This window comes from Macaca mulatta, chromosome 5, assembly GCF_049350105.2.
Source record: "Macaca mulatta isolate MMU2019108-1 chromosome 5, T2T-MMU8v2.0, whole genome shotgun sequence".
NCBI classification, from domain to species: Eukaryota; Metazoa; Chordata; class Mammalia; order Primates; family Cercopithecidae; genus Macaca; species Macaca mulatta.
The window spans coordinates 108,557,318-108,682,100 of record NC_133410.1 but is presented as its reverse complement, the minus strand read 5'-3'; the positions used below and the strand labels follow the sequence as shown (position 1 = coordinate 108,682,100).

Sequence of the window (124,783 nt, the reverse complement as noted above, 5' to 3'; positions counted from 1 at the left end):
GGCTATAGTCTTGCAAGACTAATGCAAACAAGCTTTTGGAGTTACCTGGGTAGTCCTGGATTTTGCCTTTTTTCTCCCAAGTGGCTTATATTTGAATTTTCAATTGTCCTCTTGGGCCCCAGAGTGCTGGCAGCTGGTCATGTTTCTTCTACATGGAAACTTTGAAAAACATCCTTTGAAAAATCTGACCAGCCCAAGAGAAAATACCTACTCTTACTGACATTATATTCCCCAGCAATTAAGCCCACCAGATAGTTCTGTAGTAAATCTCACATGACACAGATGCCACCCATGCGTTCAGAGCTTCCCAATAGCTCATTAGGGCCCCATGCTGCAACAGAAGACAACCAAGATCATCAGACATGTGGAGTGATTCTAGCTTTGTAATAGGAAAGATAGAAACAAAGCAAAGAAAAAAGAAGTTGGAAGAAATAATCCATGAAATAAAAAAATACAAAATCTTTCTAAAAGCTGTTAATAATATTTGTAAAAAGATATTATACACAGGAAAGAAGAATATGATGCCATAAAAAATTCTTGAGAATTAAAACTCATCACAGCAGAGTAGAAATCCAATAGAAACAAAAGATTTCAATAAATTTACCCCTTGGTGTACCTTTTCCTCCAGAAGATAACTAATGAAGTGCCCCCAAACTGATAAATTAATTCAAAGAATGATGTGGTATCTGAGAAGCTGATGCTGTCACCCTGAGAAGAGGGAAGGGATTCCCCAGGACGAGGGTGGGGAGGCCCCAGGATGGCAGGCATGGCCAGATGCAAACCACCTCCTCCCAACATGGGAGTAAGTCAAAGACTCCAGGGAGATACATAGCTGGGAATAAAATTTCCAGGGACTATGGCATCATGCCATATCTCAAGCAATTTAAATGGAAATAAAATTGACATGTTCTGGGAAAATATGCTAAAAAACTCAAAAGTGTCTTTAAGGCTGATGAAGACATACAAAATACGTATTTTTAATGTGTTATATCATTTTGTATAAAATGGTAATAGTAGAATCTGCCTCATAGTGTTGTTGTGAGGTTTACATGATCTGTTAATTGTAAAGCATTTAGAACAGAAAGTGGCACATACTGAGAGTGACAAGGATATTAGCTATTTTATTGATATTTAGGTTATTAAACTCTGGAGTTAGGCTTCCTGGGATCCTGGCTCCACCACTAGCTGTGTTACATTAGGAAATCTATGCAATCTCTCTAAACCTCAATGTCTTCATCTGTAAAATGTGCATGACAATGGTATCTACCTGATAAGTTAATGCTAAACATTACTATAAGTGAGGCAATGTGTGCACAGAAATGAGCAAGGTCAGCACTCCATGAATGTTAGATATTGATAGTAATCTGTTGTATTTTTTACAAAAAAAAAAATACTTTTAATTTTGAAAAGGAAAAAATTCTCCACTATTAAAGAACTCTTTAGCTTTTAGATATTTTTATATTGTGACAACCATATCATTTGTATTACTTTGTATTGTTTTAATAAACACTTGATATTCCCACATCATCTCAGTAAATATACTTTTAAGCATCTTCCAAGCACATCATCAGAATAACTTAAAATGCATCAATAACTCATTTAAAATACATTAGTAAATCATTCGTGGAACATTCAGATGGTTTATAGTTTGGCTCTCACAGAGAAGACTGGATGGAACATCTTTGCTTTTGGATTGGGCTTCTTCGATTATTTCCCAACTCCTTCACATAAGGAAAGTACACAAATATTTTGCTCTCTCACACATGCTCTTCATGGCAGAATTCCAGGCTCCACAGCCACAGCAAGTCCAGGAAGCATTTCAGCTCCCTCAACATCTTTGGCTTCAGTACCAAAATCAAAATGAAATGCTAATTGAGAAAGAATTCATGGCTTTGAATGTGGGTATTTTCAAAAATTTCTCTAGGAACTTAAAATTTATTCTATTTATTGTAATATTCTATAGATTATTTCTATAGCTATTTCATTCTCAAGTTCTATTTATTGCTACTAAAGTCCCTCTCCCACTCTTAATTTTGCACCCCATCCCCAAAAATGCTTTAAAGACTGTTATTTATGCACATACATGAAATGTTACAATTTTTCTAGCAATCTTTACAATAATATTAGTCTTCCCATTTTGCCAAATGATTTAACCCCCAAAATGCACAATTTGTACTGAAGACACTTTCTGCCAGTTACAATATTATTTCTTAGATTGAGGTAAATTATTGGCCCATGGAGAAAAGGAGACAGTTGGATCTCTTACAGAGATGCTAGTCTGTCCTTCTCGAGGCTTTGGAGTGATATCTTCGCACTACTCATCATTACCTGTATAATTATATTAGAGATGCCAGTCCTTGCCTTCCACTAAGCTTCCAAGAGCACTTGTGGCAATTTGTTACATCAGTAACAGAAAATTAACACACTTCTGTAGCAAACATGGCCGTCTACAGTCTGTGGGTAGACACATCTCCCTCTTTGACCACAACCTGGAAACGCTCTCCAGTTTTAAGAAGTCATAAGATTAGATTAGGTTCACCTGGATAATCCAAGTTAATCTTCCCATCTCAAGACCTTTAACTGAATCACATCTACAAAATCCATTTTTTTCCATGTAAAGCAACATAATCCTAGATTCCAGGGGTTACGAGTGGACATCTTTGAGGGCCATTATTCTGCCTAGCACACAGGGGATTGCTGACCCAAACAGAACCAAGCATATCATCTCTCTGGATAAGCTGAATTTAGGATATAGTACTTGGTGGAAATGTAATATAGAATTGGGCTGGCTTACAGAGACACACACAGAGAAAGAAGCAGAGGAATGTGATGCCTTGTGACCCCTAGAGATTGACAGGGTTATCTTTGGACATTCCAGATGTTGCTCCAGGCCTGCCATGGCCCTCTGATACTAGAACACTGGCACTCAATCATGTGACAACTGCTCCTCCCCCCACAGCCATTTAAACTTTTAGAAGGTGGGGCAAAGAGTAAGCACAGAGTAGCTGCCAGATGGTATTAAGAAAGATCTCCTGGCTCTATGGAGTTTGTCCCAAAGTGCTTTTGGCAGTTCATGGAGCCATGTGTTCATGAAGCGATGGAAGCTCATAAGTGGATATCACATTTCCAAATCCATTAGGGCCTTGAAAACAAGGTGGTAGTGGCTATAATTCCTTGAAATGCTCTGTCTATAGGTGTGAGAGAGGATTAAACAGAAAAATGTATGAAAGGGGGTACTAGGGGAGAAAAATGTTTTCAAGATTATTTGTCCATATGTTAATTGGATCTATACCTCTCAATTGCAACTCATCTTTCTTAGTAAATCTTAATAAAATATCTTTCTTTCAAGGCTTCCTCACTCTCAAATTAGATGTCATTCATTTAATTTAGTCAACAAATATCTGAACAATCACCCTGTGCCATGCATTAAGTTAAGAGCTGAGAGTGCACAATGCAAAGACGAAGTAGGGTCTTCCTCTTTTGATTCCACGTTTAACTTTCTCCTGGCACTGACCACTTCCTGCTTCACAGGAGGGTTCTCTATCTTCTCTACCTGAACACAGCCAATCCCACTGCTAATATGTAATCCCTTAAAAAGGAGACACTGAATCTTCTCTATTATTGGACTGCTTATAGAACAGTGCCTGTCCTAACATAAAGGAGCACGAGAATTCAACAATCTTTCATTAAACACCTATTCTACACATGAAACTAGGTACAGCTGATGATTTAAATGAAATTTAAAAACATCCCTGACTAGAAATTTCCAGTAGAATTTAGGAGACTTGTCTCTACACTAAATATAAATGGCAACAAAAGGGAATAGACCCTAAAACCACAGGAGGGATGCTAGTATGACAGGGATGGAGAGAAGTGAAGCACGACTGTGAGATGGAGTTAATATACCTCCACAAGGGTGACCTTGTTGGCTCTCAAGGTCGGCTCTCAAGAGACCTTGTGGCTCTCAAAGTTTGGGTAGGATTTGAATGGGCCAAAGAGACAGAGGGAAGAGAAAGAGCATGATGAGCAAGAGCTTGAGTGAGGAATGGATTCCTCTTTGGAGGACCACAGAGATACAAGCTTCTAAAGAGCATGGGCCTTGTATTGGAGAATGGGGAGAAATAGTTGGATGAGAAGGCTAAAGCCAGGTTATCTGGGGCTATCTCCTTTCCCTTATACTTTTCCAAATGAGAAGCAACTGAAATCGTAGGACCTCCTTTGCTTTTCCATTGGGTGAATGTTTCTCGGTCTTGGTGTGAGTCTCAGTGCCTACATAATTAAAGCTTACTGAAGTGTTCCCTTGGCAATTTTAGAGAAATATGTCCTTTGTGCTAATATGTTCATATTGACAGACTAGATCTAATTAAATAGTTGCCTGTGTAGTTTTATGATGCCTCCAAGTGTGGGTAAACTCCTATTCTTGGAAAGTCATGAGGATACTTGTTACACTGATCAAAGGGCAATGGAAATGATCCAGTGAGGATTTTGCTCCATTTCTCACAATTATTTAAAATCTACTTCAAATGTCTGTTCCTCTACAATGTCTCCCGAGTCCTTCATTCTGAATAGCAACTCTGTCTCTGTTCCCAAAGCACTAACTGACCCCTGTGATAGGGCACTTCCCAGTCAGGCTGATATGTAGACTTAGTTGCCTGTGTGTCTTTTCCCCATAAACCGTGAACTTCCTTTTATGAATAATAATTGCAGCTAACATTTTGGAGGGTACTCCTACCTGCCAAACTCCATGATGAGTGTTTTACATGGATTTTTCCTTTATTCACTAAACAGTCCTTTAAAATGATGCCATTATTCATCTTCATCTTACAGATAAGGAAACTAAGGCAAAAAAACATTCAGTGAAATAATAAGTCCAAGAACACAGAACAAGTAAGGAATAGGGTTGGCCTGGTCCCAAAAGCCATGCCATCACCGTTGCCCCATACTGTCTCTTGGCACAGGCAGAGGTCATGTCTTATTCATCACTGCTACTCCACTGGACCCAACTTAGTGCCTGACACAGGGAGGGGTTCAGTCCATACTTACTAGTTTTGAGTGGAGCAGAATTGCCAGGCACAGTGATCCCCTTTGCTGTGACTAATTGGGAGTCTGATTCTCTGTGTAAAGACAACCAGGGTGCTCTCTCTGCCCTACTTCGTTTTTCCTGTTTCCTTACTCCTCTTCCTTCCTAGCCGCCCCATGTGGATTCAAAGTTGCAGCTTAGTGCAGACAAAGAGCATACAAGGCAAAACGACCAATGTGGGATTGAGAGAAGAGAAACAAGGAATTCCAGAGGCTGGGGGGAGAGTGAGGAAAAGAGAAAGTGATTACAATTTATCACCTTAACTTAATATTTAACCTAATGAAAACAAAATCTTATCTGGAATTTGGAAGTCAATATTTTGATGGCTGGTTCAGTACCCTTTTCTTTGTTTTGACAGTCTGAGAATAATCCAATGGGTGTGGCTTAAAGACATCGGTCACATGTGGAATTGGAATTGGATGTTACACAAGCAACAAAATAAATATCTGTGCAATACATCTGCTTCATGCACTCAAGCAGAGAAGAAATCCACAAAGACTCACCAGTCTCCTGGTCTGCAGAGAAGAGAGAAACAACATGAGCACAGCAGGAAAAGTAAGCAAAAAATACATTACTGTTGGTAATATATTCTCATCAATATAACAAAGAAAGGAATACAGTATTTGATGAATAATTTAAAATTATTATCTAAATTAGAAATGATACACTGAAATATGATATGCAATATACACCTCAATATGTAATGTATACTGAACTGCAGTGGAAATAAGCTATTCTTAAATATCTTCAACAGGAATGTATAAAACCTGTATCTATTAAGTCTTTATTTCCTACATTAAATAAATTTGCAAATATGATAGTTTATTCCAAACTAATGACTGATTTGTAAATCTAAAATTAGAAAAGTCTTTAATCGCAAGTTATCTTTATAATAAGACACTATAATTCAAATGTGTTATTATTTGTATTCATATTTTTATGAACACAAGAAAGTTGTCTGACAGAAGTTTGATGAGAAGAATTTGATTCAGAAGACTGAAATGTCCTTCAGCCTTACTATAAAATATCTTACAAAATGCTCTTTGATCTCACAGCATTAGAATCATTAAGGTTAAGCAAGACATCAACATACAAATTCTGATTAACAGGGGTCCATTATGATACAATTTCGGAAATTTCCACAAAAATCCTATGGAACAGCATCTTCCCCATATAAAAGTTAATATGGTTTCACAGAAAATTAATAATACAATTTGAATAATAATACAATTTGAATCACTTAGCACTAGGAATACAGATATTTGTTTTTTTCTTCTATAAATGTGCGCTTATTTGTTCAATGAGTTTACAGGTGCATGTGGTCATTCAATATAATCAATTGATATTTTTTAATTGTTTCATTACACAAACCTGTGCAACTATTTCCAGTCATTTGTTGTGTTAGGAGTGTACCACACAGTAAAATATCTCACCATGATAATTCAATTTAAAGGTTCTGAGGCTTCTCTCTACGTTGTGTAACAAACAGGCTCATATCAATAAGACCAGCTGGAAATCACAAATAGCCCATTGTTAGTATTCTTAGTCCACCTCACTTTACTTCCATTTACAACTAATTAATATTTACATTCCTAATAGAAAATTACTAAAATAAAGAAAATTCAAATTTACCAAACTCAACTTAAAATAATGAGTTCATAGAGCAAAAGTATAAACCAACTATATTAATGAAAATAATAACTGATGAAATAGGCAATCCTCCCCTCTTGGGTGCAACATCAGTAACTTAGCTTTTTGACAGCATTTCATTTGTGTTTACCCATCCTGCATTTTATTTCCCTCAAATGCTAAATGGTGACAATACTAACATCTCTTTCATGAAGTAGTTTTGAGAATTAAATGAATACTGTAAAGCACTTAGAATCGTATCTGGTACATGATTAAATATTAGCCACTATTAAATATTAAAATTTAAATAAATATTAGCCACTATCATTATTATTGCTATTTAACTTTTTGCTAACTTTTTAACATCACAGAGTACTGAAAATGTGAGGCTAGATTAATTGTTATTCTCTATACAGCCAGCTTTGAGACTTTGGGAAAATTATTCAATCACTGAGTCATTTGATTCTCAATTATTTCAGCTGTAAAATAAGCCAATAATTCAATAGTACTGTCCTGGTAGCAGCCTTGTCAGGTTTAAAAATAATGCTCATTGTTTATGGCAGCACAATTTGCAATTGCAAAAATATGGAATCAACCTAAATGCCCATCAACTAACAAGTGGATAAACAAAATGTGGTACATGTACACCACGGAATACTACTCAGCTGTAAAACAGACGAAATAACGGCCTTTGCAGCAACTTGGATGGAGCTGGAGGCCGTTATTCTAAGTGAAGTAACTCAGGAATGGAACACCAGATATCCAATGTTCTCACTTAAAAGTGGTAGCTAAACTGTGAGGACATAAAGGATAAGAATGATATAAGGAACTTTGGGGACTGAGGGAAAATGGCAGTAGGGGGAATGAGAGATAAAAGACTACATATTGGGTTCCGTCTACACTGCTCGGGTGAGGGGTGCACCAAAATCTCAGAAATCATCGCAAAAGAACTTATCCATGTAACCAAAAACCACCTGTACCCCAAAACCTATTGAAATTAAAAATCAATCAATGAATTAATTTTAAAATAAAAATAATGCATATAATTTACCCAGCACAAGCCACAATGCGCCTGTCACATCATAAGCACCTAATAATAAGAAACTTCCTACTATTAGTACCTTCTGTCTAAGTATTCTGATATTTATTTTGGCATTGACCATGTTGAACATCCGACAAAGTTGAAAAATTTGACAAATAAATAATGAAAATGAATTGGCAGAAAAATAAATCTCAATTAAATTTTTAATTATATTTGCAATTATGTTGATTCTTTCTAGAAAGGGCTCTGCAAACTAGACATGCTTTACCACAGTGAAGATGGTTTTTACATTATACTGCCAAGCACTAGAAATATATGCTGAACTTTCTTTTTAAGAACATCTATGGATAACCTCTGCTAGACAGAAATTCAAACACACTGTTTCTCCAGTTTTAAAATATACATGTGTGGGTCTGAGTCTATACACACATACGTGCGCGCACACACACACATACCACCAACTCTAATCTCTATAATATTTGGCTCAAATCTAAGCTGGAAAGAGTCTCTACACATAAATTAGATTACAAAACAGGCTGCCAAAGATAAGTTTCAAATGAGTAGGAAACAAGTAGCACACAGAAGTGGTGGAGAGAGAAAATTAAAAGAGGACAATAAGCAAATAGGGAGAGAAAGAAACATCATCGTACGCAGGAAGGTAAACCCATATAACTGTTCTTATAGAGTCAGATCCTTTTGGCCTAAGCAGAAAATTGAGCAAGAAAGCAGTTTATGTTATGGAGACAGATACTGACTCTGTCAGCAAAATAAAGGTGATTTCTAACTTCATGTGTCAGCCAACAGTTGTGGGTAAACAAGCATTTTCAGGACAGCATTAGGAAATATCAGGAATAAACACCTTCAGAGAAAAATACAACAGCATAAAAATGGCCTAAATATATTCCGTTTTTCTCAATGTCTTATGATACTTTGTTTAGCTTTCCTTATGTTATTGCTTTTTAAAAAGACACTTTTATTCTCTTTATAAACCAGAGTACTTCATTTCCATGGAGCACTTGTTAGGTACCAGACATGGGACCCAATATTACATGTACAAAGATGAAAAGACACAATTTCTGACTTCAAGAGTGGGAAAACACTGGTACCATCTCTCTGTTTGATTTTCTAGGTAATCAAATGCAAAGCAGCTGTGCTATGGGAGGTAAAGAAACCCTTTTCCATTGAGGATGTGGAGGTTGCACCTCCTAAGGCTTATGAAGTTCGCATTAAGGTGAAGTATTTTTCCATTTGTATTTCATTTTACATTTAAAAAACTCAGAGAATATTAAAATGGAAACATCAAAAAATCCGCTAAGAGGCATATCTTATATGATCATCCAGAAAATACAATTACATTTGTTGTCAAGGAAAGGTATAAATATAAATTTTAAATGTTTAAAAAGTGATCAAAGAGTACATACAGTATAATTCCAGTAAAATACAAAAGAATTTATATGTTTGTACAGAAAAAAATTCCAAAGGATATTTATCAGGACTTCAAAATCAATTAACATTATTTTCCAAGTGTTACCTTGCTATTTCTACTTCTGTTTTTTAAAGCGTGCATTCTTGTATAAGACTTAAATATTTCAGATTCTTCTAAATTGTTTAATTCAAGAAGGGAAGGTAGAGACGGGTTTTAGACTGAATAACCTTGAGGATAAACCGAATCTTTCATATTTAGGATTAGTAGGGAGTATTAGCAAAACCCTTGAATATATTTTAGAAGCACAATTTCAGGAATTTGGGTATGTTAAATTTATCTAGTTACAATCTTTTCTGAATCTGAACATCTTCTCTTTATTCTGTAGATGGTGGCTGTAGGAATCTGTCGCACAGATGACCACGTGGTTAGTGGCAACCTGGTGAGCCCCCTTCCTGCGATTTTAGGCCATGAGGCAGCCGGCATCGTGGAAAGTGTTGGAGAAGGGGTGACTACAGTCAAACCAGGTACAGGATTCACACTCAGGGAACACGCTTGGTTGACCATCCCAGGATTTCCCAGCCTGGATGAGGAAACCGAGGCAACGAGAGACAGAAGGGCTTGCAGAAGGTCACCGCGCAGCCAGGACTTCAGGGGTTTCCTCTTTCCCTCTCTGCCTGCCTGACTCAAGCATGTATGTCTTCAGGCACGCATGTATTCTACCCTTCAACCATTGTGTACTGAGTATCTACTAGACGCCAGGCACCAGGTTAGAGCCTGGATATACGTGAGGATCAAAAGGGACACGGTGCCTACCAGTGTGGCATTCATAATCTAGTAACTTCCGTGTTAGTGTTGCTGGACACTGTCTTCTGTCAGGGCCTAGACAGAAGTAGAAACGGGAGGATGGAAAAAACTTAAATATAGAAACTGTTCAGTGCTGAGTTCACAAAATGGAGGCTGCGTGGTTACGGCTGAATAAACATGACCTTTTCTTAGGTGACCTATGCTGCTCCTTCACCAGTTTCCTTTTCCAACATGGTCTCTCTTCCTGAGCATGGAATCAATGAAACAGGCTAGGTGAAAGGAAATGAAAGAAACATAGAAGGAAACGTCCCGCCATCAACAATATCTGCCTTATTACCTTTAGCCATGCTTAAATGCAACTGGTTACAGATTACTAATTATTTTATCTTCAATATTTATTTTACCCTAATCTTATGTATTAATATAAATATTTTTAGAAGCAAAGGGTTAATAACTAGGACATTGCCATACTATCATTTTCACATAAACTTTACCTATAAAATGTTAATGCACCAACCATTTTTCTTGATCATGTGGAATGTATAGCATAGGTGATTGAAAATAAAAATTATATTTAATTCTTAAAAATCACTTTAGCCTGTAGATTCACCCTGCCCCCTTACCAAATACCAATTTAAACTGTGAACAGAAAATAATAAAATAAACTGTCCAAATTAGGTTTTAGCTCTATTTCTTTTAGCTAGAAATAAATTAACAACAAAATGACAGCCTTACTTTTTACCCCTACTCCCTCCACCACAACAGGAAAAGTAGATAATTCACAAATTATCAGCTAAAAATATTTGTAAGTCAATTCTTATCCTAAAAGAAAGTGCCTCACTTCTTGTGAAGGGCTGAAGCTTTCAGAGAAATTTCTGGAATTCTTCTTTGTCTCATTTTTGTTAGCTTTTCTGGAGAAAAAAAAAAACCTAGAATTTTTTTAAAGCATTCATTTCATAAAAAAGATAAGCACAATCACTTTGAAAAGCCAAGAATTGGTTCAAAATTCTCGTATGTATTTTAAATCAATATTTTACAAAATACCAGATCTTCCCAATATCTACGGGCCCTATAATAGATGACTTTCAACTAAAATTTGTATTTATAGTAAGAATATTTAAGATTTAATTAGTTAAAGTTTAAATAAAATGATATTTGCAAAGCCTACAGGAGAAATCAGTACACTGCATAAAAGTTAACTATTAATACAGAGGAAGCAATTTTTTTAATCTGTGGAATCCCCCACATTTGTGTTTTCTCTTTAGGAATCCTCAGGCACTTATAAACCCAAACTGAAAACAATGCTGTGGCAGGCATTGAAAAATGACATAATTATGATTGAACTCTAATCCTTAAAGACTGTTAAAGAAACATGCTTCTAATCAATACACCTGAGCTTTAAGTTTTTGCTGTATTAATTCCTGCATAGAAATTTAAGAAGAACTTGTTTTATTCCTCTCCAGGTGATAAAGTCATCCCGCTCTTTACTCCTCAGTGTGGAAAATGCAGAGTTTGTAAAAGCCCAGAAGGCAACTACTGTGTGAAAAATGAGTAGGTTTCTGATGCTCTCTTTACACAGACTTTGAGTTTGCACATTAGTTATAATCCTGTCTCAAGCCTTTGTGTGTCTGTATATTGCACTGCCCAGTCTGAGCAATCCTCGGGGGACCCTGCAGGATGGCACCAGGAGATTCACCTGCAGGGGGAAGCCCATTCACCACTTCGTTGGCACCAGCACCTTCTCCCAGTACACGGTGGTGGATGAGAATGCAGTGGCCAAAATTGATGCAGCCTCGCCCCTGGAGAAAGTCTGCCTCATTGGCTGTGGATTTTCGACTGGTTATGGGTCTGCAGTTAATGTTGCCAAGGTGGGAATGACAATGGATAAGAAAACTGCTTACTTGCAGACTGTCAGGAAAAAAAGTGAAGCAATTTCTTGCAAGAATCATAGATTATTTTTGTAGACTTGAAGTGTCGATTATGAGTACAAAAATGACCCAGAAAGAATTGAGAGCGCATGCTAGAAATTTCACCAATTTATTGCAGATAAAAAGTTGTTAAGAGTAAAGATGTCGTTTACAATAATTTTTCCTCTGAATTTGCTGTTTATGGGAGCATGAAATTTTAGGCCTGAGAACTCATGTAGTAATTCATTCAACAATTAGAGAGCACCTATACAAGCCTCAGGCACCAGGGTTTCTGCTAGGTTCTGAGATAGCAAAAGTAAATGAAATAAGCGTTTGCCCTTGAGGAGCATCTAGTCTGTGGATCCTCTACTCCCAGAATTAGGAGCAACAGTAGAGTCCAAAACCTTACCTGATGCACTTCCAAACCAAGGCTCACCCACTCTGGATTCTTAGACGGAAAGTAATGAAGCTTCAGTGATGCGTAATTCACTCATTATGGGATTTCACTGCTAAAACGAACTCCCCTGCCATGAACACACACATATATTTCAGAAGTGGTAAATTTCAAGCAGAAATTCTTTAAAGGCTCCTCATCTGAGTAGGCTGAAAATCTAGTAGTATGCTTTATTTTATGAAAGCAAGGTCCAGAGTTACAAAGATATATGCCCAAAGTCTCAGTGCTGAGACTAAAATATCTTTTTAATATGAGAGCTGAGATTAAGATATCTTTTTCAAATATCCTGCTGAATCTTAGCTCGCAATATGTAATTATTAGTGTTTTAAAATCACAGTCATAAGTCTTGTATTTTTCTAAGTAAAGTAGAAAATGGTGTTGTCCGCATAGTATGAATAACACTTGGTGAATGAATGAGTGAATAGACACCCTTAAGGGAATATAAGGATGAGATTACTTGGGACAGGAAAGCATGTTACGCACAATGAAGACTGACTGTGGGAGACTAGGTTTAATATATAACCACTAGCCAACCAAAAAAAAAATTCAGAAGGCATCTTTTCTAAATTTCTGACTTTAGCACTTAGTATCTTGTTCAGTTGCCTCATCCGTGCTAGCAGGTGGTCAAAGAGAGCCTACCCAAGACAGAAGATGAGGCTACTCATAACAGTAGATTGTATTTATTATTGACATATAGACAAATGTTTCATTGCTGTGTTGTTCGCTAGTGTATTTTTAAAGCAGGGATATACTTGCCACAACTACTGAACATAAATGAACCAAGGCGTTAATTACTGAGGGTTTAAGTGGAATATTTTTCAGTCTCCTGGAGTAGCCTTTTCCACTAATTTTATTTTCCAAATATTGCCTTGGTGTATGTATGAGATATTGAAGCTAACTATCATGGGATTTCAGCATCGAGAGTCCCTTCAAGATTGTAATCACTGCCATCTGGATCTCAAAGATCATCCAGTCCCCTGGTTCCCAGCCTGACCTTCCCATTGGAGTCACCTGGGAACTGAGTTCCACCTGCAGAGATTCTCATTTAATTGACATGAGCTGTGACCTGAACAGTGGGATAGTTTGTAAAGCTCCCCAGAAGAATCTAATATGCATCAGTTTGACAACCACTCAACTAGTTCATCCCCTTGAATTTAAAAATAAAGCAACCGAAGTCAGAAGAGATTTTGATAAAAGGTTGGACAGAAGAGTCTGAGTAGCTCTTGATAAACACGTAGGCATGGCACTTTATAAAGCTTAAGCAATTTCTAACAAACATAATTCATTTTTGCATTTTCTGAAAACATAGGTCACCCCAGGCTCTGTCTGTGCTGTGTTTGGCCTGGGAGGGGTCGGCCTATCTGCTGTTATGGGCTGTAAAGCAGCTGGAGCAGCCAGAATCATTGCGGTGGACATCAACAAGGACAAATTTGCAAAGGCCAAAGAGTTGGGTGCCACTGAATGCATCAACCCTCAAGACTACAAGAAACCCATCCAGGAGGTGCTAAAGGAAATGACTGATGGAGGTGTGGATTTTTCGTTTGAAGTCATCGGTCGGCTTGATACCATGGTATGTACCATGATATGCCCTGAGATTTCTGTCTCTGCAACCTGGAAGATGCATTTAGGCAGCAAAATATATGTTCTATGTATAAAGGATATTTTTAATGATGAATGGAAATTTCCCATCATCTGTTACCTGATTGTTTAATTTTTGTTATGGGAAATCTTTTCTTCCATCAACTATGCAAACCTGTCTCAAGTCATATTTCCTCTAGAGGAAAAGAAAAGGGCTTGTTTTTCTTAACTGAGCATTTACAGATTTACTTTATTAATTTTTAGTTTAAAACTGTAAGTTCAAGTAAACATAAATAATACAAATTCTGTTCTCAAATTGAAATGTTTTATTTTTCTCCCACATTCTTAAAAAAAAGGCTCAATAATTTTGCATATGTTCTTAATAAATTCCAAATTTTTAACATGTTAGTATTTGGCCAAAAGAAATGAGCAATTTTAGGCCAACTGCTGTTTTATTAACAACAATATGCCCTAAGGAAATTGACTGCTTTGAGACATCACTGTATTTTATCACATAAACGGGACAGTGCCTGGCACATAGCTAGTACCCAATACTAGTTGGACTGAATACTTTGAAAAGTCAACAGTCTCTACTAAAAATACAAAAATTAGCCAGGTATGGTGGTGTAGCACATACCTGCAATCCCAGCTACTCCGGAGGCTGAGGCAAGACAATCACTTGAACCCAGGAGGCGGAGGTTGCAGTGAGCCAAGATCGCACCATTGTACTCCAGCCTGGATGACATAGTGAAACTCCGTCTCAAAAAAAAAAAAAAGGAAAGAAAATAGAAAAAAAGAAAAGTCAGTAGACCTTACCACCCCCCAAAGTTTAAAAGCTATGCATCTCATAGCATTGCTTATAGATTACATGAGACAACGCATGTAATATACTTAGCGCAGTGCTGCCTGTCATATGGTAAACTCCCGATAAATATCAGCTGTCTTTTTTTTTTTTTTTTTTTTTTTTGAGACAGGGTCTCACTCTGTCAGCTAGGCTGAAGCGCAGTGGCATAATTATAACTCGCTGCAGCCTCAACCCCCGGGACTCAAGCGATTCTCCTACCTCAGCCTCCAAAAGTGCTGAGAGTATAGGCACGAGCCACCACACCCAGCCTCAGTTGGCATTATTGATATGAAATACTATTTCCAATCTTGCAGTGCTTACATCATCTTTGGCTTATTGCATGGTATTTCTTCCAAACAGTTACAAATATCAATTGCAATGGGAAACACATCTCTAGCTATATTTCACCTATCCAGAATTCTCTAGAATCCTACTCAAAAAGTCTCCAGAAACCAACAAATTTCCATTGCTGAGGTTTTCTAGAAGGTCCAGCAGTGTGGGTAACAGGGAGTGGCACCCTAAGATCAAAGCTCTCGGCAGCCATGACCTGGGACAGATGCCACAGAGGAATAAAATGTCAAAAGAATTCAATTTTTTCCAGGGTTACAGCTTTTCTCTTTATACTCTATTTCCATATTTTCATCCATTTTCTCATGTGGAACTCGAACGTACCTTATCTTTATCTCAAGATACCAAATGTCTGACAGCCACATGTTCTGAGGATGTGTGGTCTTCCAAAGGTCAGAATCCAAAATCAAAGAACTAATCATTATATACTACAGGGATCCTAAACCATTTTCTAACTACAGAACGTGTTCCAAAAGCTGACTGGAAAACATTTTCTGAACTGTCTCTTGAGGTTTCCAAATAATCAGTGTATTTTAATGTAAAACCAGTATGTATTTGGGGAAGTAATAAAACAATATTTAAAACATGTCCATTTGAGAAATGGACAGTAGAATAGGAATCCACTTAAGAAGGAGACCATCAAATGGACAAGAGACAAATTTTAGTGATGTAATCATTTATCTTGTTCACCGTCAAAATATCTGGTTGAAAGTACTGGGTTCCTATAGTCCCAGCTACTCGGGAGGCTGAGGCAGGAGAATGACGTAAACCCGGGAGGCGGAGCTTGCAGTGAGCTGAGATCCGGCCACTGTACTCCAGCCCGGGCGACAGAGTGAGACTCCGTCTCAAAAAAAAAAAAAAAAAAGAAAGTACTGGGTTCAAAATACCTATGTAATAAATCAATGAAAAATGATTTAACCAATTCACAGATCACCTGAGAATTATGTGATGATGAAATTTTATGCTTTATGTATGTTTATAATGATGTCTGCCTCCTTATTCCTTTATTAGGAAGAATTAAATGCACTCCAATTTATTCATCCATTCTTTCATTAAAAAAAAACCACTTTCTGGGCATTTCCTAAATCCAAAGCACTATCCTATTCAGAAAAGGGGAATTAAGGAGCAAAAGACATAATCTCTTTCCTCTACACACTCACAATCCAGTTAAGCCTATTACATGATATTGTGCATTATGAGTAAAAACTATGCAACTCCATGTTAAAGATGCCAAATATTCACTTTATTCCAGATGGCTTCCCTGTTATGTTGTCATGAGGCATGTGGCACAAGCGTCATCGTAGGGGTACCTCCTGATTCCCAGAACCTCTCAATAAACCCTATGCTGCTACTGACTGGACGCACCTGGAAGGGGGCTGTTTATGGTGGTATGTAGTTGGGCTCAAGTGCCAAATTCTCATTAACATCAATATATCTCCACTTCTACAACTGACAAGTCAAGGTTTTGAAAACAAATCAAAAATAAATTAAAATTCCTTTTCTATCTACAGTCTCCAAATCAACTAGATATGGAACTAATGCAGACAGAAGGTCCCCATATAAACTTTTCTGTTGTCACCATAACCCAAAATCTTTCATCTCCATCTGTTTTTGTACTTGTGACTGTGTAAGGCATGGACATTTTTAGTAGAACATGGAAATCTACAACAATATTTCATATCTACGCCCAAATTTAGACAACCGATAAATTTGTTCCTCAATTTTGGGCATAAACATCTGTACTATTATTTCTATGTGAGAGACCAAAGAACTAAGAAACTTTGTTTATCTGTGATTTGTTTTACGTCAAGGCACTGTAAAAGCATATTGAAGTACTCTATCTCTTCTTATCCTCAGTTATAGCAGTCTGGAATGCAGCACCTTTTCTAAACTTGCATTTATATGGAAAATTTCTTCAATTCTTCTACTGACCCTGGTCGAATCAACAATGATACTGTCTTCTTTTCAGGCTTTAAGAGTAGAGAAGGTATCCCAAAACTTGTGGCTGATTTTATGGCTAAGAAGTTTTCACTGGACGCATTAATAACCCATGTCTTACCTTTTGAAAAAATAAATGAAGGCTTTGACCTGCTTCGCTCTGGGAAAAGGTAGAGTTTAAGTTAGTTTTCTGTTTTGCTTTTTTTTCTACCACAGGGTATTGTCTAGCAGAGAATGAAAAAGGTGGAAGGATGAGAAAAAATAGTCTCTTGGTTCTCCATTACCTGTTCAGTCTTTGCATGGAGCACTTGTAGGATCATACTGTGAGAAGCTAAAACCAGTTGCTTTGCATTTCCTATTCTGCTGAAGTCAAATTATGTTGATTACTGCAAATCTGAATGATCTGAGCCACTCAGCCTTCCTTAAAAGAGAACACTCACATTTGCCAAAAAACAAAAACAAAAACAAAAAAAAAAACCCACAAAAAATAAGTCTATTTAAACAACCATAATTATAACATGGTGACTTTGAATCCTCATCCTTCTACCTATGTAAAGCTGACACTAAGTGTCTGCATATTTAAATAATTTTCAGGACGTCTTCGACAATTTCATTGCAGGAGTAGGTGGAAGTACATTGGGATTGTTTTCTAGGTAGATAAAACTAGTTTTTCTCTTTTTCTTTTGTAGTTTAAGAAAACTTTTTTTACCAATATAAGTTATCATAAAAGAGAAGAGTACTAAGCACTATTTTAAATGTTTGTCGTACATTTTCTCCGAAGCTTAGAAAAATAAGCCAATTCTATTTCCTATCTCGAACATTTAACAGTTACAACCAGCTAATAAAATGCATTTTGTCACCTGCATTTACATGAGGCACAACTGGAAACAGGCAGTTATATCTAACCTTTGTCTTCTAGTCCAGAGTCTGAGATTTTTCTGCTATCCCACACTTATTTTCATGAGATTTTCAACTCTAAATAGTATTTCTTTGACATTCACACAATCATTATACTAGATACTTTAACTGACAACATTCTTGAGGAAGGAAGGAAACTAGCACTCACAGACCACCAGCTGTTCTACTAAGTATCTTACCTGCATTATCTCATGTGATTTCCAAACAGTGCTCAGTGTCAGTCTCTATCTCACTATCTTAGGGAAGAGAAACTGAGACACGGAAAAGACATGACTTTGCCAAAATCATCAAGTGGTAGTAAGGAGAGCCAGGATTCAAAAGTAGATCTTGTTATCAGCAAATCTATTCACTTTCTATTGAACCACACTGTCCCTCAAAAGCGCGTGTACATATGGAAAACAGTAGTCATCTAAGGTTAGTTATCATTGTCAATATCATCATTGGGATCATCATCATAAGATTGAAAAGATGATGGCAAATATAGAGATGAACAAAACCAGAGGACAGTGTTGAGCAACATAAGAAGTCATGAAGCATGCGTAAATTCATTTTATGAGAATGTCATATAGTAATATGCATATGTAAATATAATTAATCTTATCAATAAGCAAAGATTTAAAATTGTAATATTGAATATTGGAAAGAATAAGGTGAGTTGGGCACTTTCATGTACTTTCAGTAGTAATTGATACATACTTCTGGAAAAGCAATTTGGTAATATGTATCAGAAACCCTTAAAAAAATAACTGAATCATTTGCCCCAGCAATTCCATTTCTAGAAATCTATTCTACAGAAATAATCAACTATTCAAATATACATGTATGTTTACTCGTTAGAACTTTAGAAACATTCTAAAGTTCAACACAAGGAAAATAAATTCATAAATTCCAGTCATCTATTAGAAATGAATGAAACCACCAAAAAGAAATGACTTCATTGGGAAATTCTCATGATGTAATTTTAGTCTCATTTAATGAAGAATATAAATTGTATATATTGTATATGCAATGTCTCAAATTTTCATCAAAAACAGTAAAACATGCATATATTTCTAGAAAAAGTTCATAGAAATTCAGGAAAACATTGAGAATTATTATTTCTAGGTTGGGAAATTATGGATTAGTTTTACTTTCTTCTTTCTGCTGTCTTGCATTCTCTGAATTATGTGCATATATTTTTCTCATATATGCATATGCATATACATATATATGTTAAAAATTAAAGTTATTAAAGAGTCACAAAAACTACCATTTTCTAAAAATATTTATTCATGAGAAGTTGGTTTATAGAAAGGGCATTAGTTCTAGTGTAAATGTTCCATTTGTAATCTTCACAAGAATGAAGAATCTTAGAATTATTACAAATCGACTTTATTCTCTACTTCTAAGAATCCTTAAACATCTCTGTATCAAAGGTCTTTTAAATTTCCAGCATGGTCTTAACTTTGTTAAATTATCAGTTCTTTCAGGCAAGTTATCCATCATCTTATGATTTTTGCAAATTTGTATTTGGGTTTGAATCCCAACACTCCATACTAGATGTGCTACCAGAGCAAGTTATAAATCTTTCTAAGTCTCAGTTTTTATAATCTCTAAAACAGAAATAATATGGAAACCTACCTCCTAGTGTTGATGTTTAGGTTGAAGTTTAAGAAAATGCAGAAAGAAAGTGACAAATAGTAAGAACTTACTGCAAGTTATTATCTAGTGTTGTTTTATATTCCTTATTACACTAGGGACGTGGGCATGCAAAAATGATTTTTTGAAGATGCTAATGTAGAATTGAAGTCTAAATGACAGGCATATTCAGAATGTTGTGAGTGAGATTAAGATTAGAGAATAAATAAAAATAAAAAAAGAAAAAACAAGAGAAAACCAAAAAGGATGAACTTCCTTTGACTGGAACCAAATGTATAAATAGCGTAGCTGGGATCACAGACAGATTTTCACTAAGACAACTCAGATGCTCCATGGACTCTCACGTGGAAGCATGTGGGTTGTCTAAATGTTAACAAGTCTCTTCTTTCCTATTGCAGTATCCGTACCGTCCTGACGTTTTGAGGCAATAGAGATGCCTTCCCTTGTAGCAGTCTTCATCCTCCTCTACCCTGCATGATCTGGAGCAACAGCTGGGAAATATCATAATTCTGCTCTTCAGAGATGTATTCAATAAATTACACATAGGGGCTTTCTAAAGAAATGGAAATTGATGGGAAATTATTTTTCAAGCAAAAATTTAAAATTCAAATGAGAATTAAATAAAGTGTTGAACATCAGCTGGGAAATTGAAGCCAATAAACCGTCCTTCTTAACCATTCTACTGTGTCATCTTTGCCATTGAGGAAAAATATTTCCTGTGACTTCTTGCATTTTTGGTATCTTCATAATCTTTAGTCATTGAACCTAGTGGAAGGGAACCTTCACTTGCCCTGAACACACACCTGCTGGGCCACTGTGCTTGAAATCTCCTACTTCTATCTCAATTTTCACTGTCGGCATTTTCCTTTTTTAAATAAAATGTACCAAATCCCTAGGGTAAAAGCTATGGTAAGGTAAAGGATAGACTCATATTTACAAGTAGTGAAGGTCCAAGAGTTCTAAATACAAGAAATTTCTTGGGAACTCATATAAAATGTCCCACATTTTACTGCAATAAAGGGTAGTGTTTTTATGGCTTTTATACTATTTCTTTATGGTTGATGTACAATTGATTTTTTAAAATAATGGCAGATTTCTTGCTTCATATGACAAAGGCTCAATTACTAATTGTAAAAACTGAACTATTCCTGGAATCATGTTTAAGAAATCTGTAATTTTTGCTCATGCAAGTACTTCCTTGACTAAATAGTATTAGTTTATGGCTATAAATGATTATTTAGATGATGACTGAAAATGCGTATAAAGTAATTAAAAGCTATATGGTGGCTTTAAGTGTAAATATGGGGTGGCAAATGCTGTGAACTCAGAATGTAAAATTGGTAACTGAGAAATGGCACAAACACCTACATAAAATATGTATATATATTCCAGTGTAGAAATTATTGGCTAGGTCTGTAACCAAGTATGCACAGAAGTGCCTTCATAGGTGCTGAAACAGGATTATGAGAGTGACAGACACAGGAATGAGGAAGACAGGGAGAAAATGTGCATGGTTGTGAGAATATATTGCTTTGATTCTTTGACTTCTCATGATATATGAAAACAAATAAAGTTGGGGGTTGACTTCAATAATATCATGAACATATTTGAAATGAAATTCTGAGCATGGAGAAAAATTTAAATTCTGGTATTAAAAAATAATTTAAAAATATAGACAAGGAAAAAATGTTTTCATATATATGACCAAAAAAAAGATATTTCCAAAATCCTGGTGCTTTTTCATTTAAAAATAGACAACCTAAGAGGAAAATGAACAATGATGGAAATTCATGGAGGAGGAAATTAAAATGGCAAAATAGTATATTAAATGGCACTGAGCCTTGGAAGTGGTCAAAAAAAAATAAAGCAAAATGAGATATTACTGCTTACCTATTAGCTTACACGGTTGGTAGAAATGTGCATTGTCGTAGGTTTCTGACAAACAATTTGTGATTTTTATTAAAATTTTAAACATGCATAGTCCAAGCAATATCACACTTGAGAATCAACTCTGTAATTATACTTGTGTATAAGAATATAGAAACAAGGCCATTAGCTATAGCCTTACTTGCAGAAGAAACAAAAATTTTTAAACTGTCTGACTGATTGACAGAATAAGGAATGATGATAACTCCTTATTTTGAATGGTAAGTTGATCTTATAAAAAAAAAAAAAATAGGGGACTGGGCATGGTGGCTCATACCTGTAACCCCAGTGCTTTGGGAGGCCAAGGCAGGTGGATCACTTGAGCTCAAGAGTTCTAGACCAGCCTGGGCAACATGGCAAAAACCTGTCTCTACAAAAAAAACACAAAAATTAGCCAGGCATAGTGGCACATAACTGTAGTCCCAGCTACTTGGGAGGCTGAGGTGGGAGGATCGCTGGAGCCAGGAGGCACAGGTTGCAGTGAGCCATGATGGCACCATCGCACTACAGCTTGGGCAACAAAGCAAGTCCTCATTTCAAAAAAAAAAAATGTATCTAAAAATCTGGAAAAATTACTATGATGCATCAGAAAGTATAAAAAGCAAGGTACAGAATAATGTGTTATTATATGATCCAATTTTTGTGGAAGACAAAACAAAACAAATTAAAATTCCTATTTATTAGTATATAGGTTCACAAGAGCAGGGAGTCATAGAAATGTGTGAAACAGGCTGTTCCCCTGAGAAACTGGATCTGAAGAGTTGAAGAACTAAAGTTAACTTTTGAATCATAACTGTTTTGAACAAAATTATGTAATTTCTTTACAGACTATTTTTGAAAGTCTTGAATAGAGGCAGGACAATCAACTTTCTTTAACAATTTCTTCAAGAATGTCAATCACATTCTTTAATCATTTGTAGGAGCTTCACATCAATATTGTCAGTTATGATGAGATTTATGATTGTATTACTTTTTTACCTTATAAAGAAACAGTAATGAAAGATTCTAGCTGCCAACATGTATATGTAATTGTGAAATAATTTAAAGGTATTGTAATGGAGATTTTAATTACTTAAAAATATTTCTGACCAAATAAACGTCAAAATAATATAAACTATCACAGCCACCTCTAAAGCCTTGGGATGATATTGCTCATAGAGTCATAGAAATGTTTTTCTTACTGGATCATTCAGGAACCTAGGATTATCAATGGCAAACATATAAGTCTGGATGTAAGAAAATTCTCATAGGCCTTAATAGAAAACTTTTGGAGCTATTAAACATGAAATTATTACAAGGTCAAATAGATTTTTGGCTATCAGACTTGCAACATTAATGCAAACAAGCTCTTAGAGTTACCTGGGTAGTCCTGGATTTTGCCTTTTATCTCCCAAGTGGCTTATAAATTAATTTTTTCTTTTTTTTTTCTTTATTTATTTTATTTTATTTATTTTATTTTTTTCAGAAGGTGTCTCACTCTGTCCCCCAGGCTGGAGTGCAGTGGCCCGATCTCCGCTCACTGCAAGCTCCGCCTCCCTGGTTCACGCCATTTTCCCGCCTCAGCCTCCAGAGTAGCTGGGACTACAGGCGCCCGCCACCACGGCAGGCTAATTTTTTATTTTATTTTATTTTTTTTTTATTTTTAGTAGAGACGGGTTTTCACCGTGTTAGCCGGGATGGTCTCGATCTCCTGACCTTGTGATCTGCTCACCTCGGCCTCCCAAAGTGCTGGGATTACAGGCGTGAGTCACCGCACCGGGCCTCAATTCTCAAGAGATTTTTATGATATTATAGTCTTCTTTCATGTATATCATATCTTTTTGCAAATATTAATAGCTTTTAAAAAGATTTTGTATTTTTTCACTTCATGGATTATTTCTTCCAACTTCTATTTTCTTTGCTATGTTTCTATCTTTCCTATTACAAAGCTAGAATCACTCCACGTGTCTAATGATCTTGGTTGTCTTCTGTTGCAGGATGGGGCACTAATGAGCTATTGGGAAGCTCTGAAACATGGGTGGCATCTGTGTCATGTGAGACTCACTATAGAGCTATCTGGTGGGATTAATTGCTGGGGAATATAAAGTCAGTAAGGGTGGGTATTTTCTTTTGGGCTGGTCAGATTTTTCAAGAGATGATTTTGGAAGTTTCTGTTTAGAAGACACATGCCCAGCTGCCAACACTCCGGGGCCGAAGAGGGCAATTGAGAATTGAAAATCATCCCAGCAGAATAGAAATCCAATAGAAACATAAAAGAGCTCAATAAATGTATGCCTTGGTGTACCTTTTCTCCAGAAGATAACTAATGAAGTTCCCCCAAACTGATAATTAATTCAAAGAAAAATGTGATATCTGACAAGTTGACGCTCTCACCCTGGGGAGAGGGAAGGGATTCCCAGGATGAGGGTGGGGAGGCTCCAGGATGGCAGGTGTGTCCAGATGCAAAGCACCTCCTCCCCACATGGGAGTAAGTCATAGACTCCAGGGAGATACACAGCTGGGAATAAAATTTCCAGTGACTATATAAACAATCATGCTGTGTCTCAAGCAATTTAAATGGAAATAAAGTTGACATGTTCTCAAAACATATGCTAAAAAACTCAAAAGCGGCTTTAAGGCTGACATACACATACAAAATATATCTCTATAAAATGAAAATAATATTAGAACATACCTCATAGAGTTATTCTGAGGTTTACATGAATACATAATTTGAACCATTTGGAACAGCAACTGGCACATGCTGAGAGTGACAAGGATATTAGTTATTATTATTCTTTCGGTTGTTAAACTCCAGAGTTAGGCTTCCTGGAATCCTGGCCCCACTACTTGCTGTGTTACGTTGGGAAATTTATGCAATCTCTCTAAACCTCAGTGTCTTCATCTGTACAATGTGCACAGCAATGGTATTTACCTCATAAGTTAATGCTAAGCATTGCACTAAATGAGGCAATGTATGCTCAAAAGCTAGCATAGTCAGCACTCCATAAATGTTAGGTATAAATAGTAATCATTTGTGTTTTTTACAAAAATGTATGTTTTAACTTCAAAAAGGAAAAAACTCTCCACCATTAAAGAACTCTTTAGTTTTTAGATAGTTTTATATTGCGACAAGCATACTATTTGTACTACTCTGTATTGTTTTAATAAACACTTTGCATTTCTACATCATCTCAGTAATTACACGCTTAAGCATCTGCCAAGAACATTTTCAGGATAATTTAAAATATATCAATACATCAAAAAACACTTTTGGAACACTCAGATGGTTTATAGTTTGGCTCTCACAGAGAAGACTGGATGGAACATCTTTGCTTTTGGATTGGGCTTCTTAGATTATTTCCCAACTCCTTCACATAAGGAAAGTACACAAATATTTTGCTCTCTCACACATGCTCTTCATGGCAGAATTCCAGGCTCCACAGCCACAGCCAGTCCAGCAAGCATTTCAGCTCCTTCAACATCTTTGGCTTCAGTACCAAAATCAAAATGAAATGCTAATTGAGTAAGAATTCATGGCTTTGAATGTGGGTATTTTCAAAAATTCCTCTAGGAACTTAAAATTTATTCTATTTATTGTAATATTCTATAGATTATTTCTATAGCTATTTCATTCTCAAGTTCTATTTATTGCTACTAAAGTCCCTCTCCCACTCTTAATTTTGCACCCCATCCCCAAAAATGCTTTAAAGACTGTTATTTATGCACATACATGAAATGTTACAATTTTTCTAGCAACCTTTACAACAATATTAGTCTTCCCATTTTGCCAAATGATTATCCCCCAAAATGAAGAATTTGTACTGAAGATACTTTGCCAGTTATAATATTATTTCTTAGATTGAGGTAAATTATTGAATCATAGAGAAAAGGAGACAGTTGGATCTCTTAAAGAGATGCTAGTCTGTCCTTCTCGAGGCTTTGGAGTCACATCTTCGCACTACTCATCATTACCTGTATAATTATATTAGAGATGCCAGTCCTTGCCTTCCACTAACCTTCAAGAGCACTTGTGTTAATTTGTTACATCAGTAATAGAAAATTAACACACTTCTGTAGCAAACATGGCCGTCTACGGTCTGTGGGTAGACACATCTCCCTCTTTGACCACAACCTGGAAAAGCTCTCCAGTTTTAAGAAGTCATAAGATTAGATTAGGTTCACCTGGATAATCCAAGCTAACCTTCCCATCTCAAGACCTTTAACTGAATCACATCTACAAAATCCATTTTTTTCCATGTAAAGCAACATAATCCTAGATTCCAGGGGTTAGGAGTGGACATCTTTGAGGGCCATTATTCTGCCTAGCACACAGGGGATTGCTGACCCAAACTGAATCGAGCATATCATCTCTCTGGATAAGCTGAATTTAGGATATAGTACTTGGTGGAAATGTAATATAGAATTGGGCTGGCTTACAGAGACACACACAGAGAAAGAAGCAGAGGAATGTGATGCCTTGTGACCCCTAGAGATTGACAGGGTTATCTTTGGACATTCCAGATGTTGTTCCAGGCCTGCCATGGCCCTCTGATACTAGAACACTGGCACTCAATCATGTGACAACTGCTCTTCCCCCCACAGCCATTTAAACTTTTAGAAGGTGGGGCAAAGAGTAAGCACAGAGTAGCTGCCAGATGGTATTAAGAAAGACCTCCTGGCTCTATGGAGTTTGTCCCAAAGTGCTTTTGGCAGTTCATGGAGCCATGTGTTCATGAAGCGATGGAAGCTCATAAGTGGATATCACATTTCCAAATCCATTAGGGCCTTGAAAACAAGGTGGTAGTGGCTATAATTCCTTGAAATGCTCTGTCTATAGGTGTGAGAGAGGATTAAGCAGAAAAATGTATAAAAGGGGGTACTAGGGGAGAAAAATGTTTTCAAGATTATTTGTCCATATGTTAATTGGATCTATAACTCTCAATTGCAACTCATCTTTCTTAGTAAATCTTAATAAAATATCTTTCTTTCAAGGCTTCCTCACTCTCAAATTAGATGTTATTCATTTAATTTAGTCAACAAATATCTGAGCACTCACCCTGTTCCACTCCTTGAGTTAAGAGCTGAGAGTGCACAATGCAAAGATGAAGTAGGGTCCTCCTCTTTTGATTCCACGTTTAACTTTCTCCTGGCACTGACCACTTCCTGCTTCACAGGAGGATTCTCTATCTTCTCTACCTGAACACAGCCAATCCCACTGCTAATATGTAATCCCTTAAAGAGAAGACACTGAATCTTCTCCATTATGGGACTGCTCATAGAACAGTGTCTGTCCTGACATAAAGGAGCATAAGAATTCAACAATCTTTAGTATGACAGGGATGGAGAGAAGTGAAGCATGACTGTGAGATGGAGTTATTACACCTCCACAAGGGCGACCTTGTCGTGGGTCTCAAAGTTTGTGTGGGATGTGAATGGGCCAGAGGGACAGAAAAGAAGAGAAAGAGCATGATGAGCAATGGATTCCTCTTTGGAGGACCACAGAGATACAAGCTTCTAAAGAGCATAGGCCTTGTATTGGAGAATGGGAGAAATAGTTGGATGAGAAGGCTAAAGCCAGGTTATCTGGGGCTATCTCCTTTCCCTTATACCTTTCCAAATGAGAAGCAACTGAAATCGTAGGACCTCCTTTGCTTTTCTATTGGGTGAATGTTTCTCGGTATGAGTCTCAGTGCCTACATAATTAAAGCTTACTGAAGTGTTCCCTTGGCAAATTTAGAGAAATATGTCCTTTGTGCTAACATGTTCATATTGACAGACTAGATCTAATTAAATAGTTGCCTGTATAGTTTTATGATGCCTCCAAGTGTGGATAAAAGAAAAATCAAACTCCTATTCTTAGAAAGTCATGAGGATACGTGTTACACTAATCAAAGGGCAATGGAAATGATCCAGTGAGGATTTTGCTCCATTTCTCACAATTATTTAAAATCCACCTCAAATGTCTGTTCCTCTACAATGTCTCCCGAGTCCTTCATTCTGAATAGCAACTCTGTCTCTGTTCCCAAAGCACTAACTGACCCCTGTGATACGGCACTTCCCAGTCAGGCTGATATGTAGACTTGGTTGCCTGTATGTCTTTTCCCCATAAACCGTGAACTTCCTTTTATGAATAATAATTGCAGCTAACATTTTGGAGGTTACTCCTATCTGCCAAACTCCATGATGAGTGTTTTACATGGATTTTTCCTTTATTCACTAAACAGTCCTTTAAAATGATGCCATTATTCATCTTCATCTTACAGATAAGGAAACTAAGGCAAAAAAACATTCAGTGAAATAATAAGTCCAAGCACACAGAACAAGTAAGGAATAGGGTTGGCCTGGTCCCAAAAGCCATGCCATCACCGTTGCCCCATACTGTCTCTTGGCACAGGCAGAGGTCATGCCTTATTCATCACTGCTACTCCACTGGACCCAACTTAGTGCCTGACACAGGGAGGGGTTCAGTCCATACTTACTAGTTTTGAGTGGAGCAGAATTGCCAGGCACAGTGATCCCCTTTGCTGTGACTAATTAGGAGTCTGATTCTCTGCTTTAAAGACAACCAGGGTGCTCTCTCTGCCCTACTTCGTTTTTCCTGTTTCCTTACTCCTCTTCCTTCCTAGCCGCCCCATGTGGATTCAGAGTTGCAGCTTAGTGCAGACCAAGGAAATACAAGGCAAAACGACCAATGTGGGATTGAGAGAAGAGAAACGAGGAATTCCAGAGGCTGGGGGAAGAGTGAGGGAAAGAGAAAGTGATTACAATTTATCACTTTAACTTAATATTTAACCTAATGAAAACAAAATCTTATCTGGAATTTGGAAGTCAATATTTTGATGGCTGGTTCAGTACCCTTTTCTTTGTTTTGACAGTCTGAGAATAATCCAATGGGTGTGGCTTAAAGACATCGGTCACATGTGGAATTGGAATTGGATGTTACACAGGCAACAAAATAAATGTTTGTGCAATACATCTGCTTCATGCACTCAAGCAGAGAAGAAATCCACAAAGACTCACCAGTCTCCTGGTCTGCAGAGAAGACAGAAACAACATGAGCACAGCAGGAAAAGTAAGCAAAAAATACATTACTGTTGGTAATATATTCTCATCAATATAACAAAGAAAGGAATACAGTATTTGATGAATAATTTAAAATTAATATCTAAATTAGAAATGATACACTGAAATATGATGTGCAATATACACCTCAATATGTAATGTATACTGAACTGCAGTGGAAATAAGCTATTCTTAAATATCTTGCACCCGGCCCTCCGCCCCTGGGGCGGCTTCCAGCGCGGGCAGTGGGCCTCGCCGCCTTCCAGGGCCGCTGCTCCGCGGGCACGTGGAAGGCAGGCGCCCCCATTCAGGCTCCCGGAGCTCCCGCCGGCTTGCAGGACCCGGCAGGTACCTCTTGGCGGCGGCTCACCGTTTGCTTTCCCTCCATGAGAAAGAAGCCAGCTGTATCTGACGGCAGCAATCCTGATGGTAATTTCCTCCAGGAACACTGGCTGGTTGAGGACATGTTCATTTTTGAGAATGTAGGCTTCACCAAGGACGTGGGAAACATCAAGTTTCTGGTCTGCGCAGACTGTGAAATTGGACCAATTGGCTGGCATTGGCTAGATGACAAGAACAGTTTCTGTGTGGCCTTGGAACGAGTTTCCCATGAGTAACTGTGGGTAGAGGTACCCAGTCCACCTCCAAAGATAAACCTGCTCCCCACAAGAACTGGCCTTTAATGTGGTCTAACTGTTCTGCTGCCTTCTTCTCTGTGCTAATATAAATACTGAGTACCAGCATGTCCACTTGAACATGCAGAGAGTTAATCCTGCTTCCTAAAGTCTCACGAACATGCCTCCTGCTTAGTTCACTTTGCATCAGATTTCCTAAGCTCCTTTTTCCCCCAGTTTTGGGATACTGTGCTTACCTCCACAAATCTCATCTCTTTCCCGGCATTCTGCCTAGGCTTTGTTTTGCCCACGGGCTCCCTCTTTTTCTAGAAGAGCAGTATTCAACCTTTTAGCTATGACGACATGTAACAAAAGCTGCTTATGTACTAATAGTTGAAAGTCTGCGTTTTCAAATTCAATAAGGCATACAAATATCTGAGAGTGACTTTGTTGTATAGCTACCCTTGTGATCTACAGTAATTTAATCTTTCTAAAAGTAAAGCATTTACAAAATTCAGTATGTAAACCACTAACCAGAAACATTATTTGGGATGCATCTCTAATACTATGTTTGAGCGCCTCTGCTCTAGGTTGAGAATGACATTTTATTGTGAAGATGAGTGTGGTCCCTCTTCCCTTGAAATCTTGTGGTTTCTTTTTATATTAACTCCCCACTGCTACAGCCTAGAAGGTGAGAAGCAGATTTTTAACCCCATCTGGCAGCCACTCAAGGAAAACCCAGCCCTGGCTGTTTACCTAGGCTCTCTTGGAATGAGAGTGCAGGGTGTAGGTTATGAGGGTTAGGCCTTTGCCAGATTATACGCGAGTTTATATTTTCCTTCATCTGGACAGGTAACTTTCTTCCTTTGTTCATAGGCAAGAAGATCTTTAATGGATAGTATCTTTGACTGAACCTACTAGGCATGGTCCTCATGGAGTTTTTGTTCAACTGGAATCTCTGTGCCAACCCAGGATACAAACTTCCATCCAGATGCCTCTATTTCCATAGCTCCGGGGCTGCTCTAACAGTTTGATACCAGCAGACGTGTTTAAGCCTTCAACTTGATTTCCAATTATTCCATCATTTCTATTCTGAAATGACTCACCGTCATAGAAGGAAGTTTATTATATAATCAAGGTTTCAGATATCCTCCTGTAACCACCTCTACCATTCAGGAGGCCTAAAGTTGAAATAAGTACTAAATAGAAGCCTCACCATCTGAAGTCCCTTCCGTTGTTTTCTAGTTGCTTCCTCCTTCCTTTACTCCCATTCTTTCTAAGGGCTCCCCCACTGCAGTGCAAACTGGCCTTGGGCACACTTTTGCAACCAACCTACTGCCCTGGAAAGGTGGCTTCCTTCTCCAATCAGCCTGAATGAGCTTCAGTAAGCAATTGAGAGAACTGTGTTTTTCCAACAAACGGTCACATGTCCATTGTTATGGCATCTAGAGAAAAACAGAGTTATCCAATCAAGTCAGGAGCATAACCCAAGTAGATGCCTCTAGGGGCACATGGCCCCTCACATCACAAGCCAGAACCTAAATAAGAATTTTTTAAAACGAGTTTGAGACTAGCCTGTGCAACACAGTGAGACTCCATCTCTATTTAAAAAATGAATAAAATTACCTGGGCATGGTGGTGTATACCTGTAGTCCCTGCTCCTTGGGATGCTAAAGTGGGAGGATCACTTGAGCCCCAGAGATGGTGGCTGCAGTAAGCCAAGATCACACCACTGGCACTCCAGCCTGGGCAACAGAGTGATACCCTGTCTCAAACAACAACAACAAATGCATATATATATATGTGTGTGTGTGTATATACATATATATAGCGACTTGAATAGGAAACCATAGTATTTCATTGTTTTCATTTGCATTTATTTTACTTCTAGTGAAACTTTTATGTACTTATCAGTCATTTCTGTTTCCTTTTTTGAAAACTGCCAAATGTTGCCCTAGTAGCCAAAAATATCAAGTTGCTATTCTGCCTTTTCAGTTTGATCTGAAAGAAAAAAAGGCATTTAAGCAATGGGAAAAAAAATATCTTTAACAGGAATGTATAAAACCTGTATCTATTGTCTTTATTTCCTACATTAATTTGCAAAAATGATAGTTTATTCCAAGCTAATCATGAATGATTTGTAAATCTAAAGTTAAAAAAGTCTTTAATCACAAGTTATCTTTATAATGACACCATAATTCAAATGTGTTATTATTTGTATTCATATTTTTATGAACACAAGAAAGTTGTCTGACAGAAGTTTGATGAGAGGAATTTGATTCAGAAGATTGAAATATCCTTCAACCTTACTATAAAATATCTTAAAAAATGCTCTTTGATCTCACAGCATTAGAATCATCAAGGTTAAGCAAGACATCAGCATGCAAATTCTAATTAAAAGGGGTCCATTATGATACAATTCAGGGAATTTCCACAAAAATCCTTTGGAACAGTATCTTCCCCATTTAAAAGTTAATGTGGTTTCACAGAAAATTAATAATACAATTTGAATAATAATACAATTCGAATCACTTAGCACTAGGAATACAGATATTTGCTTTTTCTCCTATAAATTTGCGCTTATTTGTTCAATGTGTTTACAGGTGCATGTAGTCATTCAATATAATCAATTGATATTTTTTAATTGTTTCATTACATAAACCTGTACAACTATTTCCAGCCATTTGTTGTGTTAGGAGTGTACCACACAGTAAAATATCTCACCATGATAATTCAATTTAAAGGTTCTGAAGCTTCTCTCTACGTTGTGTGACAAACAGGTTCATATCAATAAGACCGGTTGGAAATCACAAATAGCCCATTGTTACTGTTCTTATTCCACCTCACTTTACTTCCATTTATTACTAATTAATATTTACATTCCTAATAGAAAATTACTAAAATAAAGAAAATTCAAATTTACCAAACTCAACTTAAAATAATGAGTTCATAGAGCAAAAGTATAAACCAACTGTATTAATGAAAATAATAACTGATGAAATAGACAATCCTCCCCTCTTGGGTGCAACATCAGTAACTTAGCTTTTTGACAGCATTTCATTTGTGTTTACCCATCCTGCATTTTGTTTCCCTCAAATGCTAAATGGTGACAATACTAACATCTCTTTCATGAAGTAGTTTTGAGAATTAAATGAATACTGTAAAGCACTTAGAATCATATCTGGTACATGATTAAATATTAGCCACTATTAAATATTAAAATTTAAATAAATATTAGCCACTATCATTATTATTGCTATTTAACTTTTTGCTAACTTTTTAACATCACAGAGTACTGAAAATGTGAGGCTAGATTAATTGTTATTCTCTATACAGCCAGCTTTCAGACCTCGGAAAAATTATTCAATCACTGAGTCATTTGATTCTCAATTATTTCGGCTGTAAAATAAGCCAATAATTCAATAGTACTGTCCTGGTAGCAGCCTTGTCAGGTTTAAAAATAATGCTCATTGTTTATAGCAGCACAATTTGCAAATGCAAAAATATGGAATCACCCTAAATGCCCATCAACTAACAAGTGGATAAACAAAATGTGGTACATGTACACCACGGAATACTACTCAGCTGTAAAACAGATGAAATAACGGCCTTTGCAGCAACTTGGATGGAGCTGGAGGCCGTTATTCTAAGTGAAGTAACTCAGGAATGGAACACCAAATATCCAATGTTCTCACTTAAAAGTGGTAGCTAAACTGTGAGGACATAAAGGATAAGAATGATATAAGGAACTTTGGGGACTGAGGGAAAAGGGCAGTAGGGGGAATGAGCGATAAAAGATTACATATTGGGTTCAGTCTACACTGCTCGGGTAAGGGGTGCAAAATCTCGGAAATCACCTCTAAAGAACTTATCCATGTAACCAAAACCTATTGAAATTAAAAATCAATCAATGAATAAATTTTAAAATAAAAATAAAAATAATGCATCTAATTTACCCAGCACAGGCCACAATGTGCCTGTCACATCATAAGCACCTAATAATAAGAAACTTCCTACTATTAGTACCTTCTGTCTAAGTATTCTGATATTTACTTTGGCAATGACCATGTTGAACATTCTAAAGTTGAAAAATTTGACAAATAAATAATGAAAATGAATTGGCAGAAAAATAAATCTCAATTGAATTTTTTAATTATATTTGCAATTATGTTGATTCTTTCTAGAAAGGGCCTTGCAAACTATACATGCTTTACCACAATGAAGATGGTTTTTACAGTACACTTCCAAGCACTAGAAATATATGCTGAACTTTCTTTTTAAGAACATCTATAGATAAGCTCTGCTAGACAGAAATTCAAACAAACTGTTTCTTCAGTTTTAAAATATACGTGTGTGGGTCTGAGTGTATACACAGACACGTGCGCACACACACGCACATACCACCAACTCTAATCTCTATAATATTTGGCTCAAATCTAAGCTGGAAAGAGTCTCTACACATAAATTAGGTTACAAAACAGGCTGCCAAAGATAAGTTTCAAATGAGTAGGAAACAAGTAGCACACAGAAGTGGTGGAGAGAGAAAATTAAAAGAGGACAATAAGCAAATAGGGAGAGAAAGAAACATCATCGTACGCAGGAAGGTAAACCCGTATAACTGTTCTTATAGTCAGATCCTTTTGGCCTAAGCAGAAAATTGAGCAAGAAAGCAGTTTATTTTATGTGGACAGAAACTGACTCTGTCAGCAAAATAAAGGTGATTTCTAACTTCATGTGTCAGCCAACAGTTGTGGGTAAACAAGCATTTTCAGGACAGCATTAGGAAATATCAGGAATAAACACCTTCAGAGAAAAATACAACAGCACAAGAATGGCCTAAATAAATATATTCCATTTTTCTCAATGTCTTATTATACTTTGTTTATCTTCCCTTACGTTATTGTTTTTCAAAAAGATACTTTTATTCTCTTTATAAACCAGAGTACTTCATTTCCATAGAGCTCTTGTTAGGTACCAGACATGGGACCCAATACTACATGTACAAAGATGAAAAGACACAATTTCTGACTTCAAGAGTGGGAAAACACTGGTACCATCTCTCTGTTTGATTTTCTAGGTAATCAAATGCAAAGCAGCTGTGCTATGGGAGGTAATGAAACCCTTTTCCATTGAGGATGTGGAGGTTGCACCTCCTAAGGCTTATGAAGTTCGCATTAAGGTGAAGTATTTTTCCATTTGTATTTCATTTTACATTTAAAAAACTCAGAGAATATTAAAATGGAAACATCAAAAAATCCACTAAGAGGCATATCTTATATGATCATCCAGAAAATACAATTACATTTGTTGTCAAGGAAAGGTATAAATATAAATTTTAAATGTTTAATAAGTGATCAAAGAGTACATACAGTATAATTCCGGTAAAATACAAAAGAATTTATATGCTTGTACAGAAAAAAATTCCAAAGGATACATATCAAGACTTCAAAATCAATTAACATTAGATATTTTCCATGTGCTACTTTGCTATTTCTACTTGTTTTTTAAAGCGTGCATTCTTGTATAAGACTTAAATATTTCAGAATCAGTTACTTCACAGATTCTTCTAAATTGTTTAATTCAAGAAGGGAAGGTAGAGAAGGGTTTTAGACTGATTAACCTTGAAGATAAACCGAATCTTTCATATTTAGGAATAGTAGGGAGTATAGCAAAACCCTGAATACATTTTAGAAGCACAATTTCAGGAATCTGGGTATCTTAAATTTATCTAGTTACAATCTTTTCTGAATCTGAACATCTCTTTATTCTGTAGATGGTGACTGTAGGAATCTGTGGCACAGATGACCACGTGGTTAGTGGTACCATGGTGACCCCACTTCCTGTGATTTTAGGCCATGAGGCAGCCGGCATTGTGGAGAGTGTTGGAGAAGGGGTGACTACAGTCGAACCAGGTACAGGATTCACACTCAGGAAACATGCTCGTTCACCAACCTAAGATTTCCCAGCCTGGATGAGGAAACCAGCAATGAGGGACCAAAGCGCTTGCAGAAGGTCACCGCGCAGCCAGGACTTCAGGGGTTTCCTCTTTCCCTCTCTGCCTGCCTGACTCAAGCATGTATGTCTTCAGGCACGCATGTATTCTACCCTTCAACCATTATGTACTGAGCATCTGCTAGATGCCAGGCACCAGGTTGGAGCCTGGAGATATGTGAGGATCAAAAGGGACACAGTGCCTACCAGTGTGGCATTCATAATCTAATAACTTCATGTTAGTGTTGCTGAACACGGTCTTCTTCTATCAGGGCCCAGACAACTAGAAATGGGAGGAGGGAAAAAAACATAAGTATGGAAACTGTTCTGTGCTGAGTTCACAAGGTGGAGGCTACACGGCTACAACTGAATAAACATGACCTTTTCTTAGGTGACCTATGCAGCCATGTCACCAATTTCCTCTTCCAACATGGTCTCTCTTCCTGAGCATGGAATCAATGAAACTGACTAGGTGAAAGGAAATGAAAGAAACATAGAAGGAGCCATCCACCATCAACAATGTCTGCCTTATTATCTTCAGCCATGCTTCAATGTGACTGGTTACAGATTACTAATTATAAAGGGAGAATAACTAGGACATTTCCATACCATCATTTTCACATAAATTTTACCTACAAAATGTTATGGGGCAACTATTTTTCTTGGTCTTGTGGAATAGGTAGCATAAGTAATTAAAAATAAAAATTATGTTTAATTCTAAAAAATCACTTTTATTTTATTTTATTTTATTTTATTTTATTTTATTTTATTTTGTTTTGTTTTGTTTATTTTGAGACGGAGTCTCACTCTGTCACCCAGGCTAGAGTACAGTGGTGCAATCTCAGCTCACTGCAACTTCCACCTCCCAGGTTCCCGCCATTCTCCTGCCTCGGCCTACCGAGTAGCTGGGACCACAGGCGCCCACCACTACGCCTAGCTAATTTTTTGTATTTTTAGTAGAGACGGGGTTTCACCATATTAGCCAGGATGGTCTCAATCTCCTGACTTCGTGATCTGCCCGCCTCGGTCTCCCAAAGTGCTGGGATTACAGTCTAGAAAATCACTTTAGGCACTAGATTGGACCTGCCACTTCACCAAATACTTATTTGAACTGTGAACAGAAAAATAAAATGAACTGTCCAATTTGGGTTTCAGCTCCTACTAATTCCTTTAGTAGTAATAAATTAATAACTACTAAATAATAACTAATAACTGCTAAATTACTACTAAAAATAACTACTAAATAATACTAGTAATCACTAATTAGTTAGTAATAAGTTAATAACAAAATGACACCCTTACTTTTTACCTGTGCTCACTCCACTATAACAGGAAAAGTAGATAATTCACAAATTACCAGCTAAAAACATTTCAAAGTCAGTTCTTATCCTAAAAGTACCTAACTTATTGTGGAGGGTTGAAATTTCCAGAGGAATTTCTGGAATTGTTCTTTGTCCCATTTTTGATAGTTTTCCTCAAAAAAAGAACTAAGATCATTTTAAAAGCATTCATTTCATAATAAAGATAAATCTAGTCACTTTGAAAAGAAAAGAAGTAGTTCAAAATTCTCATTTTTATTGTAAATCAAACTATAACAAAAAACAGGTCTTATCAACATCTAGTGGCACTATTATACCCTACTTTCAACTAAAATTTATATTTATACTTACATTAAGATTTAAATAGTTAAGGATTAAATTAAAGATTTGTAAAGCCTCCAGGAGAAATTGATACACTACATAAAAGTAACTATTAATACAGTGGAAGCAATTTTTCTAATCCATGTTTTCCCATATTTGCATTTCCTCTCTAGGAATCTTCAGGCACTTATAAACCCAAACTGGAAACAAGGCTGTGGCAGGCAGTGACAAATGACGTAGTTGTCATTGAACTGTATTTCTTGGAGACTTTTAAAGACACATGCTTCTAATATTTCAAAGACATGTGAGCTTTAAGTTTATGCTCTATTAATACTGGATAGAAATTGTAAAATAATTTGTTTTATCCCTCTCCAGGTGATAAAGTCATCCCACTCGCTCTTCCTCAGTGTGGAAAATGCAGAATTTGTAAAACCCCGGAAAGGAACTACTGCTTGAAAAACGAGTAGGTTTCTGATGCTCTCCCTGCACAGACATTGAGTTTGCACATTAGTTATGCTCCTGTCTCATGCCTTTGTGTGTCTGTGTATTGCACTGCCCAGTGTGAGCAATCCTCGGGGGACCCTGCAGGATGGCACCAGCAGGTTCACCTGCAGGGGGAAGCCCATCCACCACTTCCTCGGTGTCAGCACCTTCTCCCAATACACGGTGGTGGATGAGAATGCAGTAGCCAAAATTGACGCAGCCTCACCCATGGAGAAAGTCTGCCTTATTGGCTGTGGATTTTCAACTGGTTATGGGTCTGCAGTCAAAGTTGCCAAGGTAAGAATGACAACAGGTGATAAAAACAGTTACATGCAGACTGTCAGGAACCCAAATGGAAGCAATTTCTCCCAAGAATCAAAAGAATATTTTTGTAGATTTTGAATGTTGGCTAAGAATAGAAACACAATTCAGAAAGAATTGAGAGCACATGCTAGAAATTTCATGTGTTTATCAGATTAAAAAGTTGTTGAGAGTTAAGAAAATGTAAAGATTTCATTTTCAATAATTACTCTTCTGTATTTGCTCTTTATGAGATCATGAAATATTAGGCCTGAGAACTCATTTAGTAATTCATTCAACAATTGGAGAGCACCTATACATGCCTCAGGCACTAGAGTTTCTGCTAAGTTCTGAGATAGCAAAAGTAAATGAAATGAAGTGTTTGTCCTTGAGGAGCATCTAGTCTGCGGATCCTCTACTCCCAGAATTAGGAGCAACAGTAGAGTCCAAAACCTCACCTGATGCACTTCCACACCAAGGCTCACCCACTCTGTGGATTCTTAGACGGAAAGTAATGAAGCTTCAGTGATGCGTAATTCACTCATTATGGGATTTCACTGCTAAAACGAACTCCCCTGCCATGAACACACACATATATTTCAGAAGTGGTAAATTTCAAGCGAAAATTCTTTAAAGGCTCCTCGTCTGAGTAGGCTGAAAATCTAGTAGTATGCTTTATTTTATGAAAGCAAGGTCCAGAGTTATAAAGATATTTGACCACAGTCTCAGTGCTGAGACTAAAATATCTTTTTAATATGAGAGCTGAGATTAAAATATGTTTTTCAAATCTCCTGCTGAATCTTAGCTCGCAATACATAATTATTAGTGTTTTAAAATCACAGTCACGAGTCTTATATTTTTCTAAGTAAGGTAGAAAATGCTGTTGTCCCCATAGTATGAATAACACTTGGTGAATGAATGAGTGAATAGACACCCTTAAGGGAATATAAGGATGAGATTACTTGGGACAGGAAAGCATGTCACCCACAATGAATACTGACTGTGGGAGACTAGGTTTAATAAATAACCACTAGCCAACCAAAAAAAAAAATTCAGAAGGCATCTTTTCCAAATTTCTGACTTTAGCACTTAGTATCTTGTTCAGTTGCCTCATCCGTGCTAGCAGGTGGTCAAAGTGAGCCTACCCAAGACAGAAGATGAGGCTACTCATAACAGTAGATTGTATTTATTATTGACATATAGACAAATGTTTCATTGCTATGTTGTTCACTAGTGTATTTTTAAAGCAGGGATATACTTGTCACAACTACTGAACATAAATGAACCAAGGCGTTAATTACTGAGGGTTTAAGTGGAATATTTTTCAGTCTCCTGGAGTAGAATTTTCCACTTATTTTATTTTCCAAATATTGCCTTGGTGTATGTATGAGATATTGAAGCTGACTATCATGGGATTTCAGCAATCGAGAGTCCCTTCAAGACTGTAATCACTGCCATCTGGATCTCAAAGATCATCCAGTCCCCTGGTTCCTAGCCTGACTTTCCCATTGGAGTCACCTGGGGAGTGAGTTCCACCTGCAGAGATTCTCATTTAATTGACATGAGCTGTGACCTGAACAGTGGGATAGTTTGTAAAGCTCCCCAGAAGAATCTAATATGCATCAGTTTGACAACCACTCAACTAGTTCATCCCCTTGAATTTAAAAATAAAGCAACCGAAGTCAGAAGAGATTTTGATAAAAGGTTGGACAGAAGAGTCTGAGTAGCTCTTGATAAACACGTAGGCATGGCACTTTATAAAGCTTAGGCACTTTCTAACAATCATTACTTAATCCATTTTTGCATTTTCTGAAAACATAGGTCACCCCAGGCTCTGTCTGTGCTGTGTTTGGCCTGGGAGGGGTCGGCCTATCTGCTGTTATGGGCTGTAAAGCAGCTGGAGCAGCCAGAATCATTGCGGTGGACATCAACAAGGACAAATTTGCAAAGGCCAAAGAGTTGGGTGCCACTGAATGCATCAACCCTCAAGACTACAAGAAACCCATCCAGGAGGTGCTAAAGGAAATGACTGATGGAGGTGTGGATTTTTCGTTTGAAGTCATCGGTCGGCTTGATACCATGGTATGTACCATGACATGCCCTGAGATTTCTGCCTGTGCAACCTGGAAGATGCATTTAGGCAGCAAAATATATGTTCTATGTATAAAGGATATTTTTAATGATGAATGGAAATTTCCCATCATCTATTACCTGATTGTTTAATTTTTGTTATGGGAAATCTTTTCTTCCATCAACTATGCAAACCTGTCTCAAGTCATATTTCCTCTAGAGGAAAAGAAAAGGGCTTGTTTTTCTTAACTGAGCATTTACAGATTTACTTTATTAATTTTTAGTTTAAAACTGTAAGTTCAAGTAAACATAAATAATACAAATTCTGTTCTCAAATTGAAATGTTTTATTTTTCTCCCACATTCTTAAAAAAAAGGCTCAATAATTTTGCATATGTTCTTAATAAATTCCAAAGTTTTAACATGTTAGTATTTGGCCAAAAGAAATGAGCAATTTTAGGCCAACTGCTGTTTTATTAACAACAATATGCCCTAAGGAAATTGACTGCTTTGAGACATCACTGTATTTTATCACATAAACGGGACAGTGCCTGGCACATAGCTAGTACCCAATACTAGTTGGACTGAATACTTTGAAAAGTCAACAGTCTCTACTAAAAATACAAAAATTAGCCAGGTATGGTGGTGTAGCGCATACCGGCAATCTCAGCTACTCGGGAGGCTGAGACAAGACAATCACTTGAACCCATGAGGCGGAGGTTGCAGTGAGCCAAGATCGCGCCATTGTACTCCAGCCTGGATAACATAGTGAAACTCCATCTCAAAAAAAAAAAAAGGAAAGAAAAAAGAAAAAAAAAAAAGAAAAGTCCATTGACTTTACCATCCCCTAGAATTTAAAAGCTATGCATCTCATAGCATTGCTTATAGATTATATGAGACAACGCATGTGATATAGTTAGCACAGTGCTGCCTGTCATATGGTAAGCTCCCAATAAATATCAGCTGTCTTTTTTTTTTTTTTTTTTTTTTTGAGACAGGGTCTCACTCTGTCACCTAGGCTGAAATGCAGTGGCATAATTATAACTTGCTGTAGCCTCCATCCCCTGGACTCAAGCAATTCTCCTACCTCAGCCTCCAAAGATGCTGAGAGTATAGGCATGAGCCACCACACCCAGCCTCAGTTGGCTTATTGATATGAAATATTATTTCTAATCTTGCAGTGCTTACGTCATCTTTGGCTTATTACATGGTATTTCTTCCAAACAGTTACAAATATCAATTGCAATGGGAAACACATCTCTAGCTATATTTCACCTACCCAGAATTCTCTAGAATCCTACTCAAAAAGTCTCCAGAAACCAACAAATTTCCATTGCTGAGGTTTTCTAGAAGGTCCAGCAGTGTGGGTAACAGGGAGTGGCACCCTAAGATCAAAGCTCTCAGCAGCCTTGGCCTGGGACAGATGCCACAAAGGAATAAAATGTCAAAAGAATTCAACATTTTCCAGGGCTACAGCTTTTCACCTTATGCTCTTTTTCTATATTTTCATCCATTTTCTCATGTGGAACTCGAGTGTACCTTATCTCAAGATACCAAATGTCTGACAGCCACATGTTCTGACGATGGGTGGTCTTCCAAAGGTCAGAATCCAAAATCAAAGAACTAATCATTATATACCTATGGGATCCTAAACCATTTTCTAACTACAGAATGTGTTCCAAAAGCTGACTGGAAAACATTTTCTGAAATGTCTCTTGAGGTTTCCAAATAATCAGTATATTTTAATGTAAAACCAATATGTATTTGGGGAGATAATAAAACAACATTTAAAACATGTCCATTTGAGAAATGGACAGTAGAGTAGGAACCCACTTAAGAGGGAGACTATCAGTGGACAAAAGACAAATTTCAGTGATATAATCATTTATCTTATTCACAATCAATATATCTGGTTGAAAGTACTGGCCTCAAAATACCTATGTAATATATCAATGAAAAATGAATTAACTAACTCACAGATCAACTGAGAATTACGTGATGATGAAATTTTACGCTTTATGTATGTTTATAATGATGTCTGCCTCCTTATTCCTTTTTTAGGAAGAATTAAGTGCACTCCAATTTATTCATCCATTCTTTCATTAAAAAAAAAAAAAAAAAAAAAAACACTTTCTGGGCATTTCCTAAATCCACAGCACTATCCTATGCAAAAAAGGGGAATGAAGGAGCAAACGACATAATCTATTTCCTCTACACACTCACAGTCCAGCTAAGCCTATTACATGATATTCTGCATTATGAGTAGGAACTATGCAACTCCACGTTAAAGATGCCAAATATTCACTTTATTCCAGATGGCTTCCCTGTTATGTTGTCATGAGGCATGTGGCACAAGCGTCATCATAGGGGTACCTCCTGATTCCCAGAACCTCTCAATAAACCCTATGCTGCTACTGACTGGACGCACCTGGAAGGGGGCTGTTTATGGTGGTATGTAGTTGGGCTCAAGTGCCAAATTCTCATTAACATCAATATATCTCCACTTCTACAACTGACAAGTCAAGGTTTTGAAAACAAATCAAAAATAAATTAAAATTCCTTTTCTATCTACAGTCTCCAAATCAACTAGATATGGAACTAATGCAGACAGAAGGTCCCAATATAAACTCTTCTGTTGTCACCATAACCCAGGATCTTTCATCTCCATCTGTTTTTGTACTTGTGACTGTGTAAGGCATGGACATTTTTAGTAGAACATGGAAATCTACAACAATATTTCATATCTATGCCCAAATTTAGACAACTGATAAATTTGCTCCTCTACTTTGGGCACAAATATCTATACTATTATTTCTATGTGAGAGACAAAAGAACTAAGAAACTTTGTTTATCTTTGTGTTTGTTTTTTTTTTAAGTCAAGGCACCGTAAAAGCATATTGAAGTACTCTATCTCTTCTTATCCTCAGTTATAGCAGTCTGGAATGAAGCACCTTTTCTAAATTTTCATTTATTTGGAAAATCTCTTCAATTCTTCTACTGACCCTGGTCAAATCCAACAATGATACTGTCTTCTTTTCAGGCTTTAAGAGTAAAGAAGATATCCCAAAACTTGTGGCTGATTTTATGGCTAAGAAGTTTTCACTGGATGCTTTAATAACCCATGTTTTACCTTTTGAAAAAATAAATGAAGGCTTTGACCTGCTTCGCTCTGGGAAAAGGTAGAGTTTAAGTTAGTTTTCTGTTTTGCTTTTTTTTTTTTCTACCACAGGGGATTGTCTAGCAGAGAATGAAAAAAGTGGAAGGATGAGAAAAAATAGAGTCTCTTGGTTTTCCATTACCTGTTTAGTCCTTGCATGCAGCGCTTGTAGGATCATACTGTGAAAGCTAAAACCAGTTGCTTTGCATTTCCTATTCTGCTGAAGTCAAATTATGTTGATTACTGCAAATCTGAATGATCTGAGCCACTCAGCCTTCCTTAAAAGAGAACACTCACATTTGCCAAAAAAAACAAAAAACAAAAAAAACCCACAAAAAAGCAAGTCTATTTAAACAACCGTAATTATAACATGGTGACTTTGAATCCTCATCCTTCTACCTATATAAAGCTGACACTAAGTGTCTGCATATTTAAATAATTTTCAGGACATCCTCAACATTTTCATTGCAGGAGTAGGTGGAACTACATTGGGATTGTTTTCTAGGTAGATAATACTAGTTTTTCTCTTTTTCTTTTGTAGTTTAAGAAAACTTTTTTACCAATATAAGTTATCATAAAAGAGAAGAGTACTAAGCACTATTTTAAATGTTTGTCGTACATTTTCTCCAAAGCTTAGAAAAATAAGCCAATTCTGTTTCCTATCTCTAACATTTAACAGTTACAACCAGCTAGTAAAATGCATTTTGTCACCTGCATTTACATGAGGCACAACTGGAAACAGGCAGTTATATCTAACCTTTGTCTTCTAGTCCAGAGTCTGAGATTTTTCTGCTATCCCACACTTATTTTCATGAGATTTTCAACTCTAAATAGTATTTCTTTGGCATTCACACAATCATTATACTAGATACTTTAAATGACAACATTCTTGAGGAAGGAAAGAAACTAGCACTCACAGACCACCAGCTGTTCTACTAAGTATCTTACCTGCATTATCTCATGTGATTCCCAAACGATGCTCAGTGTCAGTCTCTATCTCACTATCTTAGAGACAGAAACTGAGACACGGAGAAGACATGACTTTGCCAAAATCATCAAGTGGTAAGAAGGAGAGCCAGGATTCAAAAGTAGGTCTTGTTATTAGCAAATCTATTCACTTTCTACTGCCCCTCAAGAGTGCGTGTACATATGGAAAACAGTAGTCATCAAAGGTTAGTTATCATTGTCATTATTATTACCATTGACATCATCATTGGGATCATCATCATAAGATTGAAAAGATGATGGTAAATATAGAGATGAACAAAACCAGAGGACAGTGTTGAGCAACATAAGAAGTCATGAGGCATGCCTAAATTCATTTTATGAGAATGTCATGTAGTAATATGCATATGTAAATATAATTAATCCTATCAATAAGCAAAGATTTAAAATTGTAATATTGAATATTGGTAAGAATAAGGTGAGTTGGGCACTTTCATGTACTTTCAGTAGTAATTGATACATACTTCTGGAAAAGCAATTTGGTAATATGTATCAGAAACCCTTAAAAAAATAACTGAATCATTTGCCCCAACAATTCCATTTCTTTTTTTTTTTTCTTTTATTTATTTATTTATTTATTTTTTAATTATTATTATACTTTAAGTTCTAGGGTACATGTGCATAACGTGCAGGTTTGTTACATATGTATACTTGTGCCATGTTGCTGTGCTACACCCATCAACTCGTCAGCACCCATTAGAATGGCGATCATTAAAAAGTCAGGAAACAACAGGTGCTGGAGAGGATGTGGAGAAATAGGAACACTTTTACACTTGGTGGGATTGTAAACTAGTTCAACCATTATAGAAAACAGTATGGCGATTCCTCAAGGATCTAGAACTAGATGTACCATATGACCCAGCCATCCCATTACTGGGTATATACCCAAAGGATTATAAATCATGCTGCTATAAAGACACATGCACATATATGTTTATTGCGGCACTATTCACAATAGCAAAGACTTGGAATCAACCCAAATGTCCATCAGTGACAGACTGGATTAAGAAACAATTCCATTTCTAGAAATCTATTCTACAGAAATAATCAACTATTCAAACATACATATATGTTTACTCGTTAGAACTTTAGAAATATTCTAAAGTTCAACACAAGGAAAATAAATTCATAAATTCCAGTCATCTATTAGAAATGAATGAAACCACCAAAAAGAAATGACTTCATTGGGAAATTCTCATGATGTAATTTCAGGCTCATTTAATGAAGAATATAAATTGTATATATTGTATATGCAATGTCTCAAATTTTCATCAAAAACAGTAAAACATGCACATATTTCTAGAAAAAGTTCATAGAAATTCAGGAAAATATTGAGAATTATTTCTAGGTTGGGGGATTATGGATTACTTTTACTTTCTTCTTCCTGCTGTCTTGCATTCTCTGAATTATGTGCATATATTTTTCTCATATATGCATATGCATATACATATATATGTTAAAAATTAAAGTTATTAAAGAGTCACAAAGACCATCATTTTCTAAAAATATTTACTCGTGAGAAGTTGGTTTATAGAAGAAGCATTAGTTCTAGTGTAAATGTTCCATTTCTAATCTTCACAAGAATGAAGAATCTTAGAATTAATACAAATCGACTTCATTCTCTACTTCTAAGAATCCTTAAACATCTCTGTATCAAAGGTCTTTTAAATTTACATCATGGTCTTTGTTAAATTATCAGTTCTTTCAGGCAAGTTATCCATCATCTTACGATTTTTGCAAATTTGTATTTGGGTTTGAATCCCAACACTCCATACAAGATGTGCTACCAGAACAAGTTACATATCTTTCTAAGTCTCAGTTTTTATAATCTCTAAAACAGAAATAATATGGAAACCTACCTCCTAGTGTTGATGTTTAGGTTGAAGTTTAAGAAAATGTGCAAAGAATGTGAAAAATAGTAAGAACTAACTGCAAGTTATTATCTAGTGTTGTTTTATATTCCTTATTATACTAGGGATGTGGGCATGCAAAAATGATTTTTTGAAGATGCTAATGTAGTATTGAAGTCTAAATGACAGGCATATTCAGGATGTTGTGAGTGAGATTAAGATTGGAGAAAAAAATAAAAATAAAAAATAAAAAGAAAGAGAACACCAAAAAAGATGAACTTCCTTTGACTTGAACCAAATGTATGGGGACGGAAATAGGGTAGCTGGGATCACAGACAGATTTTCACTAAGACAACTCAGATGCTCCTTGGACTCTCACATGGAAGCATGTGGGTTGTCTAAATGTTAACACAATGTCTCTTCTTTCCTATTGCAGTATCCGTACCATCCTGACCTTTTGAAACAATAGAGATGCCTTCCCTTGTAGCAGTCTTCAGCCTCCTCTACCCTACATGATCTGGAGCAACAGCTGGGAAATATCATAATTCTGCTCTTCAGAGATGTATTCAATAAATTACACATGGGGGCTTTCCAAAGAAATGGAAATTGATGGGAAATTATTTTTCAAGCAAAAATTTAAAATTCAAGTGAGAATTAAAGTGTTGAACATCAGCTGGGGAATTGAAGCCAATAAACTGTTCTTCTCAACCATTCTACTGTGTCATCTTTGCCATTGAGGAAAAATATTTCCTGTGACTTCTTGCATTTTTGGTATCTTCATAATCTTTAGTCATTGAACCCAGTGGAGGGGAACCTTCACTTGCCCTGAACACACACCTGCTGGGCCACTGTGCTTGAAATCTCCTACCTCTTTCTAATTTTCACTGTCGGCATTTTCCTTTTTTAAATAAAATGTACCAAATTCCTAGGGTAAAAGCTATGGTAAGGTAAAGGATAGACTCACATTTACAAGTAGTGAAGGTCCAAGAGTTCTAAATACAAGAAATTTCTTGGGAACTCATATAAAATGTCCCACATTTACTGCAGTAAAGGGTAGTGTTTTTATGGCTTTTATACTATTTCTTTATAGTTGATGTACAATTGATTTTTAAAAATAATAGCAGATTTCTTGCTTCATATGACAAAGGCTCAATTACCAATTGTAAAAAATGAACTATTTCCAGAATCATGTTCAAAAAATCTGTAATTTTTGCTCATGAAAGTGCTTCATTGACTAAATTGTATTAGTCTATGGCTATACATGATTATTTAGATGATGACTGAAAATGCATGTAAAATAATTAAAAGCTATATGGTGGCTTTAAGTGTAGATATGGGGTGGCAAATGCTGTGAATGCAGAAAAAAAGTTGATAACTGAGAAATGGCACAAACACCTTAAGCAATATTTTTCCCTAGTCGATATATACACACACATACATATATACACATATACAAACGTCTATTTTTGCAAAATTGTTTTCAGTCTATAACTTTTCTATTAACTACCATGTCTTAAAATCAATTCTATAATCCTAGCATTCGTTTAATATTCTGAATATGTAAGGACCTGTGGTGCCCATTCGTTAATGTTTTCCCACTCTCAGGGGAAGGATTTGCATTTTGAGCTTTATCTGTAAATGTGGCATGCAAAGATTATTCCTGGTAAAGGAGGTAGCTGTCTCCAAAAATGCTATTGTTGCAATATCTACATTCTATTTCATATTATGAAAGACCTTAGACATAAAGTAAAATAGTTTATCATTTACTGTGTGATCTTCAGTAAGTCCCTCAGGCTCTCTGAGCTTATTCATCCTTTGTTTTGAAAAAATTACTCAACCTACCCATTACAGCTTAACCAAGATTAAATGGGATGATGTTAATGAAAGAGCTTTGCCAACTAAGAAGGGCCATGTAATGTGAGTAACTTGATTTTTTTTGTCAAAAATGCTAAAGGTTGGGGGGCGCGGTGTCCCTGTAATCCCAACACTTTGGGAGGCCAAGACGGTTGATGACTTTAGGTCAGGAGTTCGAGACCAGCCTGGTCAACATAGTGAAACCCCATCTCTCCTAAAAATGCAAAAATTAGCCAGGCATGGTGGCGGGTGGCTGTAATCCCAGCTACTCCTGAGGCTGAGGCAGGAGAATCGCTGGAGCCCGGGAGGCGGAGGTTGCAGTGAGAAGAAATCGTGCCACTGCATTCCAGCGTAGGCGACAAGAGCAAAACTCTGTCATAAAAAAAAAAAAAAGGAAAAGAAAAGAAGAAAAGAAAATGCTGAAGGAGTTACTCAGGGTCAAGATACTTTTCAGAATGTCCCTAAGATAACACCATCATGGGACACTACCTGTTGCTGGGTGCTCTGCGACTTTTACACTTATGCTGATGGTGTGAGATCCAGAAACAGAAAATGGATTTCTACATACCCATCTCACAGCAGGGTCATCAGATCCTGCTAGTGACACAGAAGGTGACATCCAGCTCCCACCCTCCTTCCTTCCAGGTTCAGGGAGCAGGTAGAGTGGGAGCCATTAGGTGGGCTCTGCCAGTGTTGTCCTAGAGTGGCACAGTACCCCATGGGATGGGAGTGGCATGTGGGAGCCTTCTGCATCATGCACTATGAAAAAAAAATTACTATGGGACAAGTGGTTCATATAGTTAAGTGATTTTATATATATATATATTCCAGTGTAGAAATTATTGGCTAGGTCTGTAATCAAGTATTGCACAGAAGTGCCTTCATAGGTGCTGAAACAGGATTATGAGAGTGACAGACACAGGAATGAGGAAGACAGGGAGAAAATGTGCATGGTTGTGAGAATATATTGCTTTGATTCTTTGACTTCTCATGATATATGAAAACAAATAAAGTCTGGGGTTGACTTCAAAAATATCATGAATGTATTTAAAATGAAATTCTGAGCATGGAGAAAAATTTAAATTCTGGTATTAAAAAATAATTTAAAAATATAGACAAAGAAAAAATGTTTTCATGTATATGATTGACCCAAAAAAAAAGATATTTCTAAAATCCTGGTGCTTTTTCATTTAAACATAGACAACCGAAGAGGAAAATGAACAATGATGGAAATTCATGGAGGAGGAAATTAAAATGGCAAAATAGTATATTAACTGGCACTGAGCCTTGGTAGTGGTCAAAAAAATATAAATTAAAATGAGATATTACTGCCTACCTATTAGCTTACACGGTTGGTAGAAATGTGCATTGTCGTAGGTTTCTGACGATTTGTGATTTTTATTAAAATTTTAAACATGCATAGCCCAAGCAATATCACACTTGGGAATCGACTCTGTAATTATAATTGTGTATAAGAATATAGAAACAAGGCCATTAGCTGCAGCCTTACTTGCAGAAGAAACAAAAATTTTTAAAATGTCTGACTGATTGACAGAATAAGGAATGATGATAACTCCCTATTTTGAATGGTAAGTTGATCTTATAAAAAAAAATAGGGGACTGGGCATGGTGGCTCATACCTGTAACCCTAGTGCTTTGGGAGGCCAAGGCAGGTGGATCACTTGAGCTCAGGAGTTCGAGACCAGCCTGGGCAACATGGCAAAAACCTGTCTCTACAAAAAAACACAAAAATTAGCCAGGCATAGTGGCACACAACTGTAGTCCCAGTTACTTGGGAGGCTGAGGTGGGAGGATCGCTGGAGCCAGGAGGCACAGGTTGCAGTGAGCCATGATGGCACCATCGCACTACAGCTTGGGCAACAAAGCAAGTCCTCATTTCAAAAAAAAAAAAAATTGTATCTAAAAATCTGGAGAAATTAATATGATGCATCAGAAAGTATAAAAAGCAAGGTACAGAATAATGTGTTATTATATGATCCAATTTTTGTGGAATACAAAACAAAACAAATTAAAATTCCTATTTATTAGTATATCGTTTCATATGAGCATGGAGAAAGACATAGAAATGTATAAAACAGGCTGTTCCCCTCAGAAACCTGGATCTGAAGAGTTGAAGAACTAAAGTTTTGAACCATAACTGTTTTGAACTAATATTATGTAATTTCTTTACATACTATTTTTGAAAATCTTGAATAGAGGCAGGACAATCAACTTTCTTTAACAATTTCTTCAAGAATGTCAATCACATTCTTTACTCATTTGTAGGAGCTTCTCATCAATATTGTCAGCTATGATTAGATTTATGATTGTATTACTTTTTTACCTTATAAAGAAACAGTAATGAAAGATTCTAGCTGCCAACATGTATATGTAATTGTGAAATAATTTAAAGGTACTGTATTGAGATTTTAATTACTTAAAAATATTTCTGACCAAATACATTTCAAAATAATATAAACTATCACAGCCACCTCTAAAGCCTTGGGATGATATTGCTTATTGAGTCATAGAAGTATTTTTCTTACTGGATCATTCAGGAACCTAATATTAGCAATGGCAGACATATAAGTCTGGATATAAGAAAATTCTAGTAGGCTTTAATAGAAAACTTTTAGTGCTATTAAACATGAAATTATTATAAGGTCAAATAGATTTTTGGCTATCGGACTTGCAAGATTAAAGTGAACAAGCTTTTGGAGTTACCTGGGTAGTCCTGGATTTTGCCTTTTTTCTCCCAAGTGGCTTATAATTGGATTTTCTCTTTTCTTTTTTTTTTTTCTTTTTGAGACGGAGTCTCGCTCTGTCGCCCAGGCTGGAGTGCAGTGGCGCGATCTCGGCTCACTGCAAGCTCCGCCTCCCGGGTTCACGCCATTCTCCTGCCTCAGCCTCCCGAGTAGCTGGGACTACAGGCGCCCGCCACCATGCCGGGCTAATTTTTTTTTGTATTTTTAGTAGAGACGGGGTTTCACCATGTTAGCCGGGATGGTCTCGGTCTCCTGACCTCGTGATCCTCTCGCCTCGGCCTCCCAAAGTGCTGGGATTACAGGCGTGAGCCACCACACCCGGCCTCAATTCTCAAGAGATTTTTATGATATCATAGTCTTCTTTCATGTATGTCATATGTTTTCTCTTTGCAGATATTAATAACAGCTATAAAAAGACTATTTTTTCACTTCATGGATTATTTCTTCTAACTTCTTTTTTCTCTGCTGTGTTTCTATCTTTCCTATTACAAAGCTAGAATCACTCCACATATCTGATAATCTTGGTTGTCTTCTGTTTCAGGATGGGGCGTTAATGAGCTATTGGGAAGCTCTGAAACATGGGTGGCATCTGTGTCATGTGAGATTTGCTATAGAACTATCCGGTGGGATTAATTGCTGAGGAACATAATGTCAGTAAGGGTGGGTATTTTCTCTTGGGCTGGTCAGATTTTTCAAAGGATGATTTAGGAAGTTACTGTTTAGAAGACACTTGCCCAGTTGCCAACACTCCAGGGCCCAAGAGGGCAACTGAGAATTGAAAATCATCACAGCAGAGTAGAAATCCAACAGAAACATAAAAGATCTCAATAAATTTATGCCTGGCACATGCTGAGAGTGACAAGGATATTAGCTATTATTATTCTTTAGGTTATTAAAATCCAGAGTTAGGCTTCCTGGAATCCTGGCCCCACCACTAGCTGTGTTACATTGGGAAATTTATGCAATCTCTCTAAACCTCAATGTCTTCATCTGTACAATGTGCACGGCAATAGTATTTACCTCATAAGTTAATGCTGAACATTTCACTAAATGAGGCAAAGTATGCTCAAAAACGAGCATAGTCAGCACTCCATAAGTATTAAATATAAATAGTAATCCTTTGTGTTTTTTACAAAAAATTTATGTTTTAACTTCAAAAAGGAAAAACTCTCCACCATTAAAGAACTCTTTTGTTTTTAGATACTTTTTTTTTTTTTTTTTTTTTTTTTTTTTTGAGACGGAGTCTCGCTCTGTCGCCCAGGCTGGAGTGCAGTGGCCGAATCTCAGCTCACTGCAAGCTCCACCTCCCGGGTTTATGCCATTCTCCTTCCTCAGCCTCCCGAGTAGCTGGGACTACAGACACCCGCCACCTCGCCCGGCTAGTTCTGTATTTTTAGTAGAGACGGGGTTTCACCGTGTTAGCCAGGATGGTCTCAATCTCCTGACCTCGTGATCCGCCCGTCTCGGCCTCTCAAAGTTCTGGGATTACAGGCTTGAGCAGCGGCGCCCGGCTCTTTAGATACTTTTATATTGCGACAACCATACCACTTGTATTACTCTGTATTGTTTTAATAAACACTTGGTATTTCTACATCATCTCAGTAATTACACACTTAAGCATCTGCCAAGAACATTTTCAGGATAATTTAAAATACATCAATACATCATCAAAACACTGTTGGAACATTCAGATTAAATGTTCCAGATTAAATTCAGATTAAACAGACAGATGGTTTGTAGTTTGGCTGTCACAGAGAAGACTGGATGGCATCTTTGCTTTTGGATTGGGCATCTTAGATTATTTCCCGACTCCTTTCACAGGAGGAATGTAAACAAACATTTTGCTCTCTCACACATGCTCTTCTTGGCAGGATTCCAGGCTCCACAGCCACTGCAAGACCAGCAAGTATTTCCGCTCCCTGGACATCTTGGGCGTCAGTTCCAAAATCAAAATGAAACGCTAATTGAGTAGGAATTGATGGCTTTGAATGTGGGATTTTCAAAATTTTCTCTAGGAACTTAAAATTTATTCTATTTATTGCGATGTGCTATAGAGTATTTATGTATCTATTCTCAAATTCTGTTTACTGCTACTAAAGTCCCTCTCCCAATTTTCATTTCACAACTCATCCCAAAACACGCTTTAAGTTTATTTATGCACATACATGAAATGTTACAATTCTTTCTAGCAATCTTTACATTAATATTAATCTCATTATCTTACCAAGTTATTTAACCACCAAAATGAAGGATTTGAACTGACGATAATTTCTGCCAGTTACAATATTCTTTGTCAGGTCCATGTAAATTATGGACCTCTATGGAAAAGAAGACAGTTGGATCTCTTGCAGCGATGCTGGTCTGTCCTTCTCCAGGCTTTGGAGTCACATCTTCACACTGCTTATGATTACCTGTATAATTATATTAGAGATGCCAATCCTTGCCTTCCACTAACCTTCCAAGAGAGCTTGTGGTAATTTGTTACATCAGCAATAGAAAATTAACACACTCCTGTGGCAAACATGGCCATCTAAGGTCTGCGAGCAGACATATCTCCCTCTTTGATCTCAGCCTGGAAAAGCTCATCAATTTTAAGAAGCCATAAGATTAGATTAGGTTCACCTGGATAATCCAAGCTAATCTTCCCATCCCAAGACCTTTAACTGAATCACATCTACAAAATCCATTTTTGCTATGTAAAGCAACATATTTCCAGATTCCAGGGATTAGGAGCGGACTTCTTTGAGGGTCATTATTCTGCCTGCAAGGCAGAGGATAACTCCCCCAAACTGAATCAAGTATATCATCTCTCTGGATAAGCTGAATTTAGAATATGGTACTTTGTGAAGATGTAATGTAAAATCTGGCTGGCTTGCAGAGACATACATAGAGAGGGAAGCAGAGGAAAGTGACTCCCTGTGACCCTTAGAGATTGATAGGGTTACCTTTGGACATTCCAGATGTTGCTGCAGGCCTGCCATGGCCCTCTGATACTAGAACTCTGGCTGTCAATAATGTGACAACTGCTCTTCCCACCTGCCCATCTAAATGCTTAGAAGGTGGGGCAAAGGGTAAGCACAGAGTGGTTACCAGATGGTATTAAGAAAGATCTCCTGACTGTATGGAGTTCATCCCAAAGTGCTTTCAGTATTTCATGGAGCCATATGCTCAAAATGTGATGGAAGCTCATAAGTGGATACCACATTTCCAAAGTCATTAGGGCCTTGAAAACAAGGTGGTAGTGGCTATAATTCCCTTAAATGCTAGATCTCCATATGCAAGAGATGATTAAACAAAAAAAAATGAATAAAAGGGTATATTAAAGGGAAAAAAGGTATTCAATATTGTTTGTCCATACTGTTGATTGCATATATACCTTTCAATTCCATCTCATCTTTCTTGATAAATCCTTTTTGGGGGGTGACTGATAATTTTATTTTGGGATTGATAACAGGTTTTTTATTTTATTTATTTATTTTTTCTATTTCAATAGGTTTTGGGGGAACAAGTGGTGTTTGGTCACAAGAATAAGTCCTTTGGTGGTGATTTCTGAGATTTTGGTGCACCCATCACTTGAGCAATGTACACTGTACATAATGAGTAGATTTTTGTCCCTGACTCCCTCCCACCTTTATCACTGAATCCTCAAAGTCCATTGTATCATTCTTTTGCTTTTGTGACCTCATAGCTCATCTCCTACTTATGAGTGAGAAAATATGATATTTGGTTTTTCATTCCTGAGTTACTTCACTTAGAATAATGGTCTCCAATTCCACCCATCTTGCTGCCAAGGCCATTATTTAGTTCCTTTTTATGGCTGAGTAGTATTCCATAGTGTTTGTGTGTGTATGATTTTCTTTATCTAGTCAATGATTGGTGGGCATTTGGGCTGGCACCATATTTTTGCAATTGTGAATTGTGCTACAAACATGCATGTGCAAGTATCTCTTTCTTATAAAGACTGCTTTTCCTCTGGGTAGATACCAAGTAATGGAATTGCTGGATCAAATAGTAGATCTTCTTTTAGTTCTTTAAGGAATCTCCTCACTTTTTTCCATAGTGGTTGTACTAGTTTACATTCCAACCAATAGTGTCAAAGTGTTCCCTGTTTACTGTATCCACACCAACAGGTATTATTTTTTGATTTTTTGATTATTGCTATTCTTGAAGTAGTAGGGAGACATCACATTGTGGTTTTGATTTGCATTTTCCTGATCATTAGGAATATTGAGCATTTTGCCATTTGTTTCTTTTCTTTTGAGAATCGCCTACTTAGGTCCTTAGCCCACTTTTGAATGGGATTGTTTGTTTTTCTCTTGCTGATTTGTTTGAGTTCTTTGTAGATTCTGGATATGAGTCCTTTGTCAGATGTATAGATTGCCAAGATTTTCTCCCACTCCGTGGGTTGTCTGTTTAATCTGCTAATTATTTCTTTTGCTGTGCAGAAGTTTTTTAGTTTAATTAAGTCTCATCTATTTATCGTTGTTTTTGTTGCATTTGATTTTGGGTTTTTGGTCATGAAGTCTCTGCCTACACCAATGTCTAGAAGGGTTTTTCCAATGTTATCTTCTAGAATGTTTATGATTTCAGGTATTTGATTTAAGTCTTTGATCCAGCTTGAGTTGATTTTTGTATAAGTTGAGAGATGAGGATCCTTTTTCATTCCTCTACATGTGGCTTGCCAACTATCCCAGCACCATTTGTTGAATAGGGTGCCCTTTCCCCACTTTATGTTTTTCTTTGCTTTGTCAAAGATCAGTTGGCTGTAAGTATCTGGGTTTATTTCTGAGTTCTCTATTCTGTTCCACTGGTCTACAAGCCTGTTTTTATACCAGTACCATGCTGTTTTGGTGACTATAGCATTATAGTATAATTTGAAGTTGGGTAATGTAATGCTTCTAGGTCTGTTCTTTTCCCTTAGTCTTACTTTTGCTATGTGAGGACTTTTTTGGTTCCATATGCATTTTATATTGCTTTTACTAGTTCTGTGAATAATTACAGTGCATTTTGATGGGAATTTCAATAAATTTGTAGATTGCTTTTGGCGGTATGATCATTTTCACAATATTGATTCTACCCATTCATGAGCAGAAGTGTTTCCATTTGTTTGTGTCATCTATGATTTTTTTCAGCAGTGTTTTGTAGTTTTCCTTGTAGAGGTATTTCACCTCCTTTGTTATGAATATTCCAAAGTATTTAATTTTTTTGTAGCTATTGTAAAAGGGGTTGAGTTCTTGGTTTGATTCTCAGTTTGGTCACTGTTGGTATATAGCAGGGCTACTGATTAGTGAACATTACTTTTGTATCCTGAAACTTTGCTGAATTCATTTACCAGTTCTAGGAGCTTTTTGGATGAGTCTTTAGGGTTTTCTATGTATATGATCATGTCATCAGCAAACAGCAACAGTCTGACTTCCTCTTTACTGGTCTGGATGACCTTTATTTCTTTCTCTTATCCGATTGCTCTAAGACTTGCAGTACTGTATCAAATAGAAGTGGTGAAAGTGGGCACCTTCGTCTTGTTCTAGTTCTCAGGGGAATGCTTTCAACTTTTCCCCGTTCAGTATTATGTGGGCTGCGGATTTGTCATCAATGGCTTTTATTACCATAAGGTATATGCCTTTTATGCCGATTTTGCTGAGGGTTTTAATCATAAAGGATGCTAAATTTTGTCAAATCCTTTTTCTGCATCTATTGACATGATCATGTGATTTTTGTTTTTAATTCTGTTTATTACTTATATCACATTTATTGACTTGTATATGTTAAACCTTCCCTGCATTCCTGGTATGAAACCCACTTTCTATGGTGGATTATCTTTTGGATATACTGTTGGATTCAGGTCACTAGCATTTTGTTGAGAATTTTTGTATCTATGTTCATCAGAGATACTGGTCTGTAGTTTTCTTTTTTTGTTATATCCTTTCCTGGTTTTGGTATTAGGGTGACATTGGCTTCATAAAATGACTTAAGGAAGATTCCCTCTTTCTTTATCATTTGGAATAGTGTCAATAGGATTGGTACCAATTCTTCTTTGAATGTTTCATATAATTCAGCTGTGAATCCGTCTGGTCCAGGGCTGTTATTGGTCTGTTTAGAGTTTCCATTACTTCCTGGTTTAATCTAGGCCGGGTGTATCTTTCCAAGAATTTATCCATCTCCTCTAGGTTTCCTAGTTTATGCACAAAAACATGTTCATATTTTAAATATATGAAGTTAATTGATGTTAATTATATTTCAACAAAATTGTTTAAAGAGAAAAAAAAAACATATTCATAGTAGCCTTGAATGATCTTTTGTATTTTTGTGGTATTGGTTGTAATTTTTCCCATTTCATTTCTAATTGAGCTTATTTGGATCTCCCCTCTTCTTTTCATGGTTAACTTTGTCAATGGTCTATCAATATTATTTATCTTTTCAAAGAAATAGCTTTTTAAAATTTATCTTTCGTATTGTTTTTGTTTCAATTTCATTTAGTTCTGCTCTGATCTTGGTTATTTCTTTTCTGCTGGGTATGGGTTTGGTTTGTTATTGTTTCTCTATCTCCTTGAGGTGTGACTTGAGATTGTCTATTTGTGTTCTTTCAGTCTTTTTGATGGGGACATTTAATGAATGCTATGTACTTTCCTCCTGGTATCACTTTGCTGTATCCTAGAGGTTTTGACAGGTTGTATCACTATTCTCATTCAGTTCAAATAACTTTTTAATTTCCATCTTGATTTCACTGTTGGCCCAATGACCATCCAGGAGCAGATAATTTAATTTTCATGTATTTGCTTATTTTTGAGGGTTCCTTTTGGAGTTGATTTCAAATTTTATTCCACTGTGGTCTGAGAGAGTATTTGCCATAATTGCGATTTTCTTAAATTTATTGAGACTTGTCTTTTCGCCTATCATATGGTCTACCTTGGAGAATGTTCCATGTGCTGATGAATAGAATATATATTCTGCAGTTGTTGGGTAGAATGGTCTATACATATCTGGTAAGTCCATTTGTTGTAAGCTACAGTTTACATCCATTGTTTCTTTGTTGACTTTCTGTCTTGATGACGTGTCTAGTGCTGTCAGTGGAGTATTGAAGTCTCCTACTATTATTGTGTTGCTGTCTATCTCATTTCTTAGGTCTAGTAGTAATTGTTTTATAAATTTGGGACCTCCAGTGTTAGGTGCTTATATATTTAGGATTGTGATATTTTCCTGTTGCAATAGTTCTTTCTTTTATCATTATATAACGTACTTCCTTGTCTTTTTTAACTTTTGTTGCTTTAAAGTTTGTTTTGTCTGATATAGGAATAGCTACTCTGCTTGCTTTTGGTTTTCATTTGCATGGAACATCTTTTTCCAACCCTTTACCTTAAGTTTATGTGAGTCCTTATGTGTCAGGTGAGTCTCGTGAAGACAGTAGATACTTTGTTGGTGAATTCTTATCCATTCTGCCATTCTATATATTTTGAGTGGAGCATTTAGGCCATTTACATTCAATGTTAGTGTTCAGATATGAGGTGCAATTCTATTCATCATGCCATTGTTACCTGTATACTTTTTTTTCCATTGTGTTGTTGTTTTATAGGTTCTGTAAGATTTATGCTTTAAAGAGGTTCTGTTTTAATGTGTTTCCAGGATTTGTTTCAAGATTTAGAGCTCCTTTTAGCAGTTCTTATAGTGCTGGCTTAGTAATGATGAATTCTCTCAGCATTTGTTTGTCTGAAAAGGACTGTATCTTTCCTTCATTTATGAAGCTTAGTTTTTCTGGATACAAAATTCTTGGCTGGTAATTGTTTTGTTTAAGTAGTCTAAAGAATGGACCCCAATCCCTTCTAGCTTGTAGGGTTTCTGCTGAGAAATCTGCTGTTATTCTGACAGGTTTTCCTTTATAGGTTACCTGCTGCTTTTGCCTCACAGCTCTTAAGATTCTTCCCTTTGTCTTGACTTTAGATAACCTGATGACTATGTGCCTGGGAGGTGATCTTTTTGTGATGAATTTCTCAGGTGTTCTTTCAGCTTCTTATATTTGTATATCTAGGTCTGTAGCAAGGCCAGGGAAGTTTCCCTTGTTTATTCCTTAAAATATGTTTTGCAACTTTTAGATTTCTCTTCTTGTCCAGAAACACCAGTTATTCTGAGGTTTGGTCATTTAACGTAATTGCAAATTTCTTGCAGGCTTTGTCCTTTTCTAAAAATTTTTTTTTTTTTTTTGTATTTGTTGAATTGTGTTAATTTAAAAGCCTTGTTTTTGAGAAGTTCTTTTTTCTACTTGTTTGATTCTATTGCTAGGACTTTCCAATGCATTTTGCAATTCTCTCTATCCTTCAACTTCAGAAGTGTTGATTGTTTTTCTCTTATGTTATCTATTTCACTAGATATTTTCCCATTCTTACCCTGTATTGTTTTTTTGATTACTATAAGTTGGACTTCACCTTTCTCTGGTGCCTCCTTGATTAGTCTAATAATCAACCTTCTGATTTTTTTTTATGGCAATTCAGAGATTTCATCTTGGTTTGCATCCATGACTGGTAATCTAGCAGGATCTTTTGGGGGTGTTGAAGAATCTTATTTTGTCATATTACCATAATTGCTTTTCTGGTTTCTTCTCATTTAGGTGGATTACATCAGAGGGAAGATCTAGAACTCAAGGGCTGCTGTTCAAATTCTTTTGTCCTATAGGATGCTCCCTTGATGTAGTGTTCTCCCCTTTTCCCAAAGGATGGGGCTTCCTGAGACCTGAACTGTAGTGATTGCTTTTTCTCTTCTGGATCTAGCAAACCAGTGGAGCTACCTGGCTTTTGACTGGTCCTGGGGAGTGTATTCAAAGAGTCCTGTGATGTGATCCATCTTCAGGTCTCTTGGCCATAGATACCAGCACCTGCTCCAGTGGAGGTAGCAGGAGAATGAAGTGGATTCTGTGAGGGTCCTTGGATGTATTTTTGTTAATTGTGATGGTGTTGTGTTGGTTGGCCTCCAGCCAGGAGGTGATGATTTCAAGAGCACCTCAGCTACAGTAGTCTAGGGAGGATAAGGTGGGCAGGACAACGGTACCCCCTAACAGATTACATCCTTTTCTTCAGCTACCAGGCTGGGTAGAGAAAAACCATCAACTAGGGGCAGGGTTAGACATGTCTGAGCTTAGACTCTCCTTGGTCAGGGCTTGTTGTGGCTGCTTTGGGGGATGAGGATGTAGTTCCCAGGCCAATGTAGTTCCCAGGCCAACTAGTTCCCCCAGTTATGTTCCCAGGGGGATTATAGCTGTCTCTCCTCTGTCACACAGGTCATCAGGGGAGTGGGGGAAAGCTGGCAGCCACAGGCCTCACACAGCTCCCACACAGCCCACAGTCTGAAGGGCCGGTCTCACTCCCACCATGAACCCCCAACAAAAATGAGTTTATTTCCTTCCAGTCAACTGGTGAGCAGAGCTGAGAAATTGCCCCAGGCTATAAGCCCCCAACTGAGAAACCAAGCTGGCTCACAGTTCCTCTTTCCAATTCTAGAGGAAGCTTTGCTCACAGAGCCTGGAGCAGCAATTCACTTCCTTCAAAGGGTCTGAGGATTCTCTCTGCTTTCCTGGTATGTCCCTGCAGTAGTTCTTGGAGCAAAAGTTCACAATGAACAGTCCATGAACTGCTCTGTTCATCCGAGTAGCAGGTGCAAGTTAATCCTGCCTCCTATTCTCCTCCATTTTGTCTCCCGATGACCCATTTTTCTTGATACATCTTAATAAAATATCTTTCTTTCAAGGTTTCCTTGCTCTAAGAGTAGAAGTCATTTCTTTAATTTAATCAACAAATATCCAAGTACTCACTCTGTGCCAGGCATTGAGTTAAGAGCTAAGAATGCACAAAGAAAAGACGGAATAGGATCTTCCTCCTTTGAATTCCACGTCAAACTCTTCTCCTGGCATGACCACTTCCTGCTTCCCAGAAAGGAGGGTTCTCTGTCTTGTCTACCTGACCACAGCCAATCCCACTGCTAATCTGTAAACACTTAAAGAGGAGACACCGGATCTTCTGGATTATGGGACTACTCATAGAACAGTGACTGTCCTAACACAAATGAGCATAAGAATTCAACAATCACTCATTAAACACCTACTGTATACATGGAGCTAGGTACAGTTCATTATATAAATGAAATTTAAGAACATCCCTGACTAGAAATTTCCAGTAGAAATTAGGAGACTGATCTCTACACTAAAAATAGAGGGTGACAAAAGGGAACAGACCCCAAACCACAGGAGGGATGTTAGTATGACAGGGATGCAGAGACATGAAGCGCGACAGTGAGATGGAGTTAATATACCTCCACGAGGGTGACCTTGTCCTGGGTCTCAAATTTTGGGTAGGATTTGAATGGGCCAGAGGGACAGAAAAGAAGAGAAAGGGCATGATGAGCAAGAGCTTGAATGTTAAATAGATTCCTCTTTGGGGGACCAAGGAGATACAAGCTTCTAAAGCACATAGGCCTTGTGTTGGAGAATGGGGAGGAGTAGGTGGATGAGGAGGTTGAAGCCAGATTATGAAGCCTTGAATGCTGAATATCAGATCTGGGGCTATATTTGTACCTTGATACATTTCAGAAGCAACTGAAATCGTAGGACCTTCCTTGCTTCTCTATTGGGTGAAAGTTTCTCAGTCTTGGTGTGAGTCTCAGTGCCTATGTAGTTAAAGCTTACTGAAATGTTCCCTTTCCAATTCTAGAGAGATATGTCCTTTCTGTTGACATGTTCATGTTGACAGACTGCATCTGATTAAGTAGCTGCCTGTGTAATGCCTCCAAGTGTGTATAAAAGAAAAATCAAACTCATACTCTTGGACAGCCATGCATAGACTAGTTACATTGATCAAAGGGCAATAGAAATGATCCAGTGAGGATTTGTCTCAATTTCCCACAATTATTTAAAATCTACCTCAAATACCTGTTCCTCTACAATGCCTCCCCTGAGTCCTTCATTCTGAATAGTACCTCTGTCTCTGCTCCCAAAGCACTAACTGATCCCTGTGATAGCGCACTTCCCCGCCAGGCTGATATGTAGACTTGGCTGCCTGTGTATCTTTTCTCCATTGACTGTGAGCTTCCTTTTAGGAATAATAATTGTAGCTAGCATTTAGTAGGGTGCTCCTACCTGCTAAACTCCATCATCAGTGCTTTACATAGATTATATCATTTATTCAATAAACAGTCCTTTAAAACAGTGCTATAGTCACTAAACAGTCCTTTAAAATAGTGCTATATTCACTAAACAGTCCTTTAAAATGGTGCTATATTCACTAAACAGTGATTTAAAATAGTGGAATTATTCTTCTTCATCTTACAGGTAAACAAACTAAGGCAAAAAAGAAAGTGAAATAATAAGTGCCAGTACGCAGAGCTAGTAAGGAATAGGGTCTGCCAAGTCCCAAAATGCATGCCATCACTGCTGCCCCAAACTGCCTGTGGCACAGATAGAGGTCATGTCTTATTCATCCCTGCCATCCACTGGACCCAGCTTAGTGCCTGACACACAGAGGGGCTCAGTCAATGCTGATTGGTTTGAGGTGCAGCAAAAGTGCCTAGCAGGGTGAGCACCTTTGCTGTGATTGAGTATCTGATTCTCTATGAAGAGAAGGGGAGTCCTGAGTCAAACACATTCTTCTGGCTCCTGACTCTCACCTTTATTTGCCCTGCTTCTTTGCTCCTCCTTCTTCCTAACTGCACCATTCGGATTCAAAGCTGGAGCTTAGTGCAGACAAAGGGAAAACAGAACTTTGAACGACCACTGTGGGATTATGAGAGGAGAAAAAAGAAATTTGACAGCTGAGGAATAAAGTGAGGAGAAGAGAAAGTGATTAAGCTTTATCACTTTAACTTAAAATTTAACCTAATGAAAACAAAATCTTATCTGAAATTGGAAAAATCAATGTATTGATTGTTGGTTCATTGCCCTCTTCTTTATGATTTGACAGTCTGAGAATAATCTGATGGGTGTGGCTTAAAGATGTGGATCATGTGTGGAACTGGAATTGGGTGTTATTCAAGCAAAAAAAATAATAAATACCTGTACAATACACCTGCTTTATGCACTTGAGCAGGGAAGAAATCCACAGGGACTCACCTGTCTCCTGGTCTGCAGGGAAGACAGAATCAACATGAGCACAGCAGGAAAAGTAAGCAAAAACTATATTACTGTTGGAACTATATGCTCATCAATATAACAAAGAAAGGAATACAGTATTTGATTAACAATTTAAAATTCATACCTAAATTAGAAATGATACACTGAAATATGATATGCAATATATGCTACAATATGGAATGTATACTGAACTACAGTGAAAATAAGCTATTCCTAAATACCTTCAAAAAGAATGTATAGAATCTGTATCTATTGTTTATTTCCTACATTAAAGACATTTGCAATAAAGTCATAGATTATTCCAAGCTAATCATGATTAATTTGTAAAGCCAAAGTTAGAAATGTCTTTCATCAAGAAGTTTTCTTTATATTAAGGTACCATAATTTCAATGTATTATTATTTGTATTTATATTTTTTTGTGAACACGAGAAAGTCTGATGAAAGTTTTATGAGAGGATTTGATTTAGAAGACTTTGAAGTACCCTTTTAACCTTAACATAAAAAACTTTACAAAATGCTCATTGGTCTCACAGCATTAGAATCATGAAGGTTAAGCAAGACAACATCAACATTCAAATTCTGATTTAAAAGGGTCTAGCAGGACACAATTCTGGCAATTTCCAGAGTAATCCTATGGAACAGTATCTTCCCCATATAAAAATCAATATGGTCTTACAGAAAATTAATAATACAATTTGAATCACTTATCAGCACTAGGAACACAGATATTTGGTTTAGCCTTCCATAAATCTCTTAATTGTCCAATGTGTTTACAGGTGCACAAAAATGCATGTGGTAATACAATATAATCAATTGATATTTTAACTGTCTAATCACAAAAATTTGTGCAACAATTTCCAGTCCTTTTTTGTGTTAGCAGTGTATTGCACAGTAAAATATCTCACTATGATAACTCAATTTAAAGGCTCTGAGGCTTCTCTATACACTCTGTGACAAAACAGGCTCATATCAATAAGACTGGTTGGAAATCACATGAGTATCCCATTGGTACTGTTCTTATTCCACCTCACTTTCATTCATTACTGATTAATATATACATTCCACGTAGAAAATAATTAACAAAAAAATTAAATTTACCAAACTCAACTTAAAAAGAAATAATGAGTTCCTAGAGCAAAAGTATAAACCAGTCATATTAATGGAAATAATAACTGATGAAATAGACAATTATTCCTCCCCTCTTGGGCACAACATCAATAACTCAGTTTGTTGTCAGCATTTCATTTATGTTTATCCATCCTGCATTATATTTTCCTCAAATGCTAAATGGTGACAATATTAACATCTATTTTGTAAAGTAGTTGTGTTGTGATAATTCAATAAATTAATACTATAAAGAACTTAAAATAGCATTTGGTATATAGAAATAAGTCAGTAAATATTAGCCACTATTATTATTGTTGCTATTTAACTTTTTGCTAACTTTTTACTGCCACCAAGTAGTGAAAACATAAGGTTAGATTCATCTTTATTCTCTGGAAAGCCAGCTTTGAGACTTTAGAGAAATTATTTAATCACTGAGTCAATGGATCCTCAATTATTTCAGCTGTAAAATTAAGCCAGTAATTCAATAGCACTGTCCTGGTAGCATCCTTATGAGATTTAAAAATAATGCATGTTGTTTACAGCAACACAATTTGCAATTACAAAAATACAGAACCAACCTAAATGCCCATCAACAAAAGAGTAGATAAAGAAAATATGGTGTGTGTATACCATGGAATACTACTCAGCCATTAAATAGAATATAATAAAATAATGGCCTTTGCAGCAACTTGGATGGAGCTGAAGACCATTATTCTAAGTAATTCAGAAATGGAAAACCAGACATCATATGTTCTCATGTATAAGAGGGAGTTAAGCTATGAGGATACAAAGGCATAAAAATGATATCATGAACTTTAGGAACTCGAGGGGGAAGATTGAAAGGGGAGGTGAAAGATAAAAGACTACATATTGGGTTCAGTGTACACTGCTTGAGTGAAGGGTGCACCGAAATCTGAGAAATCACCACTAAAGAGCTTACCCAGGTAACCAGAAAATACCTGCACCCCCAAAACTACTGAAATTAAAGATAAATTTTATAAATAAATATAATGCATATAACTCACCCAGCACAGGCCACAATGTGCCTGTCACATCATAGGCACCTGATAATCAGGAACTCCTACTATTAGTACCTTACTTCCAAGTATTCTGACATTTATTTTGCATTGATCATGTTGAACATTCTGCAAAGTTGAATAATTTGACAAATCATGACAATGAATTGTCAGAAGAATACATTTCAATTGAATTTTTATCATAATTGCAATTTTGTTGATTCTGGAAAGAGTTCTGTGAATTGTACATGCTTAACCACAATGACGAGAGATATTACAGTACACTACCAAGCACTGGAAATTATGTGTTCATCTTTTATTTTTAAGAACATCTATGGATAAGATCTGCTAGCTAGAAATTCAAACACACAGTGTCTCCAATTTTGAAATATGTATGTGTAGGTCTGAGTGTATACACACACACACACAAAACCAACTCCAACCTTTTTGTAATTTGGGGCTCAAGTCAAAGCTGGAAGGAGTCTCTACACATAGATCAGATAACAGTACAGGCTCTCAAAGCTAAGTTGCAAATGGGTGTTGGAAGAAGTAACACACAGAAGTGGTGGAGAGAGAAAATTAAAAGAGGAGAATAGGAAAAGAGAGAGAGAAAGAGATGCCATCCCAGGCAGGAAGATAAATGTATCCTTATAAAGTCAGATCCTTTTGGCCTAAGCAGAAAATTGAGCAAGAAAGCAGTGTATTTTTTTTTTTTTTTTTTTTTTTTGAGACGTAGTCTCGCTTTGTCGCCCAGGCTGGAGTGCAGTGGCCGGATCTCAGCTCACTGCAAGCTCGGCCTCCCGGGTTTACGCCATTCTCCTGCCTCAGCCTCCCGAGTAGCTGGGACTACAGGCGCCCACCACCTCGCCCGGCTAGTTTTTTGTATTTTTTTTAGTAGAGACGGGGTTTCACCATATTAGCCAGGATGGTCTCGATCTCCTGACCTCGTGATCCGCCCGTCTCGGCCTCCCAAAGTGCTGGGATTACAGGCTTGAGCCACCGCGCCCGGCCGCGAAAGCAGTGTATTTTATTTGAACAGACACTGACTCTGTTAGCAAAATGAAGGTGACTTAGAATTTCATGTACCAGCCAATAATTGTGGGTGAAGAGATGTTTTCAGCACAGCATTAGGAAACGTCAGGATTAAACAACTTTGGAGAAAACAACAACAACAACATAAGGCTGGCCTTAATGAATATATTCCATTTTATCTCAGTGTGTTATTATAGTTAACTGTTTATCTTTCTTTATGTTATTCCTTTTTTAAAATATATTTTTTTCTCTTTATAAATCAGAGGTGATCATTTCTATGGAGCACTTGTTAGGTACCAGACATGGGACTAGATGTTGCATGTACAAAGATTAAATGACACAATGTCTGACTGCAAGTGTGCGAACACACTGGTACCAACTCTCTGTTTGCTTTTCTAGGTAATCAAATGCAAAGCAGCTGTGCTATGGGAGTTAAAGAAACCCTTTTCCATTGAGGAGGTGGAGGTTGCCCCTCCCAAGGCCCATGAAGTTCGTATTAAGGTGAAATACATTTTTCCATTTGTATTTAAGTTTTAAAAATGCAGAAAAGTTAAAAAACGGAAACAAACAAAAATCCTGAGTCATTTTTATATAATCATCCAGAAAATACTTGTTTTCAAAGAAAGTTATAAATATAAATTATTAAATTTTTAAAAAGTGCATACAGTGTAATTCCAGTAAAATACAAAAGAATTTATGTGTTTGTACAGAAAAAAAATTCAAAGGGATATATATCAAGACTTCAGAATCAATTAGCATTAGATATTTTTATGTATTAATTTGCAATTTCTACTACTTTTTTTTTAAAGCATGCATTCTTGTATATTATTTAAGACTTCACTATTTCAAGATCAGTTACTTCACAGATTATTCTAAATTGTTTAATTCAAGAATGGAAGGTAGAGGAGGGTTTCAGCCTGGTTAACCTAGAGGATAAACTGAATCTTTCATATTTGGGAATAGTAGGGATTATTAGCAAAACCCTTGAAAACATTTTGGAAGCACAATTTCAGGAAACTGGGATTTTTAAATTCACCTGAGACTCATAATCTTTTGGGAATCTAAGCATCTTCTCTTCACTCTGTAGATGGCGGCTGTAGGAATCTGTAGCACTGATGACCACGTGGTTAGTGGTAACATGGTGACCCCACTTCCTGTGATTTTAGGCCATGAGGCAGCCGGCATTGTGGAGAGTGTTGGAGAAGGGGTGACTACAGTCGAACCAGGTACAGGATTCACACTCAGGAAACATGCTCGTTCACGATCCTAAGATTTTCCCGCCTGGATGAGGAAACCGGCAATGAGGGACCAAAGCGCTTGCAGAAGGTCACCGCGCAGCCAGGACTTCAGGGGTTTCCTCTTTCCCTCTCTGCCTGCCTGACTCAAGCATGTATGTCTTCAGGCACGCATGTATTCTACCCTTCAACCATTATGTACTGAGCATCTGCTAGATGCCAGGCACCAGGTTGGAGCCTGGAGATATGTGAGGATCAAAATGGACACAGTGCCTACCAGTGTGGCATTCATAATCTAATAACTTCATGTTAATGTTGCTGAACACGGTCTTCTTCTATCAGGGCCCAGACAACTAGAAATGGGAGGAGGGAAAAAAATATAAGTATGGAAACTGTTCTGTGCTGAGTTCACAAGGTGGAGGCTACACGGCTACAACTGAATAAACATGACCTTTTCTTAGGTGACCTATGCAGCCACGTCACCAATTTCCTCTTCCAACATGGTCTCTCTTCCTGAGCATGGAATCAATGAAACTGACTAGGTGAAAGGAAATGAAAGAAACATAGAAGGAGCCATCCACCATCAACAATGTCTGCCTTATTACCTTCAGCCATGCTTCAAGTGACTGGTTACAGATTACTAATTATAAAGGGAGAATAACTAGGACATTTCCATACCATCATTTTCACATAAATTTTACCTACAAAATGTTATGGGGCAACCATTTTTCTTGGACTTGTGGAATAGGTAGCATAGGTAATTAAAAATAAAAATTATGTTTAATTCTAAAAAATCACTTTCATTTTATTTTATTTCATTTTATTTTATTTTATTTTTATTTTTATTTATTTATTTATTTATTTATTTATTTTTTTGAGATGGAGTCTCGCTCTGTCGCCCAGGCTGGAGTACAGTGGCGCAATCTCAGCTCACTGTAACTTCCACCTCCCGGGTTCACGCCATTCTCCTGCCTCAGCCTACCGAGTAGCTGGGACCACAGGCGCCCACCACCATGACCAGCTAATTTTTTGTATTTTTAGTAGAGACGGGGTTTCACCATATTAGTCAGGATGTTCTCAATCTCCTGACCTCATGATCTGCCCACCTCGGCCTCCCAAAATGCTGGGATTACAGTCTAGAAAATCACTTTAGGCACTAGATTGGACCTGCCACTTCACCAAATACTTATTTGAACTGTGAACAGAAAAATAAAATGAACTGTCCAATTTGGGTTTCAGCTCCTACTAATTTCTTTAGTAGTAATAAATTAATAACTACTAAATAATAACTAATAACTGCTAAACTACTACTAGTAACTACTAAATAATACTAATAATCACTAACTAGTTAGTAATAAGTTAATAACAAAATGACACCCTTACTTTTTACCTGTGCTCACTCCACTATAACAGGAAAAGTAGATAATTCACAAATTACCAGCTAAAAACATTTCAAAGTCAGTTCTTATCCTAAAAGTACCTAACTTATTGTGGAGGGTTGAAATTTCCAGAGGAATTTCTGGAATTGTTCTTTGTCCCATTTTTGATAGTTTTCCTCAAAAAAAGAACTAAGATCATTTTAAAAGCATTCATTTCATAATAAAGATAAATCTAGTCACTTTGAAAAGAAAAGAAGTAGTTCAAAATTCTCATTTTTATTGTAAATCAAACTATAACAAAAAACAGGTCTTATCAACATCTAGTGGCACTATTATACCCTACTTTCAACTAAAATTTATATTTCTGCTTACATTAAGATTTAAATAGTTAAGGATTAAATTAAACGTTTGTAAAGCCTCCAGGAGAAATTGATACACTACATAAAAGTAACTATTAATACAGTGGAAGCAATTTTTCTAATCCATGTTGTTTCCCATATTTGCATTTCGTCTGTAAGAATCTTCAGGCACTTATAAACCCAAACTGGAAACAAGGCTGTGGCAGGAAACGACAAATGACATAGTTGTGATTGGACTGTATTTCTTGGAGACTTTTAAAGACACATGCTTCTAATGTTTCAAAGACATGTGAGCTTCCAGTTTATGCTCTATTAATAGTGGATATAAATTGTAAAATAATTTGTTTTATCCCTCTCCAGGTGGTAAAGTCATCCCACTCGTTGTTCCTCAGTGTGGAAAATGCAGAATTTGTAAAACCCCGGAAAGGAACTACTGCTTGAAAAACGAGTAGGTTTCTGATGCTCTCCTGCACAGACATTGAGTTTGCACATTAGTTATGCTCCTGTCTCATGCCTTTGTGTGTCTGTGTATTGCACTGCCCAGTGCGAGCAATCCTCGGGGGACCCTGCAGGATGGCACCAGCAGGTTCACCTGCAGGGGGAAGCCCATCCACCACTTCCTCGGTGTCAGCAGCTTCTCTCAGTACACGGTGGTGGATGAGAATGCAGTAGCCAAAATTGACGCAGCCTCACCCATGGAGAAAGTCTGTCTCATTGGCTGTGGATTTTCAACTGGTTATGGGTCTGCAGTCAAAGTTGCCAAGGTAAGAATGACAACGGGTGATAAAAACAGTTACATGCAGACTGTCAGGAACCCAAAGGGAAGCAATTTCTCACAAGAATCAAAGATTATTTTTGTAGATTTTGAATGTTGGCCAAGAATAGAAACACAATCCAGAAAGAATTGAGAGCACATGCTAGAAATTTCCTGTGTTTATCAGATTAAAAAGTTGTTGAGAGTTAAGAAAATGTAAAGATTTCATTTTCAATAATTACTCTTCTGTATTTGCTCTTTATGAGATCATGAAATATTAGGCCTGAGAACTCATTTAGTAATTCATTCAACAATTGGAAAGCACCTACACATGCCTCAGGCACCATAGGTTCTGCTAAGTTCTGAGATAGCAAAAATAAATAAAATGAAGCGTTTGCTTCATCTTTCTCAAATCTCCTGCTGAATCTTAGATCACGATACATAATTATTAGTACTTTTAAATCACAGTCACAAGCCTTGTATTTTTGTAAGTAAGATAGAAACTGGTGTTGTCCCCCATAGTATTGAATACTACTTGGAGAATGAATTATTGAATGAATGGACACCCTTAAGGGAATATAAGAGTGAGATTATTTGGAACAGGAAGAGGATGTTACCCAAAATGAAGGCAGACTATGGGAGACTAGGTTTAATAAATAGCCCCTAGCCAACTAAGAAAAATTAGATGGCATCTTTTCCAAATTTCTATGACTTTAGCTCTTAGTCCCTTGTTCAATTGCCTCATCTATTATAACGGGTGATCTAAGTGAGCCTACCCAAGAACAGAAGCTGAGGATACTCATAACAATAGATTTTATTATTAAAATATAGACTAATATTTCATTGCTGTGTTATTCACTAGTGTATTTTTTAAAGCAGGAATATACTACTCACAACTACTGAACATAAATGAACCAAGGAGTTAATTACTGATGGTTTAAGTGGAATATTTTTCAGCCTCTTGGAGTAACCTTTTCCATTTACTTTATTTTTCAAATATTGCCTTTGTGTATGTATGAGATACTGAAGCTGGCTATCAAGGGATTTCAGCAATCGAGAGTCCCTTCAAGACTGTAATCACTGCCATCTGGATCTCAAAGATCATCCAGTCCCCTGGTTCCCAGCCTGACTTTCCCATTGGAGTCACCTGGGGACTGAGTTCCACCTGCAGAGATTCTCATTTAATTGACATGGGCTGTGACCTGGACTGTGGGATATTTTTAAACCTGCCCAGATGAATCTAATATGCATCAGTTTGAGAACCGCTCAACAATTTCAACTCCCTGAATTTAAAAATAAAGCAATTGAAACCAAAAGAGTTTTTGTTAACAGATTGAACAGAAGAGTTTGAGCAGCTCTTGATAAACACTAGCCATGGCACCTTATAAAGCTTAGGCACTTTCAAACAACCGTTGCTTAATCTATTCTTGCATTTTCTGAAAATACAGGTAACCCCAGGCTCTACCTGTGCTGTGTTTGGCCTAGTAGGGGTCGGCCTATCTGCTGTTATGGGCTATAAAGCAGCTGGAGCAGCCAGAATCATTGCGGTGGACATCAACAAGGACAAATTTGCAAAGGCCAAAGAGTTGGGTGCCACTGAATGCATCAACCCTCAAGACTACAAGAAACCCATCCAGGAGGTGCTAAAGGAAATGACTGATGGAGGTGTGGATTTTTCGTTTGAAGTCATCGGTCGGCTTGATACCATGGTATGTACCATGATATGCCCTGAGATTTCTGCCTCTGCAACCTAGAGGATGCATTTAGGCTGCAGAATATGTTTTATGTATAAAGGATATTTTTAATGATGAATGGAAATTTCCCATCATCTGTTTGTTACCTGGCTTGTTTAATTTATTGTTATGAGAAATCTTTTATTCTATCAACTATGCAACCTGTCTCAAGTCATATTTCCTCTAGAGGAAAAGCAAAGGGCTTGTTTTTCTTAACTGAGCGATTACAGATAACTTTGTTAATTTTTAATTAAAAATTATAAGTTCAAGTAAACATAAATAATACAAATTCTGTTCTCAAATTGGAATGTTTTTTCTTCCACATTCTTAACAAAAATGATTTAATAATTTTGCATGTGTTCTTAATAAATTCCAATTTTTTTTTTACATATTAGTATTTGGCCAAAAGAAATGAGCAATTTTAGGCCAACTATTGTTTTATTAACAAAAATATGCCCTAAGGAAAGTGACTGCTCAAATGCATCACTATATTTTATCACAGAAACTGGACAATACCTGGTACAAAACTAGTACCCAATACTAGAAGGACTGAATACTTTCAAAAGTCAACAGATGTTTACCACCCCCCAAATTTCAAAGCTACATACTCATGGCATTGTTTATAGATTATATGAGACAATGCATGTAATATACTTAGCACAGTGCCACGTGTCATATGGTAAGCTCCCAATAAATGTCAGCTGTCCTTTTCTCTTTTTCTTTGAGACAGGGTCTCACTCTGTCACTTAGGCTGAAGTGTGGTGGCATAATTATAACTCACTACAGCCTCAACCTCCTGAGCTCAAGTAATTCTCCTACCTTACCCTCCAAAAATGCTGAGAATATAGGAACAAGCTACCATGCCCAGCCTCAGTTGGCATTATTGATATGAAACACTATTTCCAATCTTGCAGTACTTACACCATCTTTGGCTTATTGCATGGTATTACTTTCAAACAGTTACAAATATCAAAGGCAATGGAAAACACATCTCTAGCTATATTTCACCTACCCAGAGTTCTCTAGAATCCTACTGAAAAAGTCTCCAGAGTCCAACACATTTCCATTGCTGAGATTTTCTAGACGGTCCAGCAGTGTGGGTAATGCAGAGCAGCACCCTGAGATCAATGTTCTCAGCAGCCTTGACCTCGAACAAATGCCACAGATGAATGAAGTGTCAAGAGATTACAACTTTTTCCAGGGCTATAGCTTTTCTCCTAATGTTCTTTTTCTATACCTTCCTCCATTTTCTCATGTGGAACTGGAGTGTACCTTATCTCAAGATACCAAATATCTCACAGCCACATGTTCTGAGGATGTCTGGTCTTCCAAAGGCCAGAATCCAAAATCAAAGAACTAATCATTATATATCTTGGGGCAATCCTAAACCATTTTCTAACTACAGAACGTGTTCAGAAAGCTGATTGGAAAATACTTTCCGAACTGTCCTTTGAGGTTCCCTAATAATCAGTGTATTTTAATGTAAAACCTATATATATTTGGGGAGATAAAAACAATGTTTAAAACATGTCCATTTTGAGAAATGGACAGTAGAATTGGAGTATGTTAAAAAAAAAAAAAAGGAGACCATCAAGTGGACAAGAGACAAATTTTGGTGATATAATCATTTATTTTGTTTCCCATTAAAATATGTGGTTGAAAGTAATGGGTTCAAAATACCTATATAATAAATCAATGAAAAGTGAATTAACCAACTCACAGATTGCCTAAGAATTATGTGATGATGAAATTCTATGCTTATATAAGGAACTGGACTTAATATATATTTGTGATGATGTCTATCTCTTTATTCCTTTATTAGGAAGAATTAAGTGCACTCCAATTTATTCATCCATTCTTTCATTAAAAAAACATTTTCTGGGCATTTCCTAAATCCACAGCACTATCCTATGCAAAAAAGGGGAATGAAGGAGCAAAAGACATGATCTCTTCCCTCTACACACTCAAAATCCAGCTAAGTCTATTACATGATATTGTGCATTATGAGTAGGAACTATGTGACTCCACGTTAAGGATGCTAAATGTTCACTTTATTACAGATGGCTTCCCTGTTATGTTGTCATGAGGCATGTGGCACAAGTGTCATCGTAGGGGTACCTCCTGATTCCCAGAACCTCTCAATAAACCCTATGCTGCTACTGACTGGACGCACCTGGAAGGGAGCTATTTTTGGTGGTATGTGGTTAGGCTCGGAGCCAAATTCTCATTAACCTCAGCATATCTCCCCTTTTACAAGTGATAAGGAAAGGTTTTGAAGAGCAGATCAAAAATAAATTAAAATTCATTTTCTATCTATAGTCTCCAAATCAACTAGATACGGAACTAATGCAAGCAGAAGGTCCCAAAATAGACATTTCTGATGTCACCATTAACAAAGACCATTCATCTCCATCTGTTTTTGTACTTGGGACTGTGTAAGGCATGGGAATTTCTAGTAAGACACAGAAATCTACAACGATATTTCATATCTACACCCAAATTTAGACAACTGTTAAATATGTTCCTTTGGGCATAACATCAGTACCATGATTTCTCTGTGGGAGAGAGAATAACCAGGGACCCTTGTTTATCTGTGATTTTTTTTTTTAAGTCTGAGCTCTATAAAAGCTTACTGAAGTACTCTATCTCTTATTAACCTCAGTCATTGCAGTCTGGAAGCAGCACCTTTTCTAAACTTTCATTTATTTGGAAAATTTTCTCTTCAATTCTCCTACTTAATCTTGTTGAATCTAACTATGATACCGTCTTCTTTTCAGGCTATAAGAGTAAAGAATGTGTCCCAAAACTTGTGGCTGATTTTATGGCTAAGAAGTTTTCATTGGATGCATTAATAACCCATGTTTTACCTTTTGAAAAAATAAATGAAGGATTTGACCTGCTTCACTCTGGGAAAAGGTAGATTTTAAGTTAGTTTTCTGTTTTGCTTTTTATCTACCATAGGGGATTGTCTAGCAGAAAATGAAAAGGTGGAAGGATGAGAAAAATTAGAGTGCCTTCGTTTTTCCATTACCTGTTCAGTCTTTACATGGAGAGCATGTAAGAAAAGTTTAAAACTTCTGTGAGATGCTAAAAACAGCTGCTTTGCATTTCCTATTCTGCTGAAGCCGAATAATGTTGATTACTGCAAATGTGAATGATCAGAGCCACTAAGCCTTTTTTAAAAGAGAATAATCACCTTTGCTAAAAAAAAAAAAAAAAAAAAAAAAAAAAAAAATTCTATTTAAACAACCATAATTATAACGTGGTGTCATTGAAGCCTCTACCTGCCACCTATATAAAGCTGACATTAGGTGGCTGTATATTTAAATAATTTTCAGGACATCCTCAACATTTTCATTATTGGAGTATGTGAAACTACATTTGGTTTGTTTTCTAAGCAGATCTTACTAGTTTTTTCTTTTTCCTTTTTTTACTTTTATGGTTTACAAAAAATTTTTTTCAGTAAAATTTATTGTAAAAGAGAAGTATACTAAACACTATTGTAAATGTTTGGCTTACTTTTTGTCTGAAGCTTAGAAAACTAAGCCAATTCTATTTCCTGTCTCTAACACTTAACTCTTACAACCAGCTAATAAAATGAATTTTGTCACCTGCATTTACATGAGGCACAACTGGAAACAGGCAGTTATACCTAACCTCTGCCTTCTAGCTCCAGAGTCTGAGATTTTTCTGCTATCCCATTCTTATTTTCACAAGATTTTCAACTTTAAATAGTGTTTCTTTGGCACTCACAAAATTATTATAGTAGACACTTTAACCAACAACATTGTTGAGGAGGAAAAGAAACTAGCACCCACAGAGCGCCAGCTGTTCTACTAAGTGTCTTACCTGCACTATCTTATGTGATTCCCAGGCAATGCTCAGTGTCAGTCTCAATCTCACTATGTTAGAGAAGAGAAAACTGAGACTCGGAGAAGGCATGACTTGGTCATAAATCATCAGATGATAGGAAGGAGAGCCAGAATTCAAAGGTAGATCTTGTTGTTAGCAAATCTATTCACTTCTATTAAACCATACTGCCCCTCAAGAGTGCATGGATATATGGACAACAGTAGGCATCAAAGGTTAGTTATCTTTGATATCATCATTATTATCATTGACATCATCATCATGTTCATCATCATCATCATCATAGGATTGAAAAGATGATGGCAAATATAGAGATGAACAAAACCAGAGGACAGTGTTGAGCAACATTAGAAGTCATGAAGCATGCCTAAATTCACTTTATGAGAATGTCATATAGTAATACGCATATGTAAATATAATTAATCCTATCAATAAAATAAGATTAAAAATTGTAACATTCAATATTGGTAAGACTAAGGTGGCTAGGCACTTTCATGTACTTTCAGTAGTAATTGATACATCCTTTTGGGAAAGCAATTTGGTAATATGTGTCAGAAACCCTTAAAAAAAACTGGATCTTTTGTTCCAGCAATTCCATTTCTAGAAATCTATTCTACAGAAATAATCAACTATTCAAACATACATATGTGTTTCAGCATGTTTACTTGTTTCTGTAATATCAAACATTAGAAACATTCTAAATTTCAACATGAGGAAAATGGTTTAATAAATTCCAATCAGCTATTAGAAATGAATGAAGCCATCAAAAAGAAATGACATCATTGGGAGATTCTCATGATATAATTTAGGCTAATATAATAAAGAATATAAATTTTATATACAATATCTCAAATTTTCAACAAGAGCAGTAAAACTTATACATATGTCTAGTAAAAAGTTGATAGAAATTCAAGAAAACATTGAGGATGACTATTTCTAGGTTGGGGCATTATGGATTACTTTTACTTTCTTCTTTCTGCCGTCTTGTATTCTCTGAATTATGTGCATATATTTTTCTTATATATGCATATGCATATACTCATATATTTTAAAAATTATTAAAAAGTCACAAAGACCATCATTTTCTAAAAATATTCATGAGAAGTTGGTTTGTAGAAAGGGCACTAATTCTAATGTAAATGTTACGTTTCTAATATTCAAAAGAATGAAGTATCTTGGAATTAATACAAATCGACTTTATTCTCTACTTCTAAGAATCCTTAAACATCTCTGTATCAAAGGTCTTTTAAACTTCCGGCATGGTCATGGTCTTAAATTTGTTAAATTATCAGTTCTTTTGGACAAGTTATTTATCATCTTATAACGTGTGCAAATTTGTATTTGAGTTTTAATTCCAAAACTCTATACTAGGTGTGCGACCAGACAAAGTTACAAATCTTTCTAAGTCTCGGTGTTTATAATCTCTAAAATCAAAATAATATGAAAACCTACCTCCTAGTGTTGATGTTTAGGTTGAAGTTTAAGTGAGAAAATGCATGAAGAATGCGACAAATAGCAAAAACTTATCACAAGTTATTATCCATTGTTGTATTTTATATTCCTTATTATACCAGGAACATGGGCACACAAGAATGATTTTTTGAAGATGCTAATGTGGTATTGAAGTCTAAACGACAGGCACACTCAGAATGTTGTGAGTGAGCTTAAAGTTGAGGAAAACACAAGAGAAAACCAAAAAAGATGAACTTTCCTTTGACTTGACTTGACCCAAATGCATGGGGGTGGGATGAGAGTGACTGAGAACAGACAGATTTTCACTTAGGCATTTCAAATGCTCCTTGGACTCTCACATGGAAGCACGTGGGTTGTCTAAATGTTAATACAGTGTCTCTTCTTTCCTACCGCAGTATCCGTACCATCCTAACGTTTTGAGACAATACAGATGTTTTCCATTGTGGCAGTCTTCAGCCTCCTATACTCTACCTGATCTGCAGCAACAGCTGGGAAATATCATTAATTCTGCTCTTCAGAGATGTTATCAATAAATTACATGTGGGGGCTTTCCAAAGAAATTGAAATTGATGTAAAATTATTTTTCAAGCAAATGTCTAAAATCCAAATGAGAACTAAATAAAGTGTTGAACATCAGCTGGGGAATTGAAGCCAATAAACCTTCCTTCTTAACCATTCTACTTGTGTTATCTTTGCCATTGAGAAAAGCTATCTCCTATGACTTCTTGCGTTTTTGGTATCTTCATAATCTTTAGTCATTGAATCCAGTGGAGGGGAACCTTCACTTGCCCTGAACACACATGTGCTGAGCCACTGTGCTTGAAGTCTCCTACCTCTTATCTCAATTTTGTGACTCATGCACAAGCTTCAGTAGCCAATTTGATCAAGTGGAAGAAAGGGTATCAGTGATTGAAGATCAAATGAATGAAATGAAGCAAGAAGAGAAGTTTAGAGAAAAAAGAGTAAAAAAACAAGCAAAGCCTCCAAGAAATATGGGACTATGGGAAAAAACTAAATCTACATCTGATTGGTGTGCCTGAAAGTGACGGGGAGAATGGAACCAAGTTGGAAAACACTCTGCAGGATACTATCCAGGAGAACTTCCCCAACCTAGCAAGGCAGGCCAACATTCAAATTCAGGAAATACAGAGAATGCCACAAAGATACTCCTCGAGTAGAGCAACTCCAAGACACAAAATTATAATATTCACCAAAGTTGAAATGAAGGAAAAAATGTTAAGGGCAGCCAGAGAGAAATGTCTGGTTACCCACAAAGGAAAGCCCATCAGACTAACAGCAGATCTCTCATCAGAAACCTTAAAAGCCAGAAGAGAGTGGGGACAATATTCAACATCTAAAAGAAAATAATTTTCAACCCAGAATTTCATATCAAGCCAAAGTAAGCTTCATAAGTAAAGGACAAATAAAATCCTTTACAGACAAACAAATGCTGAGAGATTTTCTCACCACCAGGCCTGCCTTACAAGAGCTCCTGAAGGAAGCACTAAACATGGAAATGAAAAACCAGTACCAGCCACAGCAAAAACATGCCAAATGTAAAGACAATTGATGCTAGGAAGAAACTGCATCAACTAATGAGCAAAATAATCAGCTAACATCATAATGACAGGATCAAATTCACACATAACAATATTAACCTTAAATGTAAATGGGCTAAATGCTCCAATTAAAAGACACAGACTGGCAAATTGGATAAAGAGTCAAGACCCATCAGTGTGCTGTAATCAGGAGACCCATCTCAGGTGCAGAGACACACATAGGCTCAAGATAAAGGGATAGAGGAAGATCTACTAAGCAAATGGAAAACAAAAAAAGCAGGGGTTGCATTTCTAGTCTCTGATAAGACAGACTTTAAACCAACAAAAATCAAAAGAGACAAAGAAGACTATTACATAATGGTAAAGGGATCAATTCACCAAGAAGAGCTAACTATCCTAAATATATATGCACCCAATATAGGAGCACCCAGATTCATAAGGCACACCCCTAGAGTCCTACAAAGAGACTTAGACTCCCACACAATAATAATGGGAGACTTTAACACCCTACTGTCAACATTAGACAGAGCCACAAGAGAGAAAGTTAACAAGGATATCCAGGAATTGAACTCAGCTCTGCACCAAGCAGACCTAATAGACACTACAGAATTCTCCACCCCAAATCAACAGAATATACATTCTTCTCAGCACCACATCACACTTATTCCAAAATTCACCACATAGTTGGAAGTAAAGCACTCCTCAGCAAATGTAAAAGAACAGAAATTATAACAAACTGTGTCTCAGACCACAGTGCAATCAAACTAGAACTCAGGATTAAGAAACTCACTCAAAACCGTTCAACTACATGGAAACTGAACAACCTGCTCCTGAATGACTACTGGGTACATAACAAAATGAAGGCAGAAATAAAGATATTATTTGAAACCAATGAGAACAAAGATACAACATACCAGAATCTCTGGGACACATTTAAAGCAGTGTGTAGAGGGAAATTTATACCACTAAATGCCCACAAGAGAAAGCAGGAAAGATCTACAATCGACACCCTATCATCACAATTAAAAGAACAAGAGAAGCAAGAGCAAACACATTCAAAACCTAGCAGAAGGCAAGAAATAACTAAGATCAGAGCAGAACTGAAGGAGATAGAGACACAAAAAACCCTTCAAAAAATCAATGAATCCAGGAACTGGTTTTTGGAAAATGTCAACAAAATTGGTAGACTGCTAGCAAGACTAATAAAGAAGAAAAGAGAGAAGAATCAAATAGACACAACAAAGAATGATAAAGGGGATATAACCACCAATCCCACAGAAATACACACTACCATCAGAGAATACTATAAACACCTCTACACAAATAAACTAGAAAAACTAGAAGAAACGGATAAGTTCCTGGACACATACACCCTCCCAAGACTAAACCGGGAAGAAGTTGAAACCTTGAAAAGACCAGTAACAGGCTCTGAAATTGAGGCAATAATTAATAGCCTACCAACAACAACAAAAAAAAAATCCAGGGCCAGACGGATTCACAGCCAAATTCTACCAGAGGTCCAAAGAGGAGCTGGTACCATTGCTTCTGAAACTATTCCAATCAATAGAAAAAGAGGGAATCCTCCCTAACTCATTTTATGAGGCCAGCATCATCCTGATACCAAAGCCTGACAGAGACACAACAAAAAAAGAGAATTTTAAACCAATATCCCTGATGAACATCGATGCAAAAATCCTCAATAAATACTGGCAAACCGAATCCAGCAGCACATCAAAAAGCTTATCCACAACGATCAAGTTGGCTTCATCCCTGGGATGTGAGGCTGGTTCAACATAGGCAAATCAACAAACGTAATCCATCATATAAACAGAATCGAAGACAAAAACCAAATGATTATCTTAATAGACGCAGAAAAGGCTTTTGACAAAATTCAACAGCCCTTCATGCTAAAAACTCTCAATAAACTAGGTATCGAACGAATGTATCTCAAAATAATAAGAGCTTTTTATGAAAAACCCACAGCCAATATCATACTGAATGGGCAAAAACTGGAAGCATTCCCTTTGAAAACTGGCACAAGGCAGGGATGCCCTCTCTCACCACTCCCATTTAACATAGTGTTGGAAATTCTAGCCAGGGCAATCAGGCTGGAGAAAGAAATAAAGGGTACTCGATTAGGAAAAGAGGAAGTCAAATTGTCCCTGTTTGCAGATGACATGATTGTATATTTAGAAAACCCCATTGTCTCAGCCCAAAATCTCCTTAAGCTGATATGCAACTTCAGCAAAGTCTCAGGATACAAAATCAATGTGCAAAAATCACAAGCATTCCTATACACCAACAACAGACAAACAGAGAGCCAAATCATAAATGAACTCCTCTTCACAATTGCTTCAAAGAGAATAAAATACCTAGGAATTCAACTTACAAGGGATGTGAAGGACCTCTTCAAGGAGAACTACAAGCCACTGCTCATTGAAATAGCAGAGGATACAAAGAAATGGAAGAACATTCCATGCTCATGGATAAGAAGAATCAATATTGTGAAAATGGTCATACTGCCCAAGGTAATTGATAGATTCAATGCCATCCCCATCAAGCTACCAATGACTTTCTTCACAGAATTGGAAAAAACTATCTTAAAGTTCATATGGAACCAAAAAATAGCCCACATTGCCAAGACAAACCTAAGCAAAAAGAACAAAACTGGAGGCATCATGCTGCCTGACTTCAAACTATACTACAAGGCTACAGTAACCAAAACAGCATGGTACTGGTACCAAAACAGATATATAGACCAACAGAACAGAACAGAGGCCTCAGAAATAATGTCACACATCTACAACCATCTGATCTTTGACAAACCTGACAAAAACAAGCAGTGGGAAGGGATTCCCTATTTAATAAATGCTGCTGAAAAAACTGGCTAGCCATATGCAGAAAACTGAAACTGGACCCCTTCGTTACACCTTATACAAAAATTAACTCAAGGTGGATTAATGACTTAAACATAAAACCTAAAACCATCAAAACCTTAGAAGAAAACCTAGGCAATACCATTCAGGACATAGGCATGGGCAAAGACTTCATGACTAAAACACCAAAGCAATGGCAACAAAAGTCAAAATTGACAAATGGGATCTAATTAAACTAAAGAGCTTCTGCACAGCAAAAGACACTACCATCAGAGTGAACAGGCAACCTACAGAATGGAAGAAAATTATTGCAATCTATCCATCTGACAAAGGGCTAAAATTCAGAATCTACAAGGAACTTAAACAAATTTACAGGAAAAAAGTCAAACAACCCCATCAAAAAGTGGGTGAAGGATATGAACAGACACTTCTCAAAACAAGACATTTATGCAGCCAACAGACACATGAAAAAATGTTCATCATCACTGGCCATCAGAGAAATGCAAATCAAAACCACAATGAGCTACCATCTCACACCAGTTAGAATGGCAATCATTAAAAAGTCAGGAAACAACACGTGCTGGAGAGAATGTGGAGAAATAGGAATGCTTTTACACTGTTCGTGGGACTGTAAACTAGTTCAACCATTGTGGAAGACAGTCTGGCGATTCCTCAAGGATCTAGAACTAGAAATACCATTTGACCCAGCCATCCCATAACTGGGTATATACCCCAAGGATTATAAATCATACTGCTATAAAGACACATGCACACATATGTTTATTGCAGCACTATTCACAATAACAAAGATTTGGAACCAACCCAAATGTCCATCAATGATAGACTGGATTAAGAAAATGTGGCACATATACACCATGGAACACTACGTAGTCATAAAAAAGGATGAGCTCATGTCCTTTGTAGGGACATGAATGAAGCTGGAAACCATCATTCTGAGCAAACTATCACAATAACAGAAAACCAAACACCGCACATTCTCACTTATAGGTGGGAATTGAACAGTGAGAACACCTGGACACAGGGCAGGAAATATCACACACCGGGGCCTGTCGTGGGGTGTGAGGAGGGGAGACGGATAGAATTAGGAGATAAATCTAATGTAAATGACGAGTTAATGGGTGCAGTACACCAACATGGCACACGTATACATATGTAACAAACCTGCATGTTGTGCACATGTACCCTAGAACTTAAAGTATAATAAAAAATAAATAAAATAAAAGTAAAAGTAAAAAAAAGAAAACTTCAGACCAAATAAAGTTCAAAATAATATAAACTATCTCATGTCAAAAGCCTTGGGAAGAAATTACTCATAGAGTCATAGAAATGTTTTTCTTACTGGATCTCTTAGGAAGCTAAGATTATCAATGGCAGACATATAAGGCTAGATGTAAGAAAATTCTCATAGGACTAAATATAAAATTTTAGAGTTATTAAACATGAAATTATTATATAGTCCAATAGATTTTTGGCTACAGTCTTGCAAGATTAATGCAAACAAGCTTTTGAATTACCTAGGTAATCCTGGATTTTGCCTTTTTCTCCCAAATGACTTATAATTGGATTTTCAATTGCCCTCTTGGGCCCCAGAGTGTTGGCAGCTGGGCATGTGTCTTCTACACAGAAACTTCCAAATCATCCCTTGAAAAATCTGACCAGCCCAAGAGAAAATATCTACCCTTACTGACATTATATTCCCCAGCAATTAATCCCACCAGATAGTTCTACAGCGAATCTCACATGACACAGATGCCACCCATGTATTCAGAGCTTCCTGATAGCTCGTTAGTGCCCCATCCGTCCTACAACAGAAGACAACCAAGATCATCAGAAATGTGGAGTAATTCTAGCTTTGCAATTGGAAAGAAAGAAACAAAGCAAAGAAAAAAGAAGTCAGAAGAAGTAATCCATGAAGTGAAAAAATACAAAATCTTTTTTTTTTTTTAATTATACTTTATGTTCTAGGGTACAAGTGCACAATGTGCAGGTTTGTTACATATGTATACATTTGCCATGTTGGTGTGCTGCACCCATCAACTCGTCATTTACAATTGGTATATCTCCTAATGCTATCCCTCCCCCATCCCCCGACCCCAAAATAGGCCCCAGTGTGTGATGTTCCCCACCCTGTGTCCAAGTGTTCTCATTGTTCAATTCCCACCTATGAGTGAGAACATGCGGTGTTTGGCTTTCTGTTCTTGTGATAGTTTGCTGAGAATGATGGTCTCCAGCTGTATCCATGTCCCTACAAAGGACATGGACTCATCCTTTTTTATGGTTGCATAGTATTCCATGGTGTATATGTGCTACATTTTCTTAATCCAGTCTGTCAGCGGTAATTACTTGCAAAGAGAAAAGATATAATATGCATGGAAGAAGAATATGATACCATAAAAAATCTCTTGAGAATTAAAAATTTTCACAGCAGAGTAGAAATCCAATAGAAGCATAAAAGTTCTCAATAAATTTATCCCTCTGTGTGCCTTTTCTCCAGAAGATTACTAATGAAATGCCCCCAAACAGATAATTAATTCAGAAAGATGTGGTGTCTGACAAGCTGATGCTCTCACCCCGAGGAGAGGGAAGGGATTCCCCAGGACGAGGGTGAGGAGGCTCCAGGATGGCAGGTGGGGCCAGATGCGAAGCACCTCCTGCCCACATGGGAGTAAGTCAAAGACTCCAGAGAGATACACAACTGGGAATAAAATTTCCAGAGACTGTATCAACAATCATGCTATGTCTCAAGCAATTTAAATGGAAATAAAGTTGGCATGTTCCCGAAAAGTATGCTAAAAAACTCAGAAGTGGCATTAAGGCTGACATAGACATACAAAATATGTGTCTATAAAACGGTAATAATAATAGAATCTGCCTCATAGAGTTATTCTGAGGTTTACGTGAGTGGGCAAATGTGAAGCATATGGAACAGCAATTGGCACATGCTGAGAGTGACAAGGATATTACCTATTATTATTCCTCAGGTTATTAAACTCTAGAGTTAGGATTGCTGGAATCCTGGCCCTACCACTAGCTGTGTTACATTGGGAAATTTATGCAATCTCTCTGAACCTCAATGTCTTCATGTGTACAATGCTCATGGCATGGTATCTACCTCATAAGTTAATGCTAAACATTGCACAAAATGAGGCAATATATGTGCAAAAGTGAGCAAAATCAGCACTTTATGAATATTAGATATAGATAGTAATCATTTATATTTTACAAAAATTTATACTTTTAATTTCAAAAATGAAAAAAGTCTTCACCATTAAAGAGCTCTTTAGGAAGAGTTTTCAGGAAGTTTTATATTGTGACAACCATAGCATTTGTATTACTCTGTATTGTTTTAATAAACACTTGGTATTTCTACATCATCTCAGTAAATATACTTTTAAGCATCTGCCAAGCATATTATCACATAATTTAAAATACATCAATACATCATCAAAACACTTTTGGAACATTCAGATGGTTTGTAGTTTGGCTTTAACAGAAAAGTCTGGATGGAACACCTTTGCTTTTGGATTGGGCTTCTTAGATTATTTCCCAACTCCCTTCACAGGAGGAATGTAAACAAACATTTTGCTCTCTCACGGATGCTCTTCTTGGCAGTATTCCAGGCTCCACAGCTACTGGAAGACCAGCAATCATTTCAACTCCCTTGACATCTTGGGCTTCAGTTCCAAAATCAAAATGAAATGCTAATTGAGTAGAAATTGATGGCTTTGAATGTGAGATTTTCAAAAATTGCTCTAGGAACTTAAAATTTACTCAATTTAATGGAATATTCTATAGAGTAATTATTCCATTCTCAAGTTCTATTTATTGCTACTAAAGTCCCTCTACCACTCTTCATTTGGCACCTCATATCCAAATATGCTTTAAAGTTTACTATTTATGCACATACATGAAATGTTACATTTTTTCTAGCAATCTTTAAAATAATATTAATCTCACCATTTTGCCAAGTTATTTAACCCCAAAAATGAAGGATTTGAACTGAAGATACTTTCTGCCAGTTACAATATTCTTTCTTGGGTCCATGTGAATTATGGACCTCTTGGGGTAAAGGAGACAGTTGGATCTCTTGCAGAGATGCTGGTCTGTCCTTCTCCAGGCTTTGGATTCACATCCCTGCACTACTCATCATTACCGTATAATTACATTAGAGATGCCAGTCCTTGCCTTCCACTAACCTTCCAAGAGCACTTGTGGTAATTTGTTAAATCAGCAATAGAAAATTAACACACCCCTGTTGCAGACATGGCCATCTAAGGTTTGTGGGTAGACACATCTCCCTCTTTGACCACAACCTGGAAAAGCTCTCCAATTTTAAGAAGCCATAAGATTACATTAGGTCCACCTGGATAACTCAAGCTAATCTTCGAACCTCAAGACCTTTAACTGAATCACATCAACAAAATCTGTTGTTTGCCATGAAAAGCAACATAATCCTAGATTCCAGGGGTTAGGAGTAGGCATTTTTGGGGGTCATTATTCTACCTACAACACAGGAGATCACTGACCCAAATGGAACCAAATATATAATCTCTCTGGATAAGCTGAATTTAGAATACGGTACTTGGTGGAAATGGAATACAGAATTGGGCTGGCTTGCAAAGACATATACACAGAGAGAAGCAGAGGAAAGTGATGCCCTGTGACCCCTAGAGATTGATAGGGTTACCTTTGGATATTCCAGATGTTGCTTCAGGCTTGCCGTAGTGCTCTGATACTAGAACATTGACATTCAATCATATGTCCCCTACTCTTCCCACTTGCTCATCTATATGTTTAAAAGGTGGGGCAAAGAGTAAGCACAGAGTAGTTGCCAGATGGTACTAAAGAAAGACAAACCCACAGCCAATATCATACAGAATGGGCAAAAGCTGGAAGCATTCCCCTTAAAAACTAGCACAAGACAAGAATGCCCTCTCTCACCACTCCTATTCAACATAGTGTTGGAAGTTCTGGCCAGGGCAATCAGGCAAGAGAAAGAAATAAAGGGAACTCGGTTAGGAAAACAGGAAGTCAAATTCTTCCTGCTTGCAGATGCCATGATTGTATATTTAGAAAACCCCATCATCGCAGCCCAAAATCTCCTTAAGCTGATAAGCAACTTCAACAAAGTCTCAGCAAACAAAATCAATGTGCAAAAGTCACAAGCATTCCTATACACCAATAACAGACAAACAGAGAGCCAAATAATAAGTGAACTCCCATTCACAATTGCTACAAAGAGAATAAAATACCGAGGAATACAACTTACAAGGGATGTGAAGGACCTCTTCAAAGAGAACTACAAACCACTGCTCAAGGAAATAAGAGGGAACACAAACAAATGGAATAACATTCCATGCTCATGGATAGGAAGAATCAATATAATGAAAACGACCATAGTCCCCAAAGTAACTTATAGATTCAATGCTATCACCATCAATCTACAATTGGCTTTCTTCACAGAATTAGAAAAAACTACCTTACATTTTATATGGAACCAAAAAACATCCCATATAGCCAAGAAAATCCTAAGCAAAAAGAACAAAACTGGAGGCATCACACAACCTGACTTCAAACTATACTACAAGGCTACAGATATATAGACCAATGGAACAGAACAGAGGCCTCAGAAATAATGCCACACATCTACAACCATCTGATCTTTGACAAACCTGACAAAAACAAGCAATGGGAAAGGATTCCCTATTTAATAAATGCTGTTGAAAAAACTGGCTAGCCATATGCAGAAAACTGAAACTGGACCCCTTCCTTACACCTTATATAAAGATTAACTCAAGATGAATTAAATACTTAAATGTAAGACCTAAAACCATAAAAACGCCAGAAGAAAACCTAGGCAATACCATTCAGGACATAGGCATGGATGAAGACTTCGTGACTAAAACACAAAAAGCAATGGCAACAAAAGCCAAAACGGACTAATGGGATCTAATTAAACTAAAGAGCTTCTGCACAGCAAAAGAAACTACCATCAGAGTGAACAGCCAACCTACTGAATGGGAGAAAATTGTTGCAATCTATCCATCTGACAAAGGGCTAAAATCCAGAATCTATAAGGAACTTAAACAAATTCACAGGAAAAAAATAAAAAACTCCATCAAAAAGTGGGTGAAGGATATGAACAGACACTTCTCAAAATAAGACATTCATGCAGCCAGCAAACATATGAAAAAAAAAGCTCATCATCTCTGGTCATTAGAGAAATGCAAATCAAAACCACAATGAGATACCATCTCACGCCGGTTAGAGTGGTAATCATTAAAAAGTCAGGAAACAACAGATGCTGGAAAGGATGTAGAGAAATAGGAACACTTTTACACTGTTAATGGGAGTGTAAATTAGTTCAACCATTGTGGAAGACAGTGTGACAATTCCTCAAGGATATAGAACCAGAAATACCATTTGAGCCATCAATCCCATTACTGGGTATCTACCAAAGGATTATAAATCATTTTACTATAAAGACACATGCACATGTATGTTTATTGCAGCACTGTTTACAATAGCAAAGACTTGGAACCAACCCAAATGCCTTCAGTGTTAGACTGGATAAAGAAAATGTGGCACATATACAAGATGCAATATTACGCAGCCATAAAAAAAAAGGATGAGTTCATATCCTTTGCAGGGACATGGATGAAGCTGTAAACTATCATTCTCAGCAAACTAACACAAGAATAGAAAACCAAACACTACATGTTCTCACTCTTAAGTGAGAGTTGAACAATGAGAATGCATGGACACAGGGAGGGGAACATCACACACCGGGGCCTGTTGAGGGGTGGGGGCTAGGAGACAGATAGAAGATAGAAGATAGAGATAGAGACAGATAACAGATAGAAGAAATACCTAATGTACATGATGGGTTGATGGGTGCAGCAAACCACCATGTCTTGTGTATACCTATGTAACAAACCTGTATGTTCTGCACATGTATCCCAGAATTTAAAGAATAATTTAAAAAAGAAGAAGAAAGAAGAAGAAGGAGGAGGAGGAGGAAGGAGATGATGAAGAAGAAGAGATGAGATGACAAAGAAGGAGGAGGAGGAGGAGAAGGAGAAGGAGGAGGAGGAAAAAAAACAAAGATCTCCTGACTCTATGGAGTTTATCCCGAAGTACTTTTGGCCATTGTGTTCACAAAGTGATAGAAGCTCGTAAGCAAATACCACATTTCCAAATTCATTTGGGCCTTGAAAACAAGGTGGTAGTGGCTACAATTCCCTTAAATGCTAAGTCTCCAGATGTGAGAGAGGATTAAACAGAAAAATGTATAAAAGGATGTATTAAAGGAAAAAAAGATAGTCAATATTATTTGTCTATACTGTTGATCGCATCTATACCTCTCAATTGCACCTCATCTTTCTTGATAAATCCTTTATTGTGATTGATAATATTATTTTGGGATTGATAACAGATTTTTATTTATTTACTTTTTCTATTTTAATAGGTTTTCGGGGAACAGGTGGTGTTTGGTTACATGAATAGGTTCTTTAGTGGTGATTTCTGAGATTTTGGTGTATCCATCACTCAAGCAGTGTACACCATACCCAATGTGTAGTATTTTATCCCTGATCCCCCTCCCTCCCTCGTCACTGAGTCCCCAAAGTCCATTGTATCATACCTTTGCCTTAGCATCCTCATAGCTCAGCTCCCACTTGTGTGAAAACATATTTGGTTTCTCATTCCTGAGTTATTTCACTTAGAATAATGTTCTCCAATTCCACCCAGGTTGCTACCAATGCCACTATTTAGATCCTTTATATGGCTGAGTAGTGTTCCATTGTTTGTGTGTGTGTGTGTGTGTGTGTGTGTGTGTGTGTATAATGAAAATATACATTTTCTTTATCTAGTCAATGATTGATGGGCATTTGGACTGGCTCTATATTTTTGCAATTGTGAATTGTGCTGCTATAAGAATGGTTGTGCAAGTATTTCTCTTTCATATAATGACTTCTTTTCCTCTGTGTAGATATCCAGTAGTGGGATTGCTGAATCAAATGGTAGATCTTCTTTTAGTTCTTTAAGGAATCTCCTCACTGTTTTCCAAGTGGTTGTACTAGTTTACATTCCCACCAACAGTGTACAAGTGTTCCCTGTTCACCATATCCACACCAACATCCATTATTTTGATTTTTTGATTACAGCCATTCTTGCAGGAGTAAGGTGGCATAATATTGTGGTTTCGATTTGCATTTCCATAATCAATAGTGATATTGAGCATTTTTTCATTTGTTTGTTGGTGATTTGCTTATTTTCTTTTGGGAATTGTCTACTAATATCCTTAGCCCTCTTTTGAATAGGATTGTTTGTTTTTTCTTGCTGATTTGTTTGAGTTCTTTGTAGATTCTGGATATGAGTCCTTGATCAGATGTATAGATTGCCAAGATTTTCTCCCACTCTCTGTGTTGTCTGTTCAATCTACTAATTATTTCTTTTGCTGTGCAGACACTTTTTAGCTTAATTAAGTGTTGTCTATTTACCATTGTGTTTGTTGCATTTGCTTTGGGTTTTTGATCATGAAATCTCTGCCAATGTCTAGAAGGGTTTTTCCAATGTTATCTTCTAGAATTTTTATGACTTAGGGTATTTGATTTAAGTCTTTGATCCATCTTGAGTTGATTTCTTTATAAAATGGGAGATGAAGATCCTGTTTCATTCTTCTACATATGGTTTGTCAACTATCCCAGCATCATTTGTTGAATAGAGTGTCCTTTCCCCACTTTATGTTTTTCTTTGCTTTATCAAAGATCAGTTGGCTATAAGTATTTGGGTTTATTTCTGGGTTCTCTGTTCTGTTCCATTGGTCTGCAAGCCTGTTTTTATACCAGTACCATTCTGTTTTGGTTACTATAGCCTTACAGAAAAGTTTGAAGTCGGGTAACTCATTGTCTCCAGATTTGTTCTTTTTGCTTAGTCTTGCGGTGGCTATGTGGAGCCTTTTTTGGTTCCACATGAATTTTAGATTGTTTGTTCTAGCTCTGTGAAGAACGATGGTGGTATTTTGATGGGAATTGCATTGAATTTGTAGATTGCTTTTGGCAGTGTGGTCATTTTCACAATATTGATTCCACCATTCATGATCATGGGATGTATTTCCACTTGTTTGTGTCATCCATGTTTTTTTCAGTAGTGTTTTGTAGTTTTCCTTGTAGAGGTATTTCACCTCCTTGGATAAGTGTATTACTAAGTATTTAATTTTTTTTGCAGCTATTGTAAAAGGGTTGAGTTCTTGATTTGATTCTCAGCTTGGCCACTGTTTGTATACAGCAAGGCTGTTGATTTATGTACATTACTTTTGTATCCTGAAACTTTGCTGAATTCATTTACCAGTTCTAGCAGCTTTTTGGATGAGTCTTTAGGATTTTCTAGGCATATGATCATATTATCAGCAAACAGCAACAGTTTGACTTCTTCTTTACTGATTCGGATGCCCTTTATTTCTTTCTCTTATCCGATTGCTCTATCTAGGACTTCCAGTATTATGTTGAATAGAAGTGGAGAAAGTAGACACCCTTGTCTTGTTCCAGTTCTCAAGGAAATGCTTTCAACTTTTCCCCATTCAGTATTATGTTTGCTGCGGGTTTGTCATAGATGGCCTTTATTACCTTAAGGTGTATCCCTTTTATGCCCATTTTGCTGAGGGTTTTAATCACATAGAATGCTGGATTTTATCAAATGCTTTTTCTGCATCTATTGACATGGTCATGTGATTTGTGTTTTTAATTCTGTTTATGTGGTGTATCACATTTATTGACTTGTATATGTTAAACCTTCCCTGCATCCCTGGTATAAAACCCACTCGATCATCATGGATTATCTTTTTGATATACTGTTGGATTCAGGTCACTAGTACTTTGTTGAGAATTTCTTCATCAGAGATATTGGTCTGTAGCTTTGTTTTTTTCTTATGTCCTTTCCTCGTTTTGGTATTAGGGTGACACTGGCTTCATGGTTGACTTAAGGAAGATTCCCTCTTTCTCTATCATTTGAAATAGCGTCAATAGGATACATACCAATTCTTCTTTGAATGTCTGATAGAATTCAGCTGTGAATACGTCTGGTCTAGGGCTTTTTTCTTTATTTGTTGCTAACTTTTTAATTATCATTTCAAATGCACTGCTTGTTATTGGCCTGTTAAGAGTATCTATTACCCACTGATTTAATCTAGATCAGTTATATCTCTCCAGGAATTTATCCATTTCCTCTAGGTTTTCTAGTATATGCACAAAAAGGTGTTCATAGTAGCCTTGAATGATTTTTTGTATTTCTGTGGTATTGGTTTTAATTTTTCCCATTTCATTTCTAATTGAATTTATTTGGATCTTCCCTCTTCTTTTTGTAGTTAATCTTGCCAATGGTCTATCAATTTTATTTATCTTTTCAAAGAACCAGCTTTTTAAAATTTATCTTTTGTATTTTTTTGTTTCAATTTCATTTAGTTCTGCTCTGATCTTGATTATTTCTTTTCTGCTGGGTTTGAGTTTGGTTTGCTATTGTTTCTCTATCTCCTTGAGGTGTGACTTGAGATTGTCTATTTGTGTTCTTTCTGTCTTTTTGATGGGGACATTTAATGAATGCTATGAACTTTCCTCCTGGTATCACTTTGCTGTATCCTAGAGGTTTTGACAGGTTGTGTCACTATTCTCATTCAGTTCAAATAACTTTTTAATTTCCATCTTGATTTCGTTGTTGACACAATGATCATTCAAGAGCAGGTAATTTAATTTTCATGTATTTGCATAGTTTTGAGGATTCCTTTTGGAGTTGATTTCAAATTTTATTTGACTACTTGCCATAATTTCAATTTTCTTAAATTTATTGAGACTTGTTTTGTCATCTGTCATATGGTCTACCTTGGAGAATGTTCCATGTGCTGACGAATAGAATGTATATTCTGCAGTTGTTGGGTAGAATGGTCTATAAGTATCTGGTAAGTCCATTTGTTGTAGGCTATAGTTTAAGTCCATTGTTTCTTTGCTGACTTTCTGTCTTGATGACCTGTCTAGTGCTGTTAGTGGAATATTGAAATCTCCTACTATTACTGTGTTGCTGTCTATCTCATTTCTTAGGTCTAGTAGTAATCATTTTGTAAATTTTGGAGCTCCAGTGTTAGGTGCTTATATATTTAGGATTGTGATATTTTTCTGTTGGACTTGTACTTTTATCATTATATAATATCCCTCTTTGTCTTTTTTAACTTCTGTTGCTTTAAAATTTGTTTTGTCTGACATAAGAATAGCTACTCTTGCTCACTTTTGGTTTCCATTTGCATGGAATATCTTTTTCCACCGCTTTACCTTAAGTTTATGTGAGTCCTTATGTGTCAGGTGAGTCTCTTGAAGACAGTGGATACTTTGTTGGTGAATTCTTATCCATTCTGCCATTCTATATATTTTAAGTGGAGCATTTAGGTCATTTACATTCAAAGTTAGTATTCAGATGTGAGGTGCTATTCTATTCATTGTGCCATTTGTTTCCTGTATACCTTGTTTTTTTTTTCTTTTTTTTTTTCATCATGTTGTTGTTTTATAGGTCCTGTCAGATTTATGTTTGAAAGAGGCTCTCTTTTAATGTGATTCCAGCATTTGTTTCAAGATTTGGAGCTCCTTTTAGTAGTTCCTGTAGTTCTGGCTTGGTAATGACTGGTTCTCTCAGCATTTGTTTATCTGAAAAAGACTGTATCTTTCCTTCATTTAGGAAGCTTAGTTTTTCTGGATACAAAATTCTTGGCTGATAATTGTTTTGTTTAAGGAGGTCAAAGGAAGGATCCCAATCTCTTCTAGCTTGTATGGTTTCTGCTGAGAAATCTGCTGTTAGAATCTGACAGGTTTTCCTTTATAGGTTACCTGACATTTCTGCCTCACAGCTCTTAAGATTCTTTCCTTCATCCTGATGAGTATGGGCCTAGGTGGTGACCATTTTGTGAAGAGTTTCTCAGGGATTCTTTTGGCTTCACGTATTTGTATCTCTAGATCTCTCGCAAGGCCAGGGAAGTTTTCCCTGCTTATTCTCTCAAATGTTTTGCAAACCTTTAGATTTCTCTTCTTCCTCAAAAACACCAATTATTCTGATGTTTGGTTATTTAACATAATTCCCAACTAAAATAAAGTCAATAATTCAATAGTACTGTTCTGGTAACATCCTTGTGAGGCTTAAAAGTAATGCATGTTGTTTATAGCAGCACAATTTGTAATTACAAAAATATGGAACCAAACTAAATGCCCATCAACAAACACAGATAAAGAAAATATGGTATGTATACACCATGGACTACTACTCAGCCATTAAACAGAATAAAATAAAATAATAGCCTTTGCAGTAACCTGAATGGAGCTGGAGACCATTATTCTAAGTGAAGTAACTCAGAAATGGAAAACCAAACATCATATGTTCTCATTTACAAAAGGGAGCTAAGCTACAAAGATGCAAAGGCATAAGAATGATATAATGAACTTTGGGAACTCGAGGAGGAAGGTTGAGAGGGGAGGTGAGGGATATAAGACTACATATTGGGTGCAGTGTATACTGTTTGAGTAAAGGGTGCACAAAAATCTCAGAAATCACCACTAAAGAGCTTACCCAGGTAACCAAAAACCACTTGTATCCCAAAAACTATTTAAATTAAAAATAAATAAATTTCAAATATAAATATAATGTATATAACTCATCCAGCAGAGGCCACAATGTGCCTGTCACATCATAAGCACCTGATAATCAGGAACTCCTACTATTAGTACCTTACTTCCAAGTATTCTGATATTTATTTTGGCATTGACCATGTTGAACATCCTGCAAAGTTGAATAATTTGACAAATAAATAATGAAAATGAATTGTTGGAAGAATACATTTTAATTGAATTTTTAAAATAATATTTGCAATTTTGTTGATTCTGTCTAGAAAGAGTTCTGTGAATTTTACTTGCTTTACCACAATGAAGACAGATATTACAGTACACTGTCAAGCACTGGAAATATGTGTTCAACTTTTATTTTTAGAACATCTATGGATAAGATCTGTTAGCTAGAAATTCAAACACACAGTGACTCCAATTTTGAAATATGTATGTGTGGGTCTGAGTGTATACACACACACACACACACACACACACCACCAACTCTAACCTCTGTAATCTGGGGCTCAAACCAAAGCTAGAAAGAGTCTCTACACATAAATCAAATAACGGAACAGGCTGCGAAAGCTAAGTTGCAAATGGGTGTTGGAAACAAGTAACACACAGAAGTGGTGAAGAGAGAAAATTAAAAGAGGAGAATAGGCAAATACAAGGAGAAAGAGACGTCATCCCATGCAGGAAGGTAAATATATTATTATAGAGTCAGATCCTGTTGGCCTAAGCAGAAAATTGACCAAGAAAGCAGTGTATTTTGTGTGAACAGATACTAACTCTGTCAGCAAAATGAAGGTGACATGGAACTTCATGTACCAGTCAATAGTTGTAGGTAAACAAACGTTTTCAGCACAGCATTAGGAAATGTCAAGCAAGATTAAACATCTTTGGGAAAAAAAAAGCAATAGCAACATAAGGATGGCCTTAATGAATGTATTCCATTTTATCTTAGTGTGTTATTATACTTAACTGTGTTTATCTATTTTTATATGTAATCACATATGTAATCACATTTTAATATGTAGCTCACTGCAATCTCCACCTCCAGGGTTTGAACGATTCTCCTGCCTCAGCCTCCCTAGTAGCTGGGACTACAGGCGCCCGCCACCACACCCAGCTAATTTTTTTTTTTTTGTATTTTTAGTAGACACGGGGTTTCACCGTGTTGACCAGGCTGGTCTCCAACTCCTGACCTCGTGATACGCTGCCCCGGCCTCCCAAAGTGTTGTGATTACATGCTTTTTTAAAAGGTATTTTTATTCTCCTTATAAGCCAGAGGAGATCATTTCTATGGAGCACTTGTTAGGTACCAGACATAGGAGTAGATGTTGCATGTACAAAGATGAAATGACACAATTTCTGACTTCAAGAGTGGGAAAACACTGGTACCATCTCTCTGATTTTATAGGTAATCAAATGCAAAGCAGCTGTGCTATGGGAGTTAAAGAATCCCTTTTCTAGAGGTAAGGCCCATGAAGTTCGTATTAAGGTGAAACACATTTTTCCATTTGTATTTAAATTTTTAAAAACTCAGAAAAGGGACAAGTCGGAAGGCAGGGAGATGCCAAGGTGGACAAGATGGTGGCGGCAGCTGCCCAGGGCGGGAGAAGTGGTGGTAAGGGAGGCAGTAGTGGGGCTGGCGGTGGTTCCAGCTGCAAGACAGGCAGTGGCCCTAGCGGCTTGTTTGGAGATAGATGATAAGCCTGTAAAAATTGACAAGTAGGATGGATCAGCCGTGAAAAACTCTTTGGGTGATTCTGCCAAAAAGGAAAGATCCTACAGGAATGGATCCTGACGATATTTGGCAACTGTCCTCCATCTTAAAAGGTTTGATGACAAATACACCTTGAAGCTGACCTTCATCAGTGGAAGAACAAAGCAGCAGCGGGAAGCCAAGTTCACCAAGTCCATCGCTAAGTTTTTTGACCACAATGGGATCCACTGGTCGTGCATGCATATAAGCCTGAAATATCCAGGCTCCATGACAGTCATGACAGTCTTGCCATAGAAAGAAAAACAAAATAGCAAATTCTAAAAGTAGCCCTCTTTCTGCTGGATCTTGCTGAATTACTGACTTCGGGGGTGGGGGAGATAAAAAGAACTTAAAATGGGTAAAGTAAGAAATGTTAAAAAGTCTCTGTTTTGCCCTGAAATTTTAGTCTATTCTGGATAAATAGGATTTTCTGACACAGATGTGAGAAGTTGTAGCTCTGATGTCAGGCCGTAGTCTCCTTGGTCTGCTGATTGCATTATTTTAATTTGCTTTTCTGGGAAAGCAGTTTTGCTAAAAGCAGTAAAGATTTTTTCCTTTGTACCTAGCAATACATTATATAGTATAGCTTTGGGCCAATTAGCATTTTAAGACTCCATTTTTTTAAATTATTAATCTGTTGTTGACTCTGTGAATTCCTATTTCAACAAGTGTTTCCTTGAAAAATTCAGAATACAACTTCTTGAGTATGACAGCTTTCCTTCACACACTATTTTTGAGGGTGTGTATGTATCTGATTTGGTGAGAATTTAAAAAACACAGCTTTTGCCTGTAATCCGAGCACTTTGGGAGGCTGAGGCGGGCGGATCATGAGGTCAGGAGATCAAGACCATCCTGGCTAACATGATGAAACCCCATCTCTACTAAAAAACACAAAAACTCAGCCAGGCATGGTGGCAGGCGCCTGTAGTCCCAGCTACTCAGGAGGCTGAGGCAGAAGAATGGCCTGAACCCAGGAGGCGGAGCTTGCAGTGAGCCGAGATCCCACCACAGTACTCCAGCCTGGGCTACAGAGTGAGACTCCGTCTCGAAACAAAAACAAAAACAAAAAAACAAAAAAAAGCAAAAAAAAAAAAAAAAAAAAACACACATGACTTTTAAATTTGTTTGAAACAGACCTTTTGCCTGTTACATTTTGCGCTCTTAACCAATTAAAGAAGCCAATGGCATTTTAATTTTATATTGTGTTTTCTACTAGTATATCCCTGTTGATTTGTTTGTGCCTTTTATTAACTGCCATTTAAAATTTTTTTCAATAAAAGGATGGAAGATGTGAAAAAAAAAAAAACAACTCAGAAAAGTTAAAAACGGACAACCAAAAATCCACTAAGACTTTTTTTATATATAATCAACCAGCAAATAGAATACACTTGTTGTGACAGAAAGGTATAAATATAAATTATTAAATTTTTAAAAAGTGATCAAAGAATACATACAATATAATTCCAGTAAAAGACAGAAAAAAATTTCAAAGGGATATGTATCAAGACTTCAAAATCAATTAGCATTAGATATTTTCTATGTGTTAATTTGCAATTTCTACTTCTATTTTTTTTAAAGTATGCATTCTTGTATATTATTTAAGATGTAACTAATTCAGTATCAATTACTTCACAGATTATTCTAAATTGTTTAATTCAAGAAAGGAAGGTAGAGGAGGGTTTCAGCCTGGATAACCTTGAGGATAAACTCAATCTTTCGTATTTGGGAATAGTAGGATTAGCAAAACCCTTGAAAACATTTTGAAAGCACAATTTCAGGAAACTGGGATTTTTAAATTCATCTGAGACTCACGATCTTTTCTGAATCTAAACATCTTCTCTTTACTCTGTAGATGGTGGTGTAGGAATCTGTAGCACAGATGACCAAGTGGTTAGTGGTACCACGGTGACCCCACTCCCTGTGATTTTAAGCCATGAGGCAGCTGGCATAGTGGAGAGCGCTGGAGAAGGGGTGACTACAGTCAAACCAGGTACAGGATTCACACTCAGGGAACATGCTTGGTTCACCATCCTAAGATTTCTCAGCCTGGATGAAGAAACAGAGGCAATGAGAGACGAAAGGGCTTGCACAAGGTCACCATGCAGCCAGGACTTCAGGTGTTTTCCTCTTTCCCTCTCGGCCTGCCTGACTCAAGCATGTATGCATTCAGTCACTCATGTATTCTACCCTTCAACCATTATGTACTGAGTATCTACTAGACGCCAGGCACCAGGTTAGTGTCCGGAGATACGTGAGGATCAAAAGGGACACAGTGCCTACCAGTGTGGCATTCATAATCCAGTAACTTCCGTATTAGTGTTGGTGAACACGGTCTTCTGTCAGGGCCAAGACAACTAGAAATGGGAGGAGGGAAAAAGCATAAGTATGGACATTGTTCTGTGCTGAGTTCACAAAATGGAGGCTACATGGCTAGAGCCGAATGAACATGAACTTTTCTTAGGTGACCTATGCCGCCCCTTCACCAATTTCCTCTTCCAACATGGTCTCTCTTCCTGAGCATGGAATCAATGAAACAGACTAGGTGAAAGGAAATGAAAGAGACATAGAAGGAACCATCCCGCCATCAACAATATCTGCCTTATTACCTTTAGCCATGCTTAAATGCCACTGGTTATGGATTGCTAATTATACAGGGGGAATAACTAGGACGTTTCTATACCATCATTTTCACATGAATTTTACATATAAAATGTTATGGGCCAACCATTTTTCTTGGTCTTGTGGAATAGGTAGTGTAGATGATTAAAAATAAAAATTATGTTTAATTTTTAAAAATCACTTTTGCTGCTAGATTGGACCTGCCACCTTACCAAATACTTATTTGAACTGTGAACAGAAAAATAAAACGAACTGTTTAATTTGAGTTTCAGCTTTTCCTAATTTCTTTAGTCAGAAATTAATAACAAAATGACACCCTTACTTTTCACCCCTTCTCCCTCCACCACAATAGGAACAGTAAATAATTCACAAATTATCACCAGCTAAAAACATTTCAAAGTCAGTTCTTATCCTAAAAGTCCCTAACTTATTGTAGAGGGTTGAAATTTCCAGAGGAATTTCTGGAATTATTCTTTGTCCCATTTTTGTTAGTTTTCCTCAAAAAAGAACTAAGATCATTTTAAAAGCATTCATTTCATAATAAAGATAAACCTAGTCACTTTGAAAAGAATTAGTTCAAAATTCTCATTTTTATTGTAAATCAAACTATAATAAAAAACAGGTCTTACCAACATCTAGTGGCACTATTATACCCTACTTTCAACTAAAATTTATATTTATACTTACAGTAAGATTTAAATAGTTAAGGATTAAATTAAATGTCTGTAAAGCCTCCAGGAGAAATTGATACACTGCATACAAGTTAACACAGTGAAAGCAATTTTTCCAATCCATGTTGTTTCCCATATTTGCATTTCCTCTTTAGGAATCTTTAGGCACTTATAAACCCAAACGTATAAACAAGGCTGTGGCAGGCAATGACAAATGACATAGTTGTGATTGGACTGTAGTTTTTGGAGACTTTTAAAGACACATGCTTCTAATTTTTTTTCTTTTCTTTTTTTTTTGAGACGGAGTCTGACTGTGTCGCCCAGGCTGGAGTGCAGTGGCGCGATCTCCGCTCACTGCAAGCTCCGCCTCCCGGGTTCACGCCATTCTCCTGCCTCACCCTCCCGAGTAGCTGGCACTACAGGCGCCCATCACCACGCCCGGCTAATTTGTTTGTATTTTTAGTAGAGACGGGGTTTGATGGTCTCGATCTCCTGACCTGGTGATCTGCCCACCTTGGCCTCCCAAAGTGCTGGGATTACAGGCGTGAGCCACTGCGCCTGGCCAGCTTCTAATGTTTTAAAGACATGTGAGCTTTAAGTTTTTGTTCTATTAATACCTGGATAGAAATTGTAAAAGAATTTGTTTTATCCCTCTCCAGGTGATAAAGTCATCCCACTTCTTATTCCTCAGTGTGGAAAATGCAGACTCTAAAAATCTGGAAAGCAACTACTGCTTGAAAAAAGAGTAGGTTTCTGATGCTCCCTTTGCTCAGATACTGAGTGTGCACAATAGTTATGCTCCTGTCTCATTCCTTTGTGTGTCTCTATATTGCATTGTCCAGCGTGAGCAATCCTCGGGGGACCCTGCAGGATGGCACCAGGAGGTTCACCTGCAGGGTGAAGTCCATCCACCACTTCGTTGGCATCAGTAGCTTCTCTCAGTACGCGGTGGTGGATGAGAATGCAGTGGCCAAAATTGATGCAGCCTCGCCCCTGGAGAAAGTCTGCCTCATTGGCTGTGGATTTTCAACTGGCTATGGGTCTGCAGTCAAAGTTGCCAAGGTAAGAATGACAATGGATGATAAAAACCAGTCACACGCAGACTGTCAGGAACGAAAAGGGAAGCAATTTCTCACAAGATTTGAAGATTATTTTTGTAGATTTGAAGTGTTGATTAAGAGTAGAAAAATGGGGCCGGGCGCGGTGGCTCACGCCTGTAATCCCAGCACTTTGGGAGGCCGAGACAGGTGGATCACGAGGTCAGGAGATCGAGACCATCCTGGCTAACATGGTGAAACCCCATCTTTACTAAAAATACAAAAAAAAAATTAGCCGGGCGCGGTGGCGGGCGCCTGTAGTCCCAGCTACTCGGGAGGCTGAGGCAGGAGAATGGCGTGAACCTGGGAGGCGGAGCTTGCAGTGAGCCGAGATCGCACCACTGCACTCCAGCCTGGGTGACAGAGCAAGACTCCGCCTCAAAAAAAAAAAGAAGAGTAGAAAAATTGCCCAGAAAGAATTGAGAACACAGGCTAGAAATTTCACCTGTTTATCACAGATAAAAAGCTGTTAAGAAAATGTAAAGATTTCATTTTCAATAAGTATTCTGTATTTGCTCTTTATGAGGTCATGAAATGTTAGGCCTGAGAATTCATTTAGTAATTCTTTCAACAATTAGAGAGCACCTACACATGCCTCAGGCACCCTAGGTTCTGCTAGGTTCTGAGACAGCAAAAGTAAATGAAATGAAGCGTTTGCCCTTGAGGAGCATCTAGTCTGCGGATCCTCTACTCCCAGAATTAGGATCAACAGTAGAGTCCAAAACCTTACCAGATGCACTTCCAAACCAAGGCTCACCCACTCTGTGGATTCTTAGACGGAAAGTAATGAAGCTTCAGTGATGCGTAATTCACTCATCATGGAATTTCACTGCTAAACTAACTCTCCTACCATGAACATATACCACACATATACTTCAGAAGTGTTCAATTTCAAGCTGAAATTCTTTAAAGGCTCCTCATCTGAGTAGGCTGAAAATCTAGTAGTATCTTTATTTTATGAAACTGAGGTCTAGATATATAAAGATATTTGCCCCAAATCTCACTGCTGGTTAAATGAGAGCTGAGCCTAGAACATCATCTCTCTCAAATCTCCTGCTGAATCTTAAATCACAATACATAATTATTAGCATTTTTAAATCACAGTCACAAGCCTTGTATTTTTGTAAATAAGATAGAAAGTGGTGTTGTACCCCATAGTATTGAATAACACTTGGTCAATGAATGAGTGAATAGACACCCTTAAGGGAATATAAGGCTGAGATTATTTGGGACGGTAAAGCATGTTACCCACAATGAAGGCTGACTATGTGAGAACAGGTTAATCAATAGCCCTTAGCCAATTTAAACAATTTAGAGCTTCTTGATCCTGAAGTGGATTAGGTGCCGCTGTTGCTGCTCTTGTTGAATCTAGAACCGTAGCCAGACATGGGACTGGAGGACGAGCGAAAGATGCTTACCGAGTCCGGAGATCCTGAGGAGGAGGAAGAGGAAGAGGAGGAATTAGTGGATCCCCTAACAACAGTGAGAGAGCAATGCGAGCAGTTGGAGAAATGTGTAAAGGCCCGGGAGCGGCTAGAGCTCTGTGATGAGCGTGTATCCTCTCGATCACATACAGAAGAGGATTGCACGGAGGAGCTCTTAGACTTCTTGCATGCAAGGGACCATTGCGTGGCCCACAAACTCTTTAACAACTTGAAATAAATGTGTGGACTTATTCACCCCAGCCTTCATCTTCTGGGCATCAGAATATTTCCTTATGGTTTTGGATATGCCATTTGTTTCTTATTTGTATAACTGTAAGTTCACATGAACCTCATGGATTTTGGCTTAGGCTGGTAGCTTCTATGTAATTCGCAGTGATTCTATCTTAATAAAAGTTCTGTGATCTGCAAAAAAAATAAAAATAAAAAATAAAAAAACAATTTAGAGCATATCTTTCCCAAATTTCTGTGACTTTAGCAGTTAGTCCTTTGTTCAATTGCCTCATCCGTTTTAGCAGTTGGTCTAAGTGAGCCTATGCAAGAACAGAAGATGAGAATACTCATAACAATAGGTTGTATTCATTATTAAAATACAGACAAATGTTTCATTGTGTGTGGTTCACTAGTGTATTTTTAAAGCGCGGATATACTCTTCACGACTATCGAATGTTAATGAACCAACAAGTTAATTATTTAGGGTTTAATGGAAATTTTTCTGTCTCCTGGAGTAGCCTTTTCCACTTATTTTATTTTCCAAATATTGCCTTTGTGTATGTATGAGATACTGAAGCCGGCTATCAAGGGATTTCAGCAATCGGGAGTCCCTTCAAGATTGTAATCACTGCCATCTGGATCTCAAAGATCATCTAGTCCCCTGGTTCCCAGCTGAGTTCCACCTGCAGAGATTCTCATTTAATTGGCATGGACTGTGGCCTGGATAGTGGGATGGTCTTAAATCTCCCCAGATGAATCCAATATACAGCAGTTTAAGAACCACTGACAAGTTCAACCCCCTGAATTTAAACATGAATCAACTGAAGCCAAAAGAGGTTTTGATAACAGGTTGGACAGAAGAGTCTGAGCAGCATTTGATAAACACGTAGGCATGGCATTTTATAAAGCTTAGGCACTTTCTAACAATCATTACTTAACCCATTTTTGTGTTTTCCAAAAGCACAGGTCACCCCAGGCTCTACCTGTGCTGTGTTTGGCCTGGGAGGGGTCGGCCTATCTGTTGTTATGGGCTGTAAATCAGCTGGAGTGGCCAGGATCATTGCAATGGACATCAACAAGGACAAATTTGCAAAGGCAAAGAGTTGGGTGCCACTGAATGCATCAACCTTCAAGACTACAAGAAACCCATCCAAGTGGTGCTAAAGGAAATGACTGATGGAGGTGTGGATTTTTCATTTGAAGTCATCGGTCGGCTTGACACCATGGTATGTACCATGACATGCCCTGAGATTTTTGCCTCTGCAACCTGGAGGATGTTTTTAGGCAACAGAATATACATATTATATATAAAGGATATTTTAAATGATGAATGGAAATTTCCCATCATCTGTTTGTTAACTGGCTTATTTAATTTATTGTTATGAAAAATCTACCATTGAATCAGCTACACAAACTTGTCTCAAGTCGTATTTCCTCTTGAGGAAAGAAAAGCAGCTTGTTTTTCTTAACTGTATCATTACAAATTTACTTTATTAATTTTCAGTTGAAACTTGAAACTCAAGTAACTATAAATAATAAGAATTATGCTCTCAAATTGGCTAGTTTTATTTTTCTCCCACAATTTTAAGAAAAACAGTTTAACAATTTTGTATATGTTCTTGATTAATTCCAAACTTTTTATACATATTATTCTTTGGCCAAAAGAAATGAGCAATTTTAGACCAACTATTATTTTATTGACAGGAAATGTGCTCTAAGGAAAGTGACTGCTTTAATATATCACTATATTTTACCACAGAGACAGGACAGTGCCTGGCACGTAGATGGCATCCAATACTAGTTGGACTGAATATTTAAAAAATCAACAGATTTTTACTACCCTCAAACTTAAGAGCTACATATCTCATAGCATTGTTTATAGATTACATAAGACAATACATGTGACATACTTAGCACAGTGCCACCTGTCATATGGTAAGCTTCCGATAAATGTCAGCTGCCTTTTTTTTTTTTTTTTGAGTCAGGGTCTCACTCTGCCATCCAGGCTGAAGTGCAGTGACATGATTATAGCTCACTGCAGCCTCTACCTCCTGGGCCCAAGTAATTCTCCTACCTCAGCCTCCAGAAATGCAGGGATTAGAGGCATGAGCAAGCACACCTAACCTCAGTTGGCATTATTGATATCAAATATTATTTCCAATCTTGCAGTGCTTATATCATCTTTGGCTTATACATGATTTACTTTCAAATAATTACAAATATCAATCGCAATGGGAAACACATCTCTAGTTATATTTCACCTACCCAGAATTCTCTAGAATCCTACTAAAAAAGTCTCCAGAGACCAACAGGTTTCCATTGCTGAGGTTTTCTAAAAGGTCCAGCAGTGTGAGTAACAGGGAGCAGAACCCCAGAGATCAAAGCTTTTGGCAGCCTTGACCTGGGACAGATGCCACAGAGTAATAAAGTGTCAAGAGAATTCAATTTTTCCAGGGCTATGGCTTTTCTCTTTATGCTCTTTTTCTATATTTCGGTCCATTTTCTCATGTGCAACTGGAGTGTACCTTATCTCAAGATACCAAATATATGACAGTCACATGTTCTGAGGATGTCTGGTCTTCCAAAGGTCAGAATCCAAAATCAAAGAACTAATCATTATATATCTTGGGAGGATTCTAAACCATTTTGTTGCTACAGAACATGTTCAAAATCCTGACTAGAGAATTCTTTCTAGACTGTCTTTTGAGGTTCCTGAATAATCAGTGCATTTCAATGTAACACCGATATACATTTGGGGAGATAAAAACAATATTTAAAACATGTCCATTTCATATATGGACAGAATAGGAGTCCATTTAAAATGGAGGCCCTCAAGTGGACAAGAGACTAATTTTGGTGATATAATCATTTCACTTGTTCACTGTTAAAATATCTGCTTGAAAGTACTGAGTTCAAAATAACTACTTAATAAATGGATGAAAAATGAATTAACTCACTCACAGATTGCCTAAGAATTTTGTGATGATGAAATTGTATGCTTATATAAGGAATCAGACTTTATATATGTTTGTAATGATGTTTTCCTCTTCATTTCTTTATTAGGAAGAATTAAGTGCACTCCAAGTTATTCATCTATTCTTTCATTCAAAAACCACTTTCTGGGCATTTCCTAAATCCACAGCACTATTCTATGCAAAAAAAAAAAAAAAAAAAGAGCTGGGGGATGAAGGAGCAAAGGACATGATCTCTTCCCTCTACACAGTCACAATCCAGCTAAGCCTATTACATGATATTGTGCATTATGAGTAGGAACTATGTGACTCCACGTTAAGGATGCTAAATATTCACTTTATTCCAGATGGCTTCCCTGTTATGTTGTCATGAGACATGTGGCACAAGTGTCATTTTAGGGGTACCTCCTGATTCCCAAAACCTCTCAATGAACCCTATGCTGCTACTGACTGGACGCACCTGGAAGGGAGCTCTTTTTGGTGGTATGTAGTTAGGTTTCAGAGCCAAATTCTCATTAACCTTAAAATTTCTCCCTTTTTACAAGTGACAAGGCAAGGTTTTTAAAAGCAATGTGATCAAAAATAAATTAAAATTCCTATCCTATTTATAGGCTGCAAATCTACTAGATGTAGAACTAATGCAGACAGAAGGTCCCAAAATAGACTTTTCTAATGTCACCGCTAACCAGGACCTACCTTTCTGTCATCTCCATCTGTTTTCGAACCTGTGACTCTGTAAGGCATAGAAATTTCTAGTAGGACATAGAAATCTATAACAATATTTCATATCTACACCCAAATTAGGACAACTGATAAATTTGCTCCTTAACTTTGGGCATAAGCATCTGTACTACAACATCTCTTCGAGAAAGATAGTGAGTAAGACCACTTGTTATCTGCAAATTTTTTTCGAGGTCAAAGCACTGTAAAAGATATTGAAGTTACTCTATCTCTTATTAACCTCAGTTATAGCAGTCTGGAATGCACTTTTTCTAAACTTTCATTTATTTGGAGAATCTTCTCTTCAATTCTCCTATTTGCCCCTGGTTGAATCTAACAATGATATTGTCTTCTTTTCAGGCTTTAAGAGTAAAGAATCTGTCCCCAGACTTGTGGCTGACTTTATGGCTAAGAAGTTTTCATTGGATGCACTAATAACCAATGTTTTACCTCTTGAAAAAATAAATGAAGGATTTGACCTGCTTCACTCTGGGAAAAGGTAGATTTAAAGTTGGTTTTTGTTTTGCTTTGTATTCTACAGTAGTGGGTTGTCTAGCAGAGAATGAAAAAGTGGAAAGATGAGAAAAAATTAGAGTGCCTTCATTTTTCCATTACCTGTTCAGTCTTTGCATGCAGCACATGTAAGATCTTACTGTGAGAAGCTGAAAATAGTTGCTTTGCATTTCCTATTTTGCTGAAGTCAAATTATGTTGATTACAGCAAATCTGAATGATCAGAGTCACTCAGCCTTCTTTAAAAGAGAACACTCACCTTTGACTCAATAAATGGATAAAGTCTATTTAAACAACCATAATTATAACATGGAGTCACTGAAGCCTCTGCCTGTCGCCTAAATAATGCTGACACTTAATGGTTGTAAATTTAAATTATTTTCAGGACATCCTCAACATTTTCATTATGGGAATAGGTGAAACTTAATAGTTTTATTTTTTCTTTGCAGTTTACAAATTTTTTTATCAATAAAAGTTACTGTAAACTTTTTTATTTATTTATTTATTTTTTTTTTTTTTTTTTTTTTTTTTTAATTTTTATATGGAGTCTCGCTCTGTCACCCAGGCTGGAGTGCAGTGGTGCGATTTTGGCTCACTGCAAGCTCCGCCTCCTGGGTTCACGCCATTCTCTTGCCTCAGCCTCCCAAGTAGCTGGGACTACAGATGCCCGCCACCTCGCCCGGCTAGTTTTGTATTTTTAGTAGAGACAGGGTTTCACCATGTTAGCCAGGATGGTCTCGATCTGCTGACCTCGTGATCTGCCCGCCTCAGCCTCCCAAAGTGCTGGGATTACAGGTGTGAGCCACCGCGCCCAGCTGACTAAACCCTATTTTAAATGTCTGCCTTACATTTTCACTAACGCTTAGAAAAATAAGACAATTATATTTCCTACCGCTAACATTTCACACTTACAACCAGCTAATAAAATGAATTTTGTCACCTGCATTTATATGAGGCACAACTGGAAACAGACAGTTATATCTAACCTCTGCCTTCTAGCTCCAGAGTCTGAGATTTTTCTGCTATCCCACTCTTATGTTCATGAGGCTTTCAAGTTTAAGTAGCATTTCTTAGGCACTCACCAATCTGCTATACTAGATAGTTTATACAACAAATAGTCTTGATGAGGGAAAGAAACTAGCACCCTCAGAGCACCAGCAAGTTTGACTAAGTGTCTTACCTGCATTATCGCATGTGATTACCAGACAATGTTCAGTGTCAGTCTCAATATCATTATCTTTGAGAGGAGAAAACTGAGACTTGGAGAAGACATGACTTTGCCAAAATCATCAGGTGGTGGTAGAAAGGGGAGCCAGAATTCAAAGGTAGATCTTGTTGTTAGCAAATCTATTCACTTTCTATTAAACCACACCACCCCTCAAGAGTGCATGGATATATAAACATATACATATATGGAAAACAACAGTCATCAAAGGTTAGTTATCATTGTCATCGTTATTATCAATGACATCATCATCATGATCATCATCATAGGATTGAAAAGATGATGGCAAATACAGAGATGACCACAACAAAAGGACAGTGCTGAGCAACAAAAGAAGTCATTAAGCATGCCTAAATTCACTTTATGAGAATGTCATATAGTAATATGCATATTTAAATAAAATGAATTCTATCAATAAGCAAAGATTTAAAATTGTAATGATCAATATTGTTAAAAGTAAGGTGACATGGGCACTTTCACATACTTTCAATCGTAATGGATACATTCTTTTGGGAAAGCAATTTGGTAATTTGCATTAGAAGCCTTAAAAAAGAAAACTAGATCCTTTGTCCCAGTGAGTCCCTTTCTAGAAACATATTCTATAGAAATAATCAACTATTCAAACATACATATAGGTTTAAGTCTGTTTACTTGTTATCTGTAATGTCAAAACTTAGAAACATTCTAAAACTCCAACATTAAGAACATGATTTAATAAATTCCAACCAACTATTAGAAATGAAAGAAATGACTTCACTGGGAAATCCTTATGATGTAATTTTAGGCTCATAAAATAAAGAATGTAAATATTATACAAAATGGTCACAAATTTTCAACAAGAACAGAAAAAATGTACATATTTCCAGAAAAAAGTTGGTAGAAATTCAATAAAACCTTGACACTGATTATTTCTAGGCTGTGGAATTACAGATTCCTTTTCCTTTCTTCTTTCTGCTGTCCTGTATTCTCCAAATTATGTGCATGTATTCACATGTACATAATTTTTAAAGAGTCACAAAGACCATCTTTTTCCAATCATCAGAAGTTGGCTTATAGATAGGACATTAATTCTAGTGTAAATGAGGTGGGTGGATCACCTGAGGTCAGGAGTTCAAGACCAGCCTGGCCAACATGGTGAAACCCTATCTCTACTAAAAATAAAAAAATTAGCCCGGCATGGTAGCATATGCCTATAATCTCAGCTACTCAGGAGGCTGAGGTAGGAGAATCCCTTGAACCTGGGAGGCAGAGGTTGCAGTGAACTGAGATCCTGCCATTGCACTCCAGCCTGGGCTGTAAGAGTGAAATTCCATCTCAAAAAAAAAAAAAAAAAAAATGAAGTGTCAAAATTAATACAAATCAACTTTATTCTGTCTTTCTAAGAATCCTTAAACATCTCTGTATCAAAGGTCTATCAAACCTCGAGCTCTATACTAACAACCAGAGCAAGTTACAAATCCTGCTAAGTGTCAGTTTATATAATCTCTAAGATGGAAATAATATGAAAACCTACCTCCTAGTGTCATTGTTTAGGTTGAAGTTTCAGTAAGAAAATGCATGAAGAATGTGACAAATAGAACTTATTGTAAGTTATTATCTATTGTTTTTGTTTTGTTTTGTTTTGTTTTTTGAGGCACGGTTTTGCTCTTGTTGACCAGGCTGGAGTGACTTCCAGCAAATTTTGACTCTGGAATCAAGAATTTCTCTATTTGCCGATCCCCTCTCCATAATGAAACTTTGTGAATGTACATAGTTTGTACTCATTTTAGCCAGCAGGGAGGCAGGGATAACCATTACATCCAAAATGAATACCTAAAGGAAAAAATGACAATATTTAACCTGAAAGTTCCATTCTGTTCATTGGTACCCAATGCAAATATTTATGCCTACATTTAAAGGATGAGGAGGAGTTTGACAGAAGCAAAACTGGAGGAGGGCATCCAAGACCAAGGGTTCAGCAGGAAAGAGCAGAGCATATTTAGGAAATTCTAAGTATTTAGTATTAGTGGCCCATAAATTTCATAATGGGAAAGGTCTGTGGCCAAGTAACAGCGATTCCTGGATTCCTTACAAAAAGATCATGTGCACCACTTTAGGTCCACCAGGACACAAGCCACTCTGTGGTTACACTTTTATATTTTGATTTTGACTTGCCTCCTTCCCCACCAACGTCAATGTAACTAGGAGCCAGTGCATGGTGCAGAAGTCTCCCATGTGCCACTCCCACCCCATGGAGGACTGTGCCATTCTATGACAACACTGGCAGTGCCCACCTACTGCCCCCAATTCCACCTGCTCCCTTAGCCTAGGAGGAAGAAGGGTGGAAGCTAGATGTCAACTTCTGTTCCACTGGCAGGATTTGATGACCACTGCTGTGACACGGACATGTAGAACCCCATTTTCTTTTTCTGGATCTCACACCATCAGCATCAGTGTAAAAGCCACAGAGTACCCAGCAACAGGTAGTGTCCCATGATGTTATCTTAGGGAGATTAAGAAAACGGTCTTGACCCTGAGTATCTCCTTCAGCATTCTTGACAAAACAATCACATGTTCTCTACGTTTAAAAGACCCTTCCAAGTGGGCAAAACACTTTCATTAACCTCATCCCAGCTTGACTAAGTATTGTTAGGAAATTTCAGAGACATGGCATCAAGATGGTAAGTGTGTGGGATACAAGGGATAGGGAGGAGGCTAGTTCCAAAGTGTTTGCCTGACAACTTGGTGTGGATGGTCGGTCCCTCCACCAACTTGCGATCTAAAGACAGTATCAGGTATTTGTGGTAAAGAGGGTTGTCTTAGTCCGTTTTGTGCTACTATAACAGAATACCTGAGACTGAGTAGTTTACAATGAAGAGATTTATTGGCTAACAGTTCTGGAGGCTGCGGATTTTAATATCGATATGTCAACATCTGTTCAAAGGTTTCTTGTTATATCATTACATGGTAGAAGGTATGAGAGTGAGAGAGAGCAAGAGGAGGCTGAACTCACATTTTTGCAACGTGATTAATCCTAGCCGTGACGGTATAGCCTACTGGCCTACTTACTTCTTAAGGGGTTCCACCTATTTTTTTTTTTTTTTTTTTTTTTTTTTGAGATGGAGTCTCACTCTGTTGCCCAGGCTGGAGTGCATTGGCGCGATCTCGGCTCACTGCAAGCTCCACCTCCTGGGTTCATGCCATTCTCCTGCCTTAGCCTCCTGAGTAGCTGGGACTACAGGTGCCTGCAACCATGCCCAGCTAATTTTTTTTATTTTTTTATTTTATTTTTTATTTTTTTGTATTTTTAGTAGAGACGGGGTTTTACCAGGTTAGCCAGGATGATCTCCATCTGACCTCGTGATCTGCCTGCCTCGGCCTCCCAAAGTGCTGGGATTACAGGCGTGAGCCACTGCGCCTGGCCTCCACCTCTTAATACTCTTACATTGGCAACTAAACTTCAACATAAGTCTTGGAGGAGATAGCAATGGTTAAATTTGGAAATGGACTTGAAGAGTTTGAAGGCCTTCTAGGATTTTCTAATATAGTTGTTTATACAAAGTCTGGAGCTAAACATGGGAGGTACATTTCTTGTAAGGCCAACCTTTAGTCATCTTTGTGTGACAGGGATCTCTAACTGCGATTAATAGCAGAGTCCTTACAGTCTCTTTGTTCCCCTTTCATAACTGCAAAAACTGTTGGTTAAATCCTCTACTTAAAACTCTTTAATGTGAATATCAGAAGTAGAAACAAAAGCAATTTTAGCTTTTAGCCAGTATATAGGACTTTTAAAATTATGTTATACCATGTCTCAATTCTTATATCATAATCTTTCATAAATTATGCTAGACCCTGTTTCTATTATATAATGTTTTCTATTTGAAATTGAATTTTTCATTTTTAAATAATTTTAGCCAGTAGCTTATATTGTCAGTATCTTCCATGCCTTCCTGCAAGTCAAAATCTTATCCCAAGTGACAGTCCCAGCTCAACTCACCCGTCTTCATCATATCATGGTGAAGTTTCCCCAAATTCTCTCTCCTTCCTGAAGCCTTTCTGTGAAGAGATCCCTTTCTAAACATCTCCCTTGATTACATATAAAAGTTTACTCTCAATTTTTTTTAATGTACTTGAAAAAATAAACACAGTTGAAGGGGGTTAATTATATAAAGCATTTCTTCACACATATGTTAGTTTTCTATTTCTGAGTAACAAGTACCACACAATTATTGGCTTGAATGAACACCATTTATTCTCTCAAGGCTTCTGCAGGTGAAAAATCTGGAAACAGCTGAACTAGTTGCTCCAACTAGAGTCTCAACAGTATTAGCTGGCCTGTGTTCCTTTCTGGAGCTTGGGGCCCTCTTTCTGGCTCACGTTGCTGTTGCCAGAATTCAGTTCCCAGTGGCTGTGGGACTGAGTCTTCTGCTTTCTTACTGGCTGTCGACCAGGGAACAATCTCAGCATGGCTCTCTCTGCATACCCTCTCATGCTCCCAAACTCCTGACTCTGAAACCCCTCAAGTCTAACACAACAGAGTCTCCTACAATGTCAGGTGATCACACACATGACTATTCCATCAGCACTTGCCCTGTAACACAACCTAATCCAGGGAGTGGATGTCCCATCATAGTCAAAATTTCCATCCTCATGTAAGCATAAGGGATCATACAAGACATGTATACCAGGGAGGTGGAATCTTGAGAGTCGGCTTAGAATTTTGTCTACCATCATGTTTCAATAAGTTTGGCCTGCTATACCAAACATAACAGACTGGATGGCTTAAACAACAAACATTTATTTCTCACCATTATGGAGGATGGGGAGTACAAGACCAAGGGGCCAATAGAACTGTGCCTGGTGAAGGGCAACTTCCTGGCCTGTAGACATACACCTTCCCTCTGTATCCTCACATGACTGAGAGAATGATCACCTTGTGTCTCTTCTTATAATGGCACTAACCCCATTCCTGAGGATGGAATCACCTCCCAAAGCCCCACCTCCAGATACCGTCACATTGGGGATTAGACTTCAACACGTGAATTTTGGTGGAACACAAACCTTCAGTCTGTACCACACAACATGACAGTAGAATTCATGAGGATGCTCTCGATGTCAAATTCCTGTAAATTATTAAAGAATGTAATTGACATTCTTGAAGAAATTATTAAAGAAATTTGATTGTCCTGCCTCTATTAAAGACTTTCAAGAATATTATGTAAATGAATTTTTATTATGGAGCAAATAAATCAAATCAAATGAAAACAAAATGGGAGGTTGACTTCAATAATTTCATGAATATATTTAAAATCAAATTCTTAGCATGGAGAAAAATCTCAAATTTTAGTATAAAGAAATAAACTAAGAAAGAAATAGACAAGGAAAAATATTTTCAACATATATGATTGACAAAAAATAGATATTTCTAATATCCAAGTGCATTTTATTTAAAAATAGACAACCCAGTAGGAAAATGGACAATGATGAATTTCATAGGAGAGGAAATTAAAATGACCAACAAGCATATTAAATGGTATTGAGCCTTGGTAGTTGTCAAAAAAATACAAACTAAAGCAAAATGAGATATCACACATTAGCTTTTGGTATGGGTAGAAATATGCATTGTCATAGGTATCTGACAAGAAATTTGTGATATTTATTAAAATTTACAATGTGCTTGTCCCCAGCAATACCACATTTTGGAATAGAATCCATATAAATAAAAATATCTGTGCATAAGGACATAGAGACAAGACTACCTACTGCAGCCTTATTTGTAGAAGAAACAAAAATTTTTAAACTGAGTGATGGACAGAATAAGGAATGATAACTTCCAATTTTGAATGGTAAGTGGATCTTTCTTTAAAAACAGGGAGCTGGGTGTAGTGGCTCATGCCTGTAATCCCATCACTTTGGGAGGCCACGGTGTGAGGATCACCTGAGCTCAGGAGTTCAAGACCAGCCTGGGCAACATGACAAAAAGTCGTCTCTACACAATTAGCCAGGCATAGTGGCATGTGACTGTAGTCTCAGCTATTTGGGAAGCTGAGTTAGGAGAATCACTGGATCCCGGGAAGCAGAGGTTGCAGGGAGCCATGACCGTGCACTGCACTCTAGCTTAGGCAACAGAGAAAGACCCTGTCTTAAAATATATATATATATCTTAAAATCTGGCAGTATTAAAATTATAAATCACTATAAAAAGCAAGGTACAGAGTAATTTGTATTGTATGATCCAATTTTTGTGAAAGACAAAACAAATTTTACGCCTGTTCCTCTACCATGCCTCCCCAAGTCCTTCATTCCAAATAGCACCTCTGTCTCTACTCTCAAAGCAACAACTGATCCCTGTGATAGGACACTTCCCAGCCAGGCTGATAGGTAGACTTGGCTGCCTGTGTGTCTTTTCTTCAGAGAGTGTGAGCTTCCTTTTATGAATAATAATTGTAGCTAACATTTAGGAGGGTGCTCCTACCTGCTAAACTCTGTGATCAGTACTTTAAATTGATTATTTAATTTATTCACTAAACAGTCCTTTAAAATGGTGCTGTTATTCCTCTTCATCTTACAGATAAGGAAACTAAGGCAAAACAAACAAACAACAACAACAACAAAATGAAATAATAAGTGCAAGCACACAGAGCTAGTAAGGAATAGGGTCTGCCAGGTCCCAAAAGGCATGCCATCACCACTGCCCCATACTGCCTCTGGCACAGGTAGAGGTCATGTCTTACTCATCTCTGTCGCTCCACTGGACCCAGCTTAGAGCCTGACCTAGGGAGATGCTCAGTCAATGCTGATTAATTTTAGGTAGAACAGCAATGTCAGGCACAGTGAGCACTTTTGCTGTGATTGATTGGGTGTCTGATTCTCTGCTATGAAGAGAAGGGGAGTGCTGGATCAAATACATCCCTCTGGTGCCTAGCTCTCTGCTTTATTTGTCCTGCTTTCTTGCTCCTCCTTCTTCTTAACTGCACCACTTGGGTTCAGAGCTGGAGCTTAGTCCAGTCAAAGGAAAAACAGAACTCTGAATGGCCTGAGTGAGCCTGAAGGACACATACAAAGTCTAGCAAGTGAAAAAAGAGAGATTAAAAGTGGGAAATATTTAATATAATCAAGATGTTATCTGAAATTGGTATATTGCAAACAATGTCCAGATTTCAAATGCTGATTCAGCGCCCGTTCATTCTGAAAATGGTGTTAATTGAATAATACGTGATGTATGTGGTTTAAAGACTCCAGATAACATGTGTAGAATTAAGTACTATTTCTGCTTTGCTGACTAAGGCAAATAATTCATTGAAATCTCCTGTAATGCAGAGAGGAAAGAAATCACATATGTGCAGCAGGAAAAGTACATGCAAGAGTTTCATGTGGAATAAGATTCTCTATACGTGTAACAGATAAAGTAATACAGAGTTAAAGAATGGCTTAATATTTTTCTATAAGTAAGAAATAACACATATTATGTTGACTTATTTTGGAAAAACAGTTTACCTAAATGTCTCACAATGTATGGCTTCTTATCATCATCTTTCTTCTGTGTCTATAAAAATAATTTTATTGCGGGTTTATGCCAAATTAAATATAACTGTTCTGGTAAATCTAAGATTATAAAAGTCTCTAATCATGAATTTATCTTTATATGAAGAAGTCGAAATTTACAAGAACTATACTTTGAAGTCTTATACACCTGAAAGTTCAAACTGACAAATGGTTTTATATAAGGACTTAGAATCAGAGGGCTTTGAATCATTTCTGCAAAATTTCATGTCAAATTACTAAAGCACAGCAAATCAAAGCATTAGAAATGTCATAATTAAGCAAGCCAAATAAGTACAAAAAGTTTTATTACACATATTTTAACATAGTTAATAAAATTTCCACAGATTATATATATATATATACACACACACACACACACACACACACACACACACAGTAGTATTCTCATTCTTAAAAGTCATCATGGTTCTTATCGCAAGTGATAGTAATACAATTTTGAAAACTGATTAGCACTAAAAACATATATTATGCTTCAATTTCATGTAGATACATACTTATAAAATATATACAGATACACACATACATAGAGATTATACACATTCAATTCATAAAGTATGTTTTACTAAGCTCAAAGAGCTTTGAAGCTCTTTCTAGTACATTTGTTATACTGAAAGTTGATCACATAGCAATAATCATTCAAGTCAGAGTTCCTATGGTTTTTAAGCAGACACAAAGGCACAGCAAGGTAGTTAGAAACAGCTAACAAGTGACCAGTTTTCAATTGTCTTTTTCCAACTCTATTCAAATATTCATTGCTGATCACCATTCATAGTTGACTAGCGAATTCCAAATGAGGTAGAAAAATCACCAGCAGAAAGAAAAATTAAATACACCAAAGTCTGGATGACAAAGTATCAATAAAGAACTAAAAAGGGAAAAGCATAAATGTTGATGAGGAGAACAGAGAATAAATAGGTGCTAAATCCTCCCCACCTATAAACTACATCAGACAGTAGTCATCTCTGTTTAACCCTTTCATAACTGCGTGCCTTCACAAGGCCTCTATTCCTTCAAAAGTTAATAATAACTCATAGAGTTACTATGAGGATTAAATGATTGAATAACATAAAGCATAAGGTGCTTGGCATATTGTAAGAGACAAATAAATGTTAGCTATTAGCATTGTCATTATTATTATTTAACTTTTCAATACAGTGTTTAAACAGATCCTGGGATAAAGAAAATAATAGAACTTTGGATCCAGGTAATGCTGAATTCTATCTCAGATCTGTGCATTATCAGCCATGTGATCATGGGAAAATTGCTCATTCTTTCTAAGCCTCAGTCTTTTCATCTACAAAATAAGACATGATTATTTTTATTATTTCCAATGTATATGATAGGAAGAACACTGAAGGCTATATTATAAAAATGAACTCTAAAAAAAATGCATTTCAGTTGAATATTTCTTAGCATATTTTAGTGTATGTCAATTTCACTATCGAAATGTTTTGACTGGCAGTACTTTCCAACAGTGAAACAGAAATTGATATGAATGAACAACAATTTAATTCAACACTGAAATCAAGACTAAAAATATCTTAGCGAATTTAATTCCTAAGAATAACTATTAAGATGCTGATGTAAAGATTCAAAACCGGCCAGGTGTGGTGGGTCATACCCAAAATCCCAGCACTTTGGGAGGCCGAGGAGGGTGGATCACCTGAGGTCAGAAGTTCAAGACCAGCCTGGCCAACATGGTGAAACCTCGTCTGTACTAAAATTGCAAAAATTAGCTAGGCATAGTGGCATGCCCCGTAATCCTAGCTACTCAGGAGGGAAGAGAAAGAGAAGGAAAAAAAGAAGAAAGCTTCACTCTTCAATTTTGACTTCTGCATTTCTTGACTCAAATCTAACCTAGAAAAGAGTCTCTGTATATAAAAGAGATAACATGTGCATGCTAAGTTCCAAATGAGTTAGATAAACAAGAAGCACCACATTAGTAATGTGGAGAGAGAGCTAAAGGACAGTGGAGCAGATAAACAAAGAGTGGAGAAGAAGCAGTCCCACTAAGTCAGGAGAGAGAAGAGAATCAGGGAAACAGGAAGATACAGGGAATGATAAACAGGGATTCTCTATTTGTTTTCTAGTGCTACTGTAACAAATTACCATAGACTGAGTGACTAGAGCTCTCAACCCTCAATTCAGAGAGTGTGTAAATATCCCTTTTGACTCTCCCAATGGTAGTTGGAAAGATGTGGGGCAATGGAGAGTTTGTTGTTGGTTTCTATGTTTTCCTTTTTAATAAGAGAGATGAATATGTTAAAAAGCTGACAAATCAATGGTGGCTGGCAAGATGGCTGACTAGGAACAGCTCTGGTTTGCTACTCTCAGCAAGATCAATGCAGAAGGTGGGTGATTTCTGCATTTTCAACTGAGGTATTCAGTTCATCTCATTGGGACTGGTTAGACAGTGGGTGCAGCACATGGAGGGTGAGCCGAAGTAGAGTGGGGCGTCGCCTCACCTGGGAAATGCAAGAAGTCAGGGAACTGCCTCCCTTACCCAAGCGAAGCCGTGAAGGACTGTGCCCTGAGGGACAGGTGCACTCTGGCCCAAATATTATTCTTTTCCCATGGTCTTCACAACCTGCAGACCAGGAGATTCCCTCAGGTGCCTACGCCACCAGGGCCTGGGGTTTCAAGCACAAAACTGGGCAACAATTTGGCCAGACACCAAGCTAGCTGCAAAAGTTTTTTTTAATACCCCGGTGGCACCTGGAATGCCAGTGAGACAGAACCATTCACTCACCTGAAAAGAGAGCTTAAGCCAGGGAGCCAAGTGGTCTATCTCAGTGGATCCCACCCCCATGAAGCCCAGCAAGCAGAGATCCATGGGTTTGAAATTCTCACAGCCAGCCCAGCAGTCTGAAGTCAACCAGTGACACTCGACATTGATAGAGGGGGGAGCATCCACCATTACTGAGGCTTAAGTAGACGATTTTCCCCTCACAGTGTAAACAAAGCTGCCAGGTAGTTTGGACTGGGCAGAGCCCACCATAGCTCAGCAAAGCCACTGTAGCCAGATTGCCTCTCTAGATTTCTCCTCTCTGGGCAGGGCATCTCTGAAAGAAAGGCAGAAGCCCCAGTCAGGGGCTTATAGATAAAACTCCCATTTCCCTGGGACAGAGCACCTGGGGGAAGGGGTGGCTAGACTTCTGCCTTCAGCAGACTTAAATATTCCTGCCTGACAACTCTGACAAGAGCAGCAGATCTCCCAGCACACCACTCAAGCTCTGCTAAGGGACAGACTGCCTCTTCAAGAGGGTACCTGACCCCCGTGCCTCCTGACTGAGAGACACCTCCCTGTAGGGGCCAACAGACACCTCATACAGGAGAGCTCTGGCTGGCATCTGGCAGGTGCCTCTCTGGGACAAAACTTCCAGAGGAAGGAACACACAGCAATCTTGCTGTTCTGCAGCCTCCGCTGCTGATACCCAGGCAAACAGGGTCTGGAGTGGACTTCCAGCAAACTCCAGCAGACCTGTACCAGAGGGCCCTACTGTAAGAAGGAAAACTAACAAACAGAAAGAAATAGAATCAACATTAAAAAAAAAAAAAAAAAAGGCATCCACACAGAAACCCGATCTGAAGGTCACCAACATCAAAGACCAAAGGTAGATAAATCCACGAAGATGAGGAAAAACCAGTGCAAAAAGGCTGAAAATTCCAAAAATCAGAAAGCCTCTTCTCCTTCAAAGGATCAAAACTCCTTGACAGCAAGGGAACAAAACCAGACAGAGAATAAGTTTGATAAATTGACAGAAGAGGCCTCAGAAGGTAGGTAATAACAAACTCCTCTAAGCTAAAGGAGCACGTTCTAACCCAATGCAAGGAAGTTAAGAACCTTGAAAAAAGGTTAAAGGAATTGCTAACTAGAATAACCAGTTTAGAGAAGAACATAAATGACCTGATGGAGCTGAAAAACACAGCATGAGAACTTTGTGAAGCATACACAAATATCAATAGCTGAATAGATCAAGCAGAAGAAAGGATATCAGAGACTGAAGATCAACTTAATGAAATAAAGCATGAAGACAACATTAGAGAAAAAAGAATGAAAAGGAACAAACAAAGCCTCCAAGAAATATGGAACTATATCAAAAGACCAAACCTACGTTTGATTGGTGTGCCTGAAAGTGGCGAGGAGAATGGAACCAAATTGGCAAACACTCTTCAGAATATTATCCAGTAGAACCTCTCCAACCTAGCAAGACAGGCCAACATTCAAATTCAGGAAATACAGAGAACACCACTAAGATATTCCTCAAGAAGAGAAACACCAAGACACACAATCTTCGTATTCACCAAGGTTGAAATGAAGGAAAAAATGTTAAGGGCAGCCAGAGAGAAAGGTTGGATTACCCACAAAGGGAAGTCCATCAGACTAACAGTGGATCTCTTGGCAGAAACCCTACAAGCCAGAAGAGAGCAAGGGGACAATATTCGACATTCTTAAAGAAAAGAATTTTCAACCCACAATTTCATATCCAACCAAACGAAGCTTCATAAGTGAAGGAGAAATAAAATGCTTTCCCAACAAGCAAATGCTGAGGGATTTTGTCACCATCAGACCTGCCTTACAAGAACTCCTGAAGGAAGCACTAAATATGGAAAGGAAAAAACGATACCAGCCACTGCAAAAACATACCAAATTGTAAAGATCATCGACACTATGAAGAAATTGCATAAATTAAGAGGTGAAATAACCAGCTAGCATCATAATAACAGAATCAAATTCACACATAACAATATTAACCTTAAATGTAAATGAGCTAAATGCCCCAATTAAAAGACACAGACTGGCAAATTGGTTACAGAGTCAAGACCCATCAGTTTGCTGTATTCAGGAGACCAATTTCATGTGCAAAGACACACATAGGCTCAAAATAAAATGATGGAGAAATATTTACCAAGCAAATGGAAAGCAAAAAAAAATCAGGGGTTATAATCCCAGCCTCTGATGAAACAGACTTTAAACCAACAAAGATTAAAAAAGACGAAGAAGGGCATTACATAATGGTAAAGGGATCAATGTAACAAGAAGAGCTAACTATCCTAAATATATATGCACCCAATACAGAAGTACCCAAAATCATAAAGCAAGTTCTTAGAGACCTACAAAGAGACTTAGACTCACACAGAATAATAGTGGGAGACTTTAAAACCCCACTGTCAATATTACACAGATCAATAAGATAGAAGACTAACAAGGATATTCAGGACTTGAACTCAGCTCTAGAACCAGTGGACTTAAAAGACATCTACAGAACTCTCCACCCCAAATCAACAAAATATACATTCTTCTCAGCACCACATAGCACTTATTTTAAAACTGACCACATAATTGGAAGTAAAACACTCCTCAACAAATGCAAAGGAACAGAAATCATAACAAACAGTCTCTCAGACCACAGTGCAATCAAATTAGAATTCACAATGAAGAAACTCACTCAAAACTACATAACTACATGGAAACTGAAGAACCTGCTCCTGAATGAATACTGAGTAATAAAGAAATTAAGGCACAAATAAATAAGTTATTTGAAACCAATGAGAATGAATACACAATATACCAGAATCTCTGAGACACAGCTAAAGCAGTGGTTAGAGGGAAATTTATAGCACTAAATACCCACAAGAGAAAGCAGAAATGATTGAAAATCGACACCCTAACATCACAATTAAAAGAAATAGAGATTGACTGGGCATGGTGGCTCATGCCTGTAATGCCAACACTTTGGGAGGCTGAGGCAGGTGAATCATGATGTCAGGAGATTGAGACAATCCTGGCTAACATGAAGAAACCCTGTCTCTCCAAAAAAAAAAAAAAAAAAATACAAAGAGTTATCCAAGCATGGTGGCACACACCCATATTCCCAGTTACTCAGAAGTAACTGGGAATATGGGTGTGTGCCACCATGCTTGGATACTCTCCTGAGGCAGGAGAATCACTTGAACTCAGGAGGTGGAGGTTGCAATGAGCCAAGATCATGCCAATGCACTCCAGCCTGGGCGACAGAGTGAGACCCCATATCAAAAAAAAAAAAAAAGAAAAAGAAAAGAAATAGAGAAGCAAGAGCAAGCAAATTCACACACTAGCAGAAGACAAGAAATAACTAAGATCAGAGCAGAAATGAAGGAGATAGAGACACAAAAAACCATCCAAAAAATCAATGAATCTAGGAGCTGTTTTTTTTTGAAAAGATCAACAAAATAGACCACTAGCAGACTAATAAAGAAGAAAAGGAGAAGAATCAAATAGACACAACAAAAAATGATAAAGGGAAAATCACCACTGATCCCCCAGAAATACAAACTACCATCAGAGAATACTATAAACACCTTCATACAAATAAACTAGAAAATCTAGAAGAAATTGATAAATTCCTGGATACATACACTCTCTGAAGACTAAACCAGGAAGAAGTTGAATCCATGAATAGACCAATAACAACTTCTGAAATTGAGGCAGGAATTAATAGTCTACCAACCCAAAAAAAGACCAGGACCAAATGGATTCACAGCCTAATTCTACCAGAGGTACAAAGAGGAGCTGGTAACATTCCTTCTGAAACTATTCCAAACAATAGAAAAACAGGAACTCCTCCCTAACTCATGTTATGAGGCCAGCATCATGCTGATACTAAAACCTGGCAGACACAACAAAAAAAGAAAATATCAGGCCAATATCACTGATGAACATCGATGTGAAAATCCTCAATAAAATACTGGCAAACTGAATCCAGCAGCACATTGAAAAGCTTATCCACTATAATCAAGTCAGATTCATCCCTGGGATGCAAGACTGGTTCAACATATGCAAATCAATAAACAAACTCCATCACATAAACAGAAATAATGAAAAAAAGACACATGATTGTCTCAATAGATGAAGAAAAGGCCCTCAATAAAATTCAACAATGCTTCATGCTAAAAACTCTCAATAAACTAGGTATTAATGGAATGTATTTCAAAATAATAAAAGCTATTTATAACAAACCCACAGCCCATAACATACTGATGGGCAAAGGCTGGAAGCATTCCCTTTGAAAACCGACACAAGACAAGGATGCCTTCTCTCACCACTCCTAATCAACATAGTATTGGAAGTTCTGGCCAGGGCAATCAGGCAAGAGAAAGAAACAAATGGTATTCACATAGAAAGAGAGGAAGTCAAACTGTCTCTGTTTGCAGATGACATGATTGTAAATTTAGAAAACCCCATCGTCTCAGCCCAAAATTTCCTTAAGTTAATTAGCAACTTCAGCAGTTTCTGGATACAAAATCAATGTGCAAAACTCACAAGCATTCCTATACACTGATAACAGCTGGAGAGCCAAATTATAAGTGAACTCCCATTCACAATTGCTACAAAGAGAATAAAATACCTAGGAGTACAACTTACATGGGGTGTGAAGGACCTCTTTAAGGAGAACTACAAACCACTGCTCAAGGAAATAAGAGGATACACAAACAAATCGAAAAACATTCCATGCTCATGGATAGAAAGAATCAATATCATGAAAATGGTCATGCTGTCCAAAGTAATATATAGATTCAATGCTATCCCCATCAAGCTACCATTGACTTTCTTCACATAATTAGAAAAAACTGCTTTAAATTTCATATGGAACCAAAAGAGATCCCATATGGCAAAGACAATCCTAAGCAAAACAAACAAACAAAGCTGGAGCCATCACGCTACCTGACTACAAGCTATACTACAAGGCTACGGTTACCAAAACAGCATGGTATTGGTACCAAAACAGATATAGACCAATGGAACAGAACAGAGGCCTCAGAAATAACACTATACATCTTCAGTAATCTGATCTTTGACAAACCCGACAAAAACAAGAAATGGGGAAAGGATTCCCTATTTAATAAATAGTGTTGGGGAAAACTGACTAGCCATATGTGGAAAACTGAAACTGGACTACTTACTTACACCTTATACAAAAATTAACTCAGGATGGATTAAAGACTTAAACATAAGACCTAAAACCAAAAAACCCTAGAAGGAAACCTAGGTAATACCATTCTGGATATAGGCATGGGCAAGGGCTTCATGACTAAAACACCAAAACAATAGCAACAAAAGCCAAAATAGACAAATAGGATCTAATTAAACTAAAGAGCTTCTGCACAGCAAAAGAAACTACCATCAGAGTGAACAGGCAACCTACAGAATGGGAGAAAATTTTTGCAATCTACCTATCTGACAAAGGGCTAATATCCAGAATCTACAAAGAACTCAAACAAATTTACAAGAAAATAACAAACAACCCCATCAAAAAGTGGGCAAGGGATATGAACAGACACTTCTCAAAAGAAGACATCTATGCAGTCAGCAGATACATGAAAAAAATGCTTATCATCACTGGTCATCAGAGCAATGCAAATCAAAACCACAATGAGATACCATCTCAAGTCAGTTAGAATGGCAATCATTAAAATGTCAGGAGGCCACAGATGCTGGAGAGGATGGGGAGATATAGGAACACTTTTACACTGTTGGTGGGAGTCTAAATTAGTTCAACCATTGTGGAAGACAGTGTGGCGGTTCCTCAAGGATCTAGAACTAGATTTACCATTTGACCCAGCGATCCCATTACTGGGTATATACCCAAAGGATTATAAATCATACTACTATAAAGACACACACACATGTATGTTTATTGCAGCACTATTCACAACAGCAAAGACTTGGAACCAACCCAAATATCCATCAGTGATAGACTGGATTAAGAAAATGTGGCACATATAAATCATGGAATACTATGCAGTCATAAAAAGGATGACTTCATATTCTTTGCAGGGACTGGGATGAAGCTGGAAACCAGCATTCTCAGAAAAGTAACACAAGGACAGAAAATCAAACACTGCAAGTTCTCACTCATATGTGGGAATTGAACAATGAGATCACTTGGACACGGTTGGGGGAATATCACACACCAGGGCCTGTCAGGGGGAGGGGGACTGGGAGAGGGATAGCATTAGGAGAAATACCTAATGTAAATGATGAGTTGATGGGTGCAGCATACCAACATGGCACATGTATCAAACCTGCACGTTGTGCACATGTACCCTAGAATTTAAGGTATAAAAGAAATAAAAAATAAAAAGTAAAAAATAAAGCCCTTACAATGGTCTAGAAGTACCTGCACAATGTGTCCTACAATGGTGTAGAAGTACCTAAATAATCTGGCCCCCATTCCTCTCTCAGCTCATCTGATGCTTTCTTCTATTTTGCTCCCTCCTCTCCAATCACACTGGCTTCCCTGGTATTCTTCGAATACGTTTCTCATTCTTTTATCTTAGTGCCTTTGCCTGGAATATTATTTTCCTACGTATTCACATATGTAGGAAATTTTAAATCATCCTCATTAAAATCGAAGCTCCTAACATATTTCTCCTTATATATCTATATCATTGTTTTTATTTTAAAAAAATACTATATGGTTTATATTTATGGTTTAAGTCCCTTCCTCAATAATATAAAACTTCATGAGTCTGGAGACGTTTTTATTTGTTGATGTATTCCCAAAGCCAAGAACAGTGCTTGGCACACATAGTAGCTTCTCTTTCTGTCTCTGTGTATGTATGTGAGTGCATGTGTGCATGCACACATTTTATTTGTGTGTTTGTGTTTAGTTGTTGTTTTTGTTGAATGGATGAATGAAGGAATGGATGACATATCACCTACCCACCCCCTTGCTCACGTAACTTACACTTACTTATCTTCTTCCTGTTCCTTAAACATGCTCAGTTCTTTTTTTCTTTCAGGGCTTTACATTCTTTACCTTCATTCTGGTATATGCATCTCCTTACTCTTCAAAATTTGCACTAAGCATTTAATGTGAATCCTTTAGTCTCAGTTTTAAAATTTATTTTGAGAGCTCTTACCCGAAAATTATATCAGAAAGAAGTCTCACTCATTGCTCTTTGTTCCAGCTTTCTGTTTGTTTCCTTTAGAGTACTTCTTATGCTCTTAAACTGTTTTGTTTACAAAGGTAATAACCTCCTTATTGTCTGTATATTAAAACATTTAGTCCCCATAAAAAAAAACCCATCAAAATGTGGGCAAAGGATATGAACAGACACTTCTCAAAAGAAGACATTTATGCAGCCAACAAACATATGAAAAAAAGCTCATCCTCACTGGTCGTTAGAGAAATGCAAATCAAAACTACAATGAGATACCATCTCACACCAGTTAGAATGGCGATCATTAAAAAGTCAGGAAACAACAGATGCTGGAGAGGATGTGGAGAAATAGGAACACTTTTACGCTGTAGGTGGGAGTGTAAATCAGTTCGAACATTGTGAAAGACAATGTGAAGATTCCTTAAGGATCTAGAACCAGAAATACCATTTAAGCCAGCAATCCCATTACTGGGTATATACTTAAAGGATTATAAATCATTCTACTATAGAGACACATGCACAGGTATGTTTATTGCGGCTCTATTCAAAATAGCAGAGACTTGGAACCAACACAAATGCCCATCAATGATAGACTGGATAAAGAAAATGTGACAC

General features: G+C 37.2%; 3 protein-coding genes and 2 pseudogenes across 5 annotated transcripts; all 5 read left to right on the top strand.

Annotated features, from left to right (window-relative positions):
• Nucleotides 1-5,001: 5,001 nt before the first annotated feature.
• On the top strand, nucleotides 5,002-20,283 carry ADH1B (alcohol dehydrogenase 1B (class I), beta polypeptide). Of its 2 annotated transcripts, XM_078001818.1 has the most exons (10): nucleotides 5,002-5,320; nucleotides 5,439-5,635; nucleotides 8,881-8,982; nucleotides 9,563-9,701; nucleotides 11,445-11,532; nucleotides 11,630-11,849; nucleotides 13,652-13,912; nucleotides 16,365-16,500; nucleotides 17,082-17,220; nucleotides 20,005-20,283. In XM_078001818.1, the coding sequence occupies exons 2-10, from the start codon at nucleotides 5,618-5,620 to the stop codon at nucleotides 20,027-20,029; spliced, it is 1,128 nt and encodes a 375-aa protein (XP_077857944.1). In that variant the 5' UTR covers nucleotides 5,002-5,320; nucleotides 5,439-5,617; the 3' UTR covers nucleotides 20,030-20,283.
• Nucleotides 20,284-28,547: 8,264 nt separating this feature from the next.
• Nucleotides 28,548-46,395, top strand: ADH1A (alcohol dehydrogenase 1A (class I), alpha polypeptide). Its single transcript, NM_001042765.1, is given in 9 exon segments — nucleotides 28,548-28,586; nucleotides 34,268-34,369; nucleotides 34,964-35,102; nucleotides 37,197-37,284; nucleotides 37,382-37,601; nucleotides 39,426-39,686; nucleotides 41,989-42,124; nucleotides 42,714-42,852; nucleotides 46,122-46,395. Coding segments are annotated over 9 exon segments (1,128 nt in total). The 5' UTR covers nucleotides 28,548-28,568; the 3' UTR covers nucleotides 46,147-46,395.
• A 15,903-nt stretch (nucleotides 46,396-62,298) lies between these two features.
• LOC100424103 (alcohol dehydrogenase 1A) lies at nucleotides 62,299-77,044 on the top strand. The gene is made up of 9 exons (XM_002804148.4): nucleotides 62,299-62,441; nucleotides 65,966-66,067; nucleotides 66,654-66,792; nucleotides 68,900-68,987; nucleotides 69,084-69,303; nucleotides 70,742-71,002; nucleotides 73,087-73,222; nucleotides 73,804-73,942; nucleotides 76,765-77,044. The coding sequence occupies exons 1-9, from the start codon at nucleotides 62,424-62,426 to the stop codon at nucleotides 76,787-76,789; spliced, it is 1,128 nt and encodes a 375-aa protein (XP_002804194.3). The 5' UTR covers nucleotides 62,299-62,423; the 3' UTR covers nucleotides 76,790-77,044.
• A 22,235-nt stretch (nucleotides 77,045-99,279) lies between these two features.
• On the top strand, nucleotides 99,280-104,804 carry LOC144340814 (alcohol dehydrogenase 1C-like; annotated as a pseudogene). Its single transcript, XR_013417241.1, has 3 exons — nucleotides 99,280-99,577; nucleotides 102,234-102,493; nucleotides 104,587-104,804. The product of XR_013417241.1 is annotated as an alcohol dehydrogenase 1C-like (transcript).
• On the top strand, nucleotides 100,934-101,287 carry LOC619515 (ubiquinol-cytochrome c reductase hinge protein pseudogene; annotated as a pseudogene).
• Nucleotides 104,805-124,783: the final 19,979 nt, after the last annotated feature.

Excerpts from the sequence above, each read along its gene's own strand:
- LOC100424103 (XM_002804148.4), top strand. Across the intron at positions 66,068-66,653 it reads CCCATGAAGTTCGTATTAAG|ATGGCGGCTGTAGGAATCTG; the intron begins GTGAAATACATT and ends TTCACTCTGTAG. Across the intron at positions 69,304-70,741 it reads CTGCAGTCAAAGTTGCCAAG|GTAACCCCAGGCTCTACCTG; the intron begins GTAAGAATGACA and ends CTGAAAATACAG.
- ADH1B (XM_078001818.1), top strand. Across the intron at positions 11,850-13,651 it reads CTGCAGTTAATGTTGCCAAG|GTCACCCCAGGCTCTGTCTG; the intron begins GTGGGAATGACA and ends CTGAAAACATAG. Across the intron at positions 16,501-17,081 it reads GAAGGGGGCTGTTTATGGTG|GCTTTAAGAGTAGAGAAGGT; the intron begins GTATGTAGTTGG and ends TCTTCTTTTCAG.